Source organism: Notechis scutatus, chromosome 5, assembly GCF_049901735.1.
Source record: "Notechis scutatus isolate UNSWTSFEM ecotype Mainland chromosome 5, rNotScu1.2, whole genome shotgun sequence".
Taxonomy (NCBI): domain Eukaryota; kingdom Metazoa; phylum Chordata; class Lepidosauria; order Squamata; family Elapidae; genus Notechis; species Notechis scutatus.
Genome location: NC_142013.1, coordinates 21,515,682 through 21,658,603, shown reverse-complemented (window position 1 = coordinate 21,658,603; position 142,922 = coordinate 21,515,682). Strand labels below are relative to the sequence as shown.

At 38.0% G+C, this 142,922-nt stretch overlaps 2 protein-coding genes and 2 long non-coding RNA genes across 9 annotated transcripts; 2 read left to right on the top strand and 2 right to left on the bottom strand.

Annotated features, from left to right (window-relative positions):
- Positions 1–4,678: 4,678 nt before the first annotated feature.
- MTMR6 (myotubularin related protein 6) lies at positions 4,679–22,640 on the top strand. Of its 3 annotated transcripts, none has more exons than XM_087966279.1 (15): positions 4,730–4,893; positions 6,476–6,655; positions 6,873–6,989; positions 7,660–7,822; positions 7,921–8,078; positions 9,106–9,234; positions 10,297–10,431; positions 11,838–11,970; positions 12,958–13,067; positions 13,917–14,042; positions 15,146–15,195; positions 16,785–16,985; positions 17,938–18,072; positions 18,152–18,278; positions 19,291–22,640. In XM_087966279.1, exons 5-15 carry the CDS (start codon positions 8,025–8,027, stop codon positions 19,543–19,545), a joined length of 1,455 nt encoding a protein of 484 aa, XP_087822405.1. In that variant the 5' UTR covers positions 4,730–4,893; positions 6,476–6,655; positions 6,873–6,989; positions 7,660–7,822; positions 7,921–8,024; the 3' UTR covers positions 19,546–22,640. The 3 variants fall into 3 exon arrangements, with proteins under 3 accessions (XP_026530846.2, XP_087822405.1, XP_087822404.1); XM_087966278.1 differs by having other exon boundaries at positions 6,409–6,655; XM_026675061.2 differs by lacking the exon at positions 6,476–6,655 and having other exon boundaries at positions 4,679–4,893.
- A 2,659-nt stretch (positions 22,641–25,299) lies between these two features.
- Positions 25,300–60,306, bottom strand: LOC148130397 (uncharacterized). Its single transcript, XR_015749743.1, has 3 exons — positions 60,217–60,306; positions 59,413–59,628; positions 25,300–25,545 (listed from the first exon to the last, which is right to left on the bottom strand). It is a non-coding gene; the product is annotated as an uncharacterized LOC148130397 (long non-coding RNA).
- A 669-nt stretch (positions 60,307–60,975) lies between these two features.
- On the top strand, positions 60,976–105,528 carry AMER2 (APC membrane recruitment protein 2). 4 transcript variants are annotated; one of them, XM_026674985.2, is made up of 2 exons: positions 60,976–62,080; positions 62,258–63,308. In XM_026674985.2, exons 1-2 carry the CDS (start codon positions 61,216–61,218, stop codon positions 63,130–63,132), a joined length of 1,740 nt encoding a protein of 579 aa, XP_026530770.2. In that variant the 5' UTR covers positions 60,976–61,215; the 3' UTR covers positions 63,133–63,308. The 4 variants fall into 4 exon arrangements, with proteins under 4 accessions (XP_026530770.2, XP_087822401.1, XP_087822402.1 ...); XM_087966275.1 differs by adding an exon at positions 104,470–105,528 and having other exon boundaries at positions 61,192–63,094; XM_087966276.1 differs by adding an exon at positions 84,488–84,653 and having other exon boundaries at positions 61,192–63,094.
- Positions 69,922–73,551, bottom strand: LOC148130396 (uncharacterized). The gene is made up of 2 exons (XR_015749741.1): positions 70,012–73,551; positions 69,922–69,975 (listed from the first exon to the last, which is right to left on the bottom strand). It is a non-coding gene; the product is annotated as an uncharacterized LOC148130396 (long non-coding RNA).
- Positions 105,529–142,922: the final 37,394 nt, after the last annotated feature.

The window sequence follows — 142,922 nt, the reverse complement described above, 5'->3', positions numbered from 1 at the left end:
GCGAGGATTTTCCGCTGGGAGAGCTCCGGCGCAAGGATACGGACAACTGCTTGAAAGCTGGATCTTTTTATTTTTCAGGAAGGCGGAGAACAGCGAGAAGTCTGCGTTCCTGGGCTAGCTAGCTTCTTATGGTAAGTCCCTGGTTTTTATATCCTTTTCTCCCTTTGTAAGTTGATTTTGTGTGAGTTTGTATTTGTGCCTAATGTTTCAAATTCTGTTTGAGTTTGTCTTTATTCCCACTGGAAGGCAAACTCTGCGGAGTGCAGAAGGCAAACTCCGCGGGGTGGCCAGATTGTATTATTGGTTTTCTGTAATCTCTTTTAGCTTTAAGATGGCTTTTCATATTTGTTCTGTGGCAATCTCCTGTCTGTCCCTTTTGTAATTTATATTTTGTGTCTTTTGTCTGTTTGATTTGCTTATTTGGTATGTCCTGTGTTTGTAAGGGTTTTCTGAATTATCTTTTGTTTCCTTTTTTCTATTTGTCTAGTTTTCTTAATTACTTAGGCTTTTGTCTATAGGGATTCTTTAATACTTTTTATTTGATTCCTTTTCCTATGTCAGTTTGTTTTCTGGCTGGCCTGATGTTCCCCTTGGGCTTTTCCTGTTTTTTGTGACGCTACTGTCTTCGTGAAGTTCCCTTTCCACAAGAATCCCCATGATCACATGATAAAAATTCAGATACTTGGCAACTGGTTCATACTGATCACCTTTTGCAACCTTTCAACAAGAAAAATCGAAAGGGAAACCAGATTTACTTAAAAACCATGTTACTAACTTATCAATTGAAGTGATTTAGTTTAACAGCGGTGACAAAGTCATAAAATGGGGCAAAACTCACTTAAATGTCTCACTTAACAGCAGAAATTTTGGGCTCAATTGTGGTCGCAAGTTGAGGACTATCTGTACAGTGTTTTAATTCAGAAAAACTTCTTGCGGGGAGCCTTTTACTTTTTCTCCCCTCGCATGGAAGGAGAAGCTTCCCCTAATAGATGTGTAGTGCATGGTTTTCTAGCTGCACAAAAATGGACAGTTCAGGTCTTGTTTTTAATAGGCTTACTTCACATGGAACGGAAGAATTTGGATTTGTTCGATATTTTGGAGGAAAAGCAATTCTGGCAATGCAAATAAAGTCTAGAGTAGTCAATTTCAGTCAGCTTAAGATGTGTGAACTTCAAATTCTGGGAGTTGAAGTCTCACACATCTTAAAGTGTCTGAGGTTGAGAAACAGTAATCTACATGTCCCACTCAAAGGAAGAAGACAGGATTGTTGCACCCTTAAGAGACATGTTAAACTGGTGCAAAACTATGTTAAAATCAAAACGTCGCAGAATTGTGGGGAAAATAGGTAGGAGTGTTAAGTATGTTTTCTGACTTATGCTGACCAAATATACCAGAGGTGGTATTCAGCAGGTTCTGACCAGTTCTGGAGAACTGGTACCAGAAATTTTGAGAAGTTTAGAGCAGGGGTCTCCAACCTTGTTCACTGTAAGACTTGCGGACTTCAACTCCCAGAGTTCTTCCGCCAGAAAAGCTGGCGGAGGAACTCTGGGAGTTGAAGTCCACAAGTCCTAAAGTGGACACGGTTGGAGACCCCTGGTTTAGAGAACTGGCAAATATCACCTCTGACTGGCCCCGCCCCCATCTATCCTCTGCCTCCTGAGTCCCAGCTGATCGGCTGGATCTTCTTTTGTTGCCCTGCACGGGAGAAAGGAGCTGGAAAGCAGGTTAGTGGGGTGGGGAGGGAATGAGGATTTTGCAGTATCCTTCCCCTGCCACGCCCACCAGCCAAGGCCCACCAAGCTACACCACACCCACAGAACTGGTAATAAAAAAATTTGAATTCCACCACTGATTCATACATAAAGGGAAATAGCAGCAATAATATTTTTTAGATATTATTTATTGGAGGACACATAGCAGGCAAGGCATGGGATAGCCTTCTGATTCCCACCCCCTCCATCTTTTGACATTGCCTAGTTGTGAAACAAGGAGAAATGGTTCTTACCATACGTCTGGGCTTGTTTCTTGCGGGGAGGTCTGAATCTGATCCAGGGCCACAGACAGTCCATTCCTGATGGGGAAAAAAAAACTCCCTGTTTTGTATAGGTGTTAAAGAAGAGTTTCCAAAATGTCACAGCCAATTACGGCTTTGTTAAAAATGATACTTTTAGGCAGTTTTCACATCCTCGTTTACTATTCCTTCATCTTACTCCCAATGAAAGAAATATGCATACAGTACATAATATTCCTTCTCATTTTTAATTTATTTACCGTATTTGCCGGCGTATAAGGCGACTTTTTGCCCGAAAAACATGCCTCCAAGTGGGGTCGTCTTATACGCCGGTATATCCACTGCCGGCTTTCGGATGCTTGTTGGACGCAGCGAAGGCGCCTCTGGCTTCCTGGATCCCCTGCGTCGCTTCCGCTTCATCCCGCTCGCCTCGCTCCGCCCGAGGCTGCAGCCTTCCTGCTCTTCCCACGGCCCCTGGCACTCTGCCCTGCCGCTGCAGCCCCGGGATTTCTGGAGGCGTTTCCGGTGGTGGTGGGGTGTCGTCTTATACGCCGGGTCGTCTTATACGCCGGCAAATACGGTAGTAGATATTTAAAAACAATCCAGGAAAAAAAATACTTTTTCAAGGTAATTCTTAACCCATTTCATGGGACATCATACCACAATCAGTATTTTAGTCCTTGAGATGTCCTAAGACTATTCATGAATTTCAGCTTTCTCAATAATTACAATCTAATAACCATGACTTAATATTAATTAGAAGTAGCAATAACAGAACCCCAGAGTATCACCAAAGGACACCAAAGGACCTTTTTGGGATGTAATAAATCTTTGAACAACCTTAATAACTGTCCTGGACACTCTGACTTTTTTACCTGGTTGTATTATTGGCCTTGGGACCCCCTCTCCAGAGAAGCCCCAGGTTTGAAAGCTCTTTCTTCCTTGACATTGTTATTGCTAACTTGAATCTTCCCCGTCATATGTAAAAATTGAAAGAAACCATTAACCATTTCCTTGAAAATTTACAAGCCAATGTGTTCCACAAATTCCTTTGGTGATTGGAAGTTCTCTGTTTGATTGGCCAGGAGGATGATGTCACAAGCATTCCAGTTTACCAATCAGTGTCTTTGTGGCACTTTCAACACTGACTTATTTGTTGTGCCATCAACTTCACCTATAACCACTGCCTTCAGATCAAAATATTAAAATGTGTCAAAATATATTAAGGAACAAAATAGGTGTGTTATATTTTCATAGAGAGAGATATTCGTTGCATATGTACTATATACCAATACCAGTATTTGGCAATAATCAATGAACCTAACTGAACATTTAACGTGAGAGAAATATTCTGATCAGGACTTATCAGAACTGTTGTCTTCTTGCCAGTTTGCTTTCTTTCCAGGACAGGCTAAAGAGAATGATAGAAAACTGAATGCTGAAGAAGCAAAGAATCACAGAGTTCAGAAACACAGGCCGATTTGCAGATATGGGTAGTGCTAGGGTTATGACCACAATTGAGTCCAAATTTATGTTGCTAACTGAAACATTTGTTAAGTGAGTTTGCCCCATTTTACAACTTTTGATGCCACAATTGTTAAATGAATCGTTGCATTTGTTACGTTAGTAACATGATTGTTAAGTGAATTTGGCTTCCCCATTGACTTTGCTTGTCAGAAGTTTGCAAAAGGAGACCACATGACTCCAGAACATGCAACTGTCATTAAGTATGAACCACTTGCCAAGCATCTGAATTTTAATCATGTGACCATTGGAATGCTGCAAAGTTCGTAAGTGTCAAAAACTGTCATAGGTCACTTTTTTCAGTGCTGTTGTAACTTTGAATGGTTACTAAATGAGCTGTTGTAATTCGAGGACTACCTGTACATATTAATCCTTCATTCACTATAAGTAAAATCAGGGCACAATCTTAAATATGCTGGCCTAATTTTCTGAATTTTTGGAGTCATTGGAGTCGATGGTGCTCTCTGAGCTTGGTTGCTTGCTTGTAGTTGTTTCATTACCTGCTAGGCAGAGGTGGTATTCAGCAGGTTCTGACCAGTTCTGGAGAACCAGTACCGGAAATTTTGAGTAGTTCGGTGAACCGGCAAATCCCACCTCTGACTGGAGATTTTACAGGATCCTTCCCCTGCCACGCCCACCAAGCCACGCCCACAGAACCAGTAGTAAAATAATTTGAATCCCACCATTGCTGCTAGGTAACATAATCAGTGTGGGATTTGCTCCCTGTTGATGTACACTAGTTTGCCCTGCTAGTTTCCTGAAGTTATTGAATCGTAACTCCATCAAATGCAGTAATATAAAACCCATTTAGGATGTGATTAAGTTAATGTAATAATATGTCAATTATCGCCACTTTTCTCTTTCATGAATCCATAACTTTTCTTTGGTGTACCAATGCAGGCGCAAGAATGCAAGGATGCAGGTAAGTCTACCCACCACCTGTCTGTGCTTTGTCTCTTTTATGAACTGTTGATATGTTAACCCTTATAATTTTAAATATGTTGACAATTGCTTTTATATTTCTATTTCACTGAACTGTAAGCAGCTCAAATTCGCTTTGGATAGTGAGCTGGCTGGCATATGGCTTTAACGTTTTCATTAAACAAACCAACTGGGTCTTCCGGGCGCTAGGGGTCGCTGTCGGAGACGTAGGCCTTCTAGCTCCCATTCCTTCCTGCCTCCTTCCTTCTCTCCCTCCCTCCCTCCCACTCTCTCAGTTCAGTTCTCAGGAAGTGTCTCCTGGAGACGCCGGGTCGGCTTCCAGTTAGAAACAGGCGGTGGTTGCCGTTGGTGGTTCCGGGTGGCTGCTGGACTGGTTTGGGCGTGGCGGCATCATGGAGCACATCCGCACCACGAAGGTAATAACATTCTTCCCTCCGCGCCGGCCCGTTTGGCAGCCGGTTAACTGGGAGCAGACCCTTAACTTGTGGCTTGGCTAATTCCTCCGGCTGCCCAGGTTGTACTCGGTGGCAGCGAGCAACCCTCGGGATGGCCAGGATCCGCTCCCTCCGGGCTCTCCTTCCCAACCTGCTGCCCTCCAGATGTGTAGAATCCTCACACACACACACACCGAATTCAAAGCACATTTAGAACTCTTTATTCATTAAAGAATTAATTTTGGGGTGGGGGGGTGCAATACTGAGTGACAATGACCTGGCTGGTGCCTGGCATTCTGTTGAAAGGTTTTTTTGGTTTTTTTTGGAGAAGGCAGACTGCTTTCTGCGAAGTACTTGGATGTTTCAAAGGAATCGTCCACCTTTTAATGCGCTTTCCTATTTGGAGAGGCTTAAAATAAATGTATTTGCATTTCGGTTATGGTTCCAACCTACAGGTAGATAGAATTGGAATCGCAGCAGCCTGTGAAACATCTTGCAAGGGTTGTTACTCAGGAACTTCAGCCTCTTCTTGATCAGTTGAATTATCATTTTGACAGATTTGTCTGTTGGGTTCTCTCTTTTCCTGGAAGCATATGTTAGTGGAACCTAACTAGCAGGCTTATCAGCCGTTTTTTCATTGCTTTGGATTTTTCCAGACACCAGGACTCCACAGTTAGTTGTGATCAACATCGCTGAAACCCATTGTGTGCCACTAAAGGGCACTCATTGGGTAAGCTGCCAGCAGCACATTTAAAAAAAAAATTCAAAGGGCCCACAATAAGCAAAGATGGATGCTCTTAAAAAAAAAAACCCTTTGTTACCATTTCCATTATTTATTAGATCTTAGCATGTGATTTTGGAAACCCTTACCTCTTCCAAATTCAGCTTGTATTTTATTCTCATCCCGTGTACTGTTGAATTCTGGACTACAAAATACTGAGCACTGGTATGTGAAATAAATGTAATACTTAAGAAGTTTGAGCATTTTTTCAGCACTGTCATTTTTGCTGTTCAAATAACTTTTTCTCTATTTTCTTGGCTGTTGCTGTTTTTCTGTATTTGTTTATAAATTTCAAATAGCAATTCAACTGTATAATCTTGCAATAAATAATTTTGCTGGCATTTTATCATTTTCTAGGTTTACCTACTTTTTATACACTGTTTAACGTTTCCTCGTTATTCCATATGCTGTTTTTACTTTCAAATTTACCAAATTAAATAATGCTTTTTGAATGGTGTGTCAACAATGTGTTGTAAATTACTCTAGCACTGTTTGGCTTCTGTTTCCTCTCTATTCATGGTTTGAGCATAGACCTGGATTAATGTAATATTGATTTGTTTTCCTTGCATTCTTGTAAGTAACTGATAATAGCCTTCCTCTGCCAACAGCTCTTGCTTTATCTCTCTTTTTGCATATCGAGCAATAATTATCAGTATTTTTAACCTGGCATTTCCCTGGTCATTATAAATACATCGGTCTGTATCTCTGTCCAATAGATGAAGCACTACGTGTGAACCAGATTCTTGGAGCATACTTTTAACTTTTGTACATCTAATACTGCAGCTTAAGATATGAAGAGTTTGGCATGAACAGGACCCTCCTTTTCATAATTAGAGACACTCATGTCCTAATTTCAGTGGATTGTAGCCTAGAGCAGCTATTTCATCTCAGGCTCCCCCAGCCTGAAAATATTTCACAGCAGAATCCAGAGGACGCTCATTTTGGTCTGGCTCCAAACAAAGCGTAAGAGTATCCTCTTCAAAAATTTTTTTGATATTTTTGATATCTAGAAAACAATCCATTCAGACAAGAAAGAACTATATTTTTATTAACTTTAGTGTAATCTATGAGCAAACTGCATCATAAAGACAGCTTCCTGTGCAATAAATCATTTGGTTTCAGTTATGTTGAGATATTGTTGAATAGTTTCATGCAATACTTTGCTTTTTTTAAAATGCAGGTTGAACAGGTAAAATTACTAGACCGATTCAGCACAAACATCAAGTCACAAACAGGAACTCTTTATCTTACAGCAACTCACTTGTTATTTATAGATTCCAGCCAGAAAGAGACATGGGTAAGAAGAATAAGGTTTTATGCTTGCATTCCTTTACTTATATCTTTTTCTACATTGTGTAACTTCCAAGAAACGTATGGGCTGATGTGCACAACTTTTCAAAAGTGCCATGTGACATTTATGTTACAACTCTAAAGGCAGTCTTAACCATGGAAGTTGAGTGTACATTAACTGTTTAGGGCATATCTTTATAAGATTCTTCTTAAAAATAATCTACATAAGATTTTTCTGAGCTTCATTGCCTCTATATTACAGTGTGTATTTGAAAAATTTAAAGCTTTAATTGCAGTCTCCTGTATGAAATCAATGAGGTAGAATACATAGGCTGTATTTGCCAAAACAAAATGAAAAATCTATACTGAATATGCTTAAAGCTACTTTTCAAACAGAAAAAGAGCAACAAGCAATGTTGACATAATATTACATTATTATGCTCATTATAGTGAACATGTACATCCTCTCGTGTGAAGCTGATGTTCACTATGTGTGTTGGTACTGCAGCTTTCACAATGCCCACAAGCATAGCCAATTCTGAGAGATGTAGCATCAGTACATCTGGAGATAGCTAAAACGGGAGATACAGTTTGTATGCATCCTCATTAAAAACTAAGATTGTTGAAAGATCTGTATTGTTTAACTTACAGTTTTTGTGGTTTCCTGTATGCTGTAGATATTACACCATCATATTGCTGCGGTGGAGAAACTTGCTTTGACTACTTCTGGCTGCCCCTTAGTGATTCAGTGTAAGAACTTCAGAACAGTCCACTTCATTGTTCCTAGAGAAAGAGACTGCCATGATATTTATAACTCTTTGCTTCAGCTGTCAAAACCAGGTAGGGGGCAGCTTTCTTCATTTCACTTCATTTTTTAAAAAGAACTAAACAACAAAGATCAAGCTAATTTTTTTCTTTTTTCCCTCACCCTGTTTCAGCAAGATACGATGAATTATATGCCTTTTCATATAATCCAAAGCAAAACGAGGAAGAGAGAGTGCAAGGCTGGCAAATCATTGACCTCACAGAAGAATACGATCGGATGGGTGTGCCTAACTCTGAATGGCAATTATCAGATGCTAACCACAATTATAAGGTAATAGGTTCCTCATGCATTTATGATATATCTGTTACTTTTCTAGTGCTCTCATATTTTACAGAGATCGAATGGATTTTTGAATATTAGGACAATTGCTTTCATGTTAGGGAAGGAACAATGATTGGTTTATTATCTTCTCATTTCAGAATTCTGTCTCAAAAGCACTCTCTTGATTCATATAACTTTTTAATAATTTCTTTGAGTCCCTAACTAGGTGGTTGGATGACAAGATGATCTGCAAGAACTATTCAGGTGGTACACATTAAGGTTGAAAAGCAAATCAGAACATCTGTGTTTAGACCTGTGCTTTCTTCTTTTCCTGATAACAGAGATCAAGACTTGATTGGAGATTATTAAACAAGCATTTTCCTCAGATTGTATGCTTTAGGCAATTGTTTATGATTTTTCATGTGTTTTGTCTTTTGTTCTTGTATATTTTTATTGTTCTTGTTTATGTTTCTCATGTCAGTTTTCATTGCAACTAGTGAGCTGTACTCTGTTAACTTGTTCTTTATGTTACATTTGTATTGAAAATATATACTAAAATAGACATCTTGTAGAAAGGAAATATGGAAATCCACAGACTTAGGATTACTGGTAGTAATATTCATCGGTATATATTTTTATCACATGATTGCCCATATTTTCACTTGCTATACTTTATTGTTAGAAAGTCAGACTTTAAAGTTTAGTAATACTTTGTTTTTGAAGAACCAGGAAATTTGGAGAATTATAATGTAAACACCCTCAACTTAGCTCTGGCTTTTATCACAAATTGTTGGGCAACTATATTGCCTCATGTAAGTATGTGATCAGTTGCTATGGTCTCATTCAGCCAGAAGATATAGACATCACTGCATTCGAAACTATATTCTATTCTTTCATTCCTTTTCACTTTCATCCATTTTTCTGATATTGAGAACTCTTAGATATCCCAACTTAGGTGTTGATAAAAATGCTAATTGGATATACAACATACTTAACATGATTTTTGTTTGCAATTCCTTTTTTTAAACTTTCACAGATTTGTGAGACATATCCTAGAGACCTTTACGTTCCCAGGAGTGCAAGCAAGCCCATAATTGTTGGCAGTTCTAAATTCCGAAGCAAAGGAAGGTTCCCTGTGCTCTCATATTATCATAAAGATAATGAGGTATAGTCTGATTTCTTTTCAACGCAAGTATCTAAAGGCTATTTTCCAGTACAGGAAAAGACGAAGTGGGTAAGTACAGTAGTCTAGGTCCCTAGATCTACTCTAGAGCAATGAAAGTGAATGCTAATAATGCAAGTAGTCCTTGATTTACGACCACAGTTTGGACTAGAAATTCAGTCACTAAACAATGTGGTCATTAAATGAGTCATCACTTGATCACACTTGATTTTACAAACTATTTTTAACTATTATTGTTAAGTGAATTATCATGATTGTTAAGTGAATCTGGCTTCCCCAATTGGCTTTGCCTGTAGGAAGCTGGCTGGGAAGATTGCAGATCATGGTCACGAGACCATGAGACATTGCAACGGTCATAAAAGTGAGCCAGCTGCCCAATTCTCAAATTGACATCACATGGCCATTGGGGTGGTGGACCGTCATAACTTTGAGGACAAGTCATTAATTTGCTTTCTCCAAGGTTGTTAATAACTTTGAACTGTTGTTAAATGAGCAGGTGTAAGTCAAGGATAAACTCTAATAATAATATGACTGTGTATTTACGACCATAATAAGTTGTCAAACGAAATAAGAGTATTAGTTTCCTTAATTTTCTGTTTAGTTATTAATGTAGCAATTATCCATGGTTAGAAAAGTCACAGATTGGCAGTCCTTTCTCTGAGGAATCCATAGCCTGCAGCTAGGCTCACATGCGTGATCATCAGAAGCAAATGAACATATTGGTCAATGACAATGTCAGTGACACTGATGCAAATCAGCTATATTTGTGCAATAAACACAAGCTGTATTTGTGTTTTAAATCTATCATTATATAGAAGATCTGAGCATATTCTCCCTACACACACACACACACACACACACACACACACACACACACCTGCCCCCCAAAAAAGTTTTGCAAGTACATTTGAAACACTGGAGCCTTGGTTTTCCCTGTTTTGTTGTATTGCAAGATAGCAACACACTGACTTACTTAAGTTCCTGCCTTCACCAGGTTTAAAGTGCAACCTTTTCTTTATATTTACCCCTCTTTTTTCTCACCAGGCTACCATTTGCAGATGTAGTCAACCACTCTCAGGATTCAGTGCCAGATGCCTGGAGGATGAACACATGTTGCAAGCAATAAGTAAAGCTAATTCCAATAACCACTACATGTATGTCATGGATACCAGACCAAAAGTAAGTTTGTAGGTGTGTTTTTCTTTTCTCCTATTTGGTTTTGGCATTCTCGCTGTCTTTATTCTTTAATTTTATCTATTGTTGAGGTTTTCCTGTTTTTAATATTTTAAGAGTAATTTGTAAACTTCCCAGAGTCACTGGGTATCAAGCAGTACGTATGTCTGTAGAGATTTTCACTCATCCAGGTCATGGCTGTCCCAAAGGTGCTCTTTCAGGAGGCAATTGGACTTTCTTGTTTTTTCTTTTGAAGACGTTTCGCTTCTCATCCAAGAAGCTTCTTCATTTCCCACTATCCTGTCAGAGCTGAAGAAGCTTCTTGGAGGAGAAGCATGTTCAAAAGAAAAACAAAGTCCAGTTGCCTCCTGAAAAAGCACCTTTGGGACAAGCAGCATATATATGTTTAATCAATTGTTATTGTTATTTCCTTCCTACTTGTTGATTCTCAGTATTTTATAAATAGGGTCACGCAATGGCTCACATTCAGTTTGAAAAAAGTATTTGGAAATACATTTTGTAACTGCAGGTCTGTCAGGAATACTTTAATGCAACCATGCCTTTTCCTAGGATTATATGACAACTGTACAGTTCCAGAAATGATTTGATTCTTTTGGAATTGGAGATAGGTACCCTAATTCTGAAAAAAAGAATCTCTCTGGAATGAAGTCCAAAGTGTTGCATAGCAGTATTACCAACGTCTTAGGTGGAAAAGATCAAATTGGATTGTTGTAATCCATACTGTTCTGGATTTCTTTTAGGATCCAGTATGAGCAATATGATCATTATCATCATCACCACTTGTTTTTTTTAGGAGTTTACACATTCTTTGAAATAAGAGGTGCTTCAAAATATTCATATAAAGCACTACTTTTCAAATCCTAAAGCAATCCTGATTTTTTTCTAGGCCCATGGTGCTGTTTTTGGATTTCTCAAACTTTTTGCACAACCACGTTCCTTAAAGAGACATTTTGGTTTGTAAATTGTGGCTTATGTCTTCAAGGTTAGCTAATTGTAACCCATTTAATAACCAATAGTTAAATATATCATGGGTTACCACACTTTGTGAGTAGTAGAATAGGAAGACTTTCTCAATTCTGTCTTGTTCAGATATGTTGTGAAAACTATCGTGTTCATTTTATTTTCCTTATTTATTTTGTTTAAATGCCACTCTATTCCCAAAGGATCTGAGTGACTTACAAGAAACTAAGATATCTGAGGATACTGAGTTGGGAGGCAGCATGGCTAATCATTTGAGTTAGGAGAAAGAAATCATGCAAAATCACAACAGTCTTAAGGCTTAGAAGCCAAGTTATAAAAATATAATTTTCTTCTGTTTCATATGGTTCAGGAAATTATAATAATTGTATATTGCTTTGCTTCCTATACATGATTAAACCTTTTTCTCCAAGCTGAATGCATTGGCCAATAGAGCAGCAGGTAAAGGCTATGAAAATGAAGATAATTATTCCAACATTAGATTCCAATTTGTTGGTATTGAAAATATCCATGTAATGAGATCAAGCCTGCAAAAGCTTCTGGAAGGTATGAATATATGTGCCTTTCACTAATACTAAACATTTCTCGAGTACAAGATTCACTCTTGCAAAAAAGTGATTTTACATAAATCAAGTTCATATCAAAGGATTTATTGAAATAGTGTATTTCTCATGCTATACATATTGCTAATGTGAAATTCTACTTTCTAGTATTATGAGAGCTTATCCTCTTAATGAGATTTCCTCTGTTGAATATATTTCAGTTCAATTAAAACAGCTACATTTTTAATGTAAACAAGGCAGAATCATTGGGAGTCGTGCAGTATATACATTTAATCAATTATTAGGGTTTCATTTATGTATTGATTATTTCAGAAATTATTAAAGCTTGCCATCCTAGTAATGGATATTTTATTAAACATTTATATGAATGTATAAACTATGTACATATTTAACATAATGCATAATGTATGTACTTATTTAATTATAATGTATTTATACAATATAATTAATATGTCATTTAAATATTACTTAATTGTGGGAAGCTGCCTAATTGGAATCTCATGATTCCTTCGAGTTTAGCAGCTATTAGCACTATTTACAATAGTGATGGACAGTCCATCTGAGGAGACTGAGGAGTCGTATCTTATCAAACAAGTGCATGGCTGCATTAGTGATTCCTCATAGTAAGTATTTAAATGATAAAAGACAAGTGTGCATTCTAAACAACAGGAACATATTAAGTAAGATGATGGATGCACTCTTTTCAAGTATAATTATGTTAATTTATAAGATGAAAGGACTGTTTACACTAGATTGCTTCCGCATAATTAACAATTAATACAAGAAACCAGAGTTTGATTGGGGTATAAACAGGATATATAAAAGAAACTGGGATAGAGAAAAATGCTTCATATGTTTAACAAGTTCAGAAATTCAGATTTCTTCATACAGTTGCTAATCCACTTTTGATTCTTGCACAGAGAGCTGCTACTATTGCACTTGAATTTATCTGTGTTTCATTTTATTTTAGTTTGTGGAACAAGAGGCCTCTCAGTTAATGATTTTCTGTCTGGCTTGGAGAGCTCTGGATGGCTGCGACACATCAAAGCAGTGTTGGATGCTGCTATCTTCTTAGCTAAAGTAATTTGCATTTAGTAATTTGTCAAAAGTTGTTAATACTGTATTATTCATTTGAGAATATAGATGGCCTTCAGTAAACACCATCAGATCAAGAGAATTTGGAAATTTCATTTCTAAAGTCTTCAACCATAGCTCAGTAGTAGAGCATATGTGTTTAATTAGAAAATCCCACATTCTGTTTGGAATTTGCCTTTTTAAAAAAGAAGTATATATCATGTTAATCACAACTGGCCACTACCTGACTTCCTAAGTAGTTTAAGTCAGTTCTTGTTATTATTTATTAAATTTATATGCTATTCATGTCACATGTATTAACTAAATATTTAGTTGGTAAGCATTCAATCCTGCCATAAGGCAATCGGTTGTTTCTAAAGTAAAGGAGTCAAAACTAATAGCTTAAGCAGTGATAATCATATTTTGTCATTAAGGCAAACAAGGTTATGCGGGTTGAATAATTACTCTTGAGGGAAATTACTCTTTTCCCTCAAGCAATCAGCTGTAAATAAATGTTGAACAATTAGGTGAGATCCAGACATAAATACGCTGTCCCAGAGTGATCATGAGAAATTCTGGGAATTGAAGTCCATACATCTTAAAGTTGCCAAAGTTGAGAACACAGGCCTATAAATACGTTGAGAGTGCATTCCCAGAATTTATTTCCACTGTGACATAGATTACAGATCCTTTGGTTCTGCATTTAGGTTGGCCAGAATGTTTGGGAGTTAAGAGTTCCAGCTCATTTGAAGGATTCTTGAAAGGCTGGAATGAATTAAATATTTTAATTCAGTTGAGCAGTTGAATTCATTTTCTTTGTTATACACACATCAGTAAGCTTTGATCTCTTCACAGGCCATAGCTTTTGAGAGTGCAAGTGTATTAGTACATTGTTCTGATGGTTGGGACCGGACATCTCAGGTCTGTTCCTTGGGTTCTCTATTACTGGATCCCTTTTATAGAACAATTAAAGGATTCATGGTAAGTATGCAAAGCAAGCTTAAGTCACACTCGGCCAATGTTAACGCTCATCAACTTTATTAAATTTGCATAATTTTGTGTTTCAGATGTGTTCATCTGCTTAATAATGAAGCTATTGAACATAGCACTGTGCATTAATGTTCAAATGTAATTAAATTATACAGTGGATCCCAATTCAAATAATTCTTGAATCCGTAAGAGTCAGATATTAACTACATATGAATTTTAAAATAAGTAATTTCAAAACTGTTTGAAACAGATAAAGAAAACCAGACATTATACTGATATTTTCTCAATAAATGGGAAAAAAGATTATAAGCTATTGATGTGTTTCTGGTGCTAATTTTAAGTTGTAAGCACGCCAGTTGAGTCTGCTATATCCGGTAACTTGGACTAGATATCATAAAGATTTCCTCTGTGCCTTGTTTTTTAAATCCTGTAATTAATGAACTTTACAGTGTTATTTGAAACCTGCATTTTATGTTTCTTTTACTTGTGATATTTGTATAGAAAGATATATGTATAATATAGGTAATTCTCACTGACCACAACTGGGATTGGTATCTCCATTGCTACAATTACAATTATACAATTGTATCAGTACAATTATTAAGTATGATATCATGTGATCACACCAACATGTCAGTTCTAGCTGCGATAGTTAATCACATGCAGTCATTAAGTGTGATGTCATGTGACCACAACTTGCAACTTCCTTCCAGCTTCGCCATTGGCTTTGCCTATTAGAAGCTGGCTGTGAAGGACGCCAGTGGCAATCATGACTGCAGGATGCTGCAACTGTTGTAAGCATACACTGGTTGCCAAGCACCCAAATTGTGAACATGTGACCATGGGGACACTGTGATAACCATAGTGCCCAGAACCTGTCACACACATCCTCCTGTTCTAGCAACGGTATAACTTTGAATGGTTGGTAAGCAAGGAGTACTTGTAGTCCTCATCTTCCATATCTGGAAAACTTGTTTTGTTTTCTCTATTGAGCTAAGAAATCCAGAATGAAAATGGTGACTTGGGAAATATTTCTTAAAATTAAAACATAAAGCATACTACATGATTAAAAACTGATACATGATTTCTTCTAGGTTTTGGTGGAAAAAGACTGGATTGCTTTTGGACACAAATTTTCAGATAGGTAATGTTTTTCATTTTAAAAAGTCTACATTTGAATTCTTTATGTAATGTGCTTTATCATGTTAAACTAATATGCAGTGTATAAGCCTGCATGTTGTAATCTTGTTCAAACATATTTCAGTTTAAATTAGAAATATATATTTACTTCGTTTTAGAACAGTTGATTGCTTTATATTCAAGATTTTATAAAGATTGAAAAAATAAACCCGAGCAGCCTGATTTCCAATTTAATTAACTGACTTAACTCTTAACTGATCAGATTTGTTTTGAATGCTGTACAGCCCTTTTCTGATTTTTAGCAGGTTGTATGTTCAAATGATCACACACACTCAACACACTTTCTCTCGCTGGAAGAGCTATCCTTATTGCAAAGGATTTTTTGGCAAAACAGTATAGACCAGTGATCCCCAACCTTTTTATGCCGCGGCCCGGTACCGGCATCAGCTGGCCCGCCATCTTTTTTGATGAAAAAGTGCTTCCGGTGACCTCACCGGAAGCACTTTTTCATCAAAAAGATGGCGATGTGCCAGCGCTCGGTGAGCTTTTCTGGGTAGAAATGGCTTTCTACCCGGAAAAGCTCACTGGAAGCGCAACACGCTATCTTTTTGATGAAAAGTGCTTCCGTGAGCTTTCCCTGGAAAAGCTCACCGAAGCACTTTTTCATCAAAAAAGATGGCGGCACCCAGCAAACCAGCGCCCGGTAGGACTTGTTCCACGGACCGGTACTGGTCCGCGGACCAGTGGTTGGGGACCCCTGGTATAGACCATTAACAATAAGTACCTTTGCCATTATTACTTGCATAGATGCTGCATAAGCTTCAATTCCCCCCCCCCAAATTCTATTTTCTGTTATTTTTCTAACTGGACTTAAAATTAAAAATTTATATTTGAATCATTAAGGTCCAAATGCTGCACACAGTTTCCCCAATGTAATTGTTGTGATGTATTTCAGACAGCGTTCTATTCCATGCCAAGAAAACCATTTCTCTATACCCTGCTAATGGACATAAATAGGACAGGAAATAGAGCAAACACACTAATTTTACAGAGTGGGTAGTGCTGAAATTTTTAAGGCTTTCTTTGGAGTTGGGTGACGTTGATTCTTTTGGAGGATTTGGGGTTTTGCATGGAGCGTTATGGATACCTAAGTCATTGGAAGGCTAAAGGCAATCATTTTGTTCCTTAAACCTATGCAATCCATCCCCTCCCCAAAATCAAATGCAAATATTTCTCTTTGAACAATCTAGAGGTCCCTGGGAGCCATAAGATATCAGCCACTCCAAACTATATGGTGGACTGGGTGTGAAACAAGTCAGGATCCCCAAAAAGCAGTTTTATAGCAAGCGCTGTGTTCTCTTGTTGCAGTCCAGTGGACGTGCCTAGAAATTCTTTGTGCCTGAGTAATGATTGCCCTCTTAACTGTGTTAAAGTATAATACAGAAAAAGGTTTACAAAAGGACATTTCATTTCATTTTTTACAAAATTTCTTTATGTGTAACCATAGACTGCTTAGTGAATGTTCCTCATATACTCTGGGAAATGCATCATTTTTATCTCTCACTAACTAACATGGAATATTATATTTTATAGATGTGGACAACTGGATGGTGACCCAAAGGAAATATCCCCAGTTTTTGCCCAATTTTTAGAATGCGTCTGGCACCTGACAGAGCAGTTTCCACAGGCCTTTGAGTACAATGAAGCTTTTCTCCTTCAGATCCATGAGCACATCCATTCATGCCAGTTTGGAAACTTCATTGGAAACTGCCAAAAAGAACGAGAGGAACTCAAGTAAGGCTCTTAGGAACAATATATTACCACAGAACTGAACTTCTCCGTATATTCCTCCCTCCTCCCTTGTGTCTTTTCTTCCACCATTTTTATGCTACAATTAGAAAGCCTCCCACTGTTCTTACAGATCAATATAGAAAGGAAGTCCCCATCTTCAGGGACTTACAGTCTGAAAAAAAAAATCACTGTCTAAAGTATGGGAGGAACAACAGTTTAAAATAAAATTTCAAAAGAGAAAAAAAAGGAGAGGAGAGGAAGGGGAGGGGAATGTGGTAGCAAAACAGAAATAAGAGTTCCAGTACTTAATCTTTCTTTCTGCTACAGCCTAATGGAATGGCTGCACTTTACTGCCAAAAGTAGTCAAAGTGTTTCCCCTTAGGGCTATTAAATATTAAACTATCAGATAAAATCAGTACTAGAAATCAAGCTTTGCTAGGCTGAACAGGGAGGTAGCTCTTTTAAGTGCTTGATGGCTTAGAATCCTTTTTCACATGGAGGAAACACTTAATATATATTGTGGTGGGGGGAGAGAAAGCTACTTGTTTGGATTTTAATATGTGCAAAATCTTCCTGAGATTAATATATTTCTTCAATATAGACGGAAACCACATGAACCTAAGTCCTCCTTCGATATCTTTTCTTTTCCTCCCTTTGATGGCCATTTTACATCCTGAAATTCCTTCCAGTCAGTTTGTTGGGTGTGAGCTTTGGAACCGAATAGATATCCGTCTTGTATTCTCTTTTTTGTCCTCTTTAAATTAGTGAATGTTTGTGGGATAGAAATGGGCAGGAAGGCAGTGTTAAACAGTTCTTTGTAGTTCATAATTGTAATTAAACTCTGTTCTTTATGCCTTTCTTATCATAAATATCTCACATTTTGTGCACCTTGATACAGTGTAGATATTCCTCAGCCACTGCCAAATGTTTAATTCTAGGCTCTCATTATTTTAAGATTGAAAGAGAAGACTTTTTCCTTGTGGCCTTTTCTTTTGGATGACCGCAGGAAATACCTAAATCCAATCTACAATGAACATTTTTCACGGTCACTTTCAATTCTGGAGCCGGATACAGTTGCTTTTAATTTTAAGTAAGTTTCAATGTATGCATTTTATAAACCCATCACCTGGATTGGAGTGTTAACGTAGCATTGTGTTGATAACATACAGGTTTTGGAGAAACATGTATCATCAGTTTGATCACACAATGCATCCCCGGCAATCTGTACTCAGCCATGTGATGAGCCTGAGTGAGCAAAATAAACAACTGGAAAAAGATATTAAAGAATTGGAAAATGTGAGTATTGGCAACTAATTTCACTCCTGACTCCAAAATAGGACCAGCTTCCCCCTCAAAAAATCCTACCCAAAATTATTCTTTATTCCAAAGATTAGAGAGTGATTTTAATCCAGTCCTTTCATTGTTCCGTACTACATCCCGCACCTACAGTGGATAGTGATTGTAATAGTATTGGTAAAATTTCTAGAGTTACTTCACGAAAGGAGGAAGGTTGAACAACTTTTGTGTTTATTTGCCATTGGATATAGAAAATAAGATTCCCCACTGAATGTGATATCCATGTATGCCAATTAGTGTACATTCGTATAGTACCTAAGTCTAAGCTACTACGGAGAGTGGGTAAACCCGGACCCACAGACCCTTATCCCTGTTCTTGGTACTGGAAGGCCTCCAGTACTAGCATTTTTACTACTTTACAGTGGATAGCTGATTGTAATAGTAAATTGGTAAAATCACTTCAGTCTAGAGTTACTGCTCACCGGGAACAGGAGGATGGATGGATGAACAATCAATACAATAATTTTGTATTTATTTATATTGTCATATTTATATTTATATTAGAGGTGGTAACCCCTTGAGAGCTGTATGCAATGTAATTTCATTTTAATGTATGCCAATTAGGTGGTTACTCTCCTCCCATTCAAATGTGACGACAATAAAGTATCCATAAGTCTAAAGCCCACTGACTAAGGAAGTAGTGGGTGAAACTGGAGCCCAGAAGTGAGAGAGAGGAGAAACCCTTATTGAGATGTCCTCAAAAATTTTTAACTGATTTCTTCAAGCTGAAGGTTAATGATTACTACATAACTGGAAAGGGCCTCCAGTGGAGGTTAGGAAGGCCATTACTTGTCAGAGGAGACAACATAAAAGCCAGTGACCAGACTTAGCTACAAAGTAGTTTCCTATCCAGAAGACTGGAGACTAGAATAAGTACTATTTATTACTAGTGAGACAGTTGAAAGAAAAGAGATAAAAGCTACTAATTCTGGATTATTTTTCTTAATATTAGAAATTGGGCCACAATTTACACAAGGATTTGGATGCTGTCTTTGCCAAGGAATCTGTCTGTCCCATGTCACCAGGAGTTAAAACCTCACTCTGCTTTAAGGAGCAGCAGCCTCTCTTTCACGAGAATGACTGTGTTCGGACAATAGAGGGCTCCAACACAGCAGACAACCGATACAGCGAGTACATGGAAGAGTTCTCCAAAACAGAGCCTACTGTTGTCAGCCTGGAATACGGAGTGGCAAAAATGACCTGTTAAATGTCACACAAAGCAGTTCTGCTTTTCTGAAAAGATTGAAGTTCAGGACAGGGCATTGTGAGTCTGATCTCTTGGAATGTAACCAAAAACTGATGCGTGCAATGGAGTGCTTCATTAACGTAGACTAGAGTGCACATTAGTTTTGAAAATGTCATTCTTGTAAGAGGTAATTGAATTTAACGATGTTGAAAAGGATATGAAGAACTTAGGAAACCTCTTATGGGGAATTGGGGAATGAAAGTCAAACATCACAATAAATTATAGCTACACTAGCTTATTCCAAATGTTCATTGGTTTTGATTCTGATGGAGTCATAGTAAACCCATTGAAATTAGTGAGATTTAAACAAGCCAAGATTTCAGTGAATCGACTAACATATGATTACTACTAATTCACCCAGTCTGATTATTGCCAAATAGTAAATGATATTTGAATGTTTGCTTTTAGGATGAAGACAATTTATTGGGATCAATGAACTTCTGTATATAAATGTAAAGTGGGTGTATGTTCCTGTTTAATCTATTGCCTGTTACAGTATTTACAGTGATATTTACATCATTAATTAGTATCAAGGTAGTAAGAATGATATTCAAATATATTTGTTCTGCTCATGTTTTGAGACCAGTTCATTTAGAATACCTAAAATATGCTTAGTGACTTCTTTAAATTATTCTCTTTCAAAACAGTACCATGAGATTCACATCAGTAATTATGGAATATAAATTTCTTGTATTCAGTTTTAACCAATTATAGAAGTAGGAAACCTTTTTTTCTCTCTTTTTACTTTATGATGAAGCTCTAGTTATAAAAATAAGTTTAAAAAAAAGGTTTTCTACCTGGTTAATAAGTTAAAATTTTAGCCCCAAGTCTGTGTACCTTCCATATACTTCTGTCCAACTATTAGAAGTACAGTTCAGTTGATAAAAATGGATAAACCAGGAGTGTCACATGTATTTCAGAATTGGAGTACTCATTTCCAAGAATAGGCTCTATTTCAGAGTTGTCATATTTTTAGGCTTCTTGCAATTATGTATAAAGAAACTTGAGCATTCAGTAAAATGGAAAGTATAAGAACTCTACCTTTTTGATTGGATATATTTGCAGTTTCTGGCAGGCTTTTAATCTGTTTTGTAAATCTGCTTTAGAAGGTGGAGCTTAATTTGAAATAAAAAGCTTGTTTTTCAGTCAGTAGGATTATCACATTAATGTATAAGGTGAATAAATGTGAATTACTAACCAAGTAGCCATTTTTGGGTAAAGCCTAAGAACAAACTAAAATTTAGGTCTACAAGCCAAGATGACTGTAGAATCTCAGATGTTTTGAAAATGTATTAATGTTGACATTTACTATCCAGGACAGTATCCCAAAGTCATAGGAAACAGATCTCCAGTTAAGCAGAATGCTTAGGTAAAAAGATACACTGTGTATTTGTATAGTAAATCAGTGTGTTCCCAATATCTTTGTTTTTACTTCAGCAGAAAAAGGAATGGATTTGCATTAGTGGGACTCTGTCTCTGTTTGCTTTCTCACAATTTGTTTTAATTGTTCAAATGAAGAAAAGAAAATTAATATTGAAAGCTGATATGGTAAACAGGCATGCCTTGGGGATATCGAACATCCCAGGTGGTATAATAGGTAATTTGTACCTGAGGGACCAAATGCTTATTACACACACAGTGAAAATTAAGTTTAGCTTTGCAGTAATCATTGAAGGCTGTGTGAACAATACCGCCATTGGGCTATATAAAACCTGGCACAGTTGGCTGTCTCATTCTATCTTGGTTGGGATCCAGTCACACTAATAATAGGTAAGGAGAATAATAACAGGTAAGGAGAATCTTACCTAAAACACTTCAAGGGTCACATTATAACAATATGAAGAAGGAATAAATGGCAAAAAATAAGTTTTTTGATATCAATGATAGACCTATTTAACTACAAAAACTGATTAAAAGGAGAAAATGGGATCTATCATTTACCTAAGAGATGGTGCATTCTCATTTATTTTGCCTGTTTAGGCATTGTGCAGATCTTGCACAGCAGTAATTTTGAAAAATGTTAGGGCAGAGAAATTTGGATCTCTAGTTGTTTTTCTCTCTAGTTTCTTCCTATAGATTAATAATTGCTTGTTCTACTGATATACTGAAAGTATAAGACCAAACATTGTATTACAAATTATTTCTTGCAACTGTGTTCTGATTTAAAAAAACACTGTGTAGCTGCATTAATCTTGCTGAACAGTTATATAAGTAGCTTCTTGAATCATCTTCAATAGTAGAAATGCAGGTCTTCGGATATTTCATGTCTCATGTAAAATTATCTGCCTATATTTGTTTCATATTCCACTTTTCCATCAGGAGCTGAAGGTGGTTTGCATAGTGCTCCCTATTTTTCCCCACAACAACCACCCGGTGAAATAGGTTGGGTTAAGAGAGTGACTGAACCAAAATCACCCTTTGATAGCTGAGGTGGGCTCCCTCCCCTCTCCCTCTCTCCCCTCCTATTACTGGGATGCAACAGAAATGAGGAATCAGAATACTTGAGAGACAGATTATAACAGGATGCCCTCCACCTGAGTGTTCTTAATGAATGTAATTGTTGGAATGACTGATCTAGAAAAATGTATAACTTATACATTAGATGCAGATGACTGGAACCTAGCTATGTGACAGTTTTTAAAAAGAGAATCGGGAAAGTATAGGCTACTCAGCTTCATGTTTGTCCTTAACAAATTATTGAAATGATTATTAAAGAATGAATAACTCCGCCAACAGCTTTACTGAGAAAAAAATCCATATAGATGGCAGTGATTACATCAATTCTGTGCTTGGATTGTCAGAAGTCTAACAAGGTTCCTTACCTAAAACTCTAAAGAAGAGTTAGTGTCAGGCTGTGTATTGGCTAAAAAGGAGAAAGTGGACAGTAGAAATAAATATTGTTCATGGATGTAAGAAGCGGAGTTCTTTAAGGATCTGTATTGAAACTAATGCTTTTTAACTTATTCATAAATGATCTTATACTAAGTAGTAAATATGTCAAATGTGGATAACTCTGTTTATGATGGTGGTGAATAAAAAAATATATCTTTAAATTGGATGAGTAGTCAACCAAATTGCAAGTGTGATTCAGTTTAAATGGGTGTAAAGTCTGCCCCATTTGGGGCAAAGCATTCTTAACTTCACCATATGAATTGGTATGATTGATGTAAGTACCAGAAAAAGATCTTGGAATTCTGAAGGTGGTAGTTGTGGAAAAAATAACAATTCTATTCTGGGGATCATTAAGATAAGGGTTGAAAATAAAACTGCCAACATTATAAAGCCCTTAAACAAATCTGCTGGGTGCATGTGCATTTGCCCACTGTGCACATTAATAGCCGTCATTAGGGCAATTTGTCAGTATGTGGCATATGAGAAGGAGGGAGATTTTAAACTCGCTCTTGCTGTGCTATTTTGTTGGACAATGTCCCTTTCATCACATAGCTGCTCATGGGTCCTGATTGCTGCTAATGAACTGCTGCCTTCCATCCAATTTCCAGGTCAGGCATAAAAGGCTCTGCTAGTAGAAAATTTAGCTATTGCTCTGCCTCAACACATCTGGAAAATGTCAGATTTAAGAAGGCGTGACATAATTTTTAAAAAAACCACAATCTCAGGTGCTATATGCAGCAACATATTTTATATGAATTAGTCTTTAAAATGTGCTCAAGTAATTAGATATTTGGTTAACTTACGTATGTCTTGATGCAGGTTTGTTAACTTGAATATTACTTTTCAGATTTAGAGGTAGTTTTACGGCTTCATGGTGGGTATTCTGACAAGCTGTTTTTCAATTACTCCTCAATATCTATTTAATTAATAATTGCCAAGTTCACATTCCTCATATCACCATCCTGTTCTTGTTGGAGGCATCTTTTAAGGCACTTCCGGTTGAAAGGATTAGTTGGTAACATCACTGTTGCCCTGGGGATGCTGGGTGCGGGAAGTCCTTTTATGTCCCTCCATCAAGAAGCTGGAGCAAATGATGGGAGCTCACCCCACCATGCAGCAGAACTTGGGTCTTGAACGCAACACCTAACCTCCAACACCAGCATCCCACCCACATGAGCCACCGTGTTTCATATTCTTCATATTTTAAAACCTCAGGATACCTGTTGGATCAGGCCAAAAGCCTGTGAGGTATCTGATCCACTGGGCCAAATGTTTGAGAGGATTAAAAGCTACATTATGACCAGATCACCTGTCTGTAAAAGTCAAAATCATCAAACTAAATCCCAGGATAGATAGCATCAATGATAATATACTTTGAGGACTTTTCAATTAAAAAGTATAACAATATTTTAGTATTTTTTAATCATTGGTGAGGTCTCCACTTATATTTGCTAAAAACTGGTAACTTTTCCAAGATTTCTTTCACATGGCAATTTCCTTCAGCTGTAAAAACCCAGACCTTAAAATTTAATGTTTCTTAAAGCAGTATTTCATGCTCTACATTTCAGTAGAAAAAATGCTTAAATCTCTGTTCCAGTGTAGATATAACACCACAAAAGTATCAAATATCAAAACTGTTTCTTGTTTTCCTAATTACAGCTCTCCAAACACATTGCTATCATGAGAAAACTTAGCTGATGAGTCTGGGGTCTCATATGCTCTGAAATATTTTAGATTTTTGTTCAGACTAGAGTATTTTCCTTACATATTTATCTAAGTAGAGACTTTTTGTTTACAGCACTATTCCAGTAGACGCTTAATTTTATTTTAGAAATATGTTTAAGTTGTACACCCATATATTAGGTGAAGGATGTGCTTTCAAAGCTAATCTTCAAGTGGAATTTAATCTAGCCAGTTTTACGTCAGAATCAGACTGCGTCCTATTGAGATGCCTGATTTTTTTAAAAAATATCTCACTATGAAAATCTCATGCAAATTTTATGTGATCCCTCAGGTGCGTATAGTCATTAAAGATGCTTATAACTGAGAATTGTGCACGAGGCTGCTTTTTCTTTAATTGGGGCTTTAAATTCCCAACAATTCAGTTTTGTAGGACAGCTGCCAAATGGGCATATGAGGAAGTACAGCAGGGCTCTGCTGAGAGTCTATGCATATTCCTTCCATATCCAATTTCTAGTGACCTGAATCCAGGAACGTGGCAATTTAAAAGCATTTCCTCACAAAGGGGAATACAATCATCTCTACAACAGGGGCCTTGTCTCACCCCTTCCCCCTCTACTGTTTCAAATTAAAAGCCATTATCACTTTATGAGCTTCAGAAATAGACTGACATAGAGAACAGTTTCAGTTCTCCCCGGACATGACAGAAAGTCCTCCCAGGAAATACTCTTCTATATTTTCCACTGCGGCATTATTATTATTTTCTTCCCAAAGTCTCTTTCACTGACTCTTAACAGTAAAGTAGTAATAGTCTATAAATTGATTACTCTGATGACTATATCAAAGAAAATAAAAGTAAAATCCACAATGCAATTCCAGGGTAAAACAGATAAAGTAACAGTAGTGTGTCACATCTGGAAAGCATCACTCTAAATCTATAAAGCCTTACACAAAATAATCCCATTTCCATTAATTGTTTGCCTAACAAAACCATTCACAGTCATTTTATCAAGAGAGAGACCAAACACCGAGGCCAGATGGCCAAACTTTTACCTAGTCTGTGATAGGATATGATTGTTGCCATTTGTTTTCCATCTCCACTACAATCATCGTCCCTTTGTGAATAGGCTGTATTTCCTTTAGTTACATTTTTCCTAGCTTCCCACCAAATTGTTAAATGATGATTTAATTTTTCCGGTAATAAAGAGCGTCCTTGAAATTAAGGTTGGAGTTGGTCAGGAAAACTTGTTTATAAAATAATGCATTCATTATTGCCCCAAGAAAATCAATCTGACCATTTAGCCTTGTGTTCTTTTCAACTAATGGTAGTTGCTCTGTCTGTCTGTTGTAGTTTTATGGAACACCAAAGTGACTCCTGGAATTTCATATCTGAAAAACATAAAATGTAAAAAAATAAGTTGAAAAAATGGATAAAATCCACTCCTTCCTGTGTTCTACCTTTTTAGAAGTTCTGTTTAGAAAGGAGATAACCTTCCACTATGTGAACTTCCCTTTCTCTCTCTCTTTCTGTTTTTTCTTCCCCGATCAGGTTTCCCTGTACATAACTGAGATCTGTCCAATGACCACATAGAACAAAAATGTATTTTTAAGGGTAAAATATTTTGAACAAAGTTTATCCAATAAACACACACGTCCTACATTTTAAACCTCTCAGTAACATTAAAAGAATCAATCATAGCTAAATAGCATGCAGCCTTTTAGATGTTACTATCTTGTTAGAAAATTCTCTGCTGCATAAATCCAGCCTTTTCCCAATTGCTCAGACTATTTGAAGGCACGGCCTAGAGAGAAAAGAAGAGAAATGAAGAAACAATGTCTTCAACATGTTGATCCCTACAGGAAAAAAAATATTACCATGTGTCTATGGAACACCTCTCAGCCTAATTTACAATAATGCCCACAAAGCACTTCTCAATACTCTATATAGCTTGGGGGATGGTTTTAAATCGGGAGGAAATTGTGGCAATAGGAAAATCATCTTCTTTCATCTAAATCTGACAAGCCCTATGGTGTAACCAGCAACAGTAGAATTTGATCTACAGTAATTATTTCAGATACTATTACCAAAGGAAGGACTGTTGGTCTGTGGTAGTGCATTTGCTTTCTGCTAAAAACCCCACATTGGCTCACAGAACATAGAATAATGGGACCTTGTAGATCTTCTAGTCCAGGGTTCTCCAACCTTGGCCACTTTAAGTCTGGTAGACTTCAACTCCCAGAATTCCTCAGCCAGCTTTGCTGGGAGTTGAAGTTCACCAGTTGAAGTCTTAAAGTGGCCAAGGTTGGAGAACCCTGTTCTAGCCCAACCCTCTGCTCAAGCAGGGGACCCTATACTAATACATTCCAAACCAATGGCTGTCTAGTCTCTTCTTGAAAACCTCTGGTCTTTTCTAACTCCAGAGAGCCAACAGCACTGAGCAAGATGTTTCGGGATACTATAAGGTCTCAGTTCAAATTGTGCTAGGTATGGATATCTGGTATTTAGATTATTTAAGCATGGGATTTCTGTCTATGGTCTAGGTCACAAATGAAAATTAGTTGTTACACCCTAGTGTTACGAATGGCCCTACCACCTAAAAATGGTATAGAGCAGGGGTCCCCAACCACCGGGCCCCGGACCGGTACCGGTCCGTGGATCATTTTCTACCAGGCCGCCAGTTTGCTGGGCGCTGCCATCTTGTTTCGACAGACATGATATTCTTTGGAATTCTGATTTTTGGGGGGAATCAGCCCGCCCCCTTTCCCCCCTTTCTTCTCCTTCCCCTCCCCTCGGAGGCCCCCTGAGTCAGGAGTTGCTACTGCCCGGCGCGGCTCCACGCGCTCCAGTCCCGCGTTGCCTTGGGAAGGGAAGGCAAAAAGGAAGAGCCGTGGCGGCGCTTTGCAAAGAGGACTGGCGGCGAAGCAAGCAGTTTTGCAAATGATTCCTGGCCGCCCAGATGTAAATAAATGGTTTTTGCCCAGGAAGCCCATTCTCACGAGTTTAAAAGGCTCATGTAATAATCGCCTTTCTCTCTCCCCCCACCCCCCAGCGGGCGCGCTCAACGACTCCTCAGGCCGCTCTCGCTCTTTCAAAAGTGTGAGGCGGGAGTCAGTTGCAGGAAAAACCGAGCCAAGGAGCGGGGACACAAGTCACAACCGCAAGGCTAGTGGCGGGCAGAGTGTGTGTGGGGGGGAGAAGACTATTATTCCTGTTATTCTTGTGCTGTGGGGATAGTGAGTGGGTGTTTGAGTGGGTGTTCTGTGTGTGGGAGTACGCGCGCGCTGATGCTGGGCGAGAGCTGCCTTTGGGGTTATAGAGCCGCCGCCTCTTGCCGAGCTACCCACACCAGACGCAAAAAAGTTCTCCGTGGGGAGGAAAGTGGACCCACGTCACGCCCCGGGTCTCTTCTCCCCCTCCCCCAGCTGTCAGGTGCCTGCGCGATCAGCCAGGAGGAGCGCTGCCGCCTTTAGCCCGCAGCACGGAGGATCTCATGCAGGGGGCGAGGAAGAGCCCGAAAGCACCAGCTGAGGCTTCCATTCAGGGAGGGGTGCTGGGGAAGACCTGGAGGGGAGGTGGGGGGAGAGGAAATGCCTTGTCATGCGTGCTGATGCCGGTACCGGGCCACGGATCATTTTGTGATGCCAGTACCGGGCCGTGGCACAAAAATGGTTGGGGGCCACTGGTATAGAGTATCATATGAATTACCAAAGTCCTTGTAGCAGAAGGCAAACGTAATTTGAATAAAAGAAGCAGTGAACTAAAAACCCCAGGGAAATATTAAAATGGTTTTTAAAACCATATGATTTATCCTTTTCATGAACCTTCCCAAGAGTTTATTCATCATTCTTTACAATTATAGTCATCTTTCCTTCAGGAATTTGAGATAGTGTTTATAAGAGTTTCATCCTCCAATGTTTCAGCAACTCTGTGAGATAAGATGGCCTAAGAGATAGTTACACATTATGAGTTACTAAGATTGATTGACTACAACCTGGATCTTTCTGGTCCTAGTTAAATAATTTAGCTGCCATATTGATAATGGCTTTCAGCATTTTTACTTGCGCCTTAACAAATCAGGACACGGTTGATTAATTATGTGTCATCAAACTAGTGTCAACTATTATCAATGACATACAGTAGATTTTCTCTTTAACAGTTTGTCCCTAACCCGAACTTCCACGTCTTCCAACGTGACTGACCCTCAGGTTTATGGCTGTAAAAGATTTGAGAGGCAAAGAAAGAGATTGGGAAGACCTTGTTGAAAGAAATATCCTTCTGGGTTCAGTTCCAAGTGGGGAAAAAGACACTGGAAACATGGAGGCTATTTGGAAAGATAGTGTAATGGTGGACAGCAGGACCACATGGCTTGGAGCTCCAAAGTGAAAAAGAAAGGATGATCACATACTTCAAGGTGAGAAGGTCAAGAAGGGTGGACCAAGATGCTGAGAGACCCTTATATAACCTCTGTTGGGCCCCACCTTAGTGTTTCCTGTTCCTGTGTAAGAAATGTATCCCATTGGCTGTCAGACTCGCAGGGGCAGGGGTCTTAGCTCAGGGGTCCTCAACCACCGGGCATGGACCAGTACCGGGCCGTGGAGCACTCTGTACCGGGCCGCAAATAAAAAAAAAAAAAAATGGTGGCTTTCTTCGCCTTCGGTGAATGCTGCTGGGATCGGGATCAAGGACACAAATGAGAGAAGGGGAGGGAGGAAGCAACCGGCCTGTCCTGCTCTCTGGCTCCGGTTCCTCCCGCCTCGCTCCTCTCTCAGTCGCTCTCTCGCTCCTCCACCAGCCCAGGAAGAAACTGCTTCAAAGAAGCCGGGGGTGGCTTTTCCTGTCTCCGCAGCGCCTCCGAAGCTCCCGTTCACCCCCACCCCGCCCACCCGCGCAGTTCAATCCACAGTGCTCCGTTCTGCCTGCCTGCCTGTGTGGTTGTTTGGGAGCAGCTTCGGCTGAGAATAATAACTATTCGCCTCTTTTTATCAGCCGAAGCTGCTCCGAAACGAAGAAGGCAGGCAGGCAGGCAGAACGGAGCACTGTGGATTGGCGCGGGCGGGCGGGTGGGGTAAACGGGCACTCGGAGGAGCTGCGGCGACAGGAAAAGCCCCCCTGCTTCTTTGAAGCAGTTTCTTCCTGGGCTGGTGGAGCAGCGAGAGAGCGACTGAGAGAGGAACGAGGCAGACACCTGAGGGAGGGAGACAGACACCTGAGGGATGGGGCTGAGGGAGGCAGGGCCGAGGCGCTCCTGAACTTGGTGGTTTGCTGGCAGACGTTTATTACCTGACTAGGTAACAACATCAGATGTTACCTAGTCAGGTAATGAAACGTCTGCAAGCAAACCACCAAACTCGATTCTTCTCTCCCCGGTCCTTGAAAAGTGTTTGTGCTTGAAACTGGTCCCTGGTACAAAAAGGTTGGGGACCACTGTCTTAGCTAACTTTGTAGGCTTTGTCTGGACCACATGGCTTCACCTGAGTGTTGACTGATACAATCTCCCCAGGCCAGGTGGTGAGATGGGTAGACCCTTTATTATGTAGAATACTCTGGCCTAGGCCTTAATGGCCCCATTAGCAAAGGTAGGGGGAGGCTGAGTTTCTGCTTCTCTGAGTTTCTACTTTACTCTTTTTAGGGAAAATATTCTGCCTTTTTAATATTTCCCAGGATATTTCATTTTTCTAGGAGAGGGGTAGGTGCTAACTTCCTACAACCTGGTGATAAAATATTTTGTGTTGTAGATAAATTAGGTTCTCCCAACAGATAGAAATATACTACATGTTCTTCCTTAATGGCATCTTATTCAGTGCCTGAGTTGGTCTGTTCTTCTCTTTACAAGCTTTACTCTTTACAATGATTTCCCCTTCCTTTCCACAGAAAATAAGCTAGGGTTATTTCAAGGGCATCTGCAGTTACTCACTGTGCCTTTTACTCTTCACAATACAAGTTTTTTTTTACAGTATTCTGTCCATCGCTTCCCCTTTCTACATATTTGTTCCTTTTTAAAAGTTATTTTTAAATATTTTTTATTAAAGATAGTAATTTAAAACAATAATCCACAAAACAGCAGCTTTCTGCATTGTTGACCAAAAGAAAGCCTTTGTCATCGTTGATGCAAGACATTTGTTTCACCACATCACTCTTAAAGCAATGCAAAATTTGCAGGAATAGTTGCCAAATAGGTCGAAGTGCATTTATCTTTCCCCTGCCTTACACACACATGCATGAGCACACAGACACACAGAGAGAATATAGTCCAAGGTGCATTACTTAGGAGAGAGAATGCTTCAATAGCATTTGCATTCAGAAAGGTGCTTTGTGTTGATTGCTGTTTTTAAAAAAAGCGCTTCAGTCTATAAATTGTAAGTTCCAGTGAGGAGCCTGTTTCCTTTAAGACCGTGATTTGGTGGGCCCCTTTTATAGTTCTCAAGGCATTTTCATGAGCTAGTGAGCTTGAATAGCATTGCTTGTCTCAGTGCTTTTCACTGCTTTGCATCTCAAAATAGGCAGAGACCCTCATGGAATGCGTGTTAGGAAGGGCAGCAAGAGATCAACGATCCTTTGGATGGAAAGAAATTGACAGTCAGGTAGAACAGTAAGAAAAAGTGGGTCACACATTAACCTGTTATCACGTGCAACTGTACTTTGGTGCCAACTGTGTACAACTTCAGCTCTTTAGAATCACGGTTTGTAAAAAAGAAATAGTCATTAGTCATTGTAATTATAATTGTGTAGTGATTTGTACTCTCCTCTATGTGAAACTGTCTGTAGGCCCATGCTATGCGCTATACTGTATATGCTGTTTTTGACAGCTGTATCACACTATTGGTTTATGCTCTATCAAGACACATAGCTTCTTTCTGCATACACTTCTGCCTAATAATGTTCTCCCTTTACACCATCCTGCACTCATGTATTTAATTTTTTTCCCATCCAAATACATTTTGCATGTATTTCTTTTGAAATTAATTGTGTTGGTTCCTGCTTATTCTTACAGATTGTCAAGATCCCTTTGAATATTAATCCTGTTCTCCATGCTTTGCTGAAATCACAATATACTCTCTATATATATTACAAAGTCACTTGGAATCAGGTGGCATATATATTTTTGCTGCTTTTAACTGCTTTGTTAACCAAAGTTCTCAATTGCATTTTAGCTTTTCTCTCTTTCTGCAGGTTATTAGCTACTCATTGGTGCACTGCTTGGGTGTAGTATATGTATGTCCCTTGTATCCCTTGAAAGCTCCTAGTGTAAGGCCTTACACCTATGTTATCTTTTAAGAGAAACCAGGCTTCTATAAAAAGAAAGTGCTGCATCAAAAATGTATCAAAATGCTGGCTCTTAATTTCAAAACAGTAGAGCAGCTTTTAATTTGATTTTGGTGAATGAATGTGAGAAGTTGACAGGAGGTAAGGAATATTTGGTTTGAGAAGGATGACCCCAAAGAATAAAAGTTATTATCTCTGTTCAAAGAGGAATGTTGCAAATTTGGAAAGTTGTATATTCCAGTGAATAAAGCCCTAAGGCTATAGTGATAAGGATATTGGGAGTGTGTGTGTGTCAGAGGGAAAACATATAAACATTTATACATAGGCACCAGAGGCCATTAGCCAAGATAAGAGAACTGGATCACTTATTGCTAGGGGATGTAGATATAATGAACTTTACAGAAATGTGGTAGAATGGAGAAAACCAACATGATACTGTCAAGAGCCGGAATAAGTCAGGAGATTCAGGCAATTCAAATGAGTTTAGAGATTAATTGCAAGCTTAAGCTCTTGACAAGAATCCAAACTACTAACAGTTAAGGGAAATTAGCGGGAGTTAAGAATAGAAAGGAATTCAAGGTGGGTTGGACTTAGATCTCTTGTGGGTGCACGGGGACTCGTGACTGATGACACTTTTGACCCCTCCTTCAAGCTCAGCCTGGTCATTTCCTACAGATACCTTGGGAAGTTCTATATGAAAGGAACTTTGAGAACAATGTTTCCTTAAATGGTTAAAAAGTTGGTAGAAAACTAAATGCCTGCAAAAGAAGCAATACACGTAATTTTCATTTCTATTCACATAGATTGAGAAAATGCATGTTCTGGATGAGTTAAAGAGATCATCTTTCTAATAATACTAAACGATTTTGCTTCAGGACAGTTCCTTTAGTGCCCACAAGGAGGGATGTAGCCCTAACTTTATTCTAAGAAGTGCCCAGGGTCTAATACATAATATAAAAATTACTAGTCTAATTTGAAATAATGTTCCTAATGTTGTATATGCTCGGTAAGACAGTGGATGATGGTCAAAATAACATTTGATTTCAACAGAATAACATTGCAAAGGAATAAGGGTGTTAAGAAGTTGATAGAATAAAAAGGGTCTCTCTAGAAATCTTGTAGATTATTTAAAACCACAATAATATATCCTCAATAGGAATACATAGTTCACAGTTACTAACGAACAGGGTTAGATAACCTAATAGCAGTAAGAAATATTATTTTTAAATGGAACTCTTGCTCAATCAAGAATAAAAAAGAACATAATATTTGGACCAAAAAATAAACAATATGCAGGCAGTCAATAAAAGCTGCAGAAAAGGTTTGAGGAGATATAATAAAAGAACATTAAAACAAGCAACACATTTTATTTAAATATATTTCAAATAGGAAATTGTTCCATAAGGCTATTAACTGGTAGGATGAAGGGATGTAAAATAAGTGAAAAGATACAGTAATTATAAATAAACTAAATGAATATGCATCTGTTTTCACTGATAAGGATCTAAGACAGGCACCTTTGTCTGAGTTTGCTTTTTCAGGAGTGACCTATAAACTAAAAAGTACATTTACTGACTTTCTGATGAGAAATATGTAGCTTCTCTTTAAGAAGGCACTTTTTCCTCAGGACTAGAAAACGCTCAGTATGACTCCAACAGGAATTAGTGTGTAGTTGAAATGGAATGATGCTCAAAGCTGGATCCCCTGGTGTTCATTGCAGTGGAGTATTTTAATTTTGTAGATAAATGATCTGGAATTACAATAAACCAATGAATTAACTTAAGGAAGGAAGGAATGAATTTACTACGCATGCATATATGGTAGGTGCATATAAAACACTTTCAGTGTAAATATCATAAATAGATAGGCCTAGGGTTCTTCCAGTTTTTTGATATAAAAGGCAAAAACAAACCAGTCTGATGGGGTAATTTTTACAGAAAAATACTAAATTGTAATAATTTTACATATTCTGAATAATATTTGAGCCTGTTATTTGGCTGCCACATTCATTCTCCTGAATTATTTGCAGTCATATTCCTGCCTATTCAGAAATAAGTCATATTGACCTCAATGACACTGACTGTTAAGTGTAAGATGGTAAGTATAAGATTGACATATAGCCTCCCTCACTGACTAATTCTAGAGTCTATATTTGCTTTTCCATATTTCAGATCCACAGACTGCCCAGATTGAAAGACACTGGCTAAATAATCATCCAGCATCCAACTGTATCATGGCTGAAATTATATTGTGACACTACATTTGCTGCAGTGCTATTGAACTTGAATATACACATTTCTAAGAATGCCTGAGATTTGTTAGGGGAGTCAGTGGTGTCAGACAAGATAGGAAAAATCCGAGCCAGCGAGATGAGCACATCAGGCAGAGGTTTTGGATGGAATGAGCAATAAAAAATAGGACCTTGGATAGCTCCCAGGGAGTCCTGTTGGCTGAGGTCCTCACCTTTTAAAATAATTGAATAGGGATGGGAAACTCATATCTTTTAAGGTGCTGCTACAAAATAATCCACAGCTCCCATGCTAGCAGTTGTTCATGCCAACAGTACTGTGTAACTTGGCAGTTCAGAATATACAGCACCCTGTGTAGAAAGATGCCTCTGCAACTGTTGAAAGCCAACAGAAGACTTATGTAAGCAATTCAAAAGTATGGTCATTCCAACTCACTAGAGGAATTATTTGCTCTATTAAACACTTGCCTGTTTTTACAGCTTGCATGGCTGAGGAGAAGAAAATTCTGCTAGAAGTTCATCTGAGTCAATGAAAACTTGCTTACATTGGCCTGGAAAGCCTTGGCTAGTGAATTGATGTTCTTCTACTAAGAAGAACATTGAAGCCTTACCATTGATGTAAGGCTTTTTATAGTGACTACATACATACATGCAAAAAAAAAAAAATTTTGCTGGGAAAAACGGGTGGAGAAAATAAATTTAATAAATAAAATGGAGACTGCAAAATCCCATCCCCCTCCAAAGCTTTTGAACAAAAGTGGGGTCAAATCCAGTTCATCTCTTTGCCTGATTCTAGTAGATTCAAACTGACCCTTCTGCTCCCCCACAACAAAGTCACTTACAATCCCATCTAAACCAAAGCATAGATGCTTCCTCACCAGTAAATGGTACAGTCGAAGTGAATTTGTAATTCCCGTGGACTAAACCAGTTACCACTAAATGGTACAGTCTATGCCCTTACAAAGGAATTGAACCTAGAGAAATCCCAATATTTCAAGGTCATCCTGATGACTTCAACATTGCATATTCCCTAATAAGGAATTTCCAGCTTTGCTGTCTTCCTAACAGGCCTGTTTTGCCTAACGATTAAACTCAGGTACACCACCAAGGACCTGACCACCTTCCCCAAGACAGACAGCCAATCAGTTCTCTAGGATTTCACTCCTTGTAGCTCTCAACTTCTATAAAAATGTTTCTTTTTCTATTGCTTGCTGTTGCTCTTTCTTGTAAAACAAGCACCCAATGGTAGTTGTATAAAGAGATCACAATTTCTCCTCACCATTGTGCCCCTTGGATAGTTTCCAGAATCAAAAAAAGGACCCAATAAACCACAAGAAACATTCTGAGAAGTTTCATCCCATTTAGGATACTGCAAATGACAAAATGGAATTTCATTGCCCAGTTTCAGAGTAAGGTCAACACACTGAAAAGAATTCTTTCTTCAAACACATTTTGTATTCTGAACAATATGTTCTGAATGCTGCTATTCCATAAATCGCCAGTGACATCATCTATCAAGATTTAAGGAGCAGTTGTGCTTCCCAACATGCACTTTGCAGTTTCCACTGTTTTATCTATCAAACATGACAAGTCTGAAATATTTTTCACTTTATGAAATGTGCCACAAATATTGATTTTTTTTCTCCACTAACTTACTAACTGGTGCATAAAATAAATCTACTCTTTCGGCAAGCATTGGAGAATTGACTCATGCCCTTTAACTCTGCACCATAAACAGAATGTTACATTCACCGACTCTTCAATATGCACAGAATTTAATTTACTTGTTAATGAAGCACAAGGTTAATTGCTTCTATGGCTTGCTTTGACCCAGTTTGGAAAAAGTCAAGTAGACCTCTATGTTGCTTGTATGGTTTTAATGTTACTTTTCCTTTTTGTGATGTATATGTTTATTGGCAGGATTGCACAGCATATAAAGTTGTAACAATTATAAGAGCAGCCACAATTATGATGGCTAGGGTGGTTTAACAAATTACTCAGCACGGACTGATCTGTAAAATGCAAAGAACATCATCTTGTATAATCAGATACATTTTCAGAAACTGAAACTTGTGGTCTAAATTGATAGCTAAAAAAACAATCTATCTAATGTGGAAGTTCAGAAATACAAAATATATTGGTAGGCATATGTTTTCAGAATTTATTCTCAAACATAAGGGAAATCTACCAATCAAACTATGTGTTGTATGCTGTGTCAGATATGTCAGTAAAAGAGAAAATCTGTTGCTCAGTGTTAAAGTGTGGAATTCTTGGTGGTATCTAAGTTTGGCTGTTTGCTAGCAGATTTTTCATTACTCAACTAGGTAACACCATCACTGTGAGTATACGCTTTACTCTCTGTTTATAAACAGCAGCATTGGCTTGCCAGGTTATTTTTGTGTGAGTATGGGGAAAGGTGTTCTCAGTAGTTCCTTAATTAAGCTATTGTTTTCTGCCTGATTTTTTTTGTCTGGATATTGGTTGTGAGAGAGATGTTTTGTTTTGTTTCCTTTGTAGCTTTTTAAATTATTTTTTATTTTTGAAAAGGAGATTTTATTATTGTAACCTTACAATAAAAGTAGTATTAGTATTTATGGCTTTGGTTTTCTATTTAGTCTACCTCAAATGGCTGACAGAAACAACTGAGGTAAAAGTAAACTCTTGCTGAGGGGAGGAGGGACAATTGAAGGGAAGGACATGTAAGACCAGCCCAAATCTTAGATATAAAGAAATTATCTGGAGCATTTGCTGGTGGAGCTTCATCAATGGAGGCAGCATGATCACCCGTTAGTGATAGGAATGATTAAAAACTCCTGAAAAGGTGCCAGGTCGCCTGTGCCAAAATTATTTGTGGATAATAATTTTGCTTATGTAAATTCAGTGCTACTAAGAGGCCAGAGAGCTGTAAACTCTTTAAGCTGTGAAAAATTCTGGGTTTCCCACTAATAGCTCTCTAGGCATTGGGCCAGTGAGTACTGTGAATGAATAGTTTCAGTAAGCAAAGGATGAGGACGGCTTGGTTTAAGAGCATAGATTTTTTAATAGGACCAGGGTCCTGTGGCTTCAACACATACTTCAGGAAATTTAGTGACTTGCTGCAGATGTGCTAGCAAAAACTGAAAGGTCTCTAGTTTGAGTCACTTAAGAAATACCAATGAAAAGTACACTGGATAATGAACAGACCTATCAACACAAAATACATAATAAAATATTGGATCTAAAATTCTATAATTAAGTCAAATGTTCCTTCTTTGCGGTGGGTTTACAGATAGCCCAAGTTGCCAAAGATTTAAGATCTTCTGGGAAAAACTATAACTATCAGAGGAGATACTGAAATCCACAGCTAACAAGACAACACTGAGACAACTAAAATATTGATGCAGGTTGAAAATTCTTCAAGGAAGCTGGGGTGAACACCTGGAAATCAGTAAAACATTGCTAGTAATACCTTAAAAGGTTTGATGAAATCTTATAATCATCTCAAATGAGGCTGTACCGAATTCAGAAATGACCAGTGGCAAAGGATACAATTTTAATTCAGCATGAGAAAACAGTGCAATCCCACAAACTCTTCCATTTCTAAGAGTAGCAAGACGCGGAGGATAGGGATAGGTTTTTCGAACCTCACCAATGGAAAATTTATGGGTATTTCAATATGTGATAGATAATTGATGATTATGTACTATCAAGTCAACCATATAGAACGGTTTTCTCCAGGAAAATCTACCCCAGGTTTCAATAATAGGTACGATAAATAGTAATGTTCATTAGATTTAGTGGTGTTTTCAAATTCTCAGATGCTAGCTTGAACTTTTACAATAAGTATGTAAAAAAAAAAAGAGGTTTGGGAATTATAGCCCATAAACCAGTAGCTGGAACCAATTTGGTGTTGTGGTTAAGGATTCAGGCTAGAAACTGCAAAACTATGAATTCTAGTCCAGCCTTAGTCACGAAGCCAGTTGGATGAACTTGGATATACATGCACTCTTTCTCTCAGCCTAGGAAGGAGGCAACAGCAAACCACTTCCAAAAAAATCTTGCCAAGAAAACTGCAGGGAGTTGACCAGGCAGTCACTGGAGTTAAGAAAAAAAAACCTGATTTGAACACACACACACACACACACACACACACACTCAGTAACTATTACATAAATGTGTAATTCTTCCATGCCTCAAAGCAATGAAAGTTAAAGTAAAAAGAAAGACAGGAGGAGGTGGCAACTGAAGCCAAACATTCTCAAGGAACTGGTAAAGGGACACAGTCCTTCCACACTTCTGTAACTTGGAGACTGAAGTAGAGAAAAGGGATGAAGCAGCAGACATCTGGAATCAAATTTTCTTTTCTTTCTTGATCTCTTTGTTGAGAGATCAAGAGTAGGGATTTGTTCTGTAATACTAGATAAGCTTAAACGCAAACGTTGATCTAAATTTGCTGATTTAAATTTGATTAAATCGTAAGTCCGTTCCAAATAGGATACTTACGGAAAAATTGAGCCTAGTCCTTGTGCCACATAACAAACCACATTTAAAATGAAGGATTTTATTTTACATAGGTAATGGCCAATTTAGTTTGTATCTAGAAATGCAGCACAACCATTATTGGTATAGCACTGTTTACATCACCTCTTACCAGTATAGAAACTACTAAATTTTGAACCAGTTGAAGCCTCAGGAAAAAAAGGCAGAAAGGCAATAAATCAAATATTAAATAAAAAAGCACCAGGCAGACAAAATGCCCACTGAACTGTTCAAAGCAATAGTCAAAGGGCTAACAACTTCACATCAGCAAATACGGAACAAAACTAAGTAGCCTGCAAGCAAAGTGTTTGTGGGTGTGTACATGTGAAGGATGAAGTGATCATGCATGTATTACACTGTCACAGTAGAAACCCTATGACTTACTTCCTTGTATCACATTTTGTCAGTTTTCCATTGTGATTAGCAGTGGACACCTATGCCTACACATTGGAAAAAAGACTGGTGTATATTCTATGCTGGAGAAAGCATATGGAAGATAATGTGGAAATGACCAAATGATTACACTAATTTTTTACACAAGCACAATTTTGCTTCCGATTTTTTCAAAGAGTAAAGCCATACATGGAAAGAGAAGTGCCAAATAATAATTCTCATTGTAGTTCATTCCAGGTAATGGGGTTACTCCGCATCTCTTCTTTGTAGCATTACTAAAATTTGTATCTTAAACTCCCAGATATAGTTTTAATTTTGCTATTGATAGAGGCATCTCACATTTGGACTTAGGGACAAATTGGTTCTATGTGTAGATCAGAATGTCATAAAAAAACATTTCTAATAGTTACTTTTAGCAACCCCCAAGCAAGCCTGTTTCAAAGAACTGGCCAAATAAAACTAACAGTCCATGTATGGTGGAATAGTCATTTGTCTTATTTCAAATGAGAAAAACAATATTTCATATCAAGTCCAGTTTCCAAAAGGAATTGTATTCCAGAAACATACAACAGATTATGCATTGAAAGCCATTATAACTGCTCAGACCTAATCCTGTTTGCTTTACTGATATAATTAGTTTCACTGGCCAGAATCCAGTGGGCAATGTTAGATTCATCCCCAGGGGATTTTTGACATTTTTTCTTTGAACAGCAGACTCTCCTATTCTACAAAAAGCTGCTTTATGGAACTCCCTTTGGTTTCAGAAGAGATTTGCCATATGGTATGGGGGAGGGACTATGATTCAAAATTCAATCTCTGATCATTCCTTAGGCATGCAAACTAGTTGCATGCTTTGGGGACCAAGATCACCTTTTACAGTCTAAAATGTTTCTGCCCTTACAAAAGTGATGAGCACAAGTTTTCCCTCTTTTCTTAGAATATCAACCCCCCATGGTAATCATTTGATGGAGGACTTCAGAATAGCTTTCATGAACTGTCACTCAAAAGCTGTTGTGCCCACTGTGGGTTTTTACCCTTGGCTGACTTTCAACACTGTTCAAGCTTTTGTTTCACAACTGGTAGGTTCTACATCAAAGCACCCAGATAAAAACATGTTAAAACTGGTAGCTGAAACAGGAAGCGGGAAGTCTGGAGCTGGGCTATAGTGCACATATTGCTGTACAAATGGAGGGTGTGAAACAAAAGCATACGTTTGAAGAAGTGTATCCAGATGGAAGATGAACAAGGATAGTTGGGAAATTATTACTGTATTATTAGAATAATTTATTCTCTTGTTAGCTTTCGTTGGTCAACATTTTTCAATAGAAGAGTAGTGGGGAAGAAGTGAAAAGGGAGAAAGAAAGCATATAAAAGAGGAGCTATTTCTTCAAGAATTGTTTTAGTCAGATAAAACATGTCAATATAAATAGACCAATGAATACTAAACTCTGTTTCAAAGTGTTTTTTCATGTAGCTAGTAGAGAGCAGCTTGTTTTCAGGCTAGGTTGTGTTTCTTCTAAGTATCAGAGATACTACGCCATTCTTTTTTTTTTTCTTCAAATAGTGACTGGACAGACTTTCAGAGAGAGAAAAATACAAGAGGTATTTAAAAGAGAATCCCCATCTTCATTATAGACTCTGGAGAAATTCAATCATCAGAAAATGAAGAAGAATCAAGGGCTCTTATAGCACAAAATCTCATCAGCAGGACTGACGGTAACAGCAGGTCAACAGTCAGAAGGGAGTAAGGTATAAAAGCCCAGTGAAGAGCTACAAAGAATTCTAATCCTTGATGTCCTTTAAAGACCATTCAGATGTTTGCAGGTTCTGCTATTGCCGCCTTAACTCACTGATAGTCATTTTCTCAATATTATTGAGTTCGCACAAGAGATTTTGTGACAAGACTGCAGCAGTTGTGAGAAAATAAATGAATTTTGTAATGAATAAAGTAGTTCAATGTGTAGTTAGCGTAGCTTAAACTTTATTGATTACCAGACAATTCTGTCAATTCCAATAGTTCTGACAGTTATTGTTCAAAACATTTGGAGGGAAGAGTATAATTGGCGTTGGGAATTTGAATTATGATAGTTGAATGTAAAGTAATGTCTCCATCTCCATATCTTTAGTTTAAATAAGGATTTTTAAAATAAACAAACAGAAAAATAATCCTTAAAATGAGCTCTTTTGTTACCTGTCTTTACTTACCCATATAATCACTATTCACTTGTGTCATGAAAAAACTCCACACTTCATCTCTTCAGCCATCAGGAGAGAGACTTTTCCACCTCTTCACTTTGGGCAAAACAGATGCTCGCAAAAAATATTCCTCTATTTGGGAAAACGAGGAAATTGCATGGTGCTAAGTTTGACTTATTATAGAGGGAAGATGGAATAAGAAACCATTGCCATGAGAGTTTTCCCTACTCATCACCATAAACCAACTGCATTTAGCAGTAAATTTCAATTGGAGGAATTCATTCAACACTCAGCTACTTAAATGGCACCAGTGAATATTTACTAAAGACTTCCATTTCATGAGCACACATTTTTGACAGTTATGTCCCATCTAATAAAATGAAAGAACAGATACTAAAGAACACGTCAGAGGTTCCGGTGCCTCAATACTGCCATCTTTTGGCAAGTAATAACATTGGAGTAATTATTTTTTATGCATCTCTCATATGTTTCAAGACAGTATCTCTCTCTGTGTGTATAAAACATAAAGTGCAGAACATATCTTTTAGAAAGAAAAGTGTAGAACAAACCTTTTACAAAGCAAAACATAATTCTTGAACAGAAATTCATTAGTTCTTTTTATTTTTGAGCAAAATAATGAAAGAAAAAGTTTTTTCTCTCAAGGTGGAGTATTTGAATTTATGATCCTAGAGATATCAGGGAACACATAATGCAGACCGGGCAGAGTTTTACATGAAATAATAGGATCTTGTTAAATAATTCATGCCATGAATAATTAGGGAATGTTCATCTGATGAAAATTAATAAACTGCAAAGGTAGATATTATTATAGAACTACAATAATAAACATACACATTGTATTATTTAGAGTTATTCATTTATATCTGCCATGTTTCTTAGCTTATATGATGAGGGTAGCATAAAGCTTTGCATTACAATGACCAGATTGGAGAAGATTGTCCTATATATATAAAATTGCCTTTTACTGACAAATACATTGTTTTTAAAAAATCTGGCATAGAAATACTTTTTAACATTTGTTAACAAAAGGCTATTTTATATATCTGGGAAAGAGATATAATTTGATACTTTCCAGGATGTGTGGAATTTTGTCTTCCATGTCCCATGCTCCCAAAGCACAAATAGGTGGAAAGGGATCATGGTAGCTATAGTTTTCACAGCACACAGAACATGAATTACTGCTATGTACCCTACCAAGATCCCTTTGGAGATCCCTCTCTAGACCTGTATGGTCTTGACTCTAATAGTCTTTTGCAAAGCTCTGAAGACTTGGGTATTTCTCCAGATATTTGGGCAGGAGATTAGGTGAGCTCTGCTGCTGTTGGTTATTCATATTTGGAATGCATTGTTTACCTGGGTGTCAAGGATTATTTGCTGTAGTTGTTTTAATCCCTGTATACTACCCAGAGCAAATGGGCAGCCATACCAAAATGTTTTATTTATTATTTTTCTTTCTCCTTTCAAAACAAAATCTAACTTCATTAACTTAGAACTTTATAGGCTATTGATTCTGCTGCTATTCCACATATTTTCCTGATCTGGAACTTCTTTGTAATGTAATATTCTATTATAATGTAAACAAAGAATCAAATGAACATTGCCTCAGTAACTTAAAATGGGTTGAAAACAGGCTCTCTTATTACAAGCAACATATAGGCTGTCAATCTTAGGCTTTCCTAACATTAAATATTGCATATCTTCATAAACCTTTTCCTCTAACAAATAAGTAGCCTAGGACAGTGGTGGCGAACCTATGACACACGCCTCAGGTGGCACGCAGAGTTCTCTCTGTGGGCACGCGCACCATTGCCCCAGCTGAGCTCTGCTGCGCATCTGCACATGCCTCCCACCAGCCTGGTGGTCTTTGGGTCTCTGCCGCGCATGCACGGGGGTCGGGGCACATGCACAGGAGACACACACATGTGCGGAGGCATGCATGATGCATTTTGGAGGTGCATGCGCACTTTGGGCACTCGGTGCCAAAAAAATTCACCATCACTGGCCTAGGACTACATCTAGGACTCTGGACTTTCCCCCTCAAATCTATCTCTCATATCTCTCAAATCTCTTCTCCTTCATTCCATTCTCCATCCTGAATCTAAACTGAGAGAAAATAGCTCGTGTTCATGCTTTGAGTGACATTTCTAATACCCAGTTATAGTTGCAAAACTGTTGTCTACATGCATTCTTCTATAAATGAGAGTTCACAAGTTTTCAGCAACTGGCATCACTGCACACTATTTTTTAAAATTTATAACTAATAATTTATCACAAGTTATAAAGTTATCTCTGGATCAGCACCTATCTTTTTATATGTAGTACTACAAATGAATGCATCCTATTTTTCTTCAAGTCTTATTACATATATCTAGAACACAATTAATATTGTATACTAAAGCATCTAAGAAAAAAAAAGATTTTTCAACATATTAGCTTGGGAAAAAACCCGCCTAAATTAAAAATATTATATATGCTTGAAGCAACCCCTCCACTCTGCCCTAATCCTTATTTCAAGTTATTAAGTTAATAGGTCAGTAATCTGCATGTGTTAAAATATGGGTTACCAGTAAAATTATTCAGAGGTTCTGAAAACAAATAAGGCGAACAAGGATTAAACTGCTCAGGCCGTATTAGTCTCTTTAGGGAAATTCCAAATTGAATTTGTACAGATAAAGACTTTGGAAGAGTGCTTAGTAGTAATCTGTTTTCAATGGAATAGGCACCTTTTTATTTTTCGAGCAGTAAGGATGTTTTTATGGACGGTCCAACTATTAAGATCTTTTAAGAGGCAGTAAGGAAAGATAGTACAACCATCTAGGATCGTAGTTGCTTGTGTGTCAATCCATAGTATCATGTTCAAGTGACTGCCTACCAATGTATTTATCTATAGTGTACGTGAATATGTACTTAATACTTAAAAATCTATTTTATAAAAGCATAAACCTCAAAATATAAGAATGAAATAACTAGAAGAACTTGTCTTTTTAGGGATGAGGGGGAGGTCTGTGATAATGAATAATGCCATGCTTAGTTACTACATTGAGATGACAAAATTTGTAATGTACTAAATACATTTAAAAATTCAAACTAAACAAGTAACCAGCTCAAACTACCTTAATTTTCTGGAGTTGGGTAGCCCGTAAAACAATAATTAAATTAAATTAAATTACATGTGACACTTTCTAGTGTCAGATAAGTCAATGTCAAATTTAAGTGCAATGGAAACATACACTAATTTTTCACAACAACAAACTGTTTTTTTGTTTCATAAGATATTTTTTCTCCTTTTTTGTCTTTTGTTTATATTTCTACCCTGTTTTCTCACATAAAATTAAGGGCAAGAGTGGTAGTTTTCAACTTAGAACCATTTGTTTAGTGGCCATCAGAGTTACAATGGCACTGAAAAAGTATGACTTTTTTCACATTTACAACTGTTGGAGGTTCCCCATGGTAATGCAATCAAAATTCAGACTTTTGGCTCATATTTATGATGGTTGCTGTTTTCCAGGGTCATGTGATCACGTTTTGCTATTGTCTGACAAGCAAAATCAATGGGGAAGTTTCATTTAACAACCATTGAGGTACTTAACAACTGCAGTGATTCACTTAACAACTGTGGCAAGAAAGATTGCAAAACTCACTTAACTATCTTGCTTAGCAACATAAATTTTGGCTCAATTGTGGTCATAAGTCGAGGACCACCTATATATCTGGACTTTTCCTGTATTTTCTATACAACCAATTTATAAAGGCCAATAGAATATTAATAGATTTCCTTGGACTAAAAAGGGAATGGAATGAGTTGGATTTCTACAACAAAATCTATGCATGGGTGAGAGGATCTGAATGTCACCCTTACCCTATGCTCAGGGCTTCAGGCTCTTTGCCCGTTTCAATTCTGGCAACAATGTCAGGCTGGTGAAAAATGCACAAAGTGACAATACATAAGGAAATTGAAAGAGAATATCCATCCTTCTTTTCTGCTATGCACATTTTCTTCTAAAATAGTTTCCCTCCTTCTTCATCTAAATACTTCTTATTTATACACAAATGAGGTAGGCATGTTTGTTCTACAGGCATATTTGTCTGATGTCTTCAATTTAATTCAACTGATTTATATTATAAGAAGTTCAAATAATTTTCAATGAATCCCTATTAAATTAGCAATGAGTTCCCCCTCAATTAAGGCGACCTATTTTTCATGACATTAATAAATTAATATTTACACTTCAAATCTATATTTTAACCTTAATTAGAAGTTGAAAAAATAGGAAGCAATTACTGAGTCCCTACTTTTTTCCTCTTTCCCCATTTTTGATGATTTTTTTTAAGCATAAAGATAAAATTGTGCAATGAAAAACTATGGAATTAGAAACTGTTATCTCTGAATGTATATTACAAAGAAATTAGTCACAAGTTCCACTTATGTTTCAGTTGAGGTATGTTCAATCATTTATTTGAAATCTGTACAGATTTCATCAATTGTCCATTAACAACAATTGAAGGATGTTCGTATTCTATTTCCTTAATAACATCAAGATAACGTCTTCAGTGTTTTACAAATCCATTAAACTCGAAAGGTTATTTTGAAAATCTAGGGGGATGATCTGTGATGAACACTTGGAGAATCTTATTGTAAATCTGTGTGCTATACAATTTCATTTAAATATTTTTCTTCTGCAAATAAATAAGAACTAACCACGAAGATAATTCATAGTTGGCGTCAATGCTCATTTATATGTAGCTAAAAAAACAGGATACATTTGTCTGGACTTTTCTAGATGCTATTTATGATTTTACAAACCAACTGGTACCTTTTACCATTTTTAGTAACATTACAACCTTTAATTACTGTAAATGTAAATAAATAATTGTGGTAAATAAATGCCACATTTATAATTGCAAACCATCAAAAACTAAAATATAGATTTCACTGGATAGTGATATTTGAAATAATGGGGAATTCCTCACAGAGCTTTGAAAAAACTCTATAGTGGTCAATAAAGTGAAATCTGAACAGAGAAGGAACCAGAAATAAGACATTTACTTCTAGAATAAGCCCAGAAATATGTATTCACTCAGTGAAATCTACAGTGATAAAAAAACATTTAAACTTATTTAAAGGCGCTCATTTGAAATCTCTCTCTAGCTGGAACAAGAACAGAAGAGTTTTATGTGCACATGTGCTTGTACAAAAAAAGAAAAAAAGCAGAACTGCTATGTTCTTGTGACACATTGAATTACTAACTAGCCAATCACATTTTAACCTTGAATGCTATAGAATCTAGCTCATAGGTTTATTGTCCAGTGTAATAGGACTGTAAAAACATATTCTTTGAGTAAACTATAGCTAAGCATGTTATCTAAATGCAGCCATTGCATCAGGAGTATTTCCTGGTAATACACACCCAGCTGAAGGACCATGGACAGCACCAAAATAATTTCCTCCAATAAAGAGATGGAAGTGAACTGAGGCCTTCAAAGGACTCTGTGAAACATTCAATGGCCCACATCTTTACCTGAAAATGACCTTTTTTAAAAAAAAAAATCCTACAACTTCTATCTCAACTGTGGCATTTCTCATTGGACAGGCAAGGTGGAATAAAAGATATTCCACTTCTTGTGCAAATTTGGGGGAGAGAGAATGGGGGATTAGAACTCATAGTCCCCTAGTTTTTTGCCTGGTGCTTAAATACCTGCCATAGACTTTTTATCATTTATATGTGCTTTCAAAAGAGAGAGGAGAAAAAATGCAGGCAATGTACTTCATTAGCCAACTAGGGCAACAACAGTCAGGATGGCATATCATTATGCCAGCAAGATAATATATTGAGGTCTGGGTTACATTAAGTATTCCTGGGGGAAATACTCTTTAGTAATCATGGGCACATGACTTCCTATAGCAAAAGTTTTTTAGCTTGAAGAAACAATTTTACAATTAACTTGTCGATGCTACCTCCTATTTTATTGCAATAATAGCAGTATTTATATTGCAGAAGTTCTACTTGCATTAGTCGTTTTCTATGTACATAAAATTTTAGCTCTTCAATAAAAATGACTAAATGATTCAAGATACAAAAGAGGAAGCAAGGAAGAACGCTACAAGAGGAAATTGTTTTAAAAAGATACACCAACCAAAGGCAAATTTATCTACATGACATGAGCATTAAGGTTGGGTTGAAATAATAATTATGTTATTGCTGCGCTGTTTAGATCCCCAGGCCAAATTTCTATGCTTCAGTTACTTGCATTTTTTTTCTAATTTAAAGTATATTAAAGCAGATTAGCTTGACATCTGTAATACAGATATTTTCCTAAACATTTTTTCTTAGGCAAACCACTCCACCCCCACATTTGTACTATAAAGATGATAGTCTTGAAAAGTGTTCTTTCCAGATCTGAACACAAAATTCATGATGGGGGCAGACCATAACAATAGGAGCTACTACTTCCCACAATAGAAAATTAATATTTCAATTAACACAACCTGAAAATACACGTGCCTATTTTGCATTGTACAGTACTACTGATTCATATATAGTCAGCTATATATTCCAACTATTATTCCAAGATAATCTATCTTTCTATATCTCTACATTTTACTTCTGTTTCCAAGAGAAGAACTTGGCATTTGCCTCTATTTATCTTTACTATTATTTCAATTCATTTTTCCAATTTATTGATATAATTTTGAATGTTGTTATTTCCTACTGTCGTCTATTACCTATCATACTATAACCTACAAAATTATTACTTCTTCTCTTTTGTCTTCCAAGTCATTCGTAAAAATTTTAAACACCCATGACTGAGTCTTGTGGAACACCGTTTAGTTTCTTACTCGAGTATGATAAAAAGTTATTAATGAATACTCTCTGAATATAATTTTCAAGTAATATATCCATTTATTTTTATGCCATGTAGTTCATGATACTATCATAGTTCATTAATTAAAATGTTGAAAATTATTTTGCTTTGTTAAAATCATAGTACATTATGTTTACAACATTGCAGAAATCTACACTTGAGAAAGTTATCCAGAAAAAAAAATCAAATTATTATTTGGTCTAATAATACTAGACTTGGACATAGATCTTTGGCGATTGCTGCATTGTTTTCAAGCTGCTTGTACATTAATCTCTTCATGATCTGCTCTAGAATCTTTCCAGAAACTGATGGCAAAATGAGTAATCTCTAATTACCCAGATATTTCTTTTTTAAGAGATATTCTCCCTCTTGTCATCATCTGGCACTTCCCTATTCTTCAGGATTTCTCAGAAATATTATTATTTTTCAGTACCCTAGATTGCAATTCATTAGGACCTAGAGATTTAAATATATTCCCAGTAATCAGCTCATGTTTCTATCAAGGTAAGTAACTTTGCTTTTTTTTATTTGTTATGTATATTGCCATCTTTACTGAGCATAACAAGCATATTTCTTTTCATTTTAGTCTGAATATATCCGAAGCCCTGCTTTGATTTTTGTTAGCATTCTTTATCTTTTGATTTCCTATGTCTTATTTTTTTCAGTACTTTTCTACATTTTTTGCATTCTCTTCTTTGGCTTATTCTGTAGTCTATTTTTTCCTCATTTTTTCACAATTGTATTCATATACATGAATTCTAACCCATACTGGGATTCTGTTCTTATTAGCTTCTTCTGCTCTGGAATCCCACCTATCATTGCTCTATATGTTTCCTTTGAAGTCCAAGATATGTATTTGGCTACACTTAGTATTGCTTCCTTTAAAATCGCAAGAATTGTAACACTGCATGATACCGTATTTGCCGGCGTATAAGACGACTTTTTTGCCCTCTTCCTCCTCCTCCTCCCACCCACCCACCCACCCTCCGCCCGGCTCGGGGCGCCGGAGGCCAATCTGGAGGTGGGGTGGGGTGGAGCGGAGAGGTCTCTGGCGGGCCGCCGCCCAGCCAGCCCCGAGCCGCGTAATGGCCCGGGAGTGGGGGAGAAGGTGGTGGGGGTGGACTGTGGCGCCCCTCCTTCTGGGCAGCGGGGTGGGGGGCGGCAATTTGCTCCTCCCGCTTCTCCCTCCCTCTTTGAAAGACCGGGAGGGCTGTGCTTGGGGCGGGGGGGTGTCCTCAGGAAGTTCCTGATGGGACCCCGCTGGGCAGGGCCACCCGGCTCCCGAGCTGCTTTCAGGGTCCCCTTGGGAAGAAAAGGGTCCGGTGGGCGGTGGAAGAAGGCGGCGCCTCCTCCCGCCCCCCTGTCCCGTCCCGTCCCTCCTCTTGTCCCCTCCTCCTCCCCCTTAAGAGAAAGATCTGCCTCCCCTGCACCGAGCTTCCACCGGCGCCGCGTCTCGCCCAGCCAGCGTGCTTGCGACTTGGGAACCGGCCAAGCGACTTTAAAACCGGCGGAGGCCAGAGATAGCCAGATTACCCTCCACACCACACACACACACACACAGAGAGAGAGAGAGAGTTGGCAGCTGTCCATCCCCCACCCTTGGAGTCCCGATGGCACCGCGCGAGGGCTGTCACAAAGAAAGGGAGAGGAATTGAGTGCCAGCCTGAAAGGCGCGAAGCTGCCTCTAAAGCATTTTAAATGGCGGCTTTGTAAGTTTGGGGGAAAGGGGTTGGGGGTGTCAATCAAGAATTATATCCAGAATACCCCAAGTGTTACAACTTACCGTATTTGCCGGCGTGTGAGACGACTTTTTTGCCTTGAAAAGCATGCCTCCAAGTGGGGGTCGTCTTATACTGCAGTATATAACAAAAACTATATTTTGAGTGGAAATGTTGGGGGCTCGTCTTATACGCCCAGTCGTCTTATACGCCGGCAAATCGGTAATTTTCCCACAAATGTTCCTGCTACTTCCGTTTCATCAACAAGGTCTTTACTGTCGATTTGTATCTTTTCATACCTTCCTCCCTGTATATTCTGAAGGAAAAAGGGCAAGTCCGAAATATTCTGGAAGGTCTGCACTTGACAGAGTTTGTCTCCAAACTAAATTGGAAAATGAAAGCCTTCTGTGATGACCCAGACTATATCAGAAATATAAGAAAACCCACAACATAACTAAAAGTCCTTTAATACCTTCAACTTGGCTTCACTGTTTAATTGCTCACAGTGGAGGAGTAAACTATTTTCAAAATAACATTTCAAAGGAAAGAAACACACAGTTCAAATTCAAAGGGCTGATAACGAAGCAAAAACCAAAAACAAACCGCATTGAATAAAGTTCCACAACAGACTAGGATAGATAATTGCCAACTTCAGGAAGATAACCAGGTACAGTCCGTTTAAAGAACGCCAACCAAGATACACCTTCTTTAGAAATAAAACACTAATTTGTCTCCAGCATCTGTTAGCATGCAGATCCACACTCTTATGCAAATCTCCCACCTGCAACCCATGAAGAGGATCAGGGCGCTCTCCTCCCAAGTAGACCATGTTTTACCCTGATCCTCTCCTCCCTGAGTGCCCTAGGATGGACAGGGGATGGGCCTGGGTCCTCCTCTGACTGCTCAGCCAGCCTCTGCCCTTCTCCAGCCTCCTCCACCACCTCTGGAGCCACACTTCCACTCCTGTTGGCTGTTCTTCCTCTTCCTCAGAGTCAGTCTCCACCAGGGGCATGATATCTTCCCTTCTCTTCAAAAGACCTACCACTCTTGTTTGGAAAGCACCATCTCCATTTTCTTCTTGGTCAAAAATAGTAGACACTCAGCAGTATTACATTTATTTGCTTTTTCACTCATTTTAGCTGATATATTCTTTGTACATTGCCAAATTCATTCATTTGGGTTACTGAGCAGATTTTTTTAATAACTTGTTTTCCCTTTCTAGTGCCTTTGTTCCTTTTCAATTGTAGCCTTCGGTTTTTATATCTCAATAATAGAAACCATCCCAATTGGATTTTTAAATTAAATCATATTTATCAAAATCAAATTTATCAATTTTCTATATACTGAAGTTAGTGTATAGACAACAAGGCCAGCCTTTTCTCTGTTTTTCCCCTCAAGTGATATAATTTTTTTATGTAAACATAGGATTGACAAAAGCATGCAAAAAATTGTTAGAATTGTTAAGAGAAAGTAAATAACAACTCAATCCTGATAAAGGAGAGGGTAAGAGAACTCTCAAAATAATCCTGCTTCAATTCTGTTTGATATAAAAAGGGACAGAGGAATAATCTGGCAGCTTTTCAAATTGTGTTAGTATATTCTACAATGTATTACGTATATTCCTGTAAACCTTGCAATGTCTGCTTCTTGCCTTGGGACTATTTGAAAAGGCTCATATATTGTAGGAAAATTCCCACATCCATTTGCAATGAAGTCAATAAATAAGACTCTTATTTCCCATGTGTGCGTGTATGTTTTCTAACCACCCTAGGATTCATTTTAAAGCCCTGCTGAGCTAGCTGACCATTCCTTGGCTGAACAGATACCAGTTCTTGTGAGATGCAACATATCTCATATCCATCATTCAGATAACCCAGACCACAATAAAAATCTAAATCTTCCCATCTACACCATCTGCACAGTCAAGATGTTCTCTGGCAGCATTTTACTTTCTTTCCAGTCCTCCTCTGGAATGGACTGGAGGAATGGATAAGAGCAAACCTTGAGTTTTTTTTTTCTAATTTTTAAAAATCCATGATGATCTGATGATAGCTCTTCTTTGCAGTGATGTTCATCCCCACACAGATTTTCCAGAAGGGAAAACTGTTGATGGATTCGATGTTTTCAGAAGTTGTTCTAAGCCATCTCATTCCTGGCAGGCTGCATATTTCAGACCTTATGGGTATGATCTTTAGACATTTATTTCTATTCCTCCCTGCAGTGAATCAGCAACTACCACAACTGTATATTTCTTCCTGTGGAGCTCAACTACATCCACCTGAAATTCAAAGCACCACTTTCTATTTTCTGTTTTACAATAATTGTTTTCCCTCCCTTTGAAAGCAAACAGTTTTCAAGGTGATAACCTCTAGTAGTACAGAACATGTAATAAATATTTGTTGATCTAGAAATTTCCATAGAAGCAGAGATGGTGGGAAGAATGAGGAAAAAGTTTCAAGCATTGAAGGGTTGGACAGTAGATGACATTTCTAATAAAGTTGGAATAAAATAAAAAAGGCTCCTTGCAATAAAAGTAATCATTATAATGTTATCCATTAGTAGACCTACTGGTTCATTCTTTGTGAGAAAGGTAGTGCAGTCTGATGTGAACAGAATGAACATCAAATTTCCCTGAATTGTATTGCTCCAGCTTTATAATGACGGAAAGGGCAGGTTTTGGTTATTGCACCAACATCAGGAGAAATAGTATGTAGCTGTTTCATCCTCCATTTTTTTCATCTCTTCTGCTATTTGTTCTCTAATCCTGGAGATGTGAATTTCTTTTGTCTCTTCCTCTCTTCTCCTGTGTCTGTTGTCATACATGCATTTTTCTCCTCCTTTATCTCTCCTCTCTCACGCCATTATCATTGTTTGATCCTGGAGTTGTGTTGCCCTGACTTCATCTGATTCTTGCTCTTTTCCTCTTTACTTTTCCTGTCAATGTTTGGTGTCGTCTCTTGACCAAGATGTTCCCCTTTCTTTCCACACAGCATTATTAGGCTGGCCAGATTTTTTTTACTTGAATGCTGGATGATCTTGTCAACATCTCAGATAAGTATCTATGTCAGGTGACTGTGGGGGTACTGCACTGGTTAGAATATTGCGAAGTAAAGTGCCCTGATTTGTGGAAATTTCAATTCCACTGTTCCCGGATTGTAGTAGTTTGATTAAAAAAATTGTTGTGGTATAATACAGCAGGAGTGACTTCTGACTTCCAGCTGGCTTCTCCATTAACTTTGCTTATTGGCAGCTTGCAGGGAGTATCAGAAATAACAATCACAGTTCCTCAGCTGACTGTGACGGAGGTCACAATTTTGTGAATGCAACTGATTGGAAAATCCTTAAAATTTCAATTCCACAGGGTTAATCTGTCCTGCTTTTTGTACCAGTTCTTTATATTAGCAGAGTTGAGGTATCTTGATTCAAAAAATTGTTGTGATATAAAGTACCACTTGGGCTAATTGAAGATTACAAACAGACAGAAGAGTTTTAGTACTATATAGATTCTAACAAGACCATAAAGTTGTTTTTTGTTGGTTCCATAAATGAGTAATCCAGTAACACTTTGAAATGATTCTACATAATTAATAGCAATGATCAATTACCCCAAAACAATGTTTTTACAATAACTTGCATTTATCAGAGAATGCTGCTCCAGGGTTTCATAAACTCACCATCAAGGACTGTTTTATTTATTTATTTATTTGATTTGCCAATTGTTTACAAGATAATAAGTATAAATGTATACATAGTTGTGAATACATGAAATGGGTACATATAAGAAAAATAAAAGAATAAGAGAAACAATAGGACAGGGACGGTAGGCACGTTGGTGCGCTTATGCACGCCCCTACAGGCCTCTTAGGAAAGGGGTGAGGTCAATAGTAGACAGTCTAAGGTTAAAGTTTTTGGGGTTTGGGGAAGAAACTACAGAGTCGGGTAGAGTATTCCAGACATTGACCACTCTATTGCTGAAGTCGTATTTCCTGGAATCGAGTTTGGTGCGGTTAACTTTGAGTTTGTATCTATTGTGTGCTCTTGTGTTGTTATGGTTGAAGCTGAAGTATTCATTGACAGGTAGGACATTGCAATGTATGATTTTATATACCATGCTTAAGTCAGACCGAAGACGGCGTAATTCAAGGTTTTCAAGTTCTAGAATTTCAAGTCTGGTGGCATAAGGTATTCTACAACGAGTAGAGGAGTGGAGAACTCTTCTTGTGAAATATTTCTCGACTTTCTCAATTGTGCTAATATCAGATACGTAGTGTGGGTTCCAGACTGATGAACTGTATTCGAGTATTGGTCTAGCAAATGTTTTGTATGCTCTGGTTAGTAGTGTGATATTACCAGAGAAAAGCTACGTAGGATTAGGTTAACAACTCTTAATGCCTTTTTGGCTATGTAGTTGCAGTGGGCTCTAGCACTTAGATCATTAGAGGTGAGTATTCCAAGGTCCTTTACAGAGCTTGAGTCATCAACAAGATCTTGACTATTCAGCTTGTATTTTATTTTCTGATTTTTTTGCCAATATGTAAGACAGAGCATTTATTTGTTGAGATTTGAAGTTGCCATTTGTTTGACCACTCTGATACATAGTCAAGATCTTTTTGTAGGGTAGCAGTATTGTCTGTGGTATTGAACAGCTTTACATCATCAGCGAAGAGAACGCAATTGCTCTTAATATGATCACAGAGGTCGTTTATGTGAGTATGAAGAGAGTTGGTCCTAGAACACTGCCTTGGGGAACACCACTATTGACAGGTACTGGATTTGATAGTACGCTCGATTTTGACCATTTGTTGTCTGTTTGACAGGAATGCTTCTATCCAGTTATTCAGTTGTCCAGAGATACCATAGGATTTTATTTTTAGGAGTAGTTTGTCGTGTACCACTGAATCAAAGGCTTTACAGAAGTCCATGTAGATTGCGTCTATTGCTTTGCCCTGGTTGAGTTGTGTCGTCCATATGTTTTTGCAGTGTAAGAGTTGCAGATTACAGGATAGTATTTTTCTGAAACCAAATTGTTTATTGGAGAGTAGGTTGTTTGTCTCTAAGTGAAGGATGATGGATTGGTTAATAATTGATTCCATGACTTTACAGGTGACGCAGCATAAGGAGATTGGCCTGTAATTTTCAACTAGGCTTGGGTCTCCCTTTTTGGAGATGGGGATGACTGTGGCTTGTGACCATAGGTTAGGCAAGGAGCTGGTTCTGAAAGATTTTTCAAAGATTATGCTTAGAGGTTTGGCTATGGCAGTGGATAGCTTTCTTAAGAAGTAGGCACATATTCCATCCGGTCCAATAGATAGAGATGGTTTTAGGTTGCGTAGTGCTTTTTCAACATTGTCTTCTGTGAAATCGATATGTATTAGATCATTGTTGTTATCTGTGGTACGGCTAGGAAATACTGGGCATGATCCATTGCTGTTTACAAATACTGAGCGAAGAATGTGTTAAAGATGTTGGCTTTAATGGTGTCGTCGTTGCAGTCTTTACCATCAGGTCCTATCAAGGGAGGGATGGACCTTGAGTCTTTTAGTTTGTTGTTTACAAAATTGTAAAAAGCACGGGTGGAATTGGTGCTTAGAAGGTTTTCCTCTTGTTTAATGTGATAATTAGTGCATTCGGTCTTTATCTGGTGGCATAAATTTTTGTATCGTTTTTGAAATTGGCAACGTGACCAGATTTGTTTTTCCGCCAGAGTGATCTCTTTTTGGATTGAAGTTTCCTTATTGATATGGGTAATCTGCTTTTTTGTTTTGTTTTGGGAGTTGTTGTCATGCCTGCTTTATGGCAGAAAAATAATCATTCTCCTGTTACAAATGAAAGAGGTCAAGTAAGGTACCTAAGCTATGTAAGTTATAGTCATGATAGATTAAGTTAACTATGATTGTAATATAATGGTCCAACAGTTATACTGAATGCCCTAAGTACTCCTTCAAACTCTCTGATTCTATGTAGTTAGCTTCTAGAACTCTGGCCCAGTATCCTAACCTACAAGTCAGTATCCTAATCTACAAGTCAGAAGCATTACAACAGAATGCATTATAAGAAGCTTCCACTAATAGTAGGATCTTAATATGTATGATCATTTATCTGTTTCAAGCATCTGTTAACAGTGGATTGATTTGCATAAGTCTTAGGAGTTGCAATTGGATGGGGGGAATGATTGTTGACTCTTTTATATCTTCCATCTAGTTAAAATGAAAATCCTAAGCAGTAATCCTTGTGGAAATAAATTAGGAGTTGGGCATTTTAGTTCTTTCAGAGCTCAGTTCTCAGAATGATAATATGTAGGTCATTTTGCCATCATCTTATTAATTAAAACCTAATATCCCTGTTCACAATTGACATAAACTGTATGACGTTTTAAATCTAGATTCCATTTTAAGACCATCTATGCCAACACTGCTGAGCTGTGAATTCCACAAACCTTCCTAATTAATGTCCCATTGATATTGCAATAGTTTAAGTTAGGACCAAAAATAGACTACTGTATATTATAATGGACTTGTATTTATCTATTATATTTCATCATTTCCTCAAGAGCCCAAGATCATTTGCCAATTACTTCTTACACATGTACCATTTATGCCTTATATCTGAAAATTAAGGGTTAAAAGACTAGCATACATGTGGAAATGCATGTGCATGTGAACACACACACATACATGCAAATACATGCAATAAACAGACAATCTACTACGGATCTGGAGCTATTTCATTTTAGATACTGTAGTGACATAAAAATTAAATAGAGTTCATGAGCTTGGTTTCTAGGAAAATCTAGTTGATTTCTGGTTGACTGCCATCTTTTAGCAATTAGGTCCTGTATTATAGAGAAAGACATCTTATATTTCAGCCTTCCTAATATAGTGTCATCCAGATTTATTGAAACTGCATTCCCATAATGTAAATATTATGCAACTCTGAACCCTCCTTTTGTCATGATACTTCAATAACATTTTATTAAGAAGGGCTAAAAGATAATGTACCCATAGATCCATTCAGCACTCATGGCAGAAGTGGGACAAAGTCAAGTCTTCTCAGACAGCTTGAAAACAATCCCTTCTTTGTTTTTCTTTTTAATCCAAGGATGTGCAAATTGTGTCTTGAAGCATTCTGTACTAAACTATTCAAAACAGGAGATAAAAGGTAATAAAGAGACGCTTTGTGTAGTGCATATGTATGTGTACTCTCTTTCTCTGTGATATATTGACATTTGTGTTCCTTTAAATTATTGCTAGAGCTGGACCACAGCCAACTGCAAAGTTCTTATAGCAGAGTAGAATAACACTTGGCAGCTATATTGTTCAGTACGGTTTTGTGTCATTATGGATAACATAATTAGATCCATGTTATAAAGGCCGAGCCCTGGCATTCCACAGCAGTAGTCACAGCCTGTTTGCCTCATAGGACTCATCCATAATCTGCCTCTCATCTGCCTCTCATTTTAATTTCTTAGCCTATCTTGGTGGAATATTATGGAGAAGATGCTGTGGAAAGTTGAATGTTCACCACTACCATAGAGAAGCTCACCTGCAGAGACACAGAGAATGGAGGTTTTGTAAGACACTTTGCTGGGTTGCTCAACAAAATGGAGGAATACATAGTTCAAGGAGCTGATCCCTTTACAACAGTATTTAATTCTACCAGCTGTATCATAGCATTTCATTATTTGGAAACTTGCATGTATTCTGTAGTGGCTTCCAATTAGATTCCTAGCTCGTGTGTTTTTTTTTTTGTTTGCTTCTTCAATATAAGCTTCTGTTTATTCAGATTGTGAAATAATAGTTTGTCTGAATATCTGCCTTATGTAATGTGGCAGCTGTGGATGGGTTGTTGGTACAGAGTATTACATACTAGACTCTAGACCAAACATTAGAAGCCTTTTCTTCCCCAAAGTGAAAAAACACAAAACAAGCCCCTTTTAACATATTCACAAAGCCTTCTCTCTGACCCAGATTTTACATACTGTATCTATAGTGCTCCTTAGCTAATAGCATGGAGTAGGTCTTCCATTCTCAAAGTACTTTGATTATGTCAACAAAAGCAATATATGTTAAAAGATCTTATGACTGCTCACATGCACAGGATATATTCCATTAACAACCCCTTTATGTACGCTTACTGCAAATATTTGTTCAATTGAATCAGTATTCTCTTCAGCCTGACCAACACAGCAAATTCAGCATATCAGAGTTTTCATTACCTGCTATCTGACTCTTTTTAAAGGAAATATTTGAGCTCTAATCTGACACCTTGTACATACTGTTCTACTACCAAGATATGATCCTTTTCCCAATCATACGTTTTTCTTTACATAAAGTTTTTAAAAAAATCTAATTGCCATGGTAGCATACTTTCAGTTGTGGCACCCACTCTCTGAAACACGTTGTATAAATTAGATACTTCCCTTTTCACTCTTGTTAAAAAAACCAACCTATCAAACACATTAGGAATTATATTAGAAATTAAGAATATATAATATATAATATATTCCATGCACAAGTGGTTCTATGCCAAAGCTGGCTTTGAGTGATCCAGGTCCAAACCAAAACACGTGCATAGGGCTTGATCTGGATACAAAATGAAACATGACTGTTTGACACAAGAATGGCCGCTGAGAAAGAGAAGGGGGAGAAAGAGAAGAAAATAGAAAGCGGAGGGGAAGGGTACAAGCATTGCCATGCAGGGAAGAAGGAAAGAGATAGAGATGTGCACCAGCTTTTTCCTACAGTCAGAGTCATTTTATGACTCTGACATCCGGAGATTTTGTTTTGGCCCAAACCCAAACAAGCAAAACGTTCCAATCTTTGTTTCTGGCAAAGCATGGTTGATCCAAAACAGCTCAGCAAAACTTCTAGAATGTTATAGGGATCAAAACTGTCAGATTTTCTGCTTCAAACTTACCACTATTCCATTTCCTAAATAGTTTAATTGGAACAAATGAGCATAAATATGAGTGGGGCATAAGAACTCACACATGAAAAGCTACATTAGGCACTCCTAGCTGGTTTCAAGGTGTGTTGCTTGCAATTTTCAAGAAGCTAGTTTCAAAACTAGCCTTACTTGCCAGTACTAATCTCCTTCTAAACTATCATACTGGCTGGGAATTTTAAATTTCGAAAGAGCTGGTTTAAATTTATATACAGTAAGAGCGGTGTGCTGATAAAGACATTGGACTAGGACTGTAGGAACCAAATCAAGTTAAGTCTTGGGCATATAGGTTTATTGGATTAAAATTCATTCAATTTGCTTCCTCTTTTTTCCTCTTACAGTGCATTGCATACTGTAATTGTATTAAATGTTTGTCAGAATCCAGCTTTTAAAACAAATATCCTTTTGCCATGTATAGTATGTTCTGTTTGATTTACTTATGTAACATGTTTGTTTTACCTTGATAAGCAAAGGGAGGGAGCAGGAAGCAGCATAAAACATAAAGGAAAAATAATGGAAATGTTATGGGTAGCTATTGTTGTACATTGCCTTATTCTTTATTCTTGTTATATTCCTCAAACGTTTGCTATCCATTGTTCAGATTACTAAGAGGCAAAATCACTATTCTGCATACCTCTTATGCCCAAGATGAATTAGTGCAAGTGCATATAACCTGTTAAAAGTGGTGAAGCTTTTAAGTAAGCATCCAAAGACCTTTTTCAAATCAAAAATAATTACCAGCTTTAATACAACATGCCTAGGGGTTATTATGATGCTATTTTAACATTTATCAATAAAATATTTAACTAGAAAGCAGTCTTTTATATCATCAGCACATGTAAAATAGGTTCATAATTGTCCATAAGTATGGCATAAGCAAAACTCAAGTATTAAATATGTTGATGATGGATATATAGGTACACATAGTAATATAATTTATCTGAACTTGCATTTTTGGAGTTATATAAGTAGCATCATGGTGACAGGTCTAACTGCAAATCTCAAAATAATTTCTGAAAAAGTTACATGGATAAAATATTTGCAGGAAAGCAGAATCACCCATGACAACAGCCAACGAATGCAAAACATACCTGGCTCTTAAAAGGATTTGGGGGCAATGAGATGTCTTGTGTGACACATGGAAGATGTTAATTGGATCTCCAGAGATTTTTGTTTCTGTCTCAAAAGCACCAAGACAGAGGAAAGCTATCACAATTTAATGCAGCAAATGATGCTCATGGTGGACATAGTTCCACTTCTTTCTTTTACATAGTTCTGATACAAAAAATATGGTCCAGCTGCTGTTCCTGAAATAAAAAACACTAGGTTGAGTCAAAACTTTTTTTTTGCATTTTGCACCAGCTTGATGCAATCAATTTACTAGCTTTGCTATAAAACCTATTTTAACCAATCCAGAACCTCTGATTAATTGCCTAAACAGTTATGAAATGTATTTGGGGGTTTAATGTTGTATTTTGAAGTATAAGGCAGTCTTGACTTACAAACATTTCAATAGTTCCAAGTCACAATAGCATTGAAAAAAGTGGCTGCTTTTAGTACTTACGGCTGTTGCAGCTTCCCCAGTCAAGTGATCAAAATTTGGTGCTTGGCAAATGACATGTATTTACACATTTGCAGCATCCTGGGATTATTGCCATTTTGCAATTGTCCCAGCCAGCTTCCAAAATTCAAAGTCAATGGGGGGGAGCCAGATTTGTTTAATGACTATGTGATTCACTTAACGTCTGCAGTGATGTTATTTAACAACTATGGCAAAAAATGACTTCAGTGTGACTCCCTTAACAACTGCTTTGCCTAGCAAAGGAAATTCTAGTTTTAACTGTGGTGATAAGTCAAGGACTATCTGTAAAATGTTTTTCTTTCAAAGAACTCACCATATCTTTCCAAGTTTATTGTCATCCAGCTTAGTACCTGGTAAGCTTTCAACATCTGCATTCTTTTTTAAACCCCACCTTTATTCCTTTTATAAATGGCTTAAGGGTGGCAAAGCTAATCCTCCTTCCTCCCTCTCTTTTCCAAAGAACAACAGCCCTGTAGGGTGAGTTGGCTGAGAGAGAATGAGTAGCTCCAAATCATCCAACTGGTTTTCATTCCTAAAGCAGAACCGCCTCCTAATTTCTACCTGGGTGCCTTGAATCTAGCCCAAACTGGCTCTTGCAACCTCCGCTTTGTTCGGCCTGAACAAGGGGGACTCAGGGGGACTTTCGAAGGTAGAGATCGAACGGGACGCGGTCACGCTCTAGGTACCTTCGCTTATGTCCGTTTCCCACCATCAGCCCCGCCCCGCCGGTAGAAAATTGTGCCCTCAGCGGATCAAGAGTCCTGGAGAGAGGGACTCCCGGGGGTCCCCATGAGCACACAGGCGCCTGTGAAGCCGGGGCCATGTTTCCCGGTTCGTTAGCCAGAGCTTCGTATGCTCCAAATCACCCGCCCCCAACCCGCGTCCCTCACGCAGACCCCGAGGCTGAGCGAATGAGCAGCCGCAGTCCCAGCCGCCGCAAGTGGATTAGGTTAAACCAGCCTCTTCCCCCAACCCCTCCCCACACTCCTCGTTCGGGCGAAGGAAGGGAAAGGAGCCGCCCCCTTTTCCCCCGGCCCCTCTTCGCGGCTCGGACGGGGTCTGCTTGTGGCTCAGGTTGGCCGCCATGGACGGCGGAGTCTGGCGCAGGCCCAGGCCCGGCTCGGAGGCAAGCTGCTCAGCCCTGCCTGGGTTGCCATGGTGACGGGCGGCAGGCAGAGCAGCAGCAGCAGCGGCGGCGGCGTCGAGGCTGTCAGTGAGAGCCAGCCGAGCGAGCGCGAGCGGCGGAAATCAGGCGCAGGCATCCGTGGGGGCTGCAGGAGGGGAAGGCAGCAGCGCCGCCGCGGCCGCCGCCATGGACGCGCACTGCGATGGTGGAGAACCCACCGCGCTGGGAGAGCAGCCGCCGCCGCCGCCGCCCTCGGGCAAGCTGAACAAAACCGCCTTCAAATTGTTTAAGCGAAGGAAATCCGGGGGCGCCATGCCAAGCATCTTCGGTGTGAGGAGCGGCGGCAAAAGCAAAAGCGGCGAAGGCGGCGGAGGGCAGGGAACGGGCATGGTGAGGAGCAAGACCCACGACGGCCTGGCCGAGGTGCTGGAGCTGGAGAGCGGCAGGAACGAGGGCCCAGGGACTGTCGAGAGCGGCCGTGTGGCGGGTAGAGAGGGCGCCTCTGTGGCCGCCAAGGAAGCCGCCTCTTCCAGCTCGCCCTCGGCCGCGGCGGCGGGCAAGTCGCACAGCTTCTTCTCGCTGTTGCGCAAAAACGGCCGCTCCGACGAAGGCGCCAAAGGCGAGAGAGCCAAAGGGCGCGGGGGCCTCAGAGGGCTCTTCAGCAGCATGCGGTGGTCCCGCCGGGAGAAGCCGGGCGGCGGGGTGAAAGACGACGAGGCCGGCGAGGGCTCCGAGGGCCAGGCCAGTCCCAGCATCCTCAATACAGGCTCCCTCACCGCCAGCCTGGAGTGCATCAAAGAGGAAGCAGTGCCGCCCGCAGCGCCCGCTGACACTGTCCGGACCCCCCTGGTCACTAAGGATGGAGAACAGCCTACGAGTCCCCTTGCCATTGAGGTCGTGCCCACCCCGGACCTGGCACTGGCACCGCAGCCGGCCTCATGTGGCTCTGGAGGAGAGGAGCTTCCCGGGATTCTGCCCCAGGAGAAGGAGATCCATCCTGAATCCACCAGTAGCAATGGCCAAGAGATCAAGGAGGACTCGGCTAAAACAGGTGACCTCCCCATCAAGTCTTTCCCCCCTGTTGAACCCAAGTATGAACGCAGCCAAGAGACGGCAGCAGCCCCTGACCCTTCTTCCTCTCTTGATCCACCCTCTGAGCCATCTATTGACCGTATTTGTTTGATGTTTGCTGACGTGACTTCACTGAAAAGCTTTGACTCTCTTACAGGCTGTGGGGACATTATTGCTGACCAGGAAGATGACGTGGGCAGCGGCGGTGGCAGTGGTGGAGGTGGAAGTGAGAGGAGTGCCCCTGGGATTGGCAAAGCTGGGCCCTCCAAGAAGCCTACCGGCGTGGTGACTTACCAGGGAGGAGGAGAGGAGATGGCCAGCCCTGAACAGGTGGGAGGTACTCAGGAGTTCTGGGATTTATTGTCACACACTGAAGAGAAATCACAGGGGACATCAGGAAGGAAGGAATCCCCTGAGGCCTCCAAAGGTGATAAGATTGTCAGGAGAGTTCAGGATGGGTCAGCAAATGGAAAGCACATTGGTCTTAGCCAGATTCCAGTTCACCACCAGAAAGAAGACCCTAAAAATAGAGAAAAAGAGCAGCAAGAAGCCATCCCCAGCAGTGATGAGGGCTATTGGGATTCTACTACACCTGGACCTGAAGAAGACAATACTAATAGTATTCAGAAAGAGGTAATTCCCAGGGACAGCTACAGTGGGGATGCTCTCTATGATCTGTATACTGATCCAGATGAAAACACAGCAACTGTGACTTCTGCAGAAAATATCACCACAGTGACTTGTTGCAAGCCATTATCTCCGATAACAACTACTTGTCCAGTGAAAACCCATACAACTTCACTCAAGGATTCCAAGATACCCATCAGTATCAAGCATTTTACATCGCCACATAGTAGCCATGGCCAGGATTCCAGTAATAGCCATCACGTTGTACATCACCAGGCTACCAAAAGTGAGATCCCTAGAACAAAAATCCCTGTTTCAAAAGTGCTTGTACATCGAGCCAGTTACCGAAGCTTAGCAGGGACAACAGGTAAAACAGCCACATATCATGAAAGTGCCAAAAAATAAAAGGAAATAATAATGGGTATCCCAGTCTTTTCAGGAACCCTCTAATAAGCAGGTTGGCCTTGACCTCATCTAAAGGAAGACACTTCCATGTGCCCCTTTTATGAATAATGAATGCAAGGGACAAATGCTTCTCAATTCCATCTTGAAATACAATGTGTGTGTATGTGTGTAATGTAATTTATTTATATATATATATATATATATATATATATATATATATATATATATATATATATATATATATGTATATATATATATATATATATATATATATATATATATATATATATATATATATATATATATATATATATATATATATATATATTCATTCTTTTTGAGCACTTTTTTAACATTTGTATCTGTTTTTCATGATTCGCTAAAATACTTTGAAGGCCACATTTCCATGCATTTTGTGCAAGCAGAAATTTGATTAGGAATAGAATTAATAATGCAAACTTGTATTAAAAAAATCAGAGCTGTGGGAGAGAGAGGACCAAATGAAGTTATTCAGTATATACGAGCTTTTTTAAAATATGTTTTTGGTTTATATTGAAAATGCTTGCTCCAATACTGTGAGAAAGTGTAAAATAAAATAAAATAGTAGTAACAGCAGTAAAACTTCAGATATTTAATTTGAGATATAGAGTGCTGTCTACTGTTAGCAGATTCAGTTCATTAAAGGTAGCTGATTAACAAATTAGGTGGGTTTCTATAATGGGAAGATATATATATTTTGCTTGCTTTTCTGTCTGCTTTGGATCTGAACTAATATAAATGGATGTTCAAGACATCTACTGAACTTTCAGATGTTTACATCAATATTTTTCCAATGCGTAAAATAATCAGGTTCCAGGGAACTTCCCTACATGTCAAGATAGAGGCAACTACAACCTTTATACAATAAATTGTACTTCATGTATAAATAGGTGCATAAGTTACTCCTAGTGATACAATTTTTAATAATTAAAATGTCTTTCTGTATTTACTAGAGTTGAAGCAAAAATAGTTTTTATAGCTTGGTAATTTTATGATTCTAAATGTGTGGGCCTTCCTATAATAATGTAAACTAGAATTAAAAATTTATATAGGCTGTACCACCCCAGAATAAAAACTCTATTGTAATGATCCTGCAAGATGATGCATGCATCAGAGCCAAAGTTCCAGTGATGTTTTCTTTTTACAAACCTAATTCCTAGGAATTTCTAAGATAGAATATGTTTAGTTTATTTAAGGCTGTCACTGCCAACTTATTAATATTTTCAAAGATAACGTATTTAATTTGGGGTATATTTAAAATAGTTGCTTCCCTAAAATTTAATCTCTATAGTTAAATAAAACAGCTGGCAAACTCTTAGTCCATCAAGTGTTTTTTTTAAATCTCAGGCAACAATAGACATGTTGAGGGCCACAGAATATATGAGTACTACCGAAGTAGTTACTGTACAGTGTTGATACCTTTTCAGTAAAGTATCTTATTATATGCCTAAAGATTTATTTTCAAGATAGATAGGAAGGGTAGGGGGTTATGTCAATCAATTTGGAAATTAATCCATTTATAATTAAAATTTGCTTTTAAAACCGAATATAGAGTATTAACTAAAAAAAATAACACATTACTTACATGACTAACATTTTACTCATTGAGTATTTGTTTAACCTTTTAGCTTTTACAGTAAATAAAGATAGGTATACAAAATACACATCAAGAGAATAGAGGCTATGTACTAAGAAAGAAAAGCTAAAAATTCAAGTTTGGAATGTAACAATTGTTTAATTGCTTATATTAATTAAATTATATTGAAGTAGACTATGTATAGCAGTGCAAAAAACAAGATTCTTTATTTGTAAAGCTCAAGCTCCAAAAAGTGAATTTAGATACCTGAGAATGGGCCAGTTGGGATTCCCCCCCCCTTACTGAGAACAACTGGTGTTACAAAGCTATTTTTTCAAGTAACTTCACTTTCATAAGTAATTTGCTATGCAGAGTAGAAATAAAGGAACAAACACAGCCTATTCCTTTCTGCATGAGGCACGTGGAACTAGTTCAGGATGTTTTGGGATCCTAGCCAGGTTTTTCTACTCATGGGTCATGCTCTGAAGTATGGATGTTCTGTGCTGTAAGTTGGACTTTAGGTTTATTATCCAAAATAGCAGCTCCCATGCATTACAGTAAACTGTTTTTGAAATTTTCAAAGGGAATTTGTAATACATCTAGTTAAGAAAAACAAATATGAGATTAAAGCAAGGGTGATCTTTGGATTCAGCTAATAATGTGTCTTGATTGTAATATTGCATATATAGTTCTGATCCTCAACCACTAAGTTCTAGAAAGTAAGAAAACTGTTTCTAATGGTTTGTAGATAATGTGTCAAAAACTTGAGGTGGGTCATGTCATCCATTATCCTGTGAAAGAAGCAAAAATCAAAACCTTTCTATATTTGTTACATGGCTGTATATTCAAGCCTGAAATATCCATTCTAAACATGCTTAAACGTTGGCAATAGTTTTTGTCATAATAAATGAGATCTCCCATGTAAAATGCATGCTTATTAGAATGTGAAGGCACTATCTGGTGGTATACTTTATATATGGTATTGTCTCAAAATGTATTTGTGGGTTGTTGCAGGTGCACTCCTTATGCAAACCTAATGTATATATGCATGTATATTCCCATGGATACACATACCATACATGCACACATTTCTAGCAAAGTGCTAAATGGCATGTATATTAATTTCCAAAGGATAAGATCAAGGATATACAGAGCAATTCTGTTCAAATAACAGTTAATCACCTTTTCATGAGAAACGGATTGGTATTTAGCGTGATTTTGCTTTAAAAAATAGGATGAAGATAGTGGCTCACTTTAATGTAGGCCCTTTCATTGGGAATTCTGCAACTACATCAGAGGAAACTATTTTTATTTGTACTGTAACTGTAATTTTTTGGAAGGAAACATGTAAAGGACACAGAACTTTAATGCTAGTAAATATATAAGAAATGTTGATTCTGTTTTATATCAGTGAAGGGCATGCTCTCCTTTTGCATGCTGTTTAAGCAAGTCTATCACCATGCTCCTTGTTTTATTATAAAAATAGTGCATACACAAGAGCTCAGGGAGCTAAAGTTGCAATGGACAGAGGATGTTGTCATTTGTGAGATGAGTTAATTACAGAACAAAACAGTGGTGCACCAGTTAAAGTTAATAATTAAATTTCCTTATTCTTCTTCCAAATTTTCATCATATACATTTTGTTTATCTGTAGAATATTCATAAGAAGAAATAATAAATTTAACTATAGATAAGTTTCCCTTTCCATGAATAACTGGAGAAATTAAACATACATTGTCTTTCATTTTTCTCATTTTTTTATTTTTTTCAACTTCATCTTGTCCTGTTTCTGAAAATTAATAAACACAGCTCAAGGCGTAATTTATGATTGAAAGTATTCATGATTAATTAGAAATATATTTAAGTAGTCCTTGACCTACGATGGGTTGCTTAGTGACTGTTCAAACGTATAGAGTTTCAAAAAGGGACTTACAGAGTTCTAATGTTGATCACCCTCCGCAGTCATGCGGCCACGTTTTGGATGCTCAGCAACCAGCTTGCATTTATGTCTTTTTGCAGTGCCCCATAGTCAAGTGATTTTGATTTATGACATTTTTGCCTGAAACTGACATTTATTTTTGATTCTCGCAAAAATTGCTCTGTAACGAAAAATTGGTTCACTTAATGATTGTAATGTTCACTTAACGACTGCTGCCAAAAAGGTTGTAAACCTGAGCACAGCCATGACTAAAATTGTGGGCTCAGTTACAGTTGTAAGTTGAGGACTACCTGTATGTGGTTCTGATAAACATACTGGCAACCTATCAGCAATAGTCATTTTGTAATGTCAGGATGAGGTTATTATTTCTCTGTTTATTTGTTGGAAATGCATGATGCTAATAAGGAAAATATTAAGGTAGCTGTTGTCTTAACATATGGCTGTGAAGTTAAAATGACTCTGGCAAAAAAAAAAAAAAATCCATAAGGAAGTTGAGAAGGAATCACTTCTTGTATCAGTTGATATGACCCAGTACAGTAGCAACTCATTTATCTGCTAGCAGTATTTATAAGTTGATGACAATCATATCTTGAAAAAGATAAATCGAAGCCAAGTATTTGTACTCCTTACCATAATAATACAGATCTTTATAAATCATGTAAAAGCCATAGTGTGATTCTATCTTTGGAAGACAAAGTATAGTTGCCATGAAAGTAATATTTATTTAAAAGGCCTTACAGTGTATTGTTCAGATAGTGGCTGGTTCAAATCCAGAGCACTGGTTAATAACAAGGAGATATAGATAACCAGCCCATTATAACTGTTTAGTGATTATCTGAATTTTTGCAGTCCATATTTGAATTCCACACTACAGGCAGATGTCATAGTAATAAGGTGTTTGCAGGTCTTAGAAGGCTGTAATTAACAAATAACTGTCATTACACAAGATTTTTGTGAATTTGCCAAGCTGTTGCTAGAAATTTAGGACCAGGGCACTTTAAGGAACCAAGAAAATGTAAAATTTATGTGGAAAAAAGGCAATCGAAAACTTTAGTTAGTGCAGAACATAGCATGGGGAAATGTCATATTCTGGTGACATGAAAATTTAAACATTTTGGTGCTACCTTTGAATTAGAAGTATCACAGTCAAATCTTGACTATCTGCAATTACAGTCCATCTACATGCTGCTACAACCAGTGTCTTTAAAAGTGGTCCTTAATTATTGACAAACCATTATTTCATGCAATTCAGTTTATTCCTGAAGTAATTCCTACTGCTCAGTGGCCTTAGGCATAGTATTAAGTAGTTAATTATTTTCAAATGTTTAATTTTGCAACTTGCAAATGCGGCTAATTTTTGCCAGGTTCCTTTTATTTTTAAATATATATATATTTGTATTTTAGAAAAATAAACAATACCCAAGACAGTGCACTGAAAAGCATGCTAAACAAAGTTCTGTTGGTACTCTGTATACCCCTCTTAATAGATTAATGTTTGAGTGGGGCAAAGTTAACTTAAAAATTTAAGAAGGAAACAAGATTATCATCTTGGAGGCATTCTTTAGAGTTGTGCAGGTGAATCATAGATTCCTATATTTCTGCAGCCTTAATTGGCTAATTGATTCTTCAGGTCCCAAAGATGCTGTATCCTTTAATAATTGTCACTATTTTTATTTGTTAAAGAAGACTTTATTAAAATTCTATTTGGGATGATGCTTGTGCTGTTATCCTGTACTTAAATACTATATTAGAGCAGGCATTTTAATCTCTTTGCACTTACTGTTCACCTAGTACATTTTATATGTTTTTAGAAAATGCATAGTATAGTATAGTATAATTCTAATATTTTATATCACATGTTTTTAGGAAACTATTTTCAGAAGGAGATACTTTTTTCTCTTAGTAGTATGAACTGCCTTTGCACCCCTAGTTTACTCTCATAGATACCAAAATTTGTGCTGAAAATGTGGTCTGCATTTGACACAAAGAGTTCATTCTCATTTCAGTGTACACGCATTGCTCTTTATTGGCAGAAATCCACAACCCACTTATTCTAAAGCAATTCAATTGACTTCAGTCTGGGATAAATGGGATGTGGACTGTAGCCATCTGCAGTCATGGGAATAAAGCACATGGAATAGATTTAAAACAGGCCCTGCCATTACAAAGCAAACGCATGATTGGTGTTACTGAAGAAGCAAACTGATTACCCTGTAAACATCCTGACTAGTTTGGGAATGAAGAAAAAGCACACAAAATTGGTAGTACTTTGGTTTATAAATTTATCCTTTTGGAGATTCCATTTCTGGTTAATTTTTCATGCCCTCTACTGAATTTTTTATTAACACTTAAATGATATTCCAGCATGCTTCTATATCACAACAAATTGCCATGGTTTTGCCTGGTGAAGCAAAACTACTAGTTAGTCTGTAAATGTATGGGATTGCTAAAATGCAAGGGAGCAGCTGTCTGATTCTAAACCTGACCTCCCACTCTGAAGTTTTTCATGCTGTTAACAGCATGGTCTCAAAAACATTTTTTTGTTTTTGATAATGCTTATGAAAAAAGGTTCGATTCCACAATATAGTACAGAAGCTACGTTTTGTAAGAAAATAGGATGTATGAGGAACTACATTATTACTCATAGGAAGTTATATGGTTTTTGTCTTTAGGTGAGAAAGAACATACTTTAACAAGGCCTATGATAGAGTAGAAATTGATATATTTATACACTAAATAGTGCAACAATATGTTCCAGATTTCTCCTTTTGTAAACAGACATCACATATGTGTTCATGTGTAGTTTTATTCACACTATTCCCATTCTGAGTAGGAGATCATAATCATGAGGTCTTTTAAATATTAATGGAATATATTCTGCTGCAGTGGAACAATATGTTTTGAAACCAGATAGTGGATACAATGAAAGTTAACACCAAAAGTTGAGAGTAAATTGCATGGAGTTCCAATTTTGTTGTAAAAATACCTATTTGTGGACCGCATGATTCTGAATGTGGACATGGGGGATTTAACTTTCATCTAGTGTGCTGTATTGCAATGCATCCCTACTGTACTTGTAGAGAAGGGGAATATTGTCGCTGAAAGTCCAAAATTTTACAAATATAATATTTCACAAATGTAGGATACCATAACTCTGACATATAAAGTCTGGTTCTGGTACTTGCATTCTCAAATAGATGTGAAGAAGGTACCACCACTTCACCCTGCCCAATCCCATAGTTACTTTGATGCCAGAGCTTCCAATCTTTCAGAAAATCCAATTTGGTCACTTCAAACGTGTTCAATATGTGCCTGATGTTATTACATGTTTCAAATATCCAGGGATTACTATAGAGCCAAGGCTGGTTCTCCTTGTCAGACATGAATTTGGTGGCAAATCTGATTTTATTATAACCTGAAATATGAAAACCTATATCTTTCTATTATGAGGTGAATGTTGTTTTACCATGCAAAGCTACAGGCACAACAGTTACGGTGACTTGAGTTCTTTGCCATAAGCAATAGTGCACTTACTGAATGTGCAGACATCTCTTCCTTGTGCTTTTAAATTATTCTTAATTTTTTCATTTGCTGTATTTCCTTAATTTTGCTTGATATCTATGACATTCTTTGTTGAATCTTTAGGCAAAGTAGCAGTAATAATTATTTTTTAAACAGATATAGAATCAGTAATTAATATAACTAAACTGAGAGGAATAAAATAAAACAATGCAAGCTATTTCTTAAATATTGAACTCAGGGGCTGCATATCATTAGGAACCATGCCTATGTAGCAGAAGTTAAAATGAAAAGCTGCAAACATGGAAAACATGGAATTCTAGAATATAGTAACATTTCATTCATATTTGTTATGAATTAGAACAAACCTGGGAATCTCAATTAAAATGCAATCCACTTCCATCATTGATACCATTTAAGTTTTCTTTAAACTTTAAAGCCACGAGTTAAGATGATCCTAAAGTTTGCATTAAACTGCTTTTTTTATATCCCATATTTTGGAGTGACCTGATTAATACCACCTATTTGAATGAAGCACACAAAATCTAACATGTAAGAGCGTGTCAAAATCCCAGTGGCCCTGCATCTATGTATTCATACATTTATAGAAAATCCCTTCACACCTGATGTATTATTCAATTATAGGTTGTGAGTGTTATTGCTTGTATCACTTGTTTAAAGTGGACTTGTATTATGTATCGCAAATCTATTTTTCACTTCCATTCATATATAGCCACAAACCCGCTTCTCATTATGAATGCATTCTAAACATAATGCTCTCTGCTTTGTTACTGCATATCTCCTTGTGTAGTTTTATTCAACTCATTTTCATAGCCTGATTGGATTGCTTTTAGCATAACTTCCTTACATTGCTATTCTACATTTTCTCTGCTTACACTGTGTATTCCATGCTTATTTATTTTGCTCTAATGCCAGCAATAATGATATCCCAGTTATCTTTCATTCAGTTTGCTTTTTGCAGCAATACTTTCTCCATACCCATCCCCTTTCACTCAACCAGAAGTGCATTTTCCAGGCGAATTTTCCACTTTTTCCTGCCAAATATCTGTTTTGCAGTCTAAGCACACTGCAGGGTGCATATGCATTGTTTATAAGCATGTCACATAGCATCAGTCATACATTTCTGTGAACATCTTCATTGGTGCATTTTTTATGAGCAGCCCATTCCATTTTGCTACCTTGCCAGAATTGTGTTACTGCATTCTCCAAAATAAACACTGTTTAATTGACAAATGATATAGTTCATTTAAAAGAATAAATGTGGGGTTGCTGATCAGTACCATTTTACCAAGAATTACCAAGAATTATTTTGCTTTGTACTAGTGTGCTTTGTAAAAATTATTACCTTTCACGATAGAGAGCTGTTTATTTCATTTCTCTCTCAACATGCAACAATTAAAAGTGTACAAGGTATGGAGAAAGGGAATTTGTCCTTCCATGAGCTATCATTCTGACTAAAACTAATGCAACCAGTGTTTTAAGGAAAGGCAGATGTTTCCAGCTAATACAGAACAGGTACTATATCATAAGCTTCGATCATTATGCATGGTATCAATATAGTTATAATAAAATACATGCCACCACCTTGTTATTTTTGAATGTGCAGAAATCATTTAAAAGATTCTGTGATAATTCCTATGCTCAAAAGCTGGATATTTTATTTCATAGCATTTCATGCAACGTGAAAAGCTTTGATTTTGAGTATCAGTCAACTGAAGTGAAAAAAGTCTACATAATGTGTCAGTAAAAGCTGAATATCTGAATAGGCATTCTCACTTCTTTTTAAAGGTTTGCTTTACTAGCAGATGGAAATCCAATTGCTTTCCATATTTTGATGATCTTCCCCATCACATTTACGTGCAAACTTTATTGCTGTTGCTTTGTTTTGCCAGTAATGCTACCAGCAATTCAGTCCAGGACTAATACTTGGTGTTTGACCTGTGCAATTTAAAATTAACACAATCAATACCAAACTTAATTTAGTTTGTGATGGTAGAAAAGGGATCAGATCCTTTCAAGTACAGTAAATTGAATGTGCTGTCTACTGTGCTATCTGCCTCCTCATTGTGTGATTTATTGTATGCTTTTTTCTTTTATAACTTTAATTTGAATTTTTAAAGAAAAAGAAATGTTTTAGCAAGTTGATAATACTGGTTTGGGATTGTAAGGATGATAATGATTTTCTGTGTTTCATTAAAGAAGTCATTGAAGTATCTAAACAGTTCAGTCTATTTTTTTCATACAGAAGTAAAGTAAGTAAGAACTAAAATTAGTTTTGCTGTTTGGGTAATTATTTATTTTTTGGTTTATGACATATTGATGCTATTTGCAGTCTAGCCAAAGTTATGTTATTTAACATGAATTCATGTTGACTGAGCAGTCATGAATCATAAAAGTAGTTGCCATGGCATATAAGGAAGATTTAGGATGCAAATGTATGTCTGGTATCATAAATGTTTCTCCTGATTCAGTAAAGCAAATCCATGTCTAGAACTAGCCTTTTGTTTGTGGGCACTTGCAGCAAAGTATAGAATTACACCCATGAATTGTAATTACTCAGTATATGTACTTGTCTTCAATGACTGCTGCATCAGGGCCATGGTTTCTAGCTTCCATAATAAAACAGAAACCTCTAATCTGAATACTGATGTAGCATTCATCATGTTAGTCTCAGTGAGCCTAGAAAACCCATATGTTGTTTCTGGTACCTTCTAGCATATCGGTAAGTGTTTGCCCAAAGAGTAACTTCAACCTCTACAGCTGCTGAGATTATTATAACATGCAGTGCACAATACGCCTGTCAATAATTTCAGTTGATTGACAATAAAAATGGCAGAGTCAGTTCCAAGTTCAATCTTGAGTATCTTCAGGTGAATCTAAGAAACAGCTGGGAGATAATCTGCTAGCCTGTGAGAACAACATGGACTTAGATGGATTCTAAAAGGAACTTCTTTCCAAGTTCTTTAAACAACCGTGAAGGAAAACACTTACTTTTGAAAGATCCAGAACAGACTTGATACAAGTGACTGAGGTAGATTTGTATTGTTATAAAATATTGATTTGGTAAATTGCACTCAGCATATTACAACTGACAGCTCATTTTTAACTACACAGTTTTCCCTGTTGTGCTATTTCTGCTCGGCTTGTTACCAGTGCAGTAGCATTAAAAATAAATCCAGAATTTCTCTCTTCACTTCACCTTGCTTAGAAATATGCTGTATGTTGTGAGTGATGAAAACGATAAGACACCAACTGTACAAACTATGATGCTTAACACATGGTTATTTGTATAATTGTTTGATGCCATTAAAAATTGGACATAGTTTTGTTTTAATGAGGGTTTTTATTTAATGTGGAATATTTAATGCAATAAGCACTACCAGTATTTTGGGTACATATTCATAAGTGTCCAGTACAAAATGTGATGAAAAAATAACAATGTACAATGTGATGTCATAGTGCAATCTTTTGACCTTACATACAGTTACAGAATCACAGTTTGTGTCATGATGTCCATTTTGTCATTTATCCAAGACATCTATGTATGTATGCATGTTAAAACTAAATCTGTGAGCACAATTTACTTGCAAGAGTAAAACGGCAGTAGAAGGAAGTGCTCTTGAGCAGTGTGCATCTATTCAAATGGGACACAGAAAACATTTCTGAAAAATTCTATCAGCAGTTATACTTTCTTTGAAAGGTTTTTAAATGTAAATGTAACTTACATTTCAGTGATAGATATCTACGTAGAACTTAATCAATTTAAGTGCATGTTGTATGCACAGAGATGCTTCATTACTCAAAATAGAACCTTTCGTGCATCACCTTACAAGTGGAGCACAATGGTGAACATTTACACTAATACACAGGAGTGTTGAGGGCAAGATAGGAGTTCTAACATCTTGATATGGGAGAATATACATGGTGTACAGTGGGGAAAATTATGTGTAGATCCAATAATGGTGCCAGGATTGAGTGGCTTTCTGGAGAAGATCTCACACATACATTCTTAGATGTCCCACATCCACTTTCTCTCCCTCCAGGTTTTCTTATCTAAGCAGCAGACAGCACTGGAAACATATATTTAATAACTTGGAAGACAAAACTGGGTTTCTGTCCTGGACTCTGCAGAAAATTATGCCAGCAGGAAATTTCCTGTCTCCACTGCCAACTCCTGCTTCTGTTTCATGTCACTGCAGTCACCTGACTTTTCCTCTGATACTGGCTGATATCTAAAAGATTATGTACACCTTGATGCTGCTCTTGGATAGTATGAGATTAAGGGAGAAAATGCTACTTCTGCAGAGAATGACTTCAGCTTGTCCCCTCTTACATGAAAAAACCATGGGAAGGCAGAAAGAAAATATTACAGCCATTTTGTGCCAAGATTTAAGTGTACACCAAGAAATAAATATAAAATAAAAAACTTTTATTAAAAAAAAAGTGCACACCAAGAAAGGAACTAAGAGTGGGCTGATTTTTTCATCTGTTCCAAACACTAACAAAGTAATTCTATTGGAGCCAATGACAAAATCTAAAGGGTGTGTGTGTAGAATTTCTCTTTCTCAAAGAGTGCTTATACTCATGGTGGAAAGAAAGGAATAGCCACATTTTTCCATGCATGCATGAACACATGGTTTTGACCATTAAAAAAATGTTTTCCCTCTGGTTTCAATAGGAAAGAGTAATGTACCAGCTAGAGGGTTAACAGAAATCTGGAAGTGCTTTGGAAGTTTAGTGGTGACCAGGAGGACAATGAATTCTGTCAAATGATTAACTTTTCTGGTTTAGTCCTAAGATGCCACTAAATTCTTCCTTTCTTCACCACCAAACCGCCAGCCTTTGAAATTTTGGTGGAAGATTGGAGAAAATTTTGCAGTTTGAATTTCCTCCTTCAAAAGCAAATCTCCCCGTTCAACTGCAAAAGGGAAATGCAACACCTCCTATGATAGTTATATGTTATTGTTCAGAGTAGTATGTACCTCTGTGTCATAACTAACTTAATGTAGTATGCCTTTTCCACTGTTGAACAGTAATTGGTTGATTGTGTGCCATCAAATTGGTATTCTTGACCACATAGATGGATTTTCTGCAGGATGATTTATACCTAATTTTCAGGTCTTCCAACAGTGCATTAATTGCTATGTTAACTGAGACCCTACACCTTGCTCCTGGACATCTTCTCTTTGCTTCCACCTTGCCCGATATTACAGTCTTCTCTAGAGAGCTGGATCTTCACATAATGTATCCAAAGTAGGATATTCTGAGCCTGATCACTTGTACCTTTAGTGAGAACTCTGCATTGATTTCTTTGATGAGTCGTTCATTTTCTCAGCTTTCAATGGTGTTCTCAGGAGTCTTGTCCAATGCTAGTCTTCCAAAGTATCAATACTATTTTTGTCCTGCTTATTTCTATCCTGCTCCTGTTAAAACAGCAAGGCTTATTTATTTTTCTTCTTTTCTTGAATTTAAAACCTATTTTTCTAAAATAAGCCCCAAATAATTAACGACATGAACACGTAATATGACAGTATCAATACAATAATGTCAATATAGCAATCAACATAACGACCAAAATTGTCTTATGTCCAGTGTTATCAGTGACAATGCCAGAATGTGGTCACAGTCTCCCAGAATGAGTGTGTTTAGGAATCCTCCTTAATTTAAATCTCTGATTCCCAAGATTGCTAAGAAGATTGGAATAACTTTTCCCCACTTTTAGTGATGTGCCATTATTTGCTTTTCTGAAAGGGAATAACTTGTGCATATCGATAAGTGAATATATTTCTAGCTCAGGATTGAACTGTGTAGTTCTTGGTGTTCTCTGAGATTAATTGTTTTCATGCAGATGTTTAATTATCAAGCTAGGTAGCATTATCAGTGCTAATGATGAGCACTGATGATGTTACCTACAGTAGTTTGTTAGTGGTGTGTATGTTGGTAACCTACAATACACCCTTGACATAGGGCTACCTTTGTCTATTTTTACTAAATTCAGCAACCAGGTTGATCTCGGGGGAAATAGATTCCCACACACTTCTGCTAAAAGCATCGCATTGGCTGCAAATATGGATGAATTGCAAAGAAATGATTACCTTTAAAGCTCTCTATGGCTTGGCAGCATTCCAAGAGAGAATTCCTCTTTCGAAATCTTTTAAATTAAATCATCTGAGAAAGTTTGCTTATAAATGCTAAAGATTTGTCAAACTTTCTGGGAAATCTCCCCCATTAATCACATTTTCTTTGGAAATCCCTCTTTAGAGAGTTGAGGGCTACCCCTTTTTATCAGCTTTTAAAACAAACCTTTGTAATTCAGCATTTTACTTGTTGGTTCTAAAGTGCCTCTGATTTTCAGTTTGGCTTTTGCATCGTATTATTTTCCCTGTAGAGGAAATACAAGAGGTTCATTTTTAAAAAAAGACTGAAATATCTACAAGAAGAAGAAGAAGATTGCATAAAGCACAGACACAGTTTCAAATATAACCAATACAAAGGAATATCAATCAACTAGTTGATATTCCAATGCCTACTCCAACAATAAAAAAAATTAAACCACAAAAGGAAATGGATTTCTTCACTGTACCAATTCCAAATCCAACATGAACCCTAACCCAATTGTCAACTCTGGTTTGGCACAAATGTTTAATAATTTAAAAAGAGTCTGTTCACTGAGTTCGTCAGATTGTAAAGCTTCTTTTTGACAGTTTTTGTGGTAATTCTATGTCCAAAAGCATAATTGGCAAATATCAGCTGATATTTGAGTTTTCTTGAATGTGTGCCCAAAAATATGTATCAAACCAGAATTAATTTTGACAGATGGCTAAATCTGCCACCTACTGTATTCAATAGTCAAAATTTGCCCCCTCCCTAGGCTAGCTCACATGAAAGGCAGTGATTGGCAGAATCTTTTCTGCTTAATGGTGATGTTTGGAGAAGGAGAAAGAAACAAAGCCAGGGAAATCCACCAATTCTTGTTTTACTTGTCCCTTCTACAGCAAAATAAGAACAGGACCATGGGCCAGTATCATATATATGCAGTAGTTAATTTTATGTTGATATAGTTTTCTTCTGACTTGAGTGATGGCTAGCATATTTACTCAGCCATGTGGAGTTGTTCTCAGAAAGAAGAATGAGATAAGCGTATCCTAGAGTCCTTCCCTTCTGCCTCCGTTCAATTTATTCTCTTGGCAGTATTTACCATTCTATTAGCAGATTTTCAAAGAATCTACGTAATTAATGAAAACAAAGTTTGTGCCAAGTTGATACCATGCAGAAATACCAGCAGGAGAACAGGTTTCTTGAGAGCAATGAGTATTTGTCTGGAATAATCAGCTACTACGATGACATTAATAAATCTCAAGAGTAGACCTACAAGGTACATTTGGACTACAAGGATGGACATCTGCAGGCGATGTCAAAAAAAATCAATATGTTTCATGCAACCACATGATTTGAAACTGTCCTTTTGTACATGTGTCATACAAACAACACAGTTGAAAGGAAGGATATTTAATAATCATGGCATACTCCTGCCACAAACATAATGTAAGCAAAGCCTTCATTCCTCTTAATTAATTAAAAAGTGCACAGGCCAACCTATTTTGCTCTTATCTCTTGCTATGTAGACTGTCATTGCATACTGGGAGGGAGAGGGGGTTCTGGTACCACAACCATCATTTATCATGTTGCTAAGATGTGGTCCTAAGGAGCATAGTGAACAACACATGACAAAAGAAAGATAGCACCAAAAGGAAAAAATGGAGAAGAGACTGAGAATAAAGAGATTTAGAAATACTAGGTGGGCCACTGGCTGGAATGGGATTGGGCCACCAACAGCTCACAGCTTAATTTGATCTGGCCCTGAGTCTAATTTCATAAACGTCTGCAACCTGTCAAGAGCAATTTGTCTTATTGTATAAAGAGAGACAAGCTGATAGAAGAGGGTGGTAGAGGGGGAAATGGGACGACAGAGATTGTGGTTGTCTCTCTGCATTTTTGACTCTGCCAGTGTTTGCTTTGTCCACTGTTTATTATTAGCATGCACACTCTGCAAATTATTCTAAAGACATTTAATTATTGGATTTGATGTATGCCTCACCTTCCTGCTCAAATAAATACTCAAAGCAGATAGCCAAACTAAAAGAGTTATGGGTGTCCAATCTGAAACTGCAGAAACCTATAGATGTAGAGCAGGGGAATGAAACTTGTGTCATCACAGTGTTGTCACGTGACATATTGGGACTTTCCCCCCTCCCTTCACTAAACTGGGTGGGGGCAGGGCCACACGTGAGGCATCCGGATCATGAGTTTGATACCCCTGATGTAGAGGAAACAAGATGTTGGAGGCCACAAGCCAGTGACCTAGGTATTAAACAGGAGTTCAGCAGCCCTAATTTGGCTTTGGCCTGATAAGAAGCACCAGAGTCTTGCAAAATAGTTTCCCTAAGGTTTACTAGTCCCATTAAATGTTTCATAGGGAAACATTGGTTGAAGTGTCAACAGCTGCTTGAGCTGGATTTTAAGGGGGTGCACCTCATTCATCCAGTTTGCATCACAGGTCACCCACTGATGCAGCCATGGAAGTTTAAATAGTCAGAGTCACCCAGTTGTGGAGCCATTGCCCTCCCTATTGCCTATGATTGCACAGATCTCCCAAGGCAACTGCTTTTGGCATATAGAAGTAAGTAACACATTTATCCACAAGGCAAGTATTAGTTTGCAGAAATTGCTAAGAAATGTAGTTGTCTACCTTTGCACTGCAGATTAGATTCCTTATTCATGAGGCCAAGAAGTAAATTTGCAATTTGCGCAATTATGTTCAAAAGTGGATTGTAGAAAAAGAAGGAATTACCTTTCAGAAGCAACACGGTATCAATGTTCAATACTATAAAGCTGCAAGGCCCTGGAGAACTCCTGTGCCATTGCAAGCAAGCATGAAGCTTTTAGAAAAAGCAAAACATTGCAATAGTTTGCTGGCAGTGGCACAGGGGATCCTCAGTGTCCTGGTAGTTTTTCTTTCAAGATCAACTGGCCATGCAACATTTGACGGTCATCTGACAACAAGCAAAATTAGGCGACCATTGCTTGAAAGAAGCAGCAGATTATAAGTTCCCATGTCACCGCAAAAAAAAAAAAAAGTACAAAGGTTTTATTTAATGCAAAATGCATTAGAAAGATACTTTATTTCCAGCCTTTCCAAAGTGAGATGACTTCACCCATTTGTATTCCCTTCCTTCTCCTTCCAACTGCCCCCAGGCCCCTTCACTAATGGGCAACTTAAAGAAGAGCAAAGCACAAAAAAAAGTAGCTCTATCATTCTAATTAAACTGGGAACAGCATTCGGTTTGGGGAGTATTACCACAATACACATTCAAAATTAATCCACATTGCTGCTCAAAAGCCCCTTGAGAATATACAGGTATCAGGAGCCTGCACAACTGCTCTTGTTAGGACAGCTGCTAACATCTTGGTGTGTCCCTTGGGAAAGCTAATTTCTTCCAATCTATGTCTCTTACTGCTTTCCAGATGGCAGCAGATTTTTTTAACGAGCTTTTCTTTTTGACGATTTGATTTCAACCTGATCTTGTCACATTTGGTTTTTTCCAAGATGGTGATTTGATTTAGAGATGGAAAATAGAAGGTGTTGCTCCTCCTAGATTTCCTCAGTTTTAACCCAGCTGATGTCATATAAACCTGGAAGAATTCTGCTTCCTCCTGCATCATATCCTCACACTTTTTCTTTCTTTCTTTCTTTCTTTCTTTCTTTCTTTCTTTCTTTCTTTCTTTCTTTCTTTCTTTCTTTCTTTCTTTCTTTCTTTCTTTCTTTCTTTCTTTCTTTCTTTCTTTCTTTCTTTCTTTCTAATATATTTCCTTCCTTCTGAGGCCTTCCTGCCTGCTCTGACTTGCCACCTGGGTTCACACATCTTGCTAAGTCATGGTTTGTTTTAATGTTGTTTTCTTGGAAAAGCTACTGTGGTCCATTTTACACTAAGCAATAAAACTATGGTTTACAAATGGCTAAACCAAGAGGAAATAGAGCAGATTAGTGTGGTGTACATATCTAGACAATGTGAAACAATTTACATGTTGAAAGATCTCAGTTTCAAATAGGATTTTCTCTAAGGGAAGGGAAGAATTGCATATACTGTGGAAACCTAACACACACACCCAAGCAATTCAATCATATTTAGTCATCCATATAATGACTTTGGCCTATGGTTCAAAGAGTCAGGAAACAGCATCAGCTTCCATAAGGCATGCTCAACTTATCCAGTTTAACTTTTAATCTTTCGTCAAATTAACTGTTACCATTCAGGTGAAAAATAAAAATTGTGTTGATATCAAGATGAGTTGACTTTGACTAAGGGCAAGCTGGCAGGGTGCAATCTCACTTGGTTGTACTGTGATTAATTTGAGATCCTGCAGGACGTGGTTTGCAGGGAGAGCCATGCCAGGTGAGGGTGAAAGTGTTGCTAGGAAAGCTGGCAGTGGGAGGACAAGGTCTAAGAAGAAGGCAGACAAAAGAAAGACCTGAGCCAATAGTCCAGGGTTTCCCCAACCTTGGTAACTTTTAGTTGCTAAGATTGGGAAACACTGCAATAGTCTAACCCAGGGGTCTCCTGGCTGGGGAATTCTGGGAGTTGAAGTCCTCCAGGCTTAAATTACCCAAAGCTGGAGACTCCTGGTCTTACCCAACACCAAGGTGCCACAAATAATGACCAACAATTCCTTATCTCTTTAAAAAAAAAAATAGAGCCAAGAAATATACACCAGACTGGACTAGAAATTTCCATTTAAGTGACAAGTATTGGGGGAGCAGGGGTAATAATTGAATCTGCAGTTATTCCTTCTGCTAAGATTATGCTGGGTTATACCATAGTATAGATTGTTAATTTGCCGCTAACAAGATATAAATAGTCCCATCCATTTGCTGGCCAAGTCACGTGAATCAGGGATTTAGGAACAGGGTATTGCAGGGGAAAGACACGGATGTTTTATGTTTCCATATCCCAGAAACTGGGCCATGCAGGCAAGCGAAGCTCCATCTGTGGGATGCAGGCAGCATGTGAAACAGTGGTGGGATTCAAATTTTTTTACTACCAGTTCTGTGCGCGTGGCTTGGCGGGCGTGTTGTGGCTTGGTGGGCGTGGCTTGGTGGGTGTGGCAGGGGAAGGTTGCTGCAAAATCCCATTCCCTCCCCACTCCACTAACCAGCTTTCCAGCTCTGTTCTCCTGTGCAGGGCAACAAAAGAAGACCCAGCCGATCAGCTGGGACTCGGGAGGCAGAGAATAGATGGGGGCGGGGCCAGTCAGAGGTGGTATTTGCCAGATCTCTGAACTACTCAAAATTGCCACTACTGGTTCTCCAGAACTGGTCAGAACCTGCTGAATACCACCTCTGATGCAAAACCATGCCCCCTCGGAAAAACCTCTCTCCACAGAACCGGTCACTGGTGCACAAAACTTAGGGGCCACTGCTATAAGCCATTTGTGCTTGGGCCGATCCAAACAACAGCATAATGTAAGTTTGTAACTCAGCAATAGTATGGTTTAGTGTGATGTCTAAATGCAACCTTAGATTGTTCCCGATTGTTGTCAATCCATGTCCCTTCTTGAAAATTTAAGTCCAAAAGAAGATTACAAGGGTATCCGTTTTACTATTATTTTTGTTTTGCTTGGGGAGGGAACGGGTTGTTTGTTTTATTTCTGCATCACAGTAAATTAACAGGTTAGCGTCTCTTCTATTGATTGGATATTGATCTTCCAACAATCTTGATTTGCTTTCATCCCGAATGAGTTTCTGTGTGTCTTCTCTCTTTCTTCCTGGAAAGCTGTGCAGCTACAATGTGTGTGAATCTCACTCCTAAGCAATGTATAATTTTCATTAATTGTTTAAAGTGCTCTGATTTTTAGTCTGTCTTGAAAGGATCTGTGTTTACACTAATAGCAGAGGGGAGTATTTCCAGCACTTGTAACCATGGCAATGAATAATTCTACAGTATTCGCAAATTCAGCACCAGATGCTGTCATGTCTCAATGGCAATGTTCAGCTTGTTAATGAGAGACAGACTTTGCGTACATGAGAGATGGGAAAGGAAGATACTTAATGGTCCAAGAAATATCCAGTGGTTTCTTGAAACACATTCTTTTTCTTTTTTAATCGCTGTGAGGTGCTTTTTTTTTTTTTAAAAAAACCCCACTCTTTTTCATTCAAAAAACCATCTTTAAAAGATATGGGCATGTGTGAATTCACTAAAACAAGGGAAATTTTTTATGTATTTTAAAACCAATTTGCACTTTCCTAAGAACGTATTTAGGAGTCAATTCTAGATATGTTTACACAGAAATGGGTTCTGCAATATGCAGTAGGATTCATTCCATGGAAATTGTGTGTGTGTGGTCTTGCTACTTTCAGGCTTTAACTTTTTTATTTGTAAACATTACTACTGTGATACTGGAAACAGAAAATGATAGTCTTCTTAGCTATTTTTATTATATCTGTGTGTCTCTTGTATTTGATTTGCAGATGGAAAATATATATATAACTGTGTAATATCATCTTGAAAATATCCAGAGATTTTGAACTTTCCAGGTTATTCTCCCCATCCCCCCTTTTTTCTTTTTTCAGGATGGAGAGTAGAAATAATTGCTTGTTAAGATTTCATTTTCTGGCTGCAAAACAAGTACCTGAAAAAGAGTTTATTTGTTTCTTTTAATTATTATTATAACCTGCTCTGTCTCATTCACTAATGAGTGGGGTTGGACTAGATGACCCATAGGATCCCTTCCAACTCTGATTATCTGTTATCTGAGAAACTTGAAAATGTTTTTGTTGTGCCAATGCTCTGACATATTTACAAAAAATGGTTCTTATTATGGCATCCTACACTTAAAATAATCTGTCTTTCCTCACAAATTCTTCCACAGAAAAAAAAATCTGGATTGAGTTCAAGATGGGGGATGGGTTGATCTATAAGAGCTTTGGCTTGGTACTGTGAAGAGTCCCTTCTAACTCCAATCTGCTCAAAATGCATTTTTAAGATACTCATCCTTCCTTTGTTTCAGCAAATGGGATCACCTGGCCAACTTACTTTGTAATACTTGTCATATTTTTATAAGAGCCCAGCATAATATTTTTAGCCCGTGTGCTGGGGTACTGAACAAATTTCCAGATGAAAACAATGAAAATCGTTTCTGGGTTGTTCCCTAGAAAGTAGCATGGGATCAGAGGTGGTATTCAGCAGGTTCTGATCAGTTCTGGAGAACCGGTAACAAACATTTTGAGTAGTTCTGTCAGAATTTCCAGTCAGAAATTTTCCAGTATCCTTCCCCTGCCACGCCCATCAAGCCACACCCACAGAACCAGTAGTAAAAAAATTTGAATCCCACCACTGCATGGGATGTCTAGTAGCTGAGCCAAACAGTTTTACCTTAACTTTACCTTAAATTTCCTACAGGTCTAGTGTTTTCTGTAAATGCTTACCTTTAACCCCTCGTATCTATATTTCAGCCAGATTAAATTCTTTCGTAATTTAGCTAGCAGATGAGTAACTGATGGGTTCCATTTAGTGCCCAAATAATATTCGTTCTCCTCTCCTCCCCATTCAAGAAATCAGGCTGCTGCTGAGATAATGGCAAAAACCACTGAGCAATCACAATCAATTTCCTGATGATGTTTATGGAAAAAAGCAAACAGTGCTGGATGAACTGTGGCTAGACTTAATAGTTTCGGTTTCTGTAAAACCAAAGAGAAGCATTCTGCAAGCCTCCCCACCACACCAAGAAAAATTGTCACAAACAGCCAGCTCATCCAGGATTTGAGTCAATAAGGGAGCTTTGCTGAGAAAAAAAACATATTCATTTAATGTCTTCGTTTTTGTTTCTGGATTGAGCAAGTTTGGGGGTAAGGTGGAGTTCTTTTAGCACTGCGTTCTAAGCACAAAACAAAAAACTGAGATATAGTTTTAACAAGACTGACCGATTGTATGTGAAATTTGAATGGTTTATTATTGCAATCCAAAACCAGTGCTTGCAAAAGCAGCTCTCATTTTTTGTGGCGATTCTGAAAATATATAGCAGGTTTGAAGGAATTTGATCTTGACAAACTAAACTAAATTAAACTAAAGTTAGGGGTGATGAATGTTAAGGTCAAATTTTCAATTTAGAGTTTGTTTTCCTTAAATCCTAGGCTGGCAATAAACTATTTACAACATCCCTTCTTTCATTTCTTCTTTCTCTTTTGGGCAATAAAATAAATCAAGGATGGAAGAGTCCACCTGTGACCCAGGCATGAAGATTGTCCATTATCGGCAACAGCACTCTGATGTTTCCCTTTTAATCACAGAAGAAATGGGTTTAAATTTTTCACAAGGCTGATTTAATAAATAATTGAAATCTGGCTAAGAATAAAATGCATTTTAACTCTTGATGTCTTGCTCCTCCTTTCTTTATATCTAGAAAGTATGATGTTTGTACTGGCACATGAAAATTATTTTTTCTTTTAGATTTGTGCACATTTCTTATGGCTTCTATATATTAATCTATACTGGCTTGAGAAACAAAAGAAGGCATTACATAATTCTGGCTTTAGACTGTTATGAAACTTTATGTCCTACATAAAGATATGAAGGGAATTTTAATGTGGTGCTGAAATTGGTTTTTCAATTTTTCAAAAGTTTTCTTCTCTTGCTGCATACATTCTTGATTTTCTAAGTTATTTTCAGAGTGCTTGAGATTTTATATTTTTCTTGGCAGTTCTTTTTGAGCTCATTTTATTACTGGAGATACCAAATATGCCCCTACTGATAATTAGATTTTCAGTTATATATCTTTTCATCACTCTGAAACCTCCTGGGATACCTGAAATTTCCCTGTGCAATGAAAGACAATTGTTTGCAGCACATTGGCACCTGCCCCAACCCAAAAGAAACCCACTTACTCCCTCCATGAAATATTTTTAGTTAAATGTATTTCTCCCTTGGAAGACATTTTGAAATCAGGTCCCTCTGCTCAAATTGGAGCACTAGGAAAATATCTCATACTTTTCTAATCACCCCAACTTAGAACACAGTTTTTCTGATCATAGTTCCTTATTGTTCTGATATTCCCATTAATAAGTGAGATTATTGCAATTGTACTGTCAGACACTAAATATTGGATCCACATGTAAAGATCATATTTAATGCTAACCATGTGTATGCACACAAGCCTTCTCAACTAACATTAGCACCTGCTTTAAATTAGATGAAGATCAATGGAGTTCAAGGGAGATTGGATTTAACTTGCTTGTGGCTACTTAGGGATTCTAGGCTGATCCCTCTTTTAACTCTGCCCCTCCCCCCCCCAGATTCTGCCACTCCTTCTACATCTATGTGTTAATAATATACTTTTAAAAGCAGTAATGGTACAGGGGAACCTGTGGCTCTTCAAATGCTGCTGAGTTACAATACTCAGCCTTGCTTATCTTTGGCCAGACTACACACTCACCTCTCATTGGGTTATAATGCAGATAATTCAAAACACTAAAAAAAATGGCCATAATCTTATGGATTCACCGAATAATGCAAGATTCAAATTACTACTCACATCAGAAAACACTGACAGATCTTAGGGTTTCAGCTTTTTCAAATGAGATCTCATTTAATTTACTTGTTTTAAATTTAATCTATTCGAGAAGTGAAGGATTTGGGGAATAATGGTCCAAGCTGTTGTGGGATTTTGCATATGTTAAAAAAAGTTTGATCTCCCTCATCTGTACATCCACCTATCTATTTCTAAATGTATTAGAGATACTCAGCTGCCATCAATACTCATCAGGAATAAAAATCTCCCAATATATATGCATGTGTGCCTGTATACATATATACATGCATAAATTCACATCCACATTCTGACACACATGAAAGTCATGAATGTTTATCATTGCTTCATAATAGTTGATATATTTTGAGCATAGGTACAACTGTGTGAATCCTACTACTTGAAATATTAAAGCTTCTTTGTGAAGATATAGACTTTGAGCAGGTATTACTATAAATAAACCCACTTCACTCCTCTTAATCATAGAAATATGATAGCCAAATTGCTTACAATATTCTGAAGTGGTTCTCATGAACGCATTTTTTTTTTTCAACACTATCATTTGTGATTGCCACTTGGAATCTAACCATTTTTAAAGCTGAGCTTCCATGGACATGCTGGTAAGGTTAAAGGATCAAGGGTTCAAGTAAAAATTTAGTCCACCTTGATGTAGAATAAGAAAGATACAGATTTAGGCAGAATTCTCAGCATAACCCATTAATAATGTAATAATTAATAAGCTAGTAATTGATTTCAAGTACTGTACATGATCGCTATGCAAAGTCTCCAGAATAAATACGTGTACTTTAAAACATGAAACACTTGTGCTGTTTTTCCCTAAATAGTTAAAGCAGACACATCTTTTTCTAAGTTGGTGAAGCTACTTTGGAAAACAATCATTCTTGTAGAGTTAGCTGGGAGAAGTGTCTGAAAAAAAATGGCTGATTTTTTTTTAAAATCAAAGATATATTTTGTATATATTGTGTAGATTCAGAGGTGGTATTCAGCAGGTTCTATCCAGTTCTGGAGAACCAGTAGCAGAAATTTTGAATAGTTCAGAGAACCAGCAAATACCACCTCTGACTGGAGATTTTACAGTATCCTCCCCCTACCACGCCCACCAAGCCACGCCCACAGAACTGGTAGTAAAAAGATTTGAATCCCACCACTGCGTAGATTCCAAAATATCTAATTAGAAGCATTTGCAGAGCTGTAGTTTTCTTTAATATGCCTACCACAAATCAATCCCCCAGAATGAAACAGGATCAGTCCCACTTAGGACTTAGAGGAAGAACAACTTATGTCTGTCACAGGAGAAGGGAAAAGTGCCTAAAAAGATGACAATGGTCAACTGTCAACCACTTCCGTACTGCATTTTTGCCAAGAAAAAGGTTTGTCTCCAAAGGTTTTATTTATTTATTAGCTTAATTGCTTTATTATAGTAATACAGTAATATTATTACACCTTTATTACTTTATAAGTTACTCAAGGCAGCAAACATATATAATTTTCCCAACACAAAAGAGAGCTTAGAGGTTTTTTTTTTTTAAATGTCCATTTACTTAGCCCCTCAAAGGTCAAATCTAAAATATTCATAAAAGCAAGGAGTAACAACTTGAAAAAGGACCTTGGGATTCTGCTTGTATTTTCCTTATTTAATAACATTCATCAGTTATTTTTCCAGTGGAAACCCAGAGGAATGCACATTTTGAAGATTTTTAAATAACATTAATTCCCTAAATCTTTAAAATACTTTCATGTATGCTTGAAAACTGGATTTTTATTCTAGGCCACTCCACTCAACCAGTAGAGGATGGTAAATAATTAAGAACTGAACAAATGGAAATTCATTTTAAAATATTCTGGAGCTTTTGGTAAATTGATGTCATAAAAAAAATCAGCGACTACAAATATCCATGTCATGATGTCTGAAGCAAAGTGCCTTGGCAATGTAGTTGGACTAAAGTTATAACACATGATAAAACATATATCAAATTCTAATCCAACTCCATTTTACATAATGGGTCAATTGCTCTCCCTCTGAGCCCAGATATTGTTATTGGAGGAGGAAGGAACATTATGTATGCTACCTGCCTTGAGTTGTATATGAGAAAAGATAAATAAATAAATAAATAATCATAAATGATTATTATATTATTACATATAAATAAATAATCATAAGCTTCCTAACAGACAGGAAGCAGCAGGTGAAGCTAGGCAGAATCACATCTGATACTTGTACAATTAGCACAGCCCTGCCCCCCCAAGGCTGTGTACTTTCTCCACTTCTCTTCTCCCTATATACCAATGACTGCATCTCAAATGATCCTTCTGTTATAATACTGAAGTTTGCAGATGATACAATAGTGATTGGTCTCATTTGAGAAAATGACAGATCCGCATACAGACAGTAAATTTTATAACTTGCCTTGCGGTGTAACCAGAACAATCTGGAACTGAACACACTCAAAACCATAGAAAGGTGGTAGACTTTAGAAGAAACTCTCCCATACTACCACCTCTTACAATACTAGACAACACAGTATCAACAGTAGAGACCTTCAGATTTCTAGGTTCCATCATATCACAAGACATAAAATGGACACCTAACATCAAAAACGTCATCAAAAAAGCACAACAAAGAATGTTATTTCTGCACCAACTCAGAAAGCTCAAACTGCCCAAGGAGCTGCTGATACAGTTCTACAGAGGAATTATTGAGTCTATCATCTGCACCTCTATGACTGTCTGGTTTGGTTCTGCAACCCAACGGGACAGACACAGACTTCAGAGGATAATTAGGACTGCAGAAAAAACAATTACACCAACCTGCCTTCAATCAAGGACCTGTATACTGCATGAGTCAAAAAAAAAGGGCTGTGAAAATACTTACAGACCTCTCACACCCCAGACATAAACTGTTTCAACTCCTTCCCTCAAAACAACGCTATACTGGACAGTTTTCCCAGTTCCCACACCCAACAAAAGGACAGTTTTCCCCCAATGCCATTACTCTGCTAAACAAATAATTCCCTCAACACTGTCCCACTATATACAAAGTCTGCACTACTATTACTATTAATCTTCTCATCACTTCTTATCACCATCCCCTCCCGCTTGTGACTGTATGTCTGTAACTTTGTCGCTTGTATCCTTAAGATTTTTATTGACTGTTTCCTAGTATAATTTGACTGCTTATCGTACTCTATGACTATTATTAAGTATTGTACCTTATGATTCTTGACTCTTGACAAATGTATCTTTTCTTTTATGTACATCGAGAGCTTATGCACCAAAGAAAAATTCCTTGTGTGTCCAATCACAATGGCCAATAAAGAATTCTATTCTATTCTATTCTATTCTATTCTATTCTATTCTATTCTATTCTATTCTATTCTATTCTATTCTATTCTATTCCATTCCATTCCATTCCATTCCATTCCATTCCATTCCATTCCATTCTATTCTATTCCCTGTCACTCAAAATATGTCACAACTGCCAATGTGTGACACCCACTGGCACACAATTTATTGAGCTTTTCAACCTCCAGTAGTCCAACCATAGGTAAATCCAAGAAAAGAAAAGTTTCAGAAGATGTTTAATGTTTAATTAAATGTTTAATTCAACTACATATGCTAGTTTCGTGGCTGCTCAGGAAATAGTCAGGCCTGGGAAGGGTTTTGTGGCTCCTGGTGTTTTCTTTTCTGTGGGAAATGGGTTCAAATGGCTCTTTGAGTGTTTAAGGTTGCCAACCTGTTCTAACTGTTCTAAGCAATGGTTTTGTTTTAAATATTCAGAATTAAATGAGATACATTGAGGGATACTTTAGGAAAAAAGTAGCATTGCTATTATTATTATTATTATTATTATTATTATTATTATTATTATTATTATTATTATTATTATTATTAACAACAATAATAATAATAGCACAGTCAGACAGATGTTCAGACTGGGTTTGGCATTTTTGTCTGCCTATCGAATCTTTACCAGGACCTGGGATAGGCAGATGTGGATGTTGGATGGTGTTACAGATATCGTTGCAGGATGGATGCTGTTCTCAGTAAACCTGCCTTTTGCAATTTACTGATGGTGAATTTGTCAAACCAATGGTGTTCAAGTGGTGCTTCAGCTGTTTTGGGATTGCACCCAAGGCACCTATTACTACTGGTACTACCCTTGCTTGCCTTTGCCACAATCATTCTATTTCTATTCGTAGATCTTTGTATTTTTCTATCTTCTCCAGTTCTTTCTCTTCTCTTCTGCTCCAGGCACTGCCACATCCACTATTCAGACATGTTGTCTTTCTTATTGACATTTGCTAATTATTATTGTTATTATTATTATATACATAGCCACCTGAAATCACAGCTGCCAGTTCGTTAGTTGATGTTGGCTTTCATATGCATTGAGTTCTTTCCAAGAACCTAGGATGTTGCAATGTATTGGTTATCACATGTACAGACCAAGAAGTGTGACCTTTTGTAATTGTATGGAAAATTTGCCAATGCTCAGATTGACAAAATGCTGTCCATGATTTTTTGGTATCACCCAATAGGCTGATAACCAGTGTGCAAAGTTATGCCCTAGTATTTCAACTTTGATTTTCAGATCTCGATGCTTTCTGATCTTCTGCAATTCTATTTTCTTCTATTCCACTATTCTCTGGTATTGCGACATCAATTATACACACTCCCCCCGCCAACTACAATTAAATCTGGTTTGTTGTGACTCGTGAGCCATCAGTTTGTATTCAGAAATTTCACAATATTTTTTCCTGCTCGTTTTCAACTACTGTTTCAACTATATGTCCCCACTAAATTTTTTTACCGTATTATTGGCAGATGATAATTTGTAAAGGGAATCATTTTGACAAATTGTATTACATCATTTTTTAATAAGTTTGTGCACTCTTCTTCCACGAGTATATAATCTACTCTTTCTTCTGCCTCTTTGCACAATTTCTACTTTGAATCATTTGATGATTTTTCAATTTTGGCCTTGATTGCATTATTTTGAATTATTGATAGTTTATGGTTCATCACACAGTCAGCCAGATGTTCAGACTGGACTTGGCATTTTTAGCCAGCTATTGTTTATTATATACACAAAAATATGAAATCACAACTGTCAGTTCTTCAGCTGATGTTGGCTTTTCTATGCCTAGAGTTCTTTCCAAGAATTTGGAATGCCATAATGTATTGATATGATATACTATATGTCATCCAAGCAGTGTGGTCTTTTGTAGTTGACAGATGGAAATTATGTCCATGCACAGATTTTGTAATTAGTATTAATATTATAGTAGCACTAGAGATCAACAAGGCAATAAACTGTTCTTTAAATTGACATATAAGGAAAGTATGAAATTTTGGAAATTGTCATTATAACATAGCTGGAGGGACTATTTTAAATGTCTGCTTTACATAAAGGATTGACAACTCTCCCCCCTGTTCAATACAATATTTTACACCTTTAATAATTGTTATTTCCCAAATGGGAAATAAAGCTGGATCACAAAAGCATCAATAAAGGAAAAGGTTTTACTCAAGGGAGATACAAATATTATTATTATTTTACTGGTGGAACAATTATAGGACAGTTTTCAAACTGGAGTTTAATTTGAATGGAAGAAGATGGCTACAAGGAAAGGATGATACCTCTTATCTGTTTCTGTCTAGATAATTTGGACTCCAACTTCAGTTCTCTAAAGCTGAAAGAGACAGAAGTGGCAGTCCAACATAGCTGCAGGAGATGAATGACGGCAACATCATCCCTTCCTCCAACTGTTCTGTTCCACAACTATTCAATGACTGCTTTTAAGTGAAATTAAAGGAAGGTCTCTGAATACAATTATCAACCTCTCATCTCCTCATGTCACTCTAGCATGCCTCTCAACAGAACATAAAGTTGTGATTTTAATAGAAATCAGAAACAGAAGCAGCATTATGGCAAGAGGAAAAAAAACATCAGCTAGCTGCTTCTTTGGGGTTTGAATAAGAAAGAAACAGGAAGCAGCTCTTGTTGGCAAAATCACAATTTTTCCAGGGATGGGAAAGTACAATATGCCAGGAACAGGGATATTCCATTCTATTTTATATTCCTTTCAGGGCATCCACAAATGCTTGTTCTTAGAGACAGGATATTGGCCTAAATGAAAGACGAGGCTGCTTACTTCTGATTTACACAGATGTGAGAGAGTCACTGTGCAGAAACAAGACTAGTTTAATCCACATAAATTAAGAAGGAACAATCCTGGAAGAAAACCAAGGCCAAAATTTCTCCTACTGTACAAAGCTGCGGCCATTTCAGCTGCATTCTTGGATATAGTAAATCTATCTGGATTTTAGAAGTGCCATTTTAATTCTTTATTTCAAATACATGGTAGGATCAGCTCATAGGATGTATATGAGGACATATATGAAAAGAAGATTGTGAGAATGGGTGCTGGGCAAATGCAGGGATGAGAGATAGAAAATTTTTAAAAATCTAAATAGATTTCAGTGAAGAACTACAATTTATAAAGAAATCTAGACTAAAACATTATCCAAATAATCTTTGATTTATGACTCTTTGCTAAACAACTATTTGAAGTTTCAATAGACACCTCAAAAGGGATTTATGACCTGGATTAAATGTTCTGACATTGCTTCTCTCCTCCCACCCCCCATTTTGGCTGCAACCAGTTTCCATTTACGATTTACAATGATTTTGCTAGAAACCAGCGTTATTCTCTGGTTTCTGAAAATTGCCAGGCTCAATTATGGGCGTAAGTTGAGGTTACTTATATGTGCTAACTTCAGAACCTATTTCATTCCCCCACCCCCAAAATTGACACCCTTAGAATAACAGAGTTGAACAGAGCTCCCAATATCTGTTTCAACTAAATGGTTACTTTCATTTTTTTCTGTCTTGTACTATTTTTCTAGTCATAAAATCCATATATCATAATTTCACTGTTTTTCTAGTTTGTGCAAAAGGTCCAAAAGGGCTTTCCAATCAGCATTAAACTTAACATAGTATTTTTTTTTTTCTGTAATCAAGGCTGTCAGTTTAGCCCTCTCTGCCAGCCCTCTCTGCCAGTTGGCTCACTTCTGTGGAAGTCTCTGAACAACAACAATATCACAAGATATAAGGAGCTGGCTTTTTTAAGGTTTTAAGGCTGGAGCAAATGTCAATTTATTACATTTTGTTTTCAACAACAAAAGGACCTAACTAGCATTAAATGACCGACATAAAACACCCTGAAGAAATTCAGAGAGAAAAAGAGACTATTCCAGATTCACAGTTCAAAGCTCCTTATGAGTTGGATCCTAGAGAATCACTGATTAGAGATTCAGTGCCCCTCTCTACCTTTGTACTAACATGTGGCCAATTAGTTATCATGGCGAATTTTCATGTCCTCATGAAACACCTCACCCACAACATTATTCTTCAATCTTACCATTCTGCTCTGTTCTGCTGTTTGGGAACCAAGAGATTTAACAGATGGTTCCTGTCCAAAATGATTAGGGACGGTTAACCTGAAAGAGTTCCAGCTGGAAGACAAGCTTCAATTTAATCAAAGGCAGTCAGTTTTGAGGGATAGCATACCTCTCCCATAGGGAATAGCACACTGAGAACAAAGCTGGAGACTAAAATGTGTACCAGCCTGTGCGTCCAAGTATTTTGGCGAAAAAAATCCAGTTATCCCTAAAGAACCAAACAACAAGTAGAGATAACGACAGAATAGACAACAGAAGAAAATATCTATAGCCTAAAGTAGAATCCAGGTTCAGATGTAGGCCCTTTTCTGAAGGCCATTTCTGCTTGTGGTTTTTCCAAATGGCCAGCTCATGCCACAATTAAATCTTAGCTATTACGTATAACACTAATGTGGTAACTGTTACCTTTTAAGCTGTTCTGATATTTCCATGTTATTTTTCATTAAGTGCAGAGGGCATAGAATACTGGGTGCTTGTTGAGTTTGCCAACTAAATATTTGTCCTTGCTGATGTCCAAGCTGGTCAAATATTTTTTTTTTCTGCTCTCAGGTTTAATCTAAGATTACCCACTTTTCTTATCTTCTACAAAAAGGCTAGGTTTTTACCTAAACTTATTTTACTAAGGCAGCATTCATAGAACTCACACCTATCGATGTGCTGGTACCACCTCTCATAAGATAGAATATTGGGACCCCTGAGGAGCTGGAAATGAATTTCTGAATTGCTTAGTGGGTAGTCCACAAAATCTGCGATTGAGATTGACAAACAACAAACTCTTTTGCCCCCAGTGTGTTCCCCCACTCAGTAAGACACCTGTTGTCTGTTGTACACATAACACAGGACCTCAGGAAACTCATCAGGTAATTAAGTGACTATCTGACAATGGCAGCATGAAGAGTTTAGAGAGGGAACATCACAAGTGTGAGCGGATGGACCTTGAATAGTATCCTTCAACTGGGAATTTTTTATATTTTATTTTTGAAGGAAGAGAGAAGCAAAGAGGTGAGAATGAATGACTTAATTCCGAGTAGGCCAAAATGAAGTAGGATGGACTTTGGGAGGGAAAGGAAAATTTAGATGGGCAGAAGTTTCTGAAGAGCCATGAAAGAGTCAAATGATCTCTCTGTATCATAGGTATATTTAAAAAAAAGATTGAAAGATAAATATCAGGATCATACCTGAATAACACAGGAAACTCTATAATCTCTATGCACTTATGGGATGTTAAACAAAAGGTAGATAGAGACAGACAGAGGTGGATGTTACATGTTGTCCTGTATCTCAACCTTTCCTGCTGTTAGTTAAATGAATCTTCGTGTTTAAGAGGTAAACACAACTTCAAAATAGACTGGGCAGGCTTTTCAATTCCAATACCCTGATTTTGTTATAATGGATGTGTTTGGATGAGATGTGTGTCCACAATTAGCAGATTTAGGGGGCGTGCATAAGTGCACCAACGTGCCTACCGTCCCTGTCCTATTGTTTCTTTTTATTTCTCTTATATGTATCCATTTCATGTATTCATAACTATGTTTATACTTATACCTGTTATCTTATAATTGGTTGACAAATAAATAAATAAATAAATTTGATTTTGACTAATCAGCCTAATTTTCTGGACGCTTGAAATTTTCTATTCCTGAAAGATACTGAACCATAAACCAACTTCCTGTGTATATAGTTCATACAACATTCTAAGTTAAAATGAGGATGGTTAATTTATGGTTCAGTGTATTATGTGAATTATAGCCTATATTTGCTTTGGTTTCAGTATTTATTTTACTGAAATTCACACCCCTTTCCCCTGTACTGTTGGTGTTTTTACTGCTGATATCATTTTAATATCATTGCTCTATTTATTATGAATTTACAGTGTTTTACTCCTTTTTTTAAAAAAACAAACAAGTTTATGATAACAGTTGTAATGAATACAATAAAGTCTAAACAGTTGAAAACATCAAACAAAATCAATCAAATTATTATTTTAGGCACCAACAAAATCAAGGAAAGATTTGTACAGATGAGTAAGTTTCAATTTTTATTAAAAATACTCCCCTACAAAGAATATCTTCTCAGTGAATATCAGCAATCTATAATCAGTAGAACCTACATCTGTGCTTGGCCTGATCGAGCTGTAGGACAAATTCCAACCTAGAGCACATGTCACAGAGAGCCATAAAAGAATCCACATATACCTTCAAAATCTATATTCTCCTGTATGGCTTAAGAGAAGGATTGCTGGTCACATAGACAACTCATCATATCCGGGATTCTGGTTCCAGGATACCAGGTTTCCCACAAGAAACTTCTGCATATGTCTGTGAAGCAACAGGAATTGAGAGGCTGGTTGCTTCTGATGTTAAAGAACAAATTCTAAGATCAGCGATTTTAAGACGCCTGATTATGGGGAGTTAGGTAGTTCAAGGCAAGGATAAATTTCACAGGGATTTCACAGTTCAGAGACTAGCCATTATGGACTTTGCTCTCTCCCTCTGGGTATAGACTTGTGTCCTGTTAAGCAGAACTGTGTATTTTAACTTCCTTAGTTTTTCATCTATTGATTCTAGTTGCTAATTTTGTTAAGCAACAGGGATTTTTTTTAAAAAAATCATGCGACCAAGTTACCTGCAGGATCCTTTTCACACCATTACACCAGCCTGTCTCACCTGATCATATAGACCCCATCAATTTTTTTAAAAAATCAATTGCTGGAAGAGTGCCTCCTTCGCTGTTCCCCCGGCAGTTTGGAATATTTTTCACCCAGAGTTGATACGGGACCCCACTCTCCCTTGACCTTTCAGGAGTATCTGAAGCACTTGCTTGGTGTCAAAGATGGATACACAACCTTGGGGATAGGTTAGCACAGGGGTCGGCAACCTTAAACACTCAAAGAGCACAAAGGTCATAACCGGAAGCCCCCCTGTTCAATTCTGGAGCTGTCCAGAAGTCCGATTCCCCCACCACAGTGTCTCCTCTTAGCACGGTGTCCTTTTTCCCCTACTTGTCCTAACTGAAAGCCCTATCAATTGTGGATCCAACCGGAAAACCCACCCCTTACCATAGAGTCTCCTCCTGGCACGCCGTGCTTCCCCCCACCCCTCCTTAACCGGAAGCTGCTCTCAAAATTGTGGCACTGACTGGTGACAGGGAGCTGCAGCAGAGAGATGAAAGAGGCACATGCAGCTCCAGAGCCGCGGGTTGCTGACCTCTGGGTTAGCACCTTGAAATCCCTCCCCTCTACCTTTTTAACATTAATTATTCTATTTTTGTTTTAACTGAATCTTAGTGAGATATAAAATTTATATGTTTTTTATGTTTTTAGTTGTACACTGCCCAGAATTGCTCTGGGAGTGAGATAGGCAGTTTCTCAATTTCATGTTTATTATTTATTACATTTATTTGCCACCCATCTCGTTTCTAACGATTCTAGGTGGCTTACAGCAATATATACATATGATATGAGGTAGCAGTGAACATGCAATCAATGCCCTACCCCCTTTTGTTTACAAGAATTGGATTAAATACAGGACTGTAGGAGATGACAAGGCTGAGCCTGAGAGAGAGGTCAACAGTCCTGAGTCCCTTCACACCCAAAAGAGATCAAAGTCCAGCCCACCTTGAATTCCACTGACTCTTATCTACCACCAATTTGTTTGGACTGCTAATAGTTCAGATTCTTGTAGAGAGCTTAAGCTTGCAAAAAATCTTTATATCTGTTTGAACTGCCTAGATCTTCTGATTTCCCTGGCACTTGATAAGAGCAGGGCTTAAACACACAGTTGCTGCTCTCTCTTGGGCTTTTGGGACCACTCCTGTGGACATCCAGCTGCCAATGTGAAAAATAAATTTCTCCAGTTTTTTTTAAAAAAAGACAGGTATACATTGTTGTCTTAAAAGGATTTAGCAGTTTGAGAAGCAATGACAGGCCTGATGTTTTAAATAATACCCACTAACTTCCAAAGTTTAATATTAATAATAAATAGCCCAAAGATCATTGCAGCACCAAATTTTACAAGAGCTTTGTATCCTTATATGAGCTTTTATGAGTTTGGGACTAGTTTTTATTTTTTAAAAAGCATTTGTAGTGTTTAAAAATTGTATGAAATCAGTCATCCGTCTTCTGCTTGATAAAGTTATGTATGGTTGCTCTAGATGACTAGTAATGCAATGTTATAAATAGCCCATCATAATTTCAATAGTGGTTAATTCCACCAATGAAGGAGAAGGCAACCCATATACACGGAAGCAAATTTGCATTTCTCCCACAGTGCTGGATCTGCTTAATATTCTGTGGACGTGTCTTTGATAGAGTACGTGCCTGATCTGAACACCAGCAACTGCTATTATTATTTCTATCAGAAGGTGGCAGTAAAAAAACACAACTTCACCTTGCCTGTTAGCTATACTAAGCATTCTTGCTCAACAAAAGCCTTTTACCTGAATTTGGCTTTATATGCAGTGTTGACAAATCACAAGTAGAATCAGTTCATGGTGAAAAAATAGATCTGGGAAGCCTTCTGACAGACATTAATCTATGATCTGTCAGAAAGAGAGACCAAGTCTAGTTGGACTGGGGACCACTAGTCCCAAGATTATAAAATTTGGCCACTCCAAAATAACAACTATAAAAGTACAAACAAATTTGCACTTTGCTCCTACTTTCCTCTGGAGAAAACTTCTTTCCATGGGAAATTCATTCAGTTAAAAAGAAAAGAAAATACAGTCAACATATTTTCATTTTTTTGAGCTATATACATATTTTTAAATATTTTACAAACATTCCCAGTACCCCAAAATCTCTCTACCTATCTATTGTGGCCTTCAATAAGAAAAAATGGCATTTCTTCAAAAGACAGTCCTTGGACTGTAAAAGATTGTCTGTGAAGGTTTAAGGGAAATTCTTCCAGAGCTATTTTCTGAAGATGTAAAAGATATGCCTGCCTCTGAGCTACCAGGCAGCCCCATGTAAGATTGACAAATCACAAGTTCAATTCCTGGTAACACATCTCTGGATTTTTCTTAGTGGATTTCCACTGAGTTTTACAACACTTTTTTTCAACTCATGGTCTAGCCTACATTCAGTCAATGGCCAGGAAAAGGAGTGCTTATTTGAGAAACTGGATTCCTAGGTTATGAACAAGTCATGAAGAAGTTTCTTCCCTTGAACAGGACCTACAAGACCATCTCTGATGCTTTGCAGAGAAGTTCTAGCTGGACTTTTCAGAACTCAGTTTGTAAAGTCTCTTTTTCTTATCTTGGATGTATTATATCTTCATTTTCTTGCAATAGAAGTTTCCGTTATATTTTGTTTTGTTGTAAAGACACTGGAGGTTGGAAATATTCAATAGTATACACCAGGGGTGTCAAATTGGTGGCCGGCGGGCTGGATGCATCACATGCAGGCCACGCCCACCTCAGCTCTGGGAAGGAAAAAACTTCACGAAATGTCATGTGACAGCAATGTGACGTGGCAACTTTGACACCCGTGGTATACACATTTAATTCTTCTTTTTCTTGTGCCACATCCATCATGTTGGTGATCCTATTTTTATCAACAGCTGCACGAAAAAGTGCTGCTGAGTTTTGTCTAAACCAGTTCCTTAGATTTTGAAGCCATGTTGTTCTTCTTCTGCCTGGACCTCCTTTGCCTTCAGTTTTCCCCTGGAGGATTAAGTGAAGTATGCTGTATTTTTCCAGGTGTCGTATCACATGTCCAAAATAATTCTAACTTTTGCTTTTTTATGGTTTTGATGATTTCCCTTGTCTTTCCCAGGTGGCTTATCACCTCCTCATTTCTGATTTTGTCAACCCAGCTTTTATGTAACAGCCACCTGTAAATCCACATTTCAAATGCTTTCAAAATCACATTTAATGCATAATAATAATTATAATAATAACCACAACAACAGCTATCCTATTGAAAGAACACACTTATGATAGGCCGCTGCAGTGGGGCTCCACTGGGGAATGAAGGAATTGGTGTATTCTAAGTTCAGGCTCCCCCAGTGCACAGCAGGTTGCATTAAATTGTCAACTACTACCCTCACTCAGAATCCTTGTGGGCTGAAAGAGAGAATGAGGGCATTAAAGGCAATGTATATGGGAAGTACTGGCAATGAAAGGAAAACTACTTTGCCTGAGGCCATTTCCCATTCATCAAAAATTATGTCAGTTTGGTAAGGGTATACTGAGCAGATGTGCCAAATCACATTTTATTTAACTAAAACAAAGACTATGACATTTTATTATATTTTTTCCACCCGGCAAATGAAATGCATGCTGCTGCTGCTCTTTTCTTCCACCCCAATTTTGAGGTGGCACATGAGAACAAGGACCTTGGAAAGCCTCTGGTCCTACGCTCTGTCCAGGGCCAGAATCCACTATTGCTGCTTCCAAAACAGATCCAGCCACTCTTTAAAGACCTCCAGTGAAAGAGAAGTGTAACTTTTAGAGGCAATCTGTACATTATAACAACTCTTTACTGTCAGGAACTTCCCCCCCCTGATGTTCAGCTGAAGTCTATTTCTGAACAATTTAAACCCACTGTTTCTTGTCCTATCTTCTGAAACATCCTTAAACAACCCTGCCCCATTTTCTACATGATACCGAATTTTTCCATGTATAAGATGCTACTTTTTCTTTAAAATATTTACTTGAAAATTGAGGTGCATCTTATGCACAGGAGGCCAAGGAGAAGGCTGCACATGCCGGATGAGCCTCTATCTCAGGGGTGTCCAACCTTGGCAACTTTAAGACTTGTGGACTTCAACTCCCAGAATTCCTCAGCCAGCAAAGCTGGCTGAGGAATTCTGGGAGTTGAAGTCCACAAGTCTTAAAGTTGCCAAGGTTGGACACCCTTGCTCTATCTTATATGCAGCTCTATCACTCCTCTCTATTGTACTTGTCACTTGTCATCACATTGCCACTCTAGATTTCATCTCCATTGTTCCTGTGATGCATTTCCTGTTCTTGTTGTATTACTCACTCTAACAAGATGGCTTCTGCACTGTGATGGCTTATAGCAAGGCTGTCAAACTTGCGGTCCATGGGCTGGATGCTTCATGTATTGGCCCCGCCCCTGCCCAGCTTAGCAAAGGGGTCCCAATATGTCACGTGACGTCGCCATGACGCCCCGAGCTTGACCCCCTGGCTTATAATGTGCTCACTACAAGAAACTACGTGAAACATGGGGGCATCTTATACATGGGAGTGTCTTATATATGGAAAATACAGTAGTCCTTAAGATACTTGATGACAGAGATCGTATTTCCCCAGTCCATTTTTTTCCAGGCTAAATATGTGCAATTCCCTCAACAATTAGTCAACAATTTAAATTTTTTATTATATTTATGAAATTATATCATATCATATTTATTATAAAATCTGACCAGCTCAAGATTGACTCAGCCTTCCATCCTTCCGAGGTCGATAAAATGAGGACCCAGATTGTTGGGGGCAATATGCTGACTTTGTAAACCGCTTAGAGAGGGTTGTAAAATACTATAAAGCGGTATATAAGTCTAAGTGCTATTGCTAGTGATATCATCTGGACAAATACATTGTCCAGAACAGGACATAATATTCTAAATATGATCTCCCTAACACAGAATAAAGAGGAACAATGATATTTCTTGATCTCGATACCATATTGCATTTCTGTTGGTACTACATTGCATCTCTGTGGCTGAAGCCTATGATTGCAAAAGTTTTCAGAAGTTTTCGACTTACTTGTACTTTCTTTAATTTGAAGATTTCTAGCCATGAGTTCCTGCCTATCACTTTGTTTTTGAAATTAGGTGACTTGAATTTAGTGTGCATATACATTAGATTCTGCAGTATCTGAAAACTCAGTGTTACGTAATCTCTTCCTCCCAAAGTTACTTCTACGTAATCTCTTCAATAAGCAATTCCCAATTGGCTGGTATCACATCTAGGAGAGCAAATTCATTATTTCTTCTTCAAACTTTTGTAAAATGAATCAGGCAGCAAAACCACCATGCAATCTTGCCCGAGATAGCTTTCTAACAAATGTCTGGGTAACTGAATTATCTCATCTTTGTCCAAAGATGCTTTTTAAAGAGGCAACTCAACTTTCTTGGTTTTTCTTTCTTCTGAGAAGCGAAACATCTTCAAAGAAAAAACAGAAAGCCCAGTTGCCTCTTGAAAAAGCACCTTTAGGATAACCATGACCTGAGTGACTGAGAACCTCCATAGATATCCCATCTTTGCAATGTCTTTTCTCTTTAAAATTCTGAAATCTTACATGGGAGAGCATCATCCAGACCTTCTGCCTAGCCTGACAGTATATAGCACAATCTAGACAGTGATATCGTTGTCTTTGTTGTTTCCCCTTCTTTATATTCTTTATATTCTTATCCAAATGCTCTTAACTGGATTCTTAATGCCCAAATCCTTACATCCCAAGATCTGTATGGACTTCCTTCACAAGTTCATACATACCATTCATTTATGATATCCTACATTTTCACCGTCTTTTAATAATAAAACACAGGGCTGCTTTAATAGCAAAGGACTAGCTGAGTTTTCCCTGAGAGCTTACAGGCTAGGAAAAGAAAATATTTTCAGTGGAAATTATTAATTCATAAAAAGGAAACTATGATGGCATCTCTTTATAAGTGAAGCACTGTCTCTTTTACGTAGAATTGCTGATATTTTCACAAGGGAAATTGGGCTTCAGCCATAAAAAGAATACAGAAAGTAAAACAATGCCCATATTCTCTCAGTTACAATGATTCCTATGTGTAGAGAAAACCCTTTGTTCAAGCATAAATTATGCATTCATTTCACCAATGTGATCTTATCTAGAACATTTGACTGGCTGACCCTGATATTCTTTTGAAGGGGTCTCTTTCTATACTTGCAATCATGTCACACTTAAAATCATACATAATTCCAAAGTTATTGTTCACTTATCACTTCTCATCCCTTGTAATTGATGAATTGTGACTGACAGGGATCTTTTAATCAAATTTTGGAAGAATACATACAGTAGGGACATTCTACATGAATGGATGGCATAGTAATGATAGTATTTGGATTATTATATTTTGATTATTATTTACATTGAATAATTGAATGCGTTCTGCAATTTTTATAATTATCATTATATTGCACTCAATTTATTATAACCCTAGGATACCATTTTCTATAATAATTTATTTGAAAAGAGAATTAAGGAGAAAAAGATCCACTTTTAATGATTATTTGGGCTTTTACCAGCTTGCCCCTTGAACTGCTTTTTCCAAAACCACAGTATCAACACATCATAGGCTTATTGTTAAAACATTTATGTGACATTTGTATTTTACATGATTTCATCATCTATCTGCAAAAATAACATACAGACCTCAGCAGGGTCAACAGCCTGAGAAGGTGTTTCTATTTTTGAATGGTAGAATAAAGGCTCATATTATTTAGAAAGCAAATGTGAAATGAAGATAAAATCATCATCACTGTTAAAATATTTAAACAGAAAGCACACTTTATGATTCTTTCTCTTTTTTATACTGCTGTCCACAAGAAGTTTTTAAAAACAGGACAGAAGAAAACTTCAAAGTAGATCCAAGGAGTTCAGATGAATGGCTGTCAGCATCGTGCTCAGGGATGCCAGCTTCAAAGCTGGCTTTTGTAGTTTTCAAGGGGAGGAATCAGCTGCCTCTTATGTTCATCTTTTACTGTGGATGAATAGAACAGTTGTGTTCTCTGGCTGGTAAGCACTCCATCCCTTTCATGAACAAATTTTTAAAGGAACAAATTTCATGTAAGAAATTAGCTCAAGGTGGACTGTTTCTAAATCCAAATTTTAAATGAATTGAACTTTCATTCTTCCTACAAGGTAGTCCCATATATGTCTTCTCACAAGCAGACTTGCTCTAAACCTTATTCCCAGCTGAGCACATGTATGCATTCTTCCTTGACCGAGTGCCCTTCAATTATATTGTGCCAGGAGTCCCTAGTCAGCATGAAACAAGAGAGATGAAATTATACTCCTGCACTCTAGAGAACATCAAGAAATCTGATAAGTTGGCAGATTCATTCCTCATTTGAGGGTGATCTAGCTTAAATAAAGTTCTCAAAATGCAAATAAGATTGGTAACATTCATTATAGTTCATAGCTTGGTTGTTGCCTCTATCAAGCCAGTAGGGTTTTCATGAAGCAGAAAAATAATCAGGATTGCCCTCCGTGTTACTGTGTTATACCATGTTGTTTCACAGGACATCTGTGGTTAACTACCTTATTGAGCATCAGAGTTTACTTACTGTTTCTTGCAAATATACTCAGGTGATATCAAAGACGAATAAGGTTGTTTAATGAATTAAACAGTGTAAATGAATTAAACAGTGTAAAAAAGACTTAAAATGGAGTGGACCATCTCCAAAAACTATTCTTCATATTCTTTTATATTACATTCCTCTGTAGTTCTTTAAAAAAAACTTACCAATTCTCACAAATAATAAATAGATAGACAAAGCTATTTGCTGTTAGGCTCTGAACTATGGAGGCTCTATAAGCAACAGGCTGCACATTGACAATTGCTGGGGATGAATCAAACTAGACATTGATTCAGAAATATTCATTCTATTCTGGTACTTAGAAAAAGTTTAATTATTCTATTAATTCTAAATCCAACTCTCCAGAAGTGTTGACGGTACATCTTGCGGCATTTTCAGCCAGCATGAATGAACAAACTTGATTGCACAATCCCGATGTCTGCCCGTTTGATTTCCATAATAGTTAAAAGTGAAATAATTGTTTGCCACTTCTAGAACAATAAATTTGGTTAAAATGAGCCTTGCTACCCTTGAATTATTTGAAAAAAACTTAAATATTGCAAAATATTAGTAGGCCTTCAGTGACTTTCTTCTAAAGAGCCCCAAATCTTGGCATTTTTCACTGTTTAAAGAGTAAGGTGAGATGAATATGAATAATGTTTAGAGATGCTACTGGGCAGAAATTAAACTGGTCTTCCCAGAAAACCTTTTGTTCAGCCTCTTCATTATGGAGGTTCATTTTGACACGAGGTAGTAGCTTTTGAATCCCATTTAGGAATCAAAAGAGAAAATTTCTAGGCTTCATCTGTTTAAGAATACTTGACTTATCAGCTGAAAGATTATCTATAATGTCTCTCTCACGAACTCCTTTCTCTCTTTTTTCTAGGGAAGAATCAAACAAAAAAAGATGAAGCAAAATGGTAGCAAAATATGAGAACAATACGCAACACATTAAAGCAAATATCTGTCTTGCTCTGCTTGCTGAGAAGTATGATACTTGAACATGAATAACCCCCTTGAACACTTTCTTTTATTCAAAAGTTCAAAGTCTTAGTGACTTCTATTGCCCTCATCTCTGCTAGAGGTTTAATCTCAAAAAGTTTACACAAAATGTCCTAGCAAATCTTAAAGCAGGATTTGTGTATATTGCTAAACCACAATGAATTCAGCTATTGTGTTTGTAAACATTTGCTGACATTTGAAATGGAAGAACAAGTTAAAGAGTGTATGATAATATGAGCTAAGAATTTTGGTTATAATATATGGATGGATCAATGGAAGAGAATGTGCTTAAAGGACTGAAATTCACATTATGTTACAATTTAAGAGAAAACTTTTACAAAAGGATGCACTGTTGGTATATGGCACCAGAGAAATTATCTAACATGTGTAAAGGTAATTCTAATCATGCCGGAAATGTGGAAAACATGAAGAATCATTTTAACATGCATGAAAAACTTGTGAAAAAGCAAAAACATATTGAATACAAATAGATATAATGATACAAAAATAGTAAAGATTAATATTCAGATGAAACCATTTTTTTGGGGACTTGTGGATAGCTAATTAGAAAAGACTTACGGAAGATTGCTTTTTGTACACGGTACAAAAAGTGAGACTATTGCATTCATGAAGTTGGAAAAATGCTGTAGTCCTACAATGAAGGATTAGATTGTGAAGAAGATAGAATTTGCAGAAATGTCAAAACTGTCCTTTCATCAGGGATAGGTCAACAAGTAGTTTTATTAAAAGCTGGAAACCTCTGTTGGACTTTTTGCTGGAAATGGGGAAAAAATAAATTGGTGACTTGTGGATTTGCTGGTTAAAAAGGGTTGAATTTGGGGGGGAAAGAAGGTATGATGTATCTTTAAAGAGGGAGGAGAAATATTAAGTTTGTAATTGCTGCAAAGAAAATTAAAACTTGCTTCTTTATATATCTGTCCTTTTTAATTTTACTTGTAATATTTTCCATACCTTTAAAAATATTTTTTCACTTTTACTTTTAATTCATGTTTATCTTTTATTTCTGTGTAATTTTTAAATAAAAATATTTAGAGTAAAAGAAATAAGGAGTGACTAGATAGCTAAAAATCAACAGGCATGGTACCTAATCAATCAATCAATCAGGATAGAAAAGACTCACTTGTGTCTGTTGTATGCAAAAGAGCTAAGAAATATTTGTTCCAAAATTAAATTGCATTTCTTGTCTGAAATGAGGATTTCCAATTTAAATCTGAATAACCAGAGGTGGTATTCAGCAGGTTCTGACCAGTTCTGGAGAACCGGTAGCGGAAATTTTGAGTAGTTCGGAGAACCGGCAAATACCACCTCTGACTGGCCCTGCCCCCATCTATTCTCTGCCTCCCAAGTCCCAGGTGATCGACTGGTTCTTCTTTTGTTGCCCTGCACAGGAGAACGGAGCTGGAAAGCAGGTTAGTGGGGTGGGGAGGGAATGGGATTTTGTAGTAACCTTCCCCCAGGAGTGGGGAGGGAATGGAGATTTTACAGTATCCTTCCCCTGCCATGCCCACCAAGCCACACCCACCAAGCCACGCCACACCCACAGAACTGATAGTAAAAAAATTTGAATCCCACCATATGTGAATTAACTCCTTCACATATGGATGAAAAAGTCAGTCACTCTTACATGCTGAGGGTGTTAAGAAAGTCTGAAGTGGCATCAGGGCTCCTTTCACAGTTGGTAGATCAAGTGGAACCAACAGGGAGGAGAGAGATCTTACCTCACATTTCTGTCAGCATTTGAAGGATTGAGATTTTTAGAGGCCAGAAACACCAGCGAAAAGCTTTTCTCTGCCTGTGGCTTCTTTACACACTGGGGTGTTTTGCTGTATATGTATCTACCTCCAAGAAGGAGCTTTGTACTGTTGAGAATACTACTAGAAAAAGGAGTCAGGGTTTTATGGTGTTGATTTTGTAAAGGAAGACGTTAAGTGTCCTGACACTGAGATGATGCATATGTTCTCAAGATAAGTTAAAATGCCAGATGGCATGTAAGGGAGGATAGATCTGCCTTGTACAGTCTTCCTTCAATGCTCCAAGCCCTTACCAATCTTCCATGACAAGCAATCAGGCAAATGGGCAGCCATTGTAACAGAGGCCTCAAACCTGGTCTTTGCTTCAAGTCCTGATTGTATGGCTTTAACCTTTTGTTAAGCTCACTGGCAGAGGCAGCAAAGGTTGGCTGCCCCAAGCCCATTTACTCATTATGAAACATCCAGATTGAGTTACAACATTTTCCCAAGCCGAACAATTTGAGTCAAACAATTTGAGTCGCAAAGAGTTGCTTTGATCTGCCAGCAAAGGATCATCACATCTTTTGACCTTCAGCTCAACTTCCCACATTTGCTAATTAAGAAATCCGAAGAGCCCTCATTTGGGCAGTAGTTTTGTGTGGATAGTGATTGCCTTAAATATTAACCCATTTGTAGAAAGCATAGTAAGTAGGATTCTAAACTCAAAAAGAGAAAATCTGCAACAGTGATAGGAATACTAGCTAACTTCAGGTTCACAAAACCAGTTTCTCCTCTTGCGTATCGATTACATAGGCTTGTTTCACATATGAAGTGTCATATGGTTTTGTTATCCTAGTTGTATGTATAGACGTAACCACTGGATTATGTAAACAGTGATGCATACACCCAATCTACTGTGATTCAATCAACAAACCATGGCTTTGAACAATGCATGGCCTCAGTAAGTGGCCATCTAACAACTGTTCACATCCTAATAGCCTCCAAATACGCTAAAGTACAAGGGTCCCAAGTCTGGATGGAAATTATAGGAATTGCAGTTCATTACATACAGAGGATGTCATGCCCCTGTCGGAATCTGACTCGGAGGGGGAAGCCGAGCAGCTGACAGGGAGTGGGAGTGTGGCTCCATTGGCTGTGGAAGAAACTGGGGCAGGGCAACGTCTGGTTGGGCAGAGCAGGGGAGAGGTAGAGCAAGGGAGAGGTAGAGCAAGGGAGAGGGAATTCAGAGAAAGACCCAGGCCCATCCCCTCTTCATCCTAGGGCACACAGGGAGGAACAGAGAAGGGAGCAACATGAGTTGCATGGCTTACAGGAGAGGAAAGGGTCCTGATTCCCTTCATTAGCTGCAGCTGGGAAAACAGTGTATAAAAGAGGAAGATGTTGGGAGCAAACATGAATTTATCTTGTATCGTCGTGGCTTATCTGTGTTTCTGGCATCTTCCCAACTGTGTGAGTTTTGCCGTGCTTTCAAGTCTGAAATTCCTTCTCCTGCCCTGTCAAGTTAATTACTTCAGCTTGGTTTGTTTGGATTTTTAGTTACAGTTTGTATGTACCTTGTTTTGGACTGAATTTTCTGCAGTTAAAGGCTGTTCCTGGGAGAGTTTTTTTTTCCAGCCAAAGGTAACCTGGACATTGGGGGCAAAGTTGGAGATAATAAAGGGACTCTTATTGCTTATTTGACTGTGTTGCCTTTGTGCCATGCCCCAGGTCATCACAGAGGAAGACCAAAGTGGGAAAAAAGTGCTGGAAGTTTTTGACAAAACTGGAGGCAGCTTAATCATATATAATAATAAAGTCCTACCAACTGACACTGCAGATGTCTTTTCGTGTGAATAAAGCACAATTCCTAATGTTTTTATAGCATTTCTATATGTTGGGACATGTACAAAAGTTGAGAGCATCTTGCTTTGTGTTCCTCTGTCAAAATATCCCTTGTGAACATTAAAAGAAGCTTTTCTCTTCTTGTCGGCACTGGCTGAAGTACATTGCATGAAGGTGAGAGGAAGGATCTTCCCTGCTGTGGTACCTTGACAATAGAATAATGCTCCCCTGCTTTTGTTTAGCCACTATGAAGACTTGGCTATTCAATTACCCTTTGGGGTCTTAGTGAGATCAGCTTCACTGATTCCGTTGTGAGGCATTAATTGCCATAGTTTTTTTTTAAACTGCTTGTAAGTCTCTTTCGGTTCTGTTGGTAGTTGCAAGTAAAAAAAATATATGTGCTGTAAGGAGAAAATGAGAGGAACTTCACCTGCTCAAAATAATGTCAATAAGAATTTAGCACACTTACTGGTGTTTCAAGAACAATCTAGCACCTTCTAATTGATGGAATCCAGCTCCCAAGAATATGAAGGTGGATGACTTTGTGAAACAGAGTGTAGGATTTAGACCAAGACTCACTTGCTGAATGTTGCTGCCAGAGTTAGAGTGGTTCAGAAACACAGTTAACTAAAGTGTGGGTAGCCATGGTTTAATAACCAACTAAAAAAAAATCACAAGCAATTGAATTCACAAAACACACTAAGTCTATACCAGACAAATTATACAGTATTTGTTTGTGAAACCCAACCTCTTGGGGTTACATAAATAAACCTCACTCTCATCCACTGTGATTTTTAAGATTAATAGTTTATTGTGCTATATGAAACCATTTTATTTATTAAGCCATACCTGAGCTAAACCATGGCTTGGTGCCCTGCATAAACTACTCCAGTAATTTTGAGCAATCTGCTACTGCAAACACAGTAGTCGTATACATTTACTCTAACTTGCAAACCATAATAAGTTCATTCCTAATGCACTATTCACTTGTGCATAGATTAATTTACCATAAGCCCTTTTTAAGTTTGTGGCTGAATAAAGATACTGCAATAAACTGTAGTGTGATTTGTTTGGGTTAGCATCCATTGTAAGTCTCTTGGAAATCAGACATTGTGAACCGTTAAACTTAGTTTATGGCTTAGTTGATGATTGAACTGAATCTGCTATGAATTGTTTAAACAAGCCATAGATTAGAATGATACCTGACTTCATGGGAAATGTTTGTCTTGATCCAGAATATATGTACTGGATGTATATCTAATTAAAGCTACATTTTGAAGAAACTTGGACATAAATCTTCTGACTGTAAAGCTAGCATTCACTTTTGCCTAAGCTTTGGTCAACATGTTCAATATTTATCCTCTAGGCCAGGGGTCCCCAACCACCGGTCCGCGGACCGGTACCGGTCTGTGGAACAAATCCTACCGGGCCGCTGGTTTGCTGGGCGCCGCCATCTTGTTTTGATGAAAAAGTGCTTCCGGTGAGCTTTTCCGGGTAAAAAGCTCACCGGAAGCACTTTTTCATCAAAACAAGATGGCGGCGCCCAGCTGATGCCGGTACCGGTCTGCGGCATAAAAAAGGTTGGGGACCACTGCTCTAGGCTACTAATATAACATGGAGGCTGTTTGGAAAGATGGTTTAATGGTGGACAGGACCACATGGCTTGGAGCTCCAAAGTGAAAAGCACGATCACATACTTCACGATGTTGGGTGAAAGAAAAGAAAAAAGAGGCCAGTTGCTGAGAGATCCTTGGTTTTATGCCCTCTGTTGGGATTTGAATGTGAGCTTGAATTCTGATTGGTTGTCAAACTCCAATGGGGCCATGCAGGGGCAACTCTGTAGGCCCATGATGGCGAACCTATGACACGCATGCCAGAAGTGGCACGCAGAGCCACTTCTGCTGGCATGTGAGAGATCACCTGGAAGAGCCCCACTGCACATGCATGTGTACACCGCCACCTGACAGCTGATTGTCAGGTATCTGGCACATATGTACGGGGGCGGGGGTGCACAGGAGATGCGCACGCGTGCACAGAGATGCATGAGATTCATGGTGCACGGGGGATTGTGCATGCATGCGCAGAAATGTGTGGCACGCAGGGGGTCACACATGCATGCTCAGGGGGTGTGGGGGGGGCAGCACGCATTGCCTTCTGGGTGCTGGCATGTGAGTGCGCACACAATTTTTGGCACAGGAGCCGAAAAAGGTTAGCCACCACTGCTGTAGGCTGTCCTGAGTCCCAGGCTTTGTTGAGCTTTGCTGGTTGATGATGTAATGAATGGGCTTTGGGCAATTCCTATTATAGCTCTGCCTGAAGGAGGTCGATCTTTGTTATGTAAAATAGACTGGCCCAGGCCAGAGTAATTAACAAAGTCCATTAACAAAGTCCATTAACAAAGGTGGGGTCTGAGTTTCTGCCTCTGAGTTTCTACTTTTCTTTTTAGGGGAAATATTCTGCTTATAAAACTTATAAAACAAGATATTAAAACGCATCAGTTAAGAAAACAGATAAAAACCAGCTCATTGAATTCATATACCGACACCTTCCCTCCCCCCCCTCCCAAAGCAAGGTGGAATAGCTTGGTCTTCCCAAAAATCTTTCATTGTGTATGAAGAAAAAAGAAAGAGATAATGCATATGTCTCTCTGAAAAGGGTTGGCAAAGACTTTCTATTCACTTGAACTCCACTAGGGTCAGTTAGTATAAAATCAATGGGTTAGGTTACCAAAGGACTGCTTAATTAGCATTCCCCCAGGCTAGTGAGCCCAAACCATCTGTTTATTACTTGTTTTCAGATTACAAGATAATCAGAACTTTGCTATTTTCTGACTAACCAGTTTGAAGCAATTTTGTGTTGGAAAGCAATATACCCACTGCAAAAATAAATAGATGTATAATTACAAAATATTTTACTGTAATTAAATTCTAACATTCTAAGAATTCCATCCTCATTAGGTGGAAGAATAAAACAAATAATTCTGAAGTATTTTTAAAATTACAAATATAAATTTCAAGTTGGTCTTGATTGCTGATAATTACACAAATTCATGTTGTTTTTTCAGCAACAGATTTAATTTGCCATTTTTTTATTCCAGGAGAAAAAGAGGACTTCTTAATCTAACCTATAACCTGTAGACATCCTGACAGTCACTTCTTCAGGTAGTAACCAGATTTGATCCTAAGCAGTACACTGCTGGATTAGAGGCCTGGCTCTTCTAACCAGTCTGTTCTCACAGTGGCCAAAAAATTGTGCAAGGAAGCCTACTAGTCTTTTGGCAAATAGCCTTCAGAAGCAATCACACTGCCCACAGGACTAATGGCCAAGGATCCTCAGACTTCCATGAAGTGATCCAACCCTTTTTTGAAGCCAGCAAGCTACTTCTCACAGTAGTGAATTCCAAAGTTGAATTACACTTTGTGCAAAACAAAAAATTCCTTTGGTTTGTCTTGATTCTTCCAGGAATCGATTTCATTGAGTGACTCTGGTTTCAGTGCATGGAGAAGGGGAAAATAGCTTTTTCTTAATCCACTTTATCCATATTATGCATGCTTCTTTTGTACACCTCAATTATGCCCCCCTCATTTGTCTCCTTTTTATACCAGAAAGGCCCAAATGTCACAACTTTTCCTCATAGGAAAAACAGCTCTAGCCTCTTGATCATAGTAATATGGTAGCATTTAGACTTATATATCATCCGTAGTGCTTTATAGCACTTTCAGGGTGGTTTACACAGTCAGTATATAACCCCCAGCAATCTGGATCCTCATTTTATCAATCTTGGAAAGATGGAAGGCTGAGTCAACCTTGAGCCCCATCAGGATCGAACTTCAGACTGTGGGCAGAATTTGCCTGCAATACTGCACTTTAACTGCTATGCCTCCAGATTCACCTTGTTGCTTTCCTCTGGATCTTCTTTAGCTCCGTTATATCCCTTTTGAGGCACACTAACTAGAACTGCAAACAATATTTCATTTGCATCATGGGTTTATGTAAGGGTATTATAATATCGGCATCCCTATTTTCAGTATCATTTCTTGTTATCTCTCACATGCTGTTAGCGTTTTTCTTTAAATAATAGATGCACACTGTATCCACAGCTTCATTGAATCGGAACCTGCTTTTAAAAATTTTAAAGCCCGAGTCAAGTAGGCAATAATAGTTTTTTCTGGTGATGTGCAAAATGTTTCAAATTTAAACAGTTTCTAATTCAAATTCACAGTTGTTTTATACAGTATTTGAGACAGGTTGTTTTGACCATTTTGTAAGCTTTTTTTCAAGCTCAAAACAGAATGCATCAAACACTAAGCAGAGCTGTCCTGTATTTGAAATGAGGCAGCCTGTTTTGAATATGGAACAACTGTTTCCATCTCAAAATGGGTCACTCTGAAATAAAAAACATACTTTGAAAACTATTTGAAAAAATAACTTGTTGCAGACAGTTAGTCTACAAATTAATCTAAGTCCTATCCTTACTCATTAACTAGGTTCACACATTAAGCTCAGACATAACGTTGGCCCTTTGTGGAAGTCCGAAAAGAAGCACAAACAATGAATAGTAGCAGGACTTTTATTGTAAGGTTACGCTAACAAAATCAAAGTCTGAAACCATTTCGCCCCTCATTTACCAGAAGATTTCCAGAAACTAGGGAGGGTCCCATCTAAAATGCTTCCCATTAGTAGTGGTATTCAAATTTTTTTACTACCGGTTCTGTGGGCATGGTTTGGTGGGTGTGGTGTGGCTTGATGGGCCTGGCTTGGTGAGCGTGGCAGGGAAAGGATACTGTAAAATCCCCATTCCCTCCCCACCCCACTAAACTGCTTTCCAGCTCTGTTCTCCTCTTCAGGGCAACAAAAGAAGACCCAGCTAATCAGCTGGGACTCGGGAGGCAGAGAATAGAGGGAGACAGGGCCAACCAGAGGTTGTATTTACTGGTTCTCTGAATTCTACTCAAAATTTCCACTACCAGTTCAGTGGTGGGATTCAAATTTTTTTACTACCGGTGCTGTGGGCGTGGCTTGGTGGGCATGGCAGGGGAAAGATACTGTAAAATCTCCAGTCAGAGGTGGTATTTGCCGGTTCTCTGAACTACTCAAAATTTCCACTACCAGTTCTCTAGAACTGGTCAGAACCTGCTGAATACCACCTCTGTACCGGTTCTCCAGAACCTGTCAGAACTGGCTGAATACCACCTCTGCTTCCCATGCCCCTTTTCGTTCTATGGGCTGAACTATCTTTTACACCACAGTTTTCTATTCTGCATCTCTTCCTCTTGTCTCCCAAGGTCTTTCTCCCATTGTAATAATTAACCATAACTCACTATAAATAAGTCAAAATAGACCAGTTCACACAACACATTAAATAAGTTATCAGAGATGTACATTCCAAGAACCTGTAGGCTTCCTTTGCCCATTCAAAAGCTTTAAGATATCTCAGAGATTATTCTCAGATTGCAATGTTTAATGTGAAAAGGAAGAGAAAGCTGATGGAGGTACTTCTTCTTCTTCTTTTTCTTCAGCGTTTGTCTCGCGCTCTGGCGAGGTCCGCTAATGTCCTTGAGTATTGCTTCCATGCCTCTCTGTCTGCCACATATGTCGGGTCTGCCTTTCGCGATCTCTAGATCGGCCTTGATCGTGTCCATCCAGCGTTGCTTAGGTCTACCACGCGGTCTCGCTCCTCCGACAGTCACCTTCGCAGATTTGATGATGGATTCTTCCTTAGCGCGACTCACATGGCGAACCATCGTAGCCGGACTGCCTCATGACCGTGGGGATGGGCACGACGTTGAACCGCTCTACGCACTTCTTCGCTCCTGACGCGATCGAGTAGGGGTGAGGCCTACCGACCATCGGAGCATTCGCATCTCCATTGTCTGGAGTCTGCTGGATTCTTTGGTGGTCGCCGCCAGCACTCTGCGCCGTATATGGCCACGGGCGCACCACAGAGTTATAGATTTTCGCCTTCAGACGCATCGGCATCTTCTTGTCACAGAGGACGCCCGTGACGGACTTCCATTTGCCCCACGCATGCTAATCCTGCCTGCCACCTCAGTTTGTAGTAGGCCTTCTTCCCCAAGAGTAGTTCCCAGGTACTTGAAGGTGGAGGCGCGCGGTAGCTCCTGCCCGTTCACATGGATGGAGCCTGTCGTTTCATTGTCAGTGGTCAGGTATTCGGACTTCTTTAGGTTCAGCCGGAGCCCGAACTGCTCGAGGCGGTCGTGCCACTGTTGGACTAGGTGCTCGAGTTCAGCCTTGCGCAGGTTGGCCAGGAACACATCATCGGCGAGAGCAGCGTCCATGGGGCGGGCGTGTACAGGTCGTGTGTAATTGTATCCATCACCAGAATGAACTTGGAGGTACTACCGGAGGTACTGATGGAGGTACTACCGGAGAATAATTTTATTAGCTATAATTAAATTTCAGTTCAGAGTAAATGAAATCAAATTTATTTTTTCTTCTTGTCTCTTCCATTACTTTTTGATCTGTGGTCTCTTATTTGTTATTCAAAATCATATATGGGATGAAAAGTAATAAACAAGGTTTACAAACCACAACAGTTTAGTTGAAACGCCTTCTGAATTCAGAATCGCTTTATTTATCAGCTCTTGCTTGAAACTCAGGTTTCTCTAGGTCCAACTCTCTACTGCATTATTTCAGCAAACAGACGTATGCTGCCCATCGAATCATAGAATCATATGGCTGGAAGGGACCTTGGAGGTCTCTCGTCTTGAATGCTCTAGTGATGGAGCACCCACAACTTCAGGGGCAGAGGTGGTATTCAGCAGGTTCTGACCAGTTCTGGAGAACCGGTAGCGGAAATTTTGAGTAGTCCAGAGAACTGGCAAATACCACCTCTGACTGGACATTTAACAGTATCCTTTCCCTGCCACCCCCACTAAGCCATGCCCACAGAATCGGTAGTAAAAAAAAAAATTGAAGACCACCACTGTTCAGGGGGCAAGCTGTTCCACTGCTTAATAGTTCTTACTGTCAGGAAATTCCAGATTGAATCTCCCTCTAATAGTTTCCACCCATGGTTTCTTGTTCTGCCCTCATGTGCTATGGAGAAGTATTGGAAGACTGCTTTCATGTCTCCTCTCGGACTTCTCTTCATTAAGTTAAACATACCTAGTTTTGTTTAGCTATTCTTCATAAGATTTCGTCTCCAGATCCCTTATCATTTTTCTTGATATTCTCTGCACTCTTTCTAGGACCTCAGCATTTTTATTTTTCATTTGGTACCACTTCCTGTAATCTTGATGCTATTCATCTATTGAGATAGCCTAGAACCACATTGGCTTTTTTGGGCAGCCGCAGTATATGCTGACTCACACTTAAATGGTGGTTTACCAGGACACCTAGATCCCTCTCCTAACCACTATTGTTGTTCGGAGTACTGCCTATCCTGTAGCTGTGCTTGTGGTTTTTCTAAGTGCATGACCTTACTTTTCTCACCACTAGCGAACCATATATTCTATTCTTTATGCTCTATTGTGACTTAACATGTCTTGTACTTCTAAAAAAATATTAGTATAAAAAATAAGTCTCATCAGATGGTAGCATCTGGCTACTTCGACTGGATCAGAATTTGAACAGGCTCAGGCTAAGTTTACAGTTATATGGAAGACTTCTCTTCCATCAATCATAAACTCAGAAATTGGAAAAAACATCTTGGAAAGAAGAAATAACAAACCATGTCCATTTTGTTCCCAAGAAAATTTATGAAATTTCCAAGAGTTAAACTGAACTCAAAGAAATTGTTACATTATCAGCATTAAGTGGTGCATTTGTGTGTTTCTATATAGTTTGTAACCAATTACCATCAATATTCAAAAGAAATATATTAAATATATTAAATAAGCAAATCAGGATACAATGGGATTTATTTCTGATTAAATCTGCATTGTTTCAGCAGTAGGATCTCCAATGATTTGGGCTGTGCTTCTGAGATTATATTTGGCATTTTGTTTAGATTGTAATTCTGCTGTAACATACCGGATTTTTCAGTGTATAAGACGCACTCCCCCACAAAAAAAGTGGGTGGAAATGTCTGTGTGTCTTATACAGCAAATGTTGCTGAAGCCCCACCCACCCATCGGTCCCCACTCCTCTGCCTCTTTGGCCCACTCATTTTCAGCCTGTTCCAATCCCTGCTGCCGAAAAATGGGCCGAAAATGGGGTGCCCGGAGGCTGAACACAGGATGTGGAGGCCAAAAATGGGGCACGTGGAGGTGGCAATAGGCTATGGCAATCCCTGAGCCTGAAATAGCTGATCATTGGGAGGCCAATCCAACCGACAATCAGCTACTTGTGCTAATCAGGCTGTGCTGAAACTGAGCTTACTTTTTTCTGCAAGGAGGCAAATTGCGGGAAGGCAGAGGCCATTTTTTTTCTTGTTTTCTTCCCCCAAAGCTAGGTGTGTCTTATACATCGGAATGTCTTATTGCCCGAAAAATACAGTGATCAGGATGAGTTTTTCATTACTTGTGTTTTCTCAAGTACTGAGCATTCTTTTACATTAAACCATTTTTGTATACAAAAGGTATATATGAAAATGTACCTTTTAGTAAGCTATCCACAGAAACATCCTTGTCTTCTCCTGTAATAGTCTCCAGAACTTATTGTGAAATCTGATTTCTGTTAAAATGTTCCTTTCAATGCTAATTGAAAAATCTGGCTCAGTGACAGTTTCTCTGTCCCTCCCTTATCATAGTAACAATTGCAGATGTTATAGTCTAAAAGGAAGATTAAAACAAAGAGCTTCCTTTTTAGAGGAACCATACTGAATTGTTCTAAATATATTCGCAAGATGCATGCTTTTATTTGGAGAGTCATTGAATGCATTCCAAAATTTCATTGGCCCCCCTTTTTCCTTTTTGCCATGTACACATTTTGCAGACAGGGTGCAATGTGCAAACTCAGATGATAACTAATCATGGCTTTGTGTGAATTTGATCATTATTTTTCAGCTATATTTAAGACTGAAGAAACAGGCAATGAGAAGGCTAACGATTAAAAAAGAAAGAAATGAAATGCACAGGCATATCATAGATATGTGACTTGGCAAGAGTACTAATGAAAAGTTGTTAATTACCAGTGGAATATGAATTAGCATATGTGATCGAGCTGTAAAACAGAAAATGCTTATACATCAAGAAAAGCTTAGTTTTCAAATGGTGGAAAGTAATCTTCCCTCCTTTTTCATGTTGGTCGCCATGTCTGTCTGTCTGTCTGTCTGTCTGTCTGTCTGTCTATCTATCTATCTATCTATCTATCTATCTATCTTTCTTAACCGTCCATCTTTCAGAAGTTTCAGCTAACCTGGTTCAGAGAAGACAATGAATATAATCAGGGAACTAGAATCAAAGTCCTAGGAAGACAGATTGGAGACAGATTCAAGCAGGAGGCCCTACACCATTTCTGACAGATGGCAGGCCAATATCTTCTTGAAGGTCACAAGTGATGGCGTTCCCACAACTTCCAAGGGCAAGCTGCTCCATTGGTTGATTGCTTTCATTGTCAGAAAGTTTCTCCTTATTTCCAGGTTAAATCTCTCTTTGTTCAGTTTCCATCCATTATTCCTTGTCTGGCCTTTGGGTGCTTTAGAAAATAGCTTGATCCCTTCCTCCCTGTGGCAGCCCCTCAAATATTGGGAGACTGCTATCATGTCTCCTCTAGTCCTTCTCTTCACTAGACTAGCCATGCCCAGTTCCTGTAAAAGTTCTTCATATGTTTTAGCCTCCAGTCCCCTAATCATCCTGATTGCTCTTCTCTGTACTTTTTCTAGAGTCTCAACATCTTTTTTATAGTGTGGTGACCAAAACTGGATGCAGTACTCTAGGCGTGGTCTTACTAAGGCTTTATAGAGTGGTATTAGTACCTATCTTGATTGTATCCCTCTGTTAATGCAATTTAGGATTGCATTAGCTTTTTTGGCTGCTGCTACACACTACTGGCTCATATTTAGCTGGTTATCCACTAAATTCCAAGATCCCTCTCACAGTTATTGCTATTAAGCCTGGTTTCACCCAGTCTATATGTGTACTTTGGGTTTTTCTTGCCTAAGTGTAGGACTTTACTTTTCTCTATGTTGAATTTCATTTTGTTAGATACGGCCCAGTGTTCTAGTCTGTCAAGATCCATCTGGATCTTGAGCCCATCTTCTTGGGTGTTAGCTATTCCTGCCAGCTTAGTTTCATCTGCAAATTTGGTAAGTTCCCCTTCTATTCCCTCGTCTATGTTGTTAATGAAGTTATTGAAGAGTACTGGCCTAAGAAGGAAACTTGTAGCACCCCACTGCTTACATCCCTCCATGTAGACTTTTCATTTAGAACACCTGTGCAGTTGAATATTCCTCTCTTTCTTTAGGATCAAACTTGGAATCCATTGGACTAATGTTCCATATATTATGTTCATTGGAGATAATAGCAATTACAGCATATGTACATTGCCTTTTTCACTGATTTTACTGATTTACGTAATGTTTTACAACATGTTTTTGCTTGTACCTCCTATTGGAAGGTGTGATGTTAACTGAATCAGCCTACATTGCAGGTTCTAGATTTGTTTTTCCACTTTAATTTTTTAAAATGAGTTAAATTAATTGAAAATTTTTCTTGCCCTCTTCTGTTGTTTAAATCCAAGCATAGGGGCTCTGATGGTCTTTCCTTTTCCAAAAGACCAAGGGATGCAAAAGGGGACGGGAAGAGGAATATAGTAAGACAATACAGAGAGGTCAGAGTAAGGTCTGGGACCAAAGCAATTGTGAATAAGAATGCCTCAAATAAAATGTCCTTTCTGCTGTGAATTCTTTAGCCCCTTGTTAGGGTTACAACCTGCTTTTTATTGGCTTTGGTTTTCTATGACCTGCTGCTTAGTTCAATGAACAAACCACACAGGGTGGGTTCACATTAGACATTGGGATTGAGGATCTCAAATGGGGGGTGGGTGAGTTATGACAAGTAACTTGAGAGTAGTGGGGGAGGTCGCTCAACAATTTTAAAGCTGTGAAGGTTTGGAGAGCAAAGGATTCCAGCTTTGCCTGCATATACCTGACAGAAGAGGAATCAAAGCTCCATTTTTGAGAGGTGGCTAAACCTGTAGGGTTTAGCATTAGCCTATCTTAGAGGCTTGTTTTAAGACTCACTGAAAGAAGCATTTAAAAGTTGCTGCATTTGCTAGCATGAATTTGAATGTCTTTGAGCTTTAGAGTCAAGAGCCTCAGAGATGACTTTGAGTTGGGAACTTGTCAGATCTGTGTATCTGTCATTTCTTCAGTGGAAGAAGAAAAAGAGGGGGGGAGGCTGATAAAGAAATTCTTTCTTGATGTAACCTGAATATATTTAATCTTACATCGAATTTGTATAACCCACACATGATACAATGGAAGGAGAAAAGCCAGATGGCTGGAACCTATCACCTCTGAGAGGCACAAGCCAGGAGATGAGAAGATCATAAAAATTCCACAGTGAGATGTGTCCTGGGAATCTCTGGAAAAGTTCGTTCTAAAAAGTGGGTGGGGAAAAATTAGGTATGCCCTGGGAAACTGTGAAAAAGATCGTTCCTTACAAAAGGGGTGGGGAGGAATTAACATACTGGCTTTTGTTTCACTAAATACACATCGAGATAAGGGGAAGGGTTATAAACTCCCTTATGCATCCCTGTATGCCTGAGAGACCTCAGACGCTGCTTTGAACTCCTACATAAATTGTCTCATCGCAATAAAGGATTCCTTTTTGATATGTTTTGATACGTTTTCAGAAGTTCATTCTAGTTGAGTGAATGGGAAAAGTTCTGTAGCCTGACAGAACTCATATACAAACTCATTATATACGGTTTTAGCAACAGAGTGGTCAATGTCTGGAATACTCTACCTGACTCTGTGGTTTCTTCCCCAAACCCCAAAAACTTTAACCTTAGACTGTCTACTATTGACCTCACCCCTTTCCTAAGAGGTCTGTAGAGGGCGTGCATAAGCGCACCAACATGCCTACCATCCCTGCCCTATTGTTTCTTTTTTATTCGTATCCATTTCATGTATTCATAACCATGCTTATACTTATACCTGTTATCTAATCCTTGCTTGACAAATAAATAAAATAAATTTTATATATATATATATATAATTCAGCTTTGTTCGGGTATTTTCCCACGTCATTGTAGTTGTGCTTTTAAAGTATACAGGCGAACACAATACAGAAGCCTGATGATGGCAGATGAGATTCTGCCGAAACGTTGCTACAACTTTAAAAGCACAACTACAATGACGTGGGAAAATACCCGAACAACAGCATTTTGATGCTGTTCATATATGCAGGCAATGCATTTCAATGCTCTTGATACCTCTTTGAGGATGTTCCTGAATCGGGCATTTTCAAATGTTGATTAATTTTTTTAAATAAATATTATTCTTGCATTATTTGATAGAGAAGATTTGTGTTGCTAAGTGAGAGAAAGCAAATCTACCCAATTTTCATTCTTCATCATTTGGTATTTCTGAATTTGCAACCATCGGTCATAATGTTTTGTGATTTAAATCTTCCGTTCAATTTTTCACAAGCTGGAATATGTCCCAACCAGGGTTGGGCTGCTGGGGTTCAGGCGAGGCCCTAGCTAAGATACTGTGCAGTTTGGAGAACCCCCAAATCCCACTCCTGGCTGGCCTCACCCTGCCCACCCTTCTTCTCCCACGTGGCTTGTTTTGGATGCAGGTGAGTGTAGGGCACGCAAGGAGACTCAGGGAAGGTGAAAAATGGGCTTTCCAGAAGTTTTCAAAGGCTGGAAATGAGCCCGTTTCCAGCTTCCAGAGAGCCTCCAGAGCCTGGGGAGGCCCTTTTCGCCCTCCCGGAGGCTTGAGGAAAGCCTTCGGAGCCCACGGAGGGCAAAAACAGCCCTCCCTGGCCATGGTGCAGGAGGCTAGTTGGTGAGATTTAAAAAATTTAACAACAGGTTCTCTGCCCTAATGAGTTCTTCCAACAACCAGTTCACCAAACTGCTCAGAAAATTAACAACCGGTTCTTCTGAACTGGTGCGAACTGGCTAAATCCCACCACTGCTCACTAGGCTATGCCCACCCAGCAACCAGGCAGAGAACCCATTGCTAAAATTTTTGAAGCCCACCCCTGGTCTCAACAATATATAATAGGTAAGGTAACCTACTCCTGAAGCCCTAGCAGCAGTAAATGGAATATATCTGCCAATTTTCAAGGCATTAGATATATACAGTAAGTAATAAAATAAATCAGAAAATTATTTGAGAATCTGAATGGCCTATAGTTGCATGAATGTGACAAAGGCAGCCATACTTCGCTGATTATTGTTTCTCTTATTCTTTTATTTTTCTTATATGTATCCATTTCATGTATTCACAACTATGTATACACTTATACTTATTATCTTGTAAACAATTGGCAAATCAAATAAATAAATAAAATAAATAAAACAAGGTGAAATAAGACCTTTTAGAACCAACTTTTGTTGGTTTAAAAATATGTAAGATTTCAAGGCACAAGAAAACTTGGTTATTGATTCTAGAGTAGAAAATGCACTTCCATTCTTTTCAAAGCAATTGCAAGTTGATAGTAAATAGTTATTCCAGATTTGGTGGGGATTGTTTACTTGGCAGGAGATTAAGAATAATAGGAAACATACCATATTATTTCATTTGCTTGAAGTGGTTGTAATTGTAGGTATGGTTTTAGGTTTTATTTGTTTAGTGGGGGTCGTATGCTCCCGAGTTAGGCAGCTATAATAAATGTTAATAATAACTATAATGTCACGGTTCCAAACCAAGCCAGCAAAAAAAGAAGCTACATTGTGAGTAGAACGGGTCTCTTTACTGGAGTCTCAGCTTGGCAGGTAGTGAATACAATTAAAAGGGTTTCTAGCCAGCATTACTGGCTTCTGCTAGCCAGCTGGCCATACGGACTCAGCATGCTCCACCCTCCTGTTCCTGGTTGCTCCTGGCTGGTTCCAGCAAATACTTTTTTGGCCCGGCTCCAGCAAGCACTCTTTGAGCCCAGTTGCTCTTTAGCTGGCTCCAGCAAGTACTCTTCAGGCCTGGATGGCTTCTGAACTGACCGCAGCTGGCTTGCCTTCCTGGCTCCTCTCCCAGCATGAGTCACATCACCCAACACCCACCTGTGGCCCTATGCATCCCCCCTCCCCCTGCTCATGTGTGGCAACTCCAAAATGGCATGTTGTGGCCACTTTGAATGGCTGCTGTCTCGGATGTTGACAGGTGGCTCCCTCTACCAAGGGAACATATCTGGAAGAGAGCAAGCACATGTACAGATTAGTGGACCCGCGGCCCACCCTGAATGTCCTGCCTGGGCTTCAAGTGATTTTTCCTTATGAAATTTGTTGATCAGTCTTTCCGCCTGAACGTCTCCTCACCCATGAGGCCTCAGCCATGGGGTACCCTTTCCAATGGACTAAGTACTGAAGGGCCCCTCTGTGCACCCAATGTCTGATTAGCTTGTCAGCAGTCAATGAGCTGGAGGTTAGGACACGGTGGTTGGCCAAGCCACTGAGGTTCGGGCAGGTGGACGGGTCCCTGTTGGGGGGAACCCCTGCCACCCACATCATAGAGCCCACAAGGTTGGAGATGGTTATGCACTGAGATGCACTTCGTGGTCGTACCAACAATGACCGAAGTGGTGATCCTGGGCTTGGCCTGGTTGAACAAATGGGGCCCAACTATATGGTGGGAAGGTGGATACAGGAGGCTAGGGATAGCTTGGGGCCCCTTGGAAAAAAAACATGTGAGATCAGGTCATTTTGAAATCTTGATAAGGGGAAGAATCTAAGAAAACCACAAGTGACTTCTCATTATGAATAATTAAATACTCCTTAGTGTAGGAGTCGTGTTGGGAGTCAGAATTTCTTAAGTCAGGAATGTTGGCTATGTCAACACTTGTCATTTTTCTCATTCCAAGGCTGAGGTGCATAAAGAAAAATATCCCTTAAGTTGGGAAAAGGCACAAGAAGAAAAGCACTCAAATTAAACTGCCATGGATATAAGGATCAGTACATTCAGGGGTATGGGTTTGTGTTTGTGTCAAAATAGTTGAGATGATGGTTAAAGATGATGTCACGTGTGTTCAGAAAAGGACAGGGCTTTGACTGTACAGTTGTGATTAACATATTGACTTCTTTTTACTTTCCACCCGCCTTGTCTACATCATTTTAAATATGTAGTCAACTACTTTAAAGTGGTTTCACCCTAAATCTAATCATACTAGTTCAGATATCTAGAAAGCTTCTGTGAAGTTTAGTTCAAAGAGCCTGAAAATAAATATGTATAAGGAATGGACAACCTATCATTGCCTAGATTGATGTTTCTAAGGCTGGGGAAGTTTGACAAGAGTAAACCAACTCCCAGAGTTCCCCAGGAAGCATCTTAAAATTGATAAATTTTAAGCCTAGATGATCACTATTCATATTGGCTGGAACTGATGACAATTGGAATTCCAAAAATTCTGAAGCTCCTTTGGTACCTTATCTAAATTTATGCCAAAAAAAAAAAAAATAGTGTTGTATATGATAGCATTTACATTTCTTGTGAAAAGCTAATACCAGCTGGATCAGAACAAAACCCCTCTTAGTACCATACATCTTTCTTCTGTTGTTCTGTTACTTGGAACTTGGAGGTAGCATTGAATCTTCAAGGCCAACAGCTTTTTTAGGAATTTGGTCTTCATGAAGTGGTTAAGAATGAGAAATGATCATAAAAAGCCCTTCCTTGTAAAATGGAAGAAAACTTGAAATGTATAGGATGTGTGTATGTACACACGCACTTAACATTTAGACCAAGAGCATACAAAACTCTAAACCACTAGAACAGAAGTCTGAAATCTAGAATGGTACATCCAATGCTTGAGTTTGGATACCAGAAAATATTCACAGTGATTGTAGAACAATGTGAGATCCGCACGGAAAGATAGAAGAATACAGTTTAGTTCAGCACTTTTTTCAAGATAGACACATAGCTTTCAATCTGTTTTCTCTTCTGCAGCAGATAATAATTAACTAGCTCACTTATTACTCTTTTGGGGAGAAGCATCAACCATGCCATTAATCAGCATGTCATAAAAAGAAATTGAATGTTAAGTCTCTTGCTCCTAGAGAACAAAGTTTTAAAGAAACAAAAAAGAATTGTATATGAAAATATATTGAATGAACTGTTTTATAAAGTTACAATTTAGATTACTTGAAAACAATATTCATGTGATTATTCATTGTAGAAAAGGTTTGCCTAATTCAATATATATGACAACTACTCTGAATAACTGGTGGCTTTTTGTAAACGCAAGTTCTGACGTGTAGAAGTAGCCTGATCAGCTATGTATGTCCCCTTATAAATATTTCTTACTGACCATAGGAGTGTCAATTTCTTGGATCAAATTGGTCGTTTTTTCCGCTTCTTGGCTACAGAAGAACATTTGTTGGCCTGATTCTGTGTTAGAAATGAACAGATCGGCCAGATAGAAAAACATTTTCTTCTTCTTCCAAAGAAGCTGACTTGAGTCCTTTTTAAACAAAAGACAGAGTATACATTTCATAATAAAAGGATTAAAAATGCTACCTGATTGGGAAGGGGAAGAGAGTCCCAAATCTCTTTCAACTCTCACTTCAGATTACTGCTCTGCTTAAAATGTCAAGATCAGTAAGAGAGCATTTAAGTTGCACAAATCATCTGCTTTTCATTGACCAATGATTTGGTTTTTTTAAATATAAAATGGCATATAGCAGGGGTATCAAACTCACGATGTCACGGCCAGTGGTAGGATTCAATCTTTTTTCCTACCGGTTCTGTGGGTGTGGCTTAATGGGCATGGCAGGGGAAGGATACTGTAAAATCTCCAGTCAGAGGTGGTATTTGCCAGTTCTCTGAACTACTCAAAATTTCTGCTACTGATTCTCCAGAACCGGTCAGAACCTGCTGAATACCACCTCTGGTCATGCGGTGTCACATGACATATCGGGACTTTTTTCCCCTTTGCTAAACCAGGTGTGGCCATGGCCAGCATGTAACATATCTGGCCACGGGCCTCGAATTTGACAGCCCTGGTGTATAGGAATACCTTTACCTTTCTCAGGTTTTTTTGTTTTTTTTTGCAGCAGGTATTTTTCTGCAATATTGAAAGATCTCACTCTTGGTTTGGAAAAAATATATGTATAAAACTCAATCCAAATTCATTTTACTATGAGAGATGGCATATTGAAAATGCCAGACTTCTGGCATACAATATGTTAATGTTACAATGTGAACTTTGCCATTATTACTATTAATTTTCCCCCTCTTATTTTGGCATTCTTTTATTTGGAATTTTTGTGGCTCATTGCCAAAAGGTAAGTACTGTAGGAACAGTTTGCCAATAGTTTAAGATTGCCAACCTCTTTCCTTGGCAAATATTTTTGGCTTTTACAGATTGCTTTACTCTACTAAATTCTTTCAGTCCAGTCATTTATGATTAAATGCTTAATTGTCACTATTTCTATTCATGCAATTAATATTTTTCAAATGGCTGTTTAAAATGAAATATAGAATGAGGAATTGACTTGGATATGGCTCCTTGGTTGAATTAGTGGGACTTTAACCTTGTGATGGCATTGATCCAAATCAAACTTGCAACTTATTTTTGTATAGTAGTAGCTTTTATTGATTTGTCAAATACCATATTACACTGAAAACGCATCACATTGAAGACAATATAACAGAACGAGTGCAACTGGTTCACCATCTAGAATATGTTTAAAGGAGTTCCTCAACTTTGTCAGCAACCCCAATCTGTCCTAAAAATGATATCTCATTTGGATACCCATAAATTTAGTGGTATTGCAAACTACATTCACATGAAGAATATAATATTAGGGCTCCAGAGAGCTGTTGTGACTAGTAATACAAGCCAGTCTCTCACCATGGCATATAATTGACAATAAAATAAAATGTGTACAATAACAACTATAGTTGGGATACACACACACACAAACGTATGTTCATTCTATGTTGTTTTTCTGGAATCATCCATATTTTACCTCAGAGTATATATGCTTTGGTAAAGACATTATTTCAACTTCTATTACTTTGGAATAGCTACTTAGGAAATTAATAGTGGTGTGAATTACCTATCTCCTACCCAATTTAAAAATGAAGGTAAGTTCACTGTGGTTAAGAAAGAATTTCTTAATTAACTCTTTTCCTCCCCAAAAAATCAATTCTGGGATCCACGAGGTTATAGATTGTGAGATTTCAGCATAAAACATTGACCTCTCATGAGATTCTGCTTCAGTTTAAGTTAAGGATCTTCAAACTTGGCAAGGTTAAGACTTGTGGACTTCAATTCCCAGAATTCCTGAGCTAACATGACTGGAGGAGAAATTCTGGGAATTGAAGTCCACAAGTCTTAACGCTGTCAAGTTTGAAGACCCCTGGTTTAAGGAAACATCTTAACCATCATGCAAAGCTATACAATGATACCAGGGGCCAGAAAAGATTACCACCCAGGTATCTTGGTTCAGATCAATCTTTACAAGCAACTATGTTAGACTTCAAATCTCAATAAAATTCAATCAACATGAAATTATGGAAATTGAAGTCTAGAATATCTTGAATTGTCCCATGTTGGAGAACCCATTTTGGCATTGCATAAAATACTTCTTAATTGATTTCTGGGATAAAAAAGCCGAATAAATCCAGAACTAATGAAAAAAAAAGCTTCAGATACATAAGCAGGCCAGTTATGATTGAGTAATCCTATTTTAATTGAAGCAAGGTACCCTGTGACTTACTGAATAATGTGAGCATTTGAACTTGATAGTCAATGTTTTATCTCAATAGAAAGATTTCTTACCAACAGGAAGCTAGTATCTTAATATTTTTAGTTATTTTGCTCCAGTTCTTTCACATATATCTAAAGCAGACTTTCCTTACTTAGTACCCTCCAGATGTTGTGTGTAATGATGTTAAGGGTTGCTGATAAATCTAGCATTGTTTGAAAACAGCTGCTAAGTTGCCGTTGCTTATTTCATATTTCTCTCCTCCAGAGGGAATAGCTGAATACAATATCATTGTATTCATTAAGATGGAAAGATTCAGTATTACCCAAAATGCAGGTGTGGTTGGGTGAAGATGATGGAACTTGCTGAGATGGGCAAATTGACTTATTTAAGAAAAGACAATGTCTATGTTTATTACTGACTGGAAACTCCTTATTAGTCTTCCAGGTAGACTAATAGAGGCCTGGTTAGGGCTGAGCCTCATTGTAGGAGCATTTCTGCTTTAGCAATTTATAGCATAATCTGACCATAACTATGATAATATATTAAAATGAAGAGGGCTTTATATTACCATAGCAATGGCTTGGCAATGCTACATATTTCTGGTGGGAAATATTGTTTGGTTTCATTATACCACTAATAAATCAAATTTTGTTTTGTTGGTATGCTGCATCATAAAGGAATAGAGGCTACATTATATGTTAAATAAATAGGATGGCGGAACAGTAACATGCATGCATACATACATACATACGTATATACATACATACGTAGATACATAGAAAGAAATCCAAAAGAAAGCTAAAAGTGCAAGAAAGGAAAAAAGTAAAAGAAAAATGTACAAAGGAGAGGCTTCCAATCTTCTTTACAGCAATTGTAAAATATCATCGTATTCATTAAGATGGAAAGATTCAGTATTACCCAAAATGCAGGTGTGGTTGGGTGAAGATGATGGAACTTGCTGAGATGGGCAAATTGACTTATTTAAGAAAAGACAATGTCTATTGTTGAAAGGCTGGAAAATGCCTTTCTTCTGAGGGTTCGGTTTTCCTGCTGGGAGAACTCCGGTGCAAGGATTCAGACAACTGCTTGGAAGCTGGTTCTTTTTATTTTTCAGGAAGGCGAGAGATAGCAAGAAGTCTGCGTTCCTGGAGCTAGCTCGCTTTGTATAATAAACCCCTGATTTTTATACTTTTTTTCCTTTTGTGTGTGAGTGCTTGTGTTTGTATTTCTTAATGTTTTAAATCCTGTCAGGGGTTGTCTTCATTTCCACCGGAGGGTAAACTCCGGGGGGTGGTTTGATTGGATTATCAGTTTCGTCCTAATGTTTTCTTATATTTGTTTTATGGCAATCTCCTGTCTGCTATGGAATTTATTTCGTGTCTTTTGTCTATTTGTTTTGCTGATTTGGCATGACCTGTTGTTTGTAAGGGATTTCTTTTTCTTGTTTCCCTAGCTTTCTTAATTACTTGGCTTTTGTCTAGGGGGCTTCTTTCAATACCTTTTATTAAATCTCTTTTCCTATGCAAGTTTGTTTTATGGCTGGCCTGATGTTCCCTTTGGGCTTTTCCTGCTTGGGTGTCACCACTGTCCTCATGAAGTTCCCTTTCCACAATCCTTCATTTTTTTTTTAAGAGGGTGGTCTCTGATTGAATGTCTGGGTATACTTGGTATTCGTGATCAATCTGGATCATTATCATGGCTGCCTGTCTCCCCTTTAATTTTCTCTTCTGAGAGGGAATACAGGCCTTTAGGCAGCTAAGGCAGGGTGGTATGCATCGACAGAGGCAACACATGAGGGCTCCAAAGACACAAATGGTGACTGTGGTTGTTATAAGGATTTTGAGCCAATGGAAATCTGGCATCCATGAGAAGAGCCATGAAAAGTCCAGGAATGATTGCTCCTGACCAATATTCTGAGATAGCTCTTTCAGGTGGTGGATGTCCCTCCCTACGAGTTCTGAGGTTTCGTCCAGATTGAAGCAACACATCCCTTGGAATGTTTCACAGCCATAATTATGCTTCAAGGGAAGGAAGTCTATTGCTGCCCTATTCTCCAAGGTGGCTTCTCTGACCTCCCTCAGTTCTCTGTTAAGGGCATCCAGGGCATGGGAGGTCAAATTCAAGCTTTTTGCCAGGGTACATGCTAGTCTATTCAAATTTTTAGAATTTCACACTGCCAATCCAGGTACCCCTACCAGGGATATTGCCAATGAGATGTATTCTGTTTTTGTGGGAAGGGAGACTTTGGAATCACAGTCTGAGTCTAGGGTTTGGAAGGCTCTCCTGTGTCGTCTCTGTAAGGATGGCATAAGCATGGTTAACCTTCCCAAGGTGCAGGGGCCATTTGTGGCATTTGCAGGATGGTATGAGTAGGCTTTTAAGCCACAAAGGAAAAAACATCCTGGTGGGAGCTTCAGGTAACTATATGAAAATGATATGGTCTCTGTATAGTTGCATTTTAGTTCTGTGTTGCTAAGACTGGTGCATTCTGTGACCCTAGGTGAGCTGCACCCAGTGACATTATGATTTCCCTCCTGCTAAGCAAAAGTTAGTGGTGTTGAGTATTTCTCTTGCTAAACATTCCCATATGTTTCCTTTCTCTGGGATAAGCTTTGGTTCCAGGAACGCAGTTGTTTGTGTTACAAATGTTACAATTGTTACAGATAATAATACATAGTATATATTGCATTTCATGTTCCCCATTGCTAGATTCCTTTTCTTCCCTTCCTCCCGCCCTCCTTTTTTTTTTTTTTTTTAGCAATGTAAAAAAAAAATGTAAAAGGTCAAGTATCAAAAAATTGTGAGAAAGATATGGTTAAAGTTCTTTTTGTTAAAAAAAAAATACGATGAAAAAAGGTTTAAAAAAAGAAAAAATGGAGAAGGTGGGAGAAAAAATAAAAAAAGTTTATAACTCAGCACCTGGGAGTCCAGTTTTGTGTAATGCAACGTTTGCACTTGGTTCCTCACAGTGGTGTGGTTCAATGGTGTTGAAGAATGCTGCAAGCGTCCATTGATCTGTGTCCCGATCTTTCTTGAGTTTGATGGGTGGGATTGATTGTGGTGGAGTTTGGCTATGACTGGAAACTCCTTATGGACTTTTTGCATAAAATGGAAAAAAAAGGATTTATAGTTTGGATGTTCAAGACAGGATAGATTTAAGTCATGTTGAACTTCAGAGGGAATTTATAATTGAGAGGTAAATTGAGAGATAAATTTTCTGAAAAATCTCATTTATTGCTCTTTTGAAAAACATCCCTTTTCAGGCATTACAGGTAGTCTTTGACTTACAACTTGCTTTTTTACAAGCGGTAAGAATTAGATTATAAATTACAATTATGAAAATAAATTAATGTTGACTTGGTTATGCTTAATTCAGGATTCTTTATCATCCTGTTGCATTCTTTCAGCTCTTTCATGCTGCTTTGTTCTATAGATATCAGAGTTCTTACAATCAGAAATCCATTCCTTGACTTGTTGTATCCACTTGAGTGAACAGGGCATGCAACTTCTTGTTCCTAATCTAATTTGTACAGAGATAAGTGGACCATTGCCCATTCTGCTGCATTCTTAATTCTTTGTCCTGTCGCCAATTTGGCAAGTGGCAGGAATACCTTTACTAACTTCTCCAAAAAAGAGCAAACCAGAATCTTAATTTGGACCTAACAAAAACTTTTAAACTCGGAATACTTCGCTAATTTTGCTGGTAGGTTGACTCCAACATGAGTGACAATTTATTAGTACTATATGTCAGAAATCAATTATTACTCCATGTCACATTGCTTCCAATAATTGCTTCTCAGTTCAGGTCAATGCAACTAATAAATTTTTGTTCTGTTTCTTCAAGTTAGCCCTTTCCAAAGTTCTATGTATATGCAATTTTAATTAGCAATTGTATTAATTAGCAATTATCATATTATTATTCCTGCCTCAATAGATCTGATAGTAGGGGCATGCTCCAAATCTGATTCTTCTAGAAATGTACTCTAGTGAAAATCATGAAGTAAGCCTTTTCAGTTGCAATGCTTTCCTCTGAAGTACTATATTTGCCAAGCTTTGGTTGGTCCCAATCCTGTGGCATTTTAGAAAACTTTAAAACAAGGTTGTTTTCCTAGGAATGGGGATCTGGACCTGGGATGGGATTCAAATTTTTTAACAACCAGTTCTGTGGGTGTGGCTTAGGTGGTGGGTGTGGCTTGGTGGTCATGTGACTGGATGGACATGGCTTGGTGTTCATGTTATTGGCTGGGTGTGGCCAACTCAATATCACTCCCATCGAGGCACGCATCTCCTCCCCTGGCCTCTCATGACTGTGGGGATGCTGCAACAGTTGTAAGTGTGAAAATGGCCATAAGTCACTTTTTTCAGTGCTATTGTAACTTTGAATGGTCACTCTACACAAGCAAAGTACCAGCAAAGGAGGGGAAAAAACTCCAGAGAAGTTCCAGAGACAGGAAATCTAGTCCTGCCAAGAATGTAATAAGGGTTAACAGAGAGGCAGTTTCTGTAAGCAACACCAGAATGTTTCCTTCCTGCCTTCCTTACAGGATTAGGCCAGTAATTTCTTCTAATAACCGGTTCTATGAACTGCTTAGAATGTTAACAACCGGTTCTAGCGAATAGGTGCGAACTGGTAGAATCCCACCCCTGATCTAGATGTTAATTCAATCCATGTCATCTTCTAATGATCTATGCTCTCCTTGGCTGCCAGTATGTACACTTATTATTGTTTATTTTTGCCTTTTAACATCTCTTTTAGCCACCCAGTGTCAATACTGCAAGGTGGGTCATACTGTACATTATTTAAATAAAAATAAATTTAGAAATAACTTCAGGTTAATATTTGGGTATTTATTTTGTGTATTACATTATTGGGTTGATTTTAATCCTTTGTGTGCTGCCCAGAATCACTGCAGTTTTATAAATATTTTGTTTATTTATATTTATCCAATTTATTTATTTACCCATCTTACAAAAGATGACACACCGCAATATTTGCCAATAAATTCCTATGTATAGCTTGACTGATTGGAAATAATGTTGAATAAAATCAAACAGAGATAATGTACAACAGAGGGTAGATAATGTCTTTCTGTCTAGAAGATGGAGACTAATTATTTGCACCTCATCTAGAACAGGGGTGGGATTCAATTGTTTTAACAACCAGTTCTGTGGGCGTGGCTTAGGTGGTAGGTGTGGCTTGGTAGTCATGTGACCGGGTGGGCATGGCTTGGCAGTCATGTGATTGGCTGGGCGTGGCCAACTCAACATCACTCACATCGAGGCATACATCTCCTCACCTGGCCTCTCATGACTGTGGGGATGCTGCAACAGTCGTAAGTGTGAAAAAGGGTCATTAGTCACTTTTTTCAGTGCCATTGTAATTTTTTTTTTAAAACAAGTTTTATTAATTTTTTCAAAAACAAACAAATCATCATTAGCCATTACATACTTAAACCTTTTTCCATTATAAATTTAACAAGTCAGATAAAACCTTAATTCTATTTTAAACCATTTCCATAAAGCATACAAAAACCTCTTATCCAGTTTCTCTTTACCTCTCTTTACTCTTATTCAGTTTCATTATTATTGTTTCATCTATTTCTTTCTGACTTGACCACCATCATTCCCATTCTATACTTCTGCAAGGTTCCACTAATTCTCCCAAAAACATAAACACACAACACATATAACATAAAAGAAAAACAAAAAAAAAATATTTTAGGAAAGTAACTTGGCCCCAGATATCTCTCTCTTCATGAACTTCAATTATATTCATGCACATTTTACATAACATTACTTATTTTATCTACCATTCTAAGTCTTCTATATTAACTTCTCCACACATTTCACTCTTCTTAATTCTATCTTAATTAATCCATCTTAATTTGAATCATTACATTTGTATCTTTTGTCCATTCTTTATTGTCCCTTATAATAATAATAAAAAAGAGAATTTCTCCTGAAATCACTAATCAGAGTATGATGCCTTTCTGTCTCCCCTCTAAATTAATCAAATTAACATTTAAAATAACACCCAGTACCCAATCCGATTCTGCTTGGTACATTCTATCTAAATAGTAAATCCAAAATAATTAAATACATAGTTAAACAGTAAATCTAAATGTTGAATCTTATAACATTCCCATTGTCTTTTCCAAAAACAAATGCTATAATAAAAATTTTATAATAACATCAATATCATAATCTTATTAAACTCTTTAATTAAAACTCAATATTCTAAACCTTCCCTTTAATATTATTAAATTTAAAATCAATCATTACTAAACATTTCAACATTTTAATCTCTTATCAACTCTTAAACCATTTTAATTTTCTATTTCTAATACAATGCTACAATATCATCTTATGTACCTTGCAAAACCTTTTTAAAGAATTTATACTTTACCCTTTATCCCTAAAAAAGATTCCTTTTTTCCCATCTAATTTCAAAACTTTGTAGCTTTTCTCCACCATTTTCCTTCCTTTCTTCCCCCACCAAACCTTTCTACCCCCCTTCTTCTAACCTCTGCCTTACTGGCTTCCCTTCTCTGTTGTGTTCCTTTTCCTTTTGTTTACTATCATTATGTTGATTTTGCACCTTATTTTTCCCCTTCTTAAATGTTTTTTAGATCTTAAGTCCTTCATTTCTCTTCCTTTCCCTCTTCCTTCTTTCTTGGTTAAATTCTGAAATTCATTAAAGATGGCTTCTTCCTCTCCTTCTTCTTCTTCTGCTGTCTTCATCTGCTGTAATGTTTGTTGATAGTTAGCAAGCGCCATTTCTAAGAAAAGGAAGGCTTCCCTCACAGCATCTCCACCATTTTTTTGTTTGCTCATATTCTTTTCTCAGTTCCTCAACAGAAAAAGCCATTATAAATCTTTTCTTCTCTTTTCTTTTCCCCTTCTTTCTTCCTACAATAACCAAGATATTTCAAAAAAATAAAAATAAAACAGTCCCAAAGTTATCAATCAGTCCAAGCCAAGGCAAAGTTCTCACTTTCTCTTCCTGGGGTAGTATCAATCAGAAGAAAAGAAAGTACAAATCTGTTTCTTAAAGTCTTATTGCAATATATTTCAGTCTTCAAATCCTTAAGGCATCTCCTCCAACAGTCTTAGCACACAAATATTTTTTTAGTCCTCTCCCTTCTCACTTATCACTTAAAGCCAGTTTTTACCTAAAAAAAATAGGTTTCTTAATATCCACTTGTTAAATCCGTAGAGAAGGAGAGTAAACTTTCCTTTCAGCACCACCAAGCTGCCGCTTATTTTCTCTTCTAGAAGGTATCATTCAGAAAGCCATAATTTCCAGGAGTTTTGTTAAATATATCTTAGAGTCCCGGGGACCAAGAAAACTTTCTCTTTTCAAAAGCTTTCTCCACTTCCTCCTGCGCATTCTTACCCGGCTGCCAGCTTCTTTGTGGCGGCCATTGCAGACCACCGCTGCACCGTCTGGGAAAAGGGGGTTCTGCCGGCCGGGAGGGGGTCTGCAACACCCCAAACCCCTTCCCGGATCCCCCTATCTTCAGCTACCCCTGCAGGGTAGCCTAGCTCCGAACCCGTCCGGATCGGAGCACCAAAACGGCTAGCGAGGCAGGGATCGTGCAGAGTCGCAAATCCCTGCCGCCGCGAAGCCAACAAACCGGAAGTCCCCAGTGTCATTGTAATTTTGAATGGTCACTCCACACAAGCAAAGTACCAGCAAAGGAGGGGAAAAAAAAAACTCCAGAGAAGTTCCAGAGACAGGAAGTCTATTCCTGCCAAGAAAGTAATAAGGGTTAACAGAGAGGCAGTTTCTGTAAGCAACACCAGAATGTTTCCTTCCTGCCTTCCTTACAGGATTAGGCCAGTAATTTCTTCTAACAACCGGTTCCCCGAACTGCTTAGAACGTTAACTGGTTCTAGTGAATAGGTGTGAACTGGTAGAATCCCACCCCTGATTATCTATAAACAAATAGAACAAATATGCACTGCTGTAATGCAGCAGATGTTTTATTCTATACCAAATTTAAAGAGGAACAGAGATGACCATGATAAAATGAGGCCTTTTTTGGTAGAGTTTTGGTGGGGCTCAATATGAACACAGGAATGAAGAAGATCAGCTCCTAAACATACAATGTGTCTCAGGTCTGTCAGCCTAGAGGGGAAAAAAAAACAAAGAAAAAATTCTTAAAGAAGGTATTTTAATAAATGTACCACTTTAAATTGTTTTTCTAGTTCAGGGTGTCAAACTCAAGGCCTCAGGGCCAGATCTGACTCACAGGATGCTTAGATCTGGTGCATGCAGCAGCCCTGGAAACAGCAAAGGACTGGCCGAACGCCCCCCGAGCTCCATTTTCACTGGCAGAGTGTTAGAAAAACAAATTACTAGCAAAAGTGGATCCCCCCAGCCCCATCCAGGCCACCACAGGTGCCCCTGACATGAGTGATGTTGAGCTGGCCACGCCCACCATGGACATGCCCACCTGGCTCCACGAGGTCAAACACAACCCTGATGTGGCCCTCAGTGAAATCGAGTTGGACACCCCTGATCTAGTTCTTGGTTTCTTCCCCCTTGCAACCCTTTCCCCAACCTGATTATTTTCCCTCAGTTGGAAAAAAAGATGATTTGATTAATTTTCTCTCACGGATGCGCACGTAGACAAAGACACATATACTGAAAGCTACTGGGAAATGTGTCTATTTTGAAGACCACACACACATTGGGAAATTAGTGGCCTTCAGAATATGCTGAAGCTTCAGCTTGGATCAGTGGGCAAGAGGGTTAAGTATTTATGTGACCTAAAGAGTAGAAATGGTTTGCTTAAAATGAGAGAAAGTGCCATTCTTTGCTTTTCCCACCAAGGATCTGGGACGACATGAATACAGGCCTTTATGCTTCATGATATATTCAACAGGGCAGAACAGAAACCTTCCACCTCAGTAGCCTGCCCTTCCATTTCATGGAAGATAAGTAAAAAACTGTAGATAGACTGAAAGTGAATATAGACAGACATAAAAGGAGGAAAGCTTTAACATTTTCAACCTCAACAAATCGGAATGTTAATAATAATCAGCTAAAGTTGATGGCTAACATTAATCTAGATATATAAAAGTGAAATACCACTTACACATCATCATGAAATCTCCAGAACCATAAAACCTACAAACTTGAAATTGGGCACATATGTTCCTCTTGGCTTCTAGGTCCTCACTAAGAAAGGATTTTTCGAAATGACCATCAGAGCATTAGTACTTTGTACAGTATATTATTATTAACATGCTCTGATGCTAAGGAGTTCTACTCCCCCTCCCCACCTGAAAAGAAATCTGTTCCAGATGCAAAACACAAGCAGAGGAGAGGAGTTTCAGTTTCAGTTTTAGTTTCACGGCAGCAACCAGAACAGCTAGTACAGAACAGTTGAGCTAAGCCACGCCCAGGCTCCTTGCTGTTTCCTTCTTGCTCACACAGCAAATACTGTTTCAGTTTCCATGTTTCCATTTCCAAACAGCCCTCAACTCTCTCACACACTGACAGGATGCTAGCCAGATGAATACCGATGGATGCTGGTAGGCAGAGGCACAATTCCCCCCCACCTATTTTCCTCCCAAAAAAATAAAGGCCAGTCACATAGTTTCATAGCGAAGCACGGGTATAGAGCTAGTTATAATCATAAACTAGCATCATCTATCACGGCAAAAAATATGTATGTTGAAAGTCAGCATTCTGGATTTGCCTCAGAAGCAGTTTGTAGTCTGGTTCTGCCTTCTTTCCAATTTTTTATGTGGTTTCAAATCAATAAATCAATTCTCAAACAATCTACATCTGGGAGACAAGAAGAATCTTAATTACGAAAGGCTGTTTCAGAATTTCAAAATGTATTTCAGAAATGCATTTTGCCTATTTGGAAGCACTTTCCAAATGTGTAAGAGAGGTTTTTACAGATTACCACTAAACGGGTTATTTACTTATGAAGTCATAATAAGAAAAACCGTTTTCTTGTACAAAACAGAATGAAGATGTGAATAATTCCTTTTATATGTTATTACAGAAATTTTCAATTCAGTTTGTTTTCATTGCTAGATTTCTTTTCCCATGTACTAACAAGTCAAAATAATTGAAAGTCAGAATTTCTGCTACCTTAAAATAATCATAGCAAAGGTCTGACCACTATAAGTAGCTATAACTTGTGGTTTTTGCATACATGCTGTAGCTTTATTCCAGTCTCATCTTTTGACCATACCATATTTTGAACTGTCTCAAGTTCTTAATCTTTTTGGAAACTGGATATAATCCTTCAACTGACAATACAGGTAGTCCTCATTGAGTGACTTCCTCATTTAGTGACTGTTCACATTTACGATAGTGATGAAAAAATTATGTTATGACCAATCCTTGCATTTAAAACCTTCGCAGTCTGTAAAGCAAATCAAACCTGAGGTAAGATTATAAGCACGGTTGTGATTTTACTTAGTAACTACTTTGCTTAATGACCAAGTTTCTGGTCCCAATTATGGTCACTAAATGAGGACTACCTGTACATGCACATATGTTACTTGTTCCTGTTGGATTTTTGGTTTCTCTGAGGTTCCCTCTGTAGTGCTGAAGAATTGATTATAGATGGTAGTTGTGGTCCTTTGTTGCATTTGAATCATTTGCCCTTTTCCCAAAATTGTTGTTATTTATAATAATCTTCATATATGCAAACCTTCAACTGCCTGGTTTAGTATCTTCTGAAATAGTTCACGTTTTGGGTAAATCAGTAACATGTGCCTGGGAAAATGCATGAAAAATCTCACCAATTTGATTAGTTTTATATGCTAGAGAGTATTGCTGACATCACATTCAAGCTTTGGAAAGATCAGGCAAGATCTCATCAATTATAGCATTGGATAGTGACATGTTTGAGAGTGCAATTCAATAGCCTGCAGCCTGTGCAGATCCTTAGCTTGCCTGGTGTTTCTTTACTATGATCATCTACTTATGTGGGCAGCATTATCTTTTTTATCTATGATGTTGCCCCTTGTTTGAAGATTTCCAGTTGGTGGTAAGCAAACTCGCCCAAAACTATAGTAAATTTTCTCCTTGTCAAGCATTCTTAGGTCTTCAAGGGGAACAGTTTCTAGATTTATTTCATCTTTAAAGGTAACTTTCTTGAAAATGCCTTCAAAGTTCTCTAAAATAAAGTCCATGTTCTAGGATTAGGAGGCATTTTGCATTGTAGAGATGAAATTCAGATTTTACTACAATCAAATGTATTGTTTGGAAAGCTTTAGTGCTTAAAACAACAGTTTGATCTTGTTCCTTCACAATCACAAATGCAAATTGGTAACTTTTGTTGTTATGGAGATTTGTCTCAAATTTCATTGCTCTTTCATTCTACCCACAGATCTATCATTCCCAAATGCAGACATATTGATCACAATACAAGCTATGAATTCACTTTTAGCTGGTTCAAGTAGGAAAACCTATTGTGATTGATTTTGGTTCTCTAGAAATAAAAGCCACCAAAATGTGCAATAATACATAGTAATGCTTTCCCTCCCCTTAGATTTGTGTTAGCTGTCACTTTTCATTTTTAATACTGTGTGTAGTCTGTTCAGCTGAGAGCAAAGATTGTCTCTTCCTGTTTAAACAGAGTGTAGTGTGTATATCAATGGCCAGCAGTTATAGTTCTTGCTTGCAGCATTCATGCTATGCATGTCATTAAATATGGATGTGACAATTTTTACCAAAAGTAAAAAGAAAGTCCCAAATTAATTTGTAAGCAAAGAGGGAATGGCCTTCAGGAGTAGGAAAAAAAGAGCTAAGTCACTAAGATGACTGTCAGATAAAAGCAGACTGAGACCAGAGCAGGAATATAATCTGAGTAAAAGTCTCAGATAATCCCCTCCCAGGTTTGCATGAAGCTAAAAGGAAGGAAGAAGAAACTCAGATTTGTAAGATTCTTTTACTGTAGTTTTACAATAAAGATAGTATTGATCTTCATGATATTGGATTCCTAGTGTGGGAAGAAATATCCATCTGGTTCAGTTCCAAGCTAGAAGAAAGACACTGGAAAGATGGAGGCTGGTTGGAAAGATGGTTTAATGATGAATAGAATCACCAGCGTTTACGATTCTGGTGCAGCTGACAAAATGGAGTTGGGAGTGGGGGGGTTTTATACCTTCTTTTGGGCTTTGTATTTGAGCTTCCTGCTTCTGTGCAAGAACATGTATTCTATTGGCTGTTGTCAGATTCATATGGGGTCATGTAGGGGTCATAGCTGGCTCTATAGGCAAAAGAGGAAATGCAAATCCTAGGTGTTTGTCTGAGCTAATCTGGTCAGCCTCTGGCTTATTGTTTATCTGAGCTCCCAGGTGAAGTTTGGACTGCTCTGGGATGGTGCAATGAAGGGGCTTGTGTTCTGAAAGGATGTTGGGCAATTCCTATTTTGGCTTAATGGTTTTCATTCTGTTTTGGATCTTGAGTGAGGAAGCTGCTTCTAATCTGACCATTCTGCCTTTGTTTAGACTTTGCTGCAGGGAGTTTCAAAATGTCTTGGATGGATTTCTGCCTGCAGTATTAATAGAGCTATCTAGATACTAGTCTTCCTCTTTCAATAAGCTCTTTATCTCTTAAGTGCTGACATCTGTGTGGGCTATTAAGGAAAATGGGAGCTGCTTTCTACCTCTAAAAAAACCATGTTTTTCCATTTCTCCTTTTGGGGAAATACAATATTCTGCCTTTGTAAAATATTTTCCAATATATTTCATTCTTCTAGGAGGTTAAGTGCTGACTTTCTACACTAGTTTGATCTATCTTGAAGGGCTTACTTCAGATTTGTGACTATCTACAGAGCTGTCAAACTGGCGGCCTGTGGGCAAGATGTGTCATTTGCAGGCCATGCCTGTCCCACCTCCACAAATGGGAAAAATGTCATGAAATGTCACACAACAGCAAAGTGACATGGCAAGTTTGATACATGTAATCTAGTACATTTGGGGATAGACTTTATCACTCTTCCAACAAGTTGTTCTTGCTTTCCAACTGTGTAATTCCCATCCATTAATACTAGATATAAATATGACTAATGCTTCCAATGTTTAATTATTTTCAATCCAATAAAACATTGAGAAGAAATTTTGTCAGGGTTCCGCTTCCTGTCTATCTGCCTGTCATAATATCCATGGGACTGTTGATATTTGTCTCTACTGCCCATCATGTCTTGATCAATTGAGTCTCTCACATGTATTTTTTTTTAGTATATAATAAAAAGTTTATTTTATTATTCATTAAATATCATGGCCTTTTCTGAGGATTCTGAGGGTTAAAGCTTATATATCAGGTTAGCTCCTACAGTAGGCAAAAACCTTCTTATCGTGGGACTCTTCAGGTGTGTAGAGATACGTCTGGAGATAATCAGTTTAAGGAAGATTGCTTTAGGTTGCCATGCATAAAAAGTCATGCAACAATAAAGGTGCAAGAAGCCCTAGCTGAGACTACAACTATTTTGGTTCTAGAGCTTGAAGACAATGCTGGAATCCCTTGATTACACTTTGGGGTGCCCACACTTCAGCAGAATCATGATAAAAGCTCCATCTTGTGGTAGATAAATTTATCTTCTTTTCACTAACCCTGTGACAGATTAATCTTTTTTAGGGCATCTGTTAAACCAGAATGAATTTAATGCCATGCATACAAAAATGTGTAATTTCCATGTTCTTTTTTCCTCCCCAATAAGGTGATTATAAGAAAAAGTGCAATTAGAACACCATAAAGTGTCTTTTGTCATCCCAATATAAAATACATGTATAATACATTGACACTACAAGAAATATTAGGATTGTATGTTGGGGGGGGAAAGCACTATTGCTTTATTTATATGTTCCTAATAGAAGCAGTGTGGGGACGTGGTGGCTCAGTGGCTAAGAGGCTGAACTTGTAGATCAGAAAGGTCGGCAGTTCGGTGGTTCGAATCCCTAGTGTCGCGTAACGGAATGAGCTCCCGTTACTTCTCCCAGCTTCTGCCAACTTAGCAGTTTGAAAGCATATAAAAATGCAAATAGAAAAATAGGGACCACCTTGGTGGGAAGGTAACAGCATTCTGTGCACCTTCGACGTTTAGTCATGCCGGCCACATGACCACGGAGACGTCTTCAGACAGTGCTGGCCCTTCGGCTTTGTAACGGAGATAAGCATCGCACCCTAGAGCCGGAAACGACTAGCATGTATGTGTGAAGGGAACCTTTACCTTTAATAGAAGCAGTATGTCAGCAGCTCTGAATGAGCAAACTGGTGGACTTTCCTATGTTGAATATGTTCATGCAAATGCTGGGCATTAAGGAGATGCTTTAATTTGGATTCTTATATGAAGCAAGAGGGAGGACTCTGACCTACAAAGCATGTGCTCTTCCAGTTTTGCTGAAAGAATCAGAGATGTATAATTAAGAATTTTATTTTGCATTTCAGCTTCATTGTAGGAGCCTTGATGTAATTAAAACATGTCTGTCTAAATATAGGCAGTACATAAAGGAAAAAGAAACAGAAGACTGGAAACAACTAGGATAACACAAATTATATATGTCTGGTAAGAAAACTAATGTTCCAAGAGCTATTGCTTAGAAAATTAAACTGGAATCATTCATGAAAAAGGATCATCAGCACTTTGGAAAACTGTAATGATTACAGAAGTGCAAAATTAGAGGAAAAGAATTGCAAGAAGTGGAATTCCCAAAACTACCCATTGAAGATAAGCAGTTGCAATGTCCACAGAATGTTGACTATTAAGGAGAGGAATGGAACATAACTGTGTATCCATGGAGCATTGGAGTGAAGCACTTGGAATTATATATAGGCAAGGTTATACAAAGCTATAGCATTTTACTGCTGGTTTGGGCTCTGTTTTCAATCACAGAAGACTGCATTGTAACTTCATAAGTACAAGAAAGGTAGAAGTACTACTTGTTAAGTATTAAGTATTGATATACTTTTATCTTTGTATCCCATGACTTGATATTATTTCATACTTACTTTTATATCTCTTTTGGGTAATATTGCTTATCCAAGAAGTAATATATGATGGATATGTATGTGGGAAAGATTAGTAGGCTAATTAAGTCTTTTATAATCTGGTGTCATCCAGATGTGGGAATTATAATTCCCAGAATGTACAGAATGCTTGCTGGGATTGCAGTGGCTTGTGGTTACTGGTTCTGACACATCTGGAGATCACCATGCTGATGAACATTAACAGGAGTTAAAGCTTTAAAAAGGACTATGAAGTCAATGACAGCACATTGTGATGTCATGAAGTTACTCTGAGCCGGGAACAGAAGGGAGAAGGATGGAGGTATCTCACAAAGCAGGAAATGTTTGAAAGGTGGGAATAAATGAATCAAGGCTATAAATCATTACTGAGTAACAAAAATTATAAAATATAGCTGTAAAAGCTATAAAAGCAAAGATATGTTTTAAACAAGTGACTAAGGAGGTTAATTTACTGAAGAATCATCTCTTTATGTTTGTGGAGAGTCTCAGACATCCAGTTCTGAAGTCAGAACTGAAGAAGCTTCTTGGATGAGAAGTGTGACATCTTCAAGGAAAAACAAAGTCCAGCTGCCTTTTGAAAAAGCACCTTTGGGACAACCATCTCTTTATATTTCAAAGAAGCAAACATGATAGAAAGATTTCATCTTCACTGCAGACTGAATTGTAGACTGAAATCCAACATAAACTTTCAAGAAGAGGTTTTGTACAGCAGAATTTCATAAACCGTTCCAGACTCGCGCTTTGAAATCCTGAAGGAAACAGCTTTGCTTAAGTAATGTGGGAAGAACTGAGAACAGACACATGAAATCACTCTCAGGACAAAAGGCATCATAAAGAATCTCAGATGACACAAAATTAACTTCTTATGGTCCAATTCAAAGATTAAACGAATTAAACAACAATGCTTTAGAATGGTTGACCAACATTTTGCTATGATCTGAGAGAAACCAGAGTGAT

What these genes read in the sequence shown, in the direction of transcription:
- AMER2 (XM_087966275.1), top strand. Translation starts at nt 61,216, where the DNA reads ATGGACGCGCACTGCGATGGTGGAGAACCCACCGCGCTGGGAGAGCAG. An exon ending in AAGCTTAGCAGGGACAACAG is followed by an intron (nt 63,095 to 104,469) that starts GTAAAACAGCCA and finishes TCTTTTTTCTAG; the next exon opens with GGAAGAATCAAACAAAAAAA.
- MTMR6 (XM_026675061.2), top strand. Translation starts at nt 4,870, where the DNA reads ATGGAGCACATCCGCACCACGAAG. An exon ending in TCATGGATACCAGACCAAAA is followed by an intron (nt 10,432 to 11,837) that starts GTAAGTTTGTAG and finishes TTTTTCTCCAAG; the next exon opens with CTGAATGCATTGGCCAATAG. An exon ending in ATATTAAAGAATTGGAAAAT is followed by an intron (nt 18,279 to 19,290) that starts GTGAGTATTGGC and finishes TCTTAATATTAG; the next exon opens with AAATTGGGCCACAATTTACA.